This window comes from Pteronotus mesoamericanus, unplaced genomic scaffold, assembly GCF_021234165.1.
Source record: "Pteronotus mesoamericanus isolate MK-2021 breed Mesoamerican mustached bat unplaced genomic scaffold, CSHL_Meso_final contig_164, whole genome shotgun sequence".
Lineage (NCBI taxonomy): Eukaryota > Metazoa > Chordata > Mammalia > Chiroptera > Mormoopidae > Pteronotus > Pteronotus mesoamericanus.
Genome location: NW_026555065.1, coordinates 3,895,655 through 4,021,564, shown reverse-complemented (window position 1 = coordinate 4,021,564; position 125,910 = coordinate 3,895,655). Strand labels below are relative to the sequence as shown.

The 125,910-nt window shown below is 42.6% G+C and overlaps 4 protein-coding genes and 1 pseudogene across 5 annotated transcripts; 1 reads left to right on the top strand and 4 right to left on the bottom strand.

Annotated features, from left to right (window-relative positions):
* Positions 1 to 8,987: 8,987 nt before the first annotated feature.
* On the bottom strand, positions 8,988 to 17,837 carry UBAP1L (ubiquitin associated protein 1 like). Its single transcript, XM_054565677.1, has 5 exons — positions 17,802 to 17,837; positions 17,134 to 17,694; positions 14,739 to 14,945; positions 10,489 to 10,590; positions 8,988 to 9,760 (listed from the first exon to the last, which is right to left on the bottom strand). Exons 1-5 carry the CDS (start codon positions 17,835 to 17,837, stop codon positions 9,626 to 9,628), a joined length of 1,041 nt encoding a protein of 346 aa, XP_054421652.1. The 3' UTR covers positions 8,988 to 9,625.
* A 16,151-nt stretch (positions 17,838 to 33,988) lies between these two features.
* Positions 33,989 to 45,492, bottom strand: PDCD7 (programmed cell death 7). Its single transcript, XM_054565282.1, has 5 exons — positions 44,576 to 45,492; positions 42,004 to 42,142; positions 37,247 to 37,483; positions 36,899 to 36,986; positions 33,989 to 35,035 (listed from the first exon to the last, which is right to left on the bottom strand). Exons 1-5 carry the CDS (start codon positions 45,446 to 45,448, stop codon positions 34,912 to 34,914), a joined length of 1,461 nt encoding a protein of 486 aa, XP_054421257.1. The 5' UTR covers positions 45,449 to 45,492; the 3' UTR covers positions 33,989 to 34,911.
* A 4,265-nt stretch (positions 45,493 to 49,757) lies between these two features.
* CLPX (caseinolytic mitochondrial matrix peptidase chaperone subunit X) lies at positions 49,758 to 85,986 on the bottom strand. Its single transcript, XM_054565281.1, has 14 exons — positions 85,702 to 85,986; positions 78,547 to 78,707; positions 77,300 to 77,417; positions 70,024 to 70,178; positions 67,997 to 68,156; positions 66,526 to 66,567; positions 61,793 to 61,969; positions 61,254 to 61,418; positions 60,256 to 60,344; positions 59,119 to 59,283; positions 56,055 to 56,354; positions 54,316 to 54,408; positions 52,976 to 53,082; positions 49,758 to 51,769 (listed from the first exon to the last, which is right to left on the bottom strand). Exons 1-14 carry the CDS (start codon positions 85,778 to 85,780, stop codon positions 51,679 to 51,681), a joined length of 1,902 nt encoding a protein of 633 aa, XP_054421256.1. The 5' UTR covers positions 85,781 to 85,986; the 3' UTR covers positions 49,758 to 51,678.
* LOC129064414 (deoxyuridine 5'-triphosphate nucleotidohydrolase, mitochondrial-like) lies at positions 75,734 to 76,737 on the top strand (annotated as a pseudogene).
* A 12,226-nt stretch (positions 85,987 to 98,212) lies between the features above and the next one.
* On the bottom strand, positions 98,213 to 110,998 carry CILP (cartilage intermediate layer protein). 2 transcript variants are annotated; one of them, XM_054564404.1, is made up of 9 exons: positions 110,880 to 110,998; positions 109,258 to 109,428; positions 107,307 to 107,399; positions 106,608 to 106,877; positions 105,215 to 105,394; positions 104,503 to 104,817; positions 103,395 to 103,503; positions 102,557 to 102,714; positions 98,213 to 100,723 (listed from the first exon to the last, which is right to left on the bottom strand). In XM_054564404.1, the coding sequence occupies exons 2-9, from the start codon at positions 109,316 to 109,318 to the stop codon at positions 98,355 to 98,357; spliced, it is 3,555 nt and encodes a 1,184-aa protein (XP_054420379.1). In that variant the 5' UTR covers positions 109,319 to 109,428; positions 110,880 to 110,998; the 3' UTR covers positions 98,213 to 98,354. The 2 variants fall into 2 exon arrangements, with proteins under 2 accessions (XP_054420379.1, XP_054420388.1); XM_054564413.1 differs by lacking the exon at positions 106,608 to 106,877.
* Between the last annotated feature and the right edge of the window lie 14,912 nt (positions 110,999 to 125,910).

Genomic DNA, 125,910 nt, shown 5'->3' with positions numbered 1-125,910 from the left:
TCCTGGCTGTCAATGTTCCTTGTCCTTCTTTGCTATCTTAGACCTCTCTCTAGGTTTTAAGAGTGACAGGACACATTCTCTGCCCCCTTTGGCCGCTGTCCTCACTCATGTTCTTTCATTGCACCCAACAGGGGCCTTTGGTTGTCAGCAAAGTTTAGGAGAACAGGATTCTATTGGAAGGGCTTTGGTAGCTCCAGGCATCCCTGGGAAGGTGAGCGCACCTGGCTAGGAAAGGACAGCAGCCCAGCAGCCCAGCAGCTGCAAGGGTCTGCAGCAGCAGGAACTGCATTCAGTCCCTCTGAGCCTGCAGCCAGAGTGAGGGTGCTCCAGATTCCAGTGTTACACGTCAGAGTCAGCCTGGCCCTATATGGGTGACTGTGTCCACCCTCTGGCCAAGGGATGACAGGGCACTGTGACTGACAGCACACTAGATGGCCCACAGTGCCAGGAAAGGTAATTCCTCCAAGTTCACCAGGTGTCACTTAAGATTAAGGAGGGACTTCCAGTCAAGATGGAGGAATAGGTAGACATGTTTAACCTCCTGGCGCAACCACAGAAAGAATTACAACTAGACCTCAAAACAACACCCAGAACTGTCCAAAAATCAGGCTTTATGGAAGTCTGACAACCGAGGATTTAAAGTAGCCACATTCATCTAGATGGGTAGGAGGGGTGGAGATGTGATGTGATACAGATGCAATGGTGGTGGAACAGGCAGTCCCACATTCACGTGTGGTAGGTAAAAATCAGGAGTGATACCTTGGGAGCAATACCTTGGGAACGATACCTTGGGAGCAACTGATCCCAGCCCCAGGCCAGACCTCACAGCCCAGGGGTCCAGTGCCAAAAGACAAATCCCCATAACTTCTGCCAGATTTTCAGCAGACTCTGCTTAAAGGGCCCACACAGACTTAGAATGTACATAAACCCACTCCCTCTGGGATTCAACACCAGGACAACAGCTGGAAGGGTGCCAGTCACACAGGGGAATAACTGACTGGAAACAGGGCGAGTGCCAGGCAAACCTCCAGAGACCAGGCAGTGGCATTGTCTCCTCTCTGAGCCCGTCTCCCACACAGAGCCACAAAACAATGAAGTGGGTTGCCCTGCCCTGGTGATCTAAGGCTCCACAATTTACAGGTGCCTTTTCTGCAACAGGCCACACTACTAAGACAGGGAGTCAAAGCAACTCTACCTAATATACAGAAGCAAACACAGGGAGGCTGCCAAATTGAGGAGACAAAGAAATATGGTCCAAATGAAAGAACAGAACAAAACCCTAGGAAAAAAACTAAACGAAATGGAGATAGCCAAGTTATCAGATACAGAGTTCAAAACACTGGTGATCGGGATGCTCAAAGACCTCATTGAATATGGCAACAGCATAAAAGAGACACAGGAAGAAATGAAGTTTACACTAAGTGAAATAAAGAAAAATCTACAGGGAACCAACAATGGAGGGGATGAAGTCAGGATTCAAATAAATTATTTGGAACATAAGGAAGAAATAAGCATTCAGCCAGAGCAGCGAGAAGAAACAAGAATTTTTTAAAAAGAGGATAGTATAAGAAGCCTCTGGGACATCTCCAAACATACCAACATCCAAATCATAGGGGTGTCAGAAGGAGAAGAGGAAGAGCAAGGAATTGAAAATTTATTTGAAAAAATAATGAAAGAAAACTTCCCTAATTTGGTGAAGGAAATACACAAATGAGTCCAGGAAGTACAGAGAGTCCCAAACAAGTTGAACCCAAAGAGGACCACATGAGGACACATCATAATTAAAATACCAAAGGTTAAAGATAAAGAGAGAATCTTAGAAGCAGCAAAAGAAAAGCAGAGAGTTACCTACAAAGGAGTGCCCATAAGACTGTCAGCTGATTTCTTAAAAAAAAACTTTGCAGGCAAGAAGAGACTCATAAGAAATATTCAAAGTGATGAAAAGCAAGGACCTAAAACCTAGATTACTCTATCCAGCAAAGCTATCATTTAGAATTGAAGGGCAGATAAAGAGCTTCGCAGACAAGCTCTTTAGTTTTTTTTTAGTTTAGGTAAAACTAAAGGAGTTCATCATTACCAAGCCATCATTACATGAAATGTTAAAGGGGCTTATTTAAGAAAAAGAAGATCAAAAATACGAACATTAAAATGGCAACAACTATCAACAACGGAATCCAACAGATATGGAGATCACATGGAGGGTTATCAGCTGGGAGGGGGAAAGTGGAGAATGGGAGAAAAGGTACAAGGAATAAGAAGCATAATTTGTAGGTACAAAATGCAGGGGGAGCTTAAGAATAGTATAGGAAATCGAGAAACTAAAGAACTTATATGTACAATCCATGGTCATGAGCTAAGGGGGGATTACTGGAGGCAAGGGGGTTACCAGGTGGAGGGGAGCAAAGAAGGGAACCTTAGGACAACTGTAATAGCATAATCGATAAAACATATTTTAAAAAAGGAATAAGGACAAATGGCCCCTAAGTGGGGGGCCAGGAAACAGCAGGGACCACTACAGTCTCCCTTCCATCACCCGCTGGCTGCGCTGTGTTCGTTCCATTGTTCCCTGGCTGCAGCGTCAAGTCCACACCCCTCAAGGTCCAGTCCCCACCTTCCGGGCACACTAAGGACCTCCCACAGCCCCGTCTTGTCCCAGGTTGTCTCGTGCCCGAGTGACTGCAGCCTGGAGTTTCCTTCCTCTGCTTCTCCATGTGAAGAGCCCCCGCCCACCCTGCACGGCCCGGCCCAGTCGCGCCGTCCGAGGAGAGGCCTCGTGCCAGCCTGAGGCGGATCCCCCAGCCAGGCTCAAGCTCCTGCAGTGTGGGGCCTTTGGTCTGCCAGGAAGCCGCCTTCACTGCACCAGAACTTACGGCTTATGAGCTGTCTGTGCCCATGATAGAGTCCCCGAGGGCCTCCCCACCTCCATCCCTTCCTGTGCCCAGCATAAGGCCTGAATTATTCTGCAGCTGAGGAAATTCAGATTCTGTGACTCAGATTCTGGGACCCTGGCTCCCCAGCCCCCAGCTTCCATTCTTCCATCTTCACCTGGCGCCCGGTTCATGTTTCTGCTAAGCCTGAAAACATTTTCTTAATGACAAAAAAAAAAAAAAAAAAAATCATAGGTTAAAAATCTTAAGCAGTAGAACAGCAGATGACGTTGTGTGGGCAACTTCCCAGAGGACACAGAACACACGTCCCCTGAGTGGGTGGCCTTATAAGGACAGGTTCAGAAGGAGAGTGGGCAGGAGGAAGGGCCACCCGCCAGGAGAGGGGGATGCTGGGGTGGGGATGAGTGTCCCACCGCTGGCCTGGGAGTGGAGCCAGCAGGGATGCTGGCTAGGACCCAGTTCCGCAGGGGAAGTTGGCAAGGTGCCACCTCCACAGGCTCTCTTTGGCCAAAGCCTGCCGGTCCTTCTTCACTGCCCTCATCACCAGCACAGGCATTGACCTGCTCTCAGCCAGCTGCCACGCTGCCCCACACCGCCCAGCTAGCACTGGGAACCCTCCACCCCAGGACAGGCCATTTCCCCGTCTTCTTCCCATGTTCCCCCACTCCTGGACCCTGCTGGGCCTGGCACCCAGCTGACATGCAATAACGGTTTGCTGGGTGGTAGGATTAGTAAGTGAAGCGTTCTTCAGTGGCAGTTTTGGCTCATCAGCTGGGCTGTGGCACAGACGCAGTGTCTTCTCAGAGGAACCAGTGCAGGGCTGGGTGCATGGTAGAGGCTTAACAAAGGGTTTGGTGTTTGAGTGGGCCTTGCCTTTTAGTAGAGCTGAGCGATCAGTTCTTTCCCCATTCAGAATCACACCTGTCCCCAAAAGGAAGGCATGCATACTCCACACTGCTCCAGATAATGCGTGTGGCATGGGTTTGACTCTCCTTGAAGATAGTGTGTGTGTGAGGGAGAGGAGAAGAGAGAGATGGAGACAGCGACGAGAGAAAGAGAGAGAGTTAGCTAGTTTCCGGGAGAGTCCTGGTTGTCAGTTCCTCTGATCCCGGCGTACCTGGGAACAAAGCCTCTGGACCTGAGGGTGAGACGAGGTGTGCGCCTGGGGGCCCCTGTGCTGAGGGAAGGGCTCTGGAAGCCTTTCCCAACCCTCATGAGAGAAAGCTCTCCAGAGCTCCCCAAAGACCCAAGGCCTCCTGGCAGAGCCTTACCTAGAGACAGTATGGATGGTCTGATGACAGGAAGAGCTGGGAGGGCCACCCCTTACTTTTACCAGCTTTTACCAGCCTAAAACTCCATCATTTATGAGCCACCACTCCTGAGTTAAACATCGCCCCCTCCCTAAATCCTCTTAAAAGGCAAAGCGTGTTCTCTGTAGGGGCCCACAAAGGAATTCTCTAAATGACCAGAAAAGACAGAGGGATGGGGCAGCTAGAGGTCAGGCTGGGCAGAGGGGCCAGGAGGAAGGGTGGAAGCAAGGGGGATGGTGGGGGAGGGACTGGGGAGAGGAAGCTCCAGACTTCTCCACTTGATCCTGGGAGGCCAAGTGTGACCTGGGGGTATACCCTCTCCGCCCTCCCCAGAGTGGAAGGGTCAGGGCTGAGAGGAGGTTCTGGCAGCCCCTCAGCTGGCCCTGCTTCTGGTGCCGGGAGAATGTTGTCAGCTGCAGTGGGTTGACCCAAGTTGAAGCAAGAGCCCCACAGGCTCCTAGCAGAGGTGAGACAGGATCAGAGCCAGCTGGGTCAGCTGGGTTGAGCCTGGGGAGGGTCCAGTCTTGCCTGAGACCCTGTCCTCTGCGTAAGGCCTACTCCACTGTCGTTCTGCTCCAAAATAGAAATGTCCCTTGTATAATGAAACACAACAAAACTCCCCTAGATGACTGCCTGAAATTCCACCATTAGTCATATATTATTTTGGGTTAAGCATTGCCCCTCTGTGGTAGGCTAAAGAATGGTCCCCCAAAGATGTTCATGTCCTTATGTTACCTTACATGGTAAAAGGGACTTTGCAGATGTGACTAAGTTAAAGATTTTGCAATGGGAGATTATCCTGGATTAGCGTGGATTATCCAGGTGGGCCCAACGCAATTCCATCAGAGTCCGGAGGCGTCCTTCAACCTCCTGGCACAGAGCCTCTGAGGGAGAGAACACAGTGGGGACACAGAAGAGGAGACAGAACACAAGGGGACAGAATAGAGAGAAAGAATCAAGGCAGGATTTGCTCCATTCTGCATTCTTGGGCCAGGCCTTGGTTCCCCACCTGGCACCCAGGATCTGCCATGCTCCTCACCTTCCCTCCAAGGGTCATCTAATCTAGATCCTGGCTTCAGGGAGCCGAGTGTGTCATCTGCTGCTTTTTCAAGGAGCCACCAATGAAAGCACCTGACTCTTAGTATTAGCTATAAAGATTGTCATTCTCCTAGGTGGTATTCCCAGAATCCTCTGCTCCAGCCACCTTCTTAAACTTCTAACCAGAGATGGGGAGACATTCTCCCAGGTTTTCTGAGTTTGACTGTAAATGCTGGACACTTGTTAAGCATAACAATGAGGAGCATGATCAGAGTAAAGGTGGTAGTGATTATAGAACAAGACAGGGTATTAAATATGTGTAAATAAGTAGCTACTAGATACCATGCCACAAGCCTTTCAGTTTGCAGGCCAGCATTTAATCCACTGAGCCCCACCAGGTGGGGCAAGCACTACCCTGTTTAATCATCCCAGTTAGGAAGTTTCAATATCCATATTTCATGGATAAGGAACTGAGGCACAGAGAGGTCATGTGACTTTCAGAAGGTCCCACAGCGAGTTCAGGATAGGGCTGTAGTTTCAGCCCAGGTCAGGCTTCAGAGTCCATACATTTAACTACCACACTATTCTATCTCCTAAAAACATTTTAAACTAACAATTATGTCTTCTTTTAAAGATTTTACTTATTTATTTTTAGAGAGAGGGGAAGGGAGAGAGGAAGAGAGGGAGAGAAACATGGATGTGAGAGAGAAACATGGATTGGTTGCCTCTTGCACACCCTCCACCGAGAACCTTGCCCTGCCCCGGAATCCAACCAGTGACCGTTCAGTTCTCAGAAGGAGGCCCAACCCACTGAGCCACACCAGTTGGGGCCTAACAATAATGCCTTGATGTCTCATTTTTTAATCAAACAATAGTTTTCTAGGGATGGGGAGGTTTGGGGCAGGTGAAAGAAGGATGAAACGAGTGGCATTGGGGAAGGACATGTGATGTGCGAGGGGCCTGCCAACTGGCCCCCGCTGATCAAGGGGACTTAATAAAGTGGCAGACCAAGGCCAGATTACCTTAGTCAAAACATAAATAGCTTTGGCTTTAACATTCCATCTTAGAAATTGAACTTAATTTTAAGGTCTTTTCCAAACACACTTTTATTTTTTATCAACTTTAGGACATTTTGGTGATCTTCTCAAAATAGTTTTTTATTGCTGCAAGTTATTCAAATCAAGTTTTAAGGCCAAAGAATATTTTTAATGTGATTTCAAGTTGGCAGGCATCAAGGCTTAGTGGAAGGCACCCAGAGTTTGGATGGGCCTCGGGAGACCTGGGTTCTAGTCCCAAGCTTGCTGTACGGGCTTGTGTGGGCAGGCAGAAATCCTCACTACATGCTCAAACAAGGTGTCTGGGTTGAAGCCATGAGAAATGTGGACGACTTTATTTGTTTCTATTAAAGGCTTCAGCTCCGGATCCAGCCCTGTTTACTGGGTGGAGGGGGTGAGAAGGTTTTGTTCTGTGGAAATTGCTGCAGGCCCTTGCGCAGGTCCAGCTGGGAAAGGCAGGGACACCGGGTCTTGGCTTCTGATCTCCGCTTGCCTGAGTCACAGGCAGCTCCAGAAACTGGTTCCCTCAATCCCTGGGGCCTCCAGAGGGTAGGCCTGGGTGACTGAAGACAACTCCACTTCCATCTGGCCTATTCCCCAGATGAAGACAGAATGACACAGGACCACAGATGATCAGAGCAGAAGGGAGCCCAGATTGGCTGGCCCTGAGGGTCACACACAGCAGCCATGGGCCCATTATTGTGAATAAGCATCCTGAGAGACACTGACATGAAAATAGACACATAGATCAATGGCAGAGAATAGAGAGCTCAGAAATCAACCCACACTTATATAGCCAATTAATTTATGACAAAGGAGCCAAGAATATATGATGGCAAAGGACAGTCTCTTCAAAAATAGTGTTGAGAAAACTGGACAGCCACAAGCAAAAGAATGAAACTAGAGTACTATCATATACCATACACCATACACAAAAATTAAAATTAACTCAAAAATGTATTAAAGATGTAAATGTAAGGCCTGAAACCATAAAATTTCTAGAGGAAAACATAGGTAGTAAGATCCTTGATATAGGTCTTGACACTATTTTGCATGACACCCAAAATAAAAGCAACAAAAGCAAAAATAAACAAATGGGACTACATCAAACTGAAAAGCTTCTGCATAGAAAAGGAGACGATCAACAAAATGAAAGACAGCCTAATGAGTGGGAGAAAGTATTTGCAAATCATATATCTGATGAAGGCTTAACATTCAAAATATATAAAGAACTCAACTCAATAGCAAAAAAAAATCTTATTAAAAAATAGGCAGAAGATCTATATAGACGTTTGTCCAAAGAAGATATACAGATGCCCAAAAGATACATGAAAAGATGTTCAACATCATTAATCATGAGGAAAATACAAATCAAAACCACAATGCACTATCACCTCACATCTGTTAGAATGGCTATGGTCAAAAAGATAAGTAGTAAGTGTTGGCAAACATGTGGAGAAAAGGGAACTCTTGTGCACTGTTGGTGGGAACGTACATTGGTGAAGCCACTATGGAAAATAGTATGGAGGTTTCTCAAAAAATTAAAAATAGAAAAACCATATGATCCAGCAATCTCAAATCTGGGTATTTATCCAGAGAAATAAAAACACAAACTCAAAAAGATATGTACACCCCCATATTCATTGCAGTATTATTTACAATAGCCAAGTTATAGAAATAACCTATGTGTCTATCAATAGATCAGTAGATGAATAGATAAAGCTGGCGTGGCTCAGTTTGTTGGGTGTCGTCCCAGAAACCAAAAGATCTGGGTTCGATTTCCAGTCAGGACATATGCCTAGGTTGTAGGTTTGGTCCCCATTTATGAAAGGCAACCAGTCAATATTTCTCTCATATCGATGTTTCTCTCCCTCTTCCTCCCTCACTTACCCTCTCTCTAAAATCAATAAGTCCTCGGGTGAGGAATAAATAACTAAATAAATAAATAAGAAATTGTGATTTATATATATATATATATAACTGTTATTTAGCTATAAAAAAACAACAAAATCTTGCCATTTGTAACAACATGGATGGATCTCAAGGGCATTATGCTAAATGAAATGTCAGTCAGAAAAAGATAAATACTGTATGATCTCATATGTGGAATATAAAAGTAAAAAACCAAACTCATAGATACAGATAACAGATGAGCAGTTGCCAGACAGAGGTGGGGCTAGGAGGTGGCAGGGGGTGGGAGAAATGGGTGAAGGGAATCAACAATGACAAATTGCAACATTTTTTAAAAATATTTTTTTTTAAAGTATCCCCAGAGAGCTTCTTATAAACACAAAACAGATCCCTAGGGGCTACCAAGTTGAACTTTCTGAGTCAGATTGTCCAGCAGTGGGACCTGTGACTCTACAACAAACTCCCCAGGGGATCCTTATGAATAGCAGCCAGGTCCATTCTCTCTACTTTTTCTGGGGAAACGGAGCCCATCATCAGCAGAACCAAAGTAAGGAACTAGATCTTTGGACTTACAGTTGGACGTTCTTTCCACAACAAGACCAGGAGCCCACAGGACCCAAAAGAACTGCCCATCATTTCTTTTTTTGTTTTAATTTTCTTAAAATCAACGTTACTAATGCGCACAGTTTAAAGAGTCAAATACAGGTAGTTTACAAGGCTTGTACGAGAAAACGCAGCTCGTTGTCCACGCCCTCCCAGCTGTCCCTCCCCGCAGGCAACCACTTTCGACTCTTTTAGCTGACTTTTTGGTATTGAAAGAGACCAGAATGTTACCCCAAAATATGCCTCTCTGACATGAAAATTATTTTTAGCTGAAGGCAGTCAAGAGGCAGCAAATGCAGGAAAAGTTCTCCCTGTTCTTCTCCCTCTTCTGTCTAAAGGCAGAATATAAAGTCTCCTTCTCTTGAGATAGAAATTTATCCTCCCAGAGATGTGCCAGAGGAATCTGCAAACAAAACTTACTCCTTTAGTTCCCTCCCATATATTTACTTCCCAACAGCTTGTCTTGGAAGCTTAAAGCTGATTTCCTTTGTCCTGCATCTCTCTACAAGTTTGTTCTGTTGTTGCTACATAAGCCAGAGTTCTAAACTGATGCTTTGAGTTACTTTTCATTGGGATTTCTCCCACATGATATGTGCTGCATGTATCAATAAGCAGTTTTTCTCTTGCTAATTGGTCTAGCTGACAACCTAAGATGCCAAGTTTTGCCTCCCCTATAGGATTTGCTACTATCCTTGGCATTGTTTGTATTTTTATAATGAATATGCATTACTTTGCTATTCTTATGTGGTCTATAGTTAGAATGGCTTTCTGGCTTTAGCACAGGTATGGCATGCCCAGGCATTGCAGAGTGCCCCAGCGGTCACTGGGCACAGGCCACCAGCTCCTCCAGCGCTTGCTCACGGTGGTTGCCATGGACCAGTAGCACCTCCTTGATCCGGTCCTGCTGGAAGCCCATGTTGCTGAACTGTTCCCAGAGGCGCAAGAACTCCCCGGCCTGAGGAAGGGGAGGCAGAGAGGCTGCTGAGGCTTGGTCTCCACCCTGCAAAGCACCCTCTCTGGTGTCCTCTGTATCTACTCCCAGAGAGCTGTGGCCTCCGCAGCCAGGTAAACCTGATCCTGGGCAACGCCTGCGTTTCCCCTGCACCTCTGAAGTGACATGGGCTTGGACCTCTCTTCTGTGCCAAGGAAGGGGGCCCCAGCCTGGCCAATGGGTTGGTCCTGGTTTTACTCCCTAATCCCAGCTCACTCCTGACTGTCTGTGCATGGGCGCTGGGGCAGGAAGAGGAAGAAGATCAAATACTGGTGCCCAGAGGATGCACAGCCTGGGGTCTCTGCCCAGGCCCCAAACTCTGCCAGTGTTTCCCATGGTACAGTCTCTACTTTTCTTCCTCCTCTTGCCCCAGTGCGTTAAACTCTGCCGCTTCTCCTCCCTCCCTCCCCTTCTGTATTTCTTTCTCACTCCGTCCCTCCCTCGGTCTCTGGGAAGGGCTGGTCGGGAGCCAGGACCAGCTGCTGAGTGTGGGCAGGTCATAGTCATTGATACTCAGAATGCCTCCTGGGCCACAGCTCCCTGTACTCTGGATTCCAGGTAGGCAGCAAACTCCCTGAGCAGAAAGTATCTTTTAAGTATCTGTGTGCTGCCTGCGGCTCCTACCTATGTATCTAACAAAGAACTCCCCTATCCTTTCCCTCCCCTGGGGCCCAGCAGGGGGCCCGGCTGACCTGGCTCTCAGAGAACTGGAACATCTCCATGGCCTCCTCCACCAGGCCCTCCTCATAGCCCTGCCGCAGCAGCCGGTCACAGGCGCTCAGGTAGCTGAGAAACTGGGGCAGAAAAGGGCAAAGAGGGAGGGGCGCCGAGAGGAGGGGCAGTGGATGGAATGGAGGAATCACCCCGAGGACCTCGTGAAGGCTTGAACTCAGACCAGCTGTCTAGACAACCCACCACATATGACATGGTGCCAGAAACCCCATGAGCCAATCAGAGAGAGACAGAGGACTCCTCTAGCCCAAACTGAGGGCTGGAATCCAGGGAAAGGACTGCCAGGGTGAGCTAAGGTGTTCCCGGGACCTAAGTGGGGAGTGAGACGGGCCTGCGGCACAGGTGTGTCACCCCAGCCCCCGCCCCCAGCAGGCTCACCCTCCCTGGGGAACACCGACCTGTGTGTTGGTGCCATCCACACCCGGGTGTCCCCACCCCACCCCTAGACACAAACTTCTCTGCCACCTAGGACTTCTTAAGCGTCCCCTACACAGCAGTCCTGCTTCAGTGCTGGAAAGGGGACGGGGTGGAGGAGGATCTCACAGGGCTGAACGCAGGTTCAGGTCACTTCCTGCTTAGTCATCAGGGGCTGCTTTTGCCCTCGGGATGAAGTGCTGTCTCCCAACCAGGGCTCAGAGGCCTGCCTGCTCCTGCCCCTGTCAGCCGCCTTGGCTCTTCCCCCAGCCCCTCCAGGTCTCTGCATACCCAGCCCCCTCAGCAAGGCCAGCCTCACTCCTCTCTCCCAGGGACCATCTCTGCCCCATTGCCAAGCTGCCCCACGTTTGGCGCTCCCACAGTACATACAACTTTGTAACCGCTCTACTATGTTCCTCATCTTTCTCATCCACTGACTTTGCTCCATGAGGGAAGGGTTGTGTCAGTCTTGTTCACCATTGCTTCCCAGGACCCAGGATGGCAGGCAGAAGGGGCTCAATAAATACATGCTGTGTTTATAAAGTGAACTATGAACTACCTTCAAGGAGCTCGCAGCTCAGTGAGGGAGATAAACCAGATACAGGAAATCATGAGGGCCAGGCAAATCAAAGCAGGATTTATAGGGACTTGGTGCCAAATGCAGGCACCAGACCATAAAAATTATGGGTATAAGGAGAGAGGAAACAGGATGGGTTTCTGCAGACCTTCTGAGCTGGGCAGAAAGCATGGATAATATAGACTAATGGTTTTAGCTTCTGAACTGTCCAAGCACCTGCGCCAAGACACCTAGGCCTTGACCTGAGCACATGTGGAAAATCACCCAGCCGAGCCTTCCTTGCACACTTCAGGAAATTGAGGTCCATGCAATGCGGGCAGCTTGCCCAGGGCTCCAGGACTAGAGCCTAGATCACCTGACCTCTCACCAGCCAGCTTGAAAGTAGACAGGAGCCTTGACTGGTGTGGCTCAGTGGACTGAGTGCTGGCCTGCAAACCAAAGGGTTGCTGGTTCGATTTCCAGTCAGGACACATGCCAGGGTTGTGGGCCAGGTGCCCAGTAGGGGGGCGTATGAGAGACAACCACACATTGATGTTTCTCTCCCTCTCTTTCTCCCTCCCTTCCTTTCTCTCTTTCTAAAAAAAAAAGAAAGAAGGAAAGAAAGAAAGAAGACAGCGTTTCTGAATGTGAAAATAGGAAAATAGGAGCGGGGGCAAGGGCAGATGGGAAATGCTCCCTTCACCTCTTAGCTCATCCGCAGCAATGTTTCTTGGCCTTGGGGCTTATTACAGCTACCTGGGAGCTTTAAAACTACCCTAAACCCCTGATGTGTGCCACCAGAGTCTCTGATATAACTGGTCTTCGGGTGCAACCTGGATACTAGGATTGTTAGAGCTCTCGCAGTGATTCTAATGTACAGCCAAGGTTGAGAACCACTTACTCAAGGGACAGCTGACCTCATTCCGTACCACAGGACCCCATGCCAGGGTGCATATAAGAACCCTCTACAAATCTTTTAAAATGATAGGCCCTTGGGTGCGCTCCAGATCCACTGACTGGGACCCTCCTGGGTAGGTCCTGAAAAACCTGATTTGTAAAGGTTCTGCTGCTTGGTCACTTTTGGGGCCTACGAGACTGTAAAAGCCACAAGACCTGCCGCAGACCCCAGAATGGGGTCCCCAGAAGTCATTGATTATAAGCACATATTCTCCTCCCTCCATCCTGTGAACAGAGAGAGGCTCAAAGAGAGGCACTCATGTGCCTGGAGCCCCACAGCAAGTCTGGGCCTAGCTTATGGGCCTGACATGGGCCACCCACACCTGTCCTGCATTTGATCCTTGTGAAAGGAAGGAAGGAGTGATAGACGAGGCTTATTTTTTGCATCTTCTCCGTTCTCCCTGGCTCTTCTAAGTGAAGACCACCTGATGCCCTCCCTTGGGGACTGTCTCTGGCCATAAAGGATTTACTGTAGGATATATCTTTCAAGGGGAGAAGAAAACTGAACCCAAAGGAGTTGTTTAGTTCATGGTGGAACTTTACAGACTAGAGGGAAATATGAACTTGGTGGGGGAAGATAGATGAAGTCATCCAATGGACCTTCAGGCCCACCCCTCAGGGCCTAGCCCCTGTCTGCCCACCAGGGAAGAGGGCCACCCAGAGATCTGGCGGGCCAGGCAGGTGGTCAGTATATGTCTGGAAACACAATGTTCCTGATGCAGCAGAGTTCTCCCAGCCCACCCACAGGGAGGCCAGTGTCTGTGCTGGCTCCTACTCATCCTCAGATCTCCACAGCGGTGGCCTGAGACCTCAGCCTTGTCACAGGACCTAGAGACTGGGCGGCGGGGGGAGGGGGGGGAACATGCCAGAGCCGCCTCCGTGGACCTGGTGCCTCACAGTCCTCTGGCTAGCTTCTTGACGATGGTCCTGGCTTTCACAGCAGCTAAAGAGAGGGGCAACTTGAGATCCACTCTTAAATCTTAGATCAGTGTGGGGTGCTGCCCTGGAAGGTTCTCACACAGAGAATGAGAGAAGAGCACTGTGCAACAAAGATTCAGAGTTAAACCAGCCTCAGTTTCTTCATCTGCAAAGTGGGGACAATAATAGCAACCATGCAGAATTGAGAAGACCTAACTGTATACTCTCAGACTGAGGAACTGGCACAAAGAAGGTGTTTACAAAATATTAACACTACTAATGACTGGTTGATGCAGGGATATAAAGATCTGGCCATCTCAGTCCCACTTAGGATGACTCTGAAGAGCCATATGTGCTCCAGAGCTGTAGGCGTGGCTGACCCTGTTGTGGGGTCTACAAAGCACAATGTCTCCATCTACCCACTTCCACTTCTGTCCACTCCCTTCACCAGGAGTTGATCCTAACAGCCTCCTTAATAACTACCCTGCATACCAAACTCCAACCGAGTCTGCTTTCTTGGGAATCCAACATACAGCAGTGGTTTCTATGTACCCTGGTTTCCCCCATACCTCCTAGCTACATCAAAATACCCAGGGAGCACCCAATGAATACTGTTGACTAGATGGATGGATGGGTAGATGAAAAGAGAGATGGATATGGGAGAGCTGCACCATCCAATATAGTATCCAGTAGCCACATATGACTATTTTATTTTTATTTTAATTTTTAAAAAAGATTTTATTTATTTATTTTTAGAGAGGGGAAGAGTGGGAGAAAGAGAGGGAGAGAAACATCAATGTGTGGTTGCATTTCGCATGCCCCCTGCTGGGGACCTGGCCTGCAACCCAGGCATATGCCCTACACTGGGAATCGAACTGACAACCCTTTGGTTCAGAGGCTGGTGCTCAGTTCACTGAGCCACAGCAGCTAGGGCCACATGTGACTACTTTAATTAATCACAATTAAATAAAATTCTCCGTCACACTAGCCATATTTCAAGTAACCACATATGGCTAGTGGATACTGTATTGGACAACAGATATAAAATATCTCCCTCATTGCAGAAAGTTCTATGGGGCAGCTCTAGAGAGCTTCTTGGCTGCCCAAAGCTCCAGCCCCCTGTATCTGGGGCAGAGATCAGGAGAGGCGTAGACTATCAAGACTCCCCGAGTGGGCAATGGGGATGTCTATGGAGATGGTAGCATTAGGATCTAGAAACTTGCTCACAACCCCCAACAATTAATGTCAGGCTGAGATTCTGCCTCTAAAGAGAAGGAAACAAACTTCTTCAAGTTAAAGATAAAACCATGTGGCTTCCCACCGGGTTCCAGCTCCACAGCCCCCCAGCTCTGGACGGTCACTCACCTGGCTCAGGCTCTGCCGCCCCGTCTTCTGCAGAGCCACAATGGCCCTGTGCAGGGGATACCCCAGGGCGACCACTGGCCCAATGAGGTCTTGCTCCTCCTGGCTAAGGGCAGACAGCAGGTCAGCAGAATCAGGATGTGATCTGTGGGCCATGAGAGGCTCGGGCTCCCGCCCAAGAGGTGGCAGGCAGGTGTATGGGCTGAGGGACTGAAACACAGACAAACTGGATGTGTCAGTTACCATCTGGCTGGGCAGGACATTTTAAAATCTGCCTTTGCATGCTACTTTCTATACAGCACCTAGGGGCTAATGCTGTGAAGAGCTTGGAGTCCTGCAGTCCTGGGTTCAAACCCCAGATCTCCGCTGTTTACTCAGTTCACTCATGTAAACATACTAGATACCTCAAGGGTTGTTACAAGGCTATAAGGCAATGTGAGAAAAGTCATTAGCAAAAGATCTGGTGTACAGAAACTGCCAGTACACGGTAATTATTTCATTTACAGCTTAGAACAACCCTGCAAGAGAAACAGGAGAGATCCATCCTGTTATTCCACTTTACAGCTATTGAAATCAAGGTTCAGAGAAATTAATGACTTGGTAAGCAACACACATTTGGGACCTTGAACCCAACTCAGAATCAAATCCAGGGTTCTTTACCTCACCCATTATGAGGGTCTTCCCGGCCAGGCCCTCCTTTTTGAATTTGACTGGGCCGAGGCTTGGCAGGGCATAGAGCCGGGCAGAGACTGGACACAGCTACGGTGCTGGGGAGACCCATACAAACCCTGGGCTACAGGCACTTCAGTTGGTCTGGCCTCATCGCCCCTAACCCTCCCGCTATGAAGAAGCACCAATCTGCCAGCCCTGAACACACTGTCTTGCCCCCTCCTGCCCAAGAAAAGCTGCTGCCCTGGCTCCTGGGGCAGAGTGTATGCGTGTGCACATGAATCCCCCCCACATCCCCGTCTGCTCAGGGGTTCTCTGCCATGACTTTGCCCTTGGGTCTGCTCTTTACCTCCAGAGAGGAAAACATCCAAATCTTAAGATCTGAGTCTACTCTTGTGACCTTAACAAATATTCTTAGCTGCTCTCTGCTTCAATTTCTTTCTCTACAGAAACTCTGTCCCCAACCCTCCCCACCAACACACACAAACACACACACAGGGCTGTTGCTAGAGTTAAATTTAATCTGAATCAGGGAAGAACCATCCTGGCATTAACATCTGGCCCTTGATGTGGGCATTGCCAGTCCAGTTACCAGAGCCTCATCGCTATGTTTGCTGCAGACAACTATAGGGAGGGTTGCTGGTCCTCTTTACAAAGTAGAAAAGGGATGGCTCAGTGCACTTCAGCGACTCGCACAAGGTCACACACCAGTGAGTGGAAAAGCCACACCTCGAGTCTCTTTTGGTTTTAATTTCATGTTGGCCTTGTGCCCACTGGTTTGGCTGTAGGGCTGCTGGGGGCCAGAAAGCTGTGCCCTATCCCTACCTCCTGCCTCCAGTCCTGACCGCCCCCGCCCCCCCCCTCCGCGCCCCCCGCTCCCGCCCCAGCCCCGATCTGGATTGAGGTTGTGTGGAATTTTATGCTTACACAATTTGGACCTCTTAAGGGAAAAGACAGACATAATTATAAATATAAAATTAGGTACAAAGCTGTGGAAGGAGCAAAGCCAGGGGCCCGAGGCTTAAGCTTCATTAGTTTCACAGTTCGGTCGCTTCTGCTCCCCATTCTTGTGGGTACAGTCCTGTCCTGAAGCCTTCCCAGCCCATAACAATCCCCACCTCTCTCTTAACTTGGGATCACTCCCCCTATAGAGCGCTGCCTTGTCCCCATACCCCCTCGTGAAACTCTCCTCATCCAGTGGTTTTGACATTGTCTCTTCCAACCCAGTGTCTGGCAGGAATTAAGGGACAGTGACTATTCCTTGGCTGAGGCTCCAGCTCACCCAGTCTACACTGCAAGCCTTGTTCCCTGGCAAGCGCTAGGTTGGAGTCGCATTCATTAATGCAACAGACATTCATTGAGCACCCCCTATTGGCCAAATCTGCTGTTGAGTGCTCTGGAAACAAAAATGACCGCGATCCAACCCTTGCCCTAAAAGAACTCATATTCCTTTGGAAGACAGAGAAAGAGACAGGTACAGGATAATTACAATTAAGTGGCAAGCGCCCTAACAGAGGCAAAGCAGCCACAGTGGGAAACAGAGGGTATGGGGGCCCCTCTGGGCAGAGAATATTCTAGGCAAAGGGCCGCAGGCAGAACAGCATGGTGTACAGAGCCTGGTGAGGGCTGCAGATAAGGGTGAGTAGGAGGAGGGCAGAGAGGAGGGGACAGAGGCCGTGGACCATGTTGGGGATCCAGACGGCCTTGGAGGAGCGGACAAATTCCTTACCGCGACCGTGGGCTTGTGGCTCCGCAGCGGGGGCATGGCACCGGCCGTGGAGGGCCGTGGGGGCGGCGCGGGTGCACTGGGGAGCGGGGTCGCAGGGCTCTGGGGCGGCTCGGGGCTGGGGCAGAGACTCAGCGCCCGGTGGCGGATGCGCTGCAGGAGGGCGCGAGGACGGGAGGCCATCCTGCTCTCCGAGAGCTTCCGCCTGGCACCCGCCAGCTCCGACCTCATGCCGCGCAGCACATCCAGTGAGCACCGGTGATGGCCTGGGCCGGGGCTCGCAGGAACGCTGGGCTGGGGGCTGCAAGTACGCGGCTTTTCCTCGCTGGCACGGGAAGTTTCTTCCTCTTTTTCTTCTTCCTCCTCCTCTGGGTGTTCCTCGGGTCCAGCCTCAGGGCCTTTGGCGGCAGCCGGCGCAGGCACCAGCCCGCATTCGGGGCTAACTAGCAAGTACCAGGCAGGAGGGGCTGAGGCTGTCCCGGGGGCATAGCGTTGGAACTGGCAGGGTCCCCGGACAACGGCCTCCACCCAGAAGAGAGTCCTCCTCTCCAGGCTGAAGTCATGCTGTTGAGAGAAGGCCACGTGAGGCTCGGCCGGGCAAACCAGGGCTCGAGGGCACACCCCCACCTCCTGGTCTCCGGGGACCCTGTTCAGCCAAAGACTTGCCAGACCTGCACAGGTTCCAATTCTGAGCCCCAGGCAGCCATCACAGCTTACCCCCGTTTTCGCTAACACTGGAGGAGATGGATGGATATCAACAACAATTTAACAGTAAACTGCATGAAGGACAAAGTGAAGAATAGGTTAATAAGATGAAATGTAGTGAAATCTAATATCTAAGTCTCTTTGCCATTTAGTATGTAATTGAACAGTAGCAGCTTAAAAGCTTTCTCCAATAAAATTGGTTCTTAGCAAATGAACTTTCACTTGAGTCCAGCGCCATTTGTCTGTAGACAGCCAGCCCTGGAGACCCGCCCAGGCAGGCGAACCTTCTTGTGCAGTAACACAGCGGTCTCCAGCCTTTTGGAGGTAGGGGGACAGGAGGCGGAGCTCAGGCGAGGGAGGCGGGGCAGGAGGCGGAGCTCAGGCGAGCTTCCCTCGAGGCCTGGTTCCTAACAGGTCCGGGACAGGTACAAGCCCACGGCCAGGGGCTTGGGGACCGCTGGAGTAATACCTGCCCCCATCCTCCTGGCTGCCACCTGAGGTTACTTTAGGACCCAGGAAATGTAAGATTCGTTAATCTTTGTTGAACCCTACTTAGTAGGTTTTAGTATTTTTCCTATTTCCAGAGTATGAAAATGAGGCTCAGAAAATTTAATTCGCTGGAGGTCAGATTGGAGGTAAGTGGCTAAACTGGGATTCCTCTGTCCATCTGACTGTAGGGCTTTATCCACTACATAGCAGGCCACCTAAAAAAACAATCTGGAGCCCACATAAATAATCTAGCTTGAGAGTTTATAAATGAGGCAAAAATAAAATATTCCTGTTGCCTATTTTAAAAATTAAGAACCAGGAATATAAAATACCATTAAAAATATTTTTTAAAAAATATTTAAAAGGCATTTTCAATGCTCTACGATGGCCCATTAAGGAAGAGAGGGGCTAGGCGAAGTGGTATGTGTGAGGGAAAGGGAGACAGAAAGACAAAACAGACACACTTCGATCACAGGCACTGCCACCGCCCACCTTTGACGCGACCCTAGGCTGGCGGGGAGGAGCATCATTTAGCCGGTCCAGTGTGGCTCCCTGACTGAGGTCAAGGACTGTGTCTTACTCCTCTCTGTCTCCTCAGGGCCCAGGGCAGTCCTGGCACAGAGTGGACATCTATCTCTGTGTGCAGAATACATGGCTGGAGAAAGGGACTGGAGCAAAACAGATGAGTTGTGGAAAACAGAAGAGGAAAAAGACAACTTCAAAACGGATGAGGCAGAATTGTAGAGAAAGAGACTAAGAGATAAAGAGACAGCCAGCGGGACTTAGGGGATAAAATGATACAAAAACCCAATAAAAATACCAATACAAGTTATAGAACTAAGTGCGGTGATTCTAAAGTTCATATGAAAAACAAATAAGAATAACCAGAAAAAACTCTAGAGACAAAAAGATAAAGAGAACTGGCCCTACCAGCTGTTTTATTATAGTATAAAACATCAATAATTAAAGCTATGGTACTGGCACAGATAGATTAAAGGTAGAGAATAGAAAGCCCAGAAATAGACCTTAATATCTATGGGGCTTTAGTAAATAATAAAGATAGCATTTCAAGCAATGGGAAAAAGAGGAACTAGTCAATAGATGGTATTAGTTATCTGGAAGAAAATAAAGCTGGATCCATTCTCACATTATATACACAAGGATAAATTCCAAAAGGATCAAAGATTCAAATGTGTAATATTAAACTATAAATACTAGGAGAAAACAGGACATAAATCCTTTATAACCTGAAGTGGGGAAGGCCTTTCTTACTCTGAATCAAAATCCAGAAACCATCAAAATGTACACAGGCACGTGTCCAAAATCTGCATGGCAAATGCATCTCTTGAGCACGGTCAAAGACAAATGACAAACCGGGGGAGGGGGGAGAGGAAACAGCACTCACACCACACACAAAAGCTAGCTTTACTAACACAGGGAGCACTCACAAGTAGATAAGAAAAAGACCAATGACCAAACAGAAAAAAATGGACAAAAAAATAATATGAACAGAAATAGAAAAGGAAATACAGATGGCTCTTAAACAAAGAAAAAACTGTTCGACTGCACTCATAATAAGAGAAGGCAAAATAAAACTACACTGAGATACCACTCGCTTACCCCTTGGCAAAGACCCAATGTCTGATGACACCCAGTTGGGGAGCGTGGGCGGTACAGGCCTCTTAGAGAGTGCTGGCTGGGAGGTCAATCAGCATAACCTCTATGTAGAGTGATTTGGCAATATACTTAAGCAAATTCAAAAGGATATTTGCTTATACTCATTTCCTGCAGCATTGTTTGTAATGGCAGAAGACTTGGAAGGATCTAAGTGTACATCAAGAGGGACTTTGTTGATAAAAATGTGATGTATCCATATACTGCAATATTTCAGTGGAAAAGCAAAACTGAAGAAGCTTTCTATGTACAGATACGGGAGATTTTTATGAGTGAAAAAAATCAAGAACAGTTTATATAAAATGCTATCTTTGGTATAAAAAAAGGAGGAAATAGCTGTATTTGCTTGTATATACATACATAAGAATCTCTAGAAGAATATATAAAGAATGAACAACAGAAACCATCAGTGAAGGGGTGGAGTGGGGGAGCAGGCAGATGGAAAGGTATTAGTGGTGGGGTAGGTAAGCTGTCCGGAGGCCGAAATGATGCCCCACCTCGTCTTGGTAAATACAGTGTTATTGAAACAAAGCCATGCCCACCCTCTCCTTTCCCTGATGACTATAAAAACTCTGGCAGTTACTTAAGCCCCCTCTTTCCCTACAATTTTTACTTCTAGCCCTTTATAGAAAATATTTGTTAACCCCTACTCTGTAACATTTTTGTACACACACACACACACACACACACACACACATGAGCGTGCACACACACACACTCTCTCTCTCACAGTCCAGCAGAAGTAAGGCCTGCTTGAGTGTGGTTGGTAGGGTAATAATATGGGTGCAATAATTTATAGTTTTAATTTGAACATTTACCTAAAATGTCATATGGTGTGCTTGAGTGTGATATTGTTACATCACAGAATTACATGCTTATGATTTTGTGATAAAAGATTTTGTAATAAAAAGGGCATTATTTGTGCTGGTGCGCATGTGCGCACGTGTGTGTGTGTGTGTGTGTGTGTGTGTGTGTGTGTGTGTGTCTCCTCCCCCCATCCCCATATATATGTATCTCAAAACAAACTTGAAGAGGCTCTAAGTATGCAAGGAAAGCCTCTCCTTGGGAAGGAGCAGGGTGAAGGGGTGGGCATGGCTTTGGGATCTGACAGACTCCTGTTGGAATCCTGGCTACATTACTCACAAGCCATGAGGCCCTGTGGATCACTCGGATGGGAGCTTTGATTCTCTGTGCCATGGAGTAAGAACACCCAGCTGATAAAAGGGTCATAAAAATGAGAGAGAAAACTGAACATGTAAAAAGTTCCTAGCAGGGGCCTGGTGACTAGCAGGTGCTCAACAAATGGTAGCTATTAGGATTTTTTTTCCTTTAGGCCGCTGTAGGCAGCCTATCTGGTAACCTAACTACCGTGTGTAACATCGTTGTTATGGGAAAATGCACAAGTTCTTAACACTGGGAATACAGCGCAGAAAACTCGAAGGAGTGATCAGGAGAAGCTGTAAATCATACTTGGAGTCTCATGCTTCCCTATTTGTTAGTTTGGCCCAACAGTAAAAGAGATGGAGGCTCAGGGAGGGAAAGAGGCTCAAGGAGTTGCAGGTGCCCACTGTGAACGCAGGAGGCAAAGCCAGGTCAGTACTTGGCTAGGACACTAGGCTTGTACTTGACAGAAGAGTGCCTATTTTCTGCTACTAGAAGATGAGCCTCTTCCCAACTTGGCTTGAGCTCAGCAGGGAAAGGAAAGCTGTGATAATCCTCCTCCCCTGTAGCTCCGTAAAGCAAGTTCCTCTTTGCTGGCTCTATTGCAGGAGAGTGCGCCCACAGCCCAGGCTGCCTGCGGAGAGACAGGGCTGCCGCCCCACAGAGAGTGCGCTGGGCTTTTACAAAGCTTAGTTCGGCTCTGGGAGCCTGACCTGAGGAGCCTCAGTGCAACTCCAGAGTCTGCAGATGAGGCAAAACTGCACCACTGTTGCCTGCTCCAATGCCCTCAGGCCACTCAAGCCCCTCTCCCCAACTCTCCCCAGGCCTCTCCTTCCTGAACTGTGCTCTCTGCTCTGACTTCCTGAAATCTTTTTTTTTTTTTTTTTTTTTTTTTTGCCTTCAAACAGCACCTGTCTGGTGTCTCTCGTTCTAACCCTGCTCTTAGCTAATACAAATGATCTGGAGCCAGACCCTAGGTTTTAATCTTACCACTAACTTTGGACAAATCTTTTGCTTTTCCTAGGCCTCAGGTTCCCCTTGTTCAAAATGAGTGAGAGCTGATCTAGATGCTCAAAAACTTTTCCGTGAAGCACCCTGCAGGCTGTGGAGAATGAGCGCACAAGAGCCTGAGGACTCAGTCCCAAGGGGCCCGATGCTGGCTCCACAGTTCTTTGTAATCTCATCTTTCATTTTTTTTAAAGAATTCATATGGATTTTGCATTCTATTCCATGACACATCTGTGTTACAATTTAAATGCAAAAGTTTCCCCCTAAATCTTTAAATAAACTTGATTCTCCCGGAAGTTAAATAATCATGTCTATCCTAAGGCTTTGTGTGGTGTGACCACATACGCTGGGAATATAGCCCAGTGTGTGAGCCATGGGGTGCCTTAAGGGTGCCTCTAGAACAGATGTGGGGAACAGTAATCTTTTCTAATGTGTCCCAAGTAACTCTGGTTTTTTAACAGAGAATTTTAGATCAAGTGCCTTAACCCAAAGGAGCCATTCTAATGGTGGAATTTTATTTTATTATTATTATTATTTTTTTATCCTCACCGGAGGACATTTTTTTCATTGCTTTTAGAGAGTGAGGAAGGGGGGTGCGGTGGGGGAGAGACAGACAGACAGAAATTGATGAGAGAGAAATATTGATTGGTTGTCTTCCCATATGTGCCCTGACTGGGACTGAACATACAACCTGGGGATGTGTCCTGACTGGAATTCAAATCTGCGATCTTTCGGTCTATGGGATGTCGCTCTAACCAACAGAGCCATACCGGCTAGGCACCCCCAATGGTGGAATTTTAGACATAACAGCAGGCTGACAGAGAAGAGAGGAATGGGAACATCTGTGCAATGACCCTCATTCACTTTGTATAGGTGACCTTCCAGTTATCCCAGGGCTAAAATAAGACTCATTAAATAATCCCCCTCACCAGCCTTCTTCAGGAAACACCTTTCCTCTTGGGATATTTCCAAAGTCCCTGAAATATACCAGAGCAGGCCTAACTGCCCCTTAAAATCAAGGAATGAAGTCCCGTGAGATTCAGCAACAGACCCACAAGACCCAGGAACTAGGAGATAGACAGACAGGAAGAGAGATGCACTTACCATAGAACCCAGCAGAAGCTCCCTGCAGGCTGAGACACTGAGTTCTGGCCCAGGAAGAAGCTCTGTGCTTATCACAAAGCCCTTGGGCACCTTGAAAGGAACACCCTCAAGGGCATTCATTCTGTCAGAGGAGCGTGGAGACGGCTGAGCAGGCTGAGGCGGGCTGCCTGGTGGCAGGGAGAGAGCTTGGACCTGAGGACCAGGCTCAGGCCTCAGGTGGCCTCAGTGCTCTGTGGCTTAGCTGAGTCCCCACAGCCAAGAGAGAAAAGGCAAAGTGGCCCGTGCTGCGTAGAGGGGGAAATGAGTGAAAACAAGAGCATTCAAACTGACAGGAATTGACTCACATTCAAGTCTTGCTCTAGGCCATTGTTTCCCAAAACATGATCTACAACTCTAGTTCTAAAGTCCTGTGTTAAAAGAGTTTTCATCCCCAAAAAGAGTACAGTTTTTATAAACCTAATATAAATTAAAAGCAGTAGATTAAAACTATTAAAAAAAAAGAGTTTTTCATTCAAATGATTAAGGAAGGAATATTAAATTACAAAAACTCTTCCAAAAAAAAGGAGGAAAACTTCCTAACTCATTTGACATCACCTTAATACCAAACTTGAGAAGAAAATGACCGTCTTCATGAACATAAATGAAAAAATCTTCACAAAAATAATTATGGGTAGAAAAACACTGCCAAGTTGAGTTCATTACAGGAATGAGACATTGGCTTAACATTCCAAAATCAATCAATGGGAATAAAGATAAACATCAATAGAATAAAAATAAAAGAGTATATAATTACCTGTTTCCATAGATGCAAAAAAGTGCTTGATAAAATTAGTACCTATTCACGATCTTAAGAAACAACGAACCAACCCTTTTAGCAACTTAGGAATAGAAAAGAATTTCCTTAACCTAATAAAGAGTATCTCTAGCCCTGGATGGTGTGGCTCAATGGATCGAGTGCCAGCCTGCAAACCAAAGGGTTGCCAGTTCAATTCCTATCCAGGGCACAGGACTTGGTTTCAGGCCAGGTACCCAGTGGGCGAGCCCTCAAGAGGCAACCACATATTGATATTTCTCTCCCTCTCTTCCTCGCTCCCTTCCTCTATCTCTAAAAATAAGTAAATAACATCTTTTTTTTTAAAAAAAGAGTATCTCTAAAATATCTAAAGCAAACATCCCACTTAATGATGAACTACTGAAAGATATCCCCAAGATCAGAAGTGATGAGGCAAAAATGTCCCCATCATCTGTTCTGTTCGACATTGCACTGAAGGTCCTTGCCTGTGCAAAAAGAGAAGGGGGCCTCATAAAAGTATTTTTATTCTTCATAAAAGTATGAGGATTGGAAAGAACAAAAGAAAGCCACCATTATTTATAGATGACATAATTATATGTAGAAAATCAAAAACATCCTGTATGAATAAAACTCTTAGTTAATTTATGAAGGTTATTGGATACATGGGCAATACATTAGAATCGATTTAGAATCAATATGTATTGAGAATACATATCTCAATATACAAACAACAAACCATATAAATGTTATCTTTTAAAAATTTCATTAGAGATTGATATTTTATTAGAGATTAGAGATTCTTTAGAGATTGAGCCCAACTACCTTGGACTCAATATAACATAAGATGTATAAGATCTCTACACAGAAAATTATAAAATATTAGATTAAATGGAGGAACATACTATGACCATGGATTGTGAGACTCACTATTATAAAGATATCAACTATTCCTGAATTGATTTATAGATCCCACATATCAAAATTCTATCACATTTTTTGGTGTAAATTGGCAAACTAATTCTACAATTCTAATGAAATGTAAAGGGTCAAGAAAAGCCAAGATAATATTTAAGAAGAAACAACACAGTTGGAAGATTTGTACTTTTTGATATCAAGGCTTGCTTTAGAGTTACAGAAATTAAGACAGTGTGGCACTGATATGAGCACTTAGAAAGGGACCATTAGAGCAGAAAAGAAAGTCCAGAGACAGGTCCACACATATAAAGATCCTTGACTTATAACCCTGCAGAGCACTAGGAAAATGAAGGTCTTCTCAATAAATGGGTCTGGGTCCATTGGATAACTACCTAGAAAATAAAAATCTTGACCTCTACCTCACATCATACACAAAAATCAATTCTAAGTAGGCTGTAAATCTAAACATAAAAGGTAAAGAGGTAAAGCTTGAAGATAAAATTGGAGAACATATTCATGGCCTTAGAATAGGCAAACATTTTTAAAACAGATTACACAAAAGACAAACCATAAAGGAAAATACTGGTAAATTGGGTTATGTTAAAGTTAAGAATGTCCATTCATCAGAAGATACCATAAAGAGAGTAAAAAATCACAGAGTGGGAGAAGAGATTTGCAGCTCATGCATTCGATGAAGGACTCATATTCAACATAAACAAATCAATAAGAAAAAAACCCAATACAAATATAGGCAAGATATTTTAGTAGGCACTTCACAAAAGAGGCTATCCAAATAGCCAAAAAAACATAAGCTGTTGAACCGCATTAGCCATCAGTGAAATGCAAAAATAAAACAATGAGATATCATTACATACAGACACACACACACACACTCAAACAGTTAAAATTTTAAAAGCCTGACAATATCAAGGGATGGGGAAAAATAAAAAATAGCCTTAGAAAATAAAACAACACTCATTCACAAGAATTCAAGCTTATGACTCCCTATAACATATGTTTTAATCCATTGTAGAGTCCTGACACGGTTGGGCATTTTGCAAACAATCAGAGTTTACCAGGGAGTACCCCTGGTTTACCAATCTGCCATCCCTACCAGGATGGTGCAAAGCCCTGCTGCTAGGGCTCATTGGGGTCATCCCCATGCCCATGTGACAGCATTCTGCAAGGATGCAGGGTAGGTAATCTGAGTGTAGAGAGGTCCAATGAGGCCAGACAGGCAAATCCCTTAATTCCCTCATGTTCCTAGTAAGGTCACTCTTATCGGTGTCTTATTGTCTGTAACACTCAAAAGACTGTCCCCCAGCACACTGGGGTGGCCCTCTATGCTACAGGATCAGACAGGTCCCAGTGTAATCAGTAAGTTATCTGCCCCATCACCCTGTTCTTACAGCGGACATTGAAATACAGGGGGTCGTAGGGAACACAAGAAAGCTAGAAAATTTTGGGATTCTCAGATTTATCATTTGCATTTTTGGCTATCATTAGAATTTTGAGCAATGGGGAAGCACCACAGTTTTACTGAGACCCAAGTGTGAGCTGCCTGTCCCTTACCTCTAACCCAACATCTGCATCCAAAATACACATTCCCTACTCAGCTCTAACCTTGCTTCTGAAGTAATTTAAGAGTTTGAGGATCCTGGAAATACATCTCTTAAGAATAGCAAGAGCTACAGTGATCTAGTTAGAACATATTCTAAAATGACGATCACCTCCGCTAAATACCAAATGAGAAGTTCAGATCATTAAGTGACGATATTCTCCAGAGGAAGGTGGGTATTCTAGTCCTTGTAGGAGCAGGGGAAGCTTCAGGAAAGATGGACCTTGACCTGGACCATGGAGGGTGGAAGACAGCCTGGGAGCAGGGAAAGAGTAGGGTGAAGAGCGTAAGTGCAGGGAGGGAACAAATTCCTTGAGCCAGGAAGCAGAGGCGGGGCAGAATGGGGAGGGGGTGCTGAGCTGCTTAACTCAAGTAGATAGTGTCTGCTGGGGAGCAGCCTGCAGTAAGATCGAAAGCGTAGATTGGGGTAGAGCTGGGTGGGGCCTGCACTTGAGGCTGAGTGCTGACTCCATTCAGCCGGCAGTGGAGAAAGCTGAAGGTGAGGGTGGAGGAGTATTAGGAAGGCCAGTCTGTGGTGATTTAGCAAACAGCATAGTACAGGATCTCTCCAACACCAAAACCTGGGTCTGTGCCCATCTGGCTGCTTCTGAGCCTGGGAACAAGGGACAGAGTGGGTGGGGGTTATATTTAATCAGTCTACAAGGACCCCAGGCAATGACATTAGTATTATTTTTAAAGGTCTCCATAATCCTCTCTAGATGATTTCTTCCTTGCCCATAGCTTCAATAATCTACGTACCAATGACGCACACAGAAGATTCTCCAGTTCTCTTCTGAGATCGAACTCATAAACACAACCGCCTACAATTCATCTCCTCCAAGATGTCTCAAGGGTGCTTCACACACAACATGTCCAAACTGAACTCCTCATTTTCCCCTCCCCTGAGCTGCTCCCCATCCCCTAGGATTCCTTATCTCAAGGAATGTCTAAGGTGCACAAGCTTGGAATTCATCCCAGTACTTTCCTCTCCTTCACCGCCACCCATCTCAAATCCCTGCCAAGTTTTTTCTCTTAAACCTCTGGAATCCAGCCATTTCGTGTTATCTCCGCTGCTGTCTGGGGAACCCAAGCCCCCGTTATCTATCGCTTCCTTGGACGACAAGTGTCCATGTATCTTCTCATGCCCTATTATTGCAATTCTGTTCTACACACTGGAGCAAAAGTGATCATTTCAGAGCAGCAAACTAAGCCATTCCTCTGCTTAAAAGCCTCCCACATTTCCAGCTGCTCTCAGAATCAAAATCAAACTCCTGACAAGGGCTTCCAAAGCCATGCAGTGACTCACCTTCCATCTTGCTCTAGCCCTGTTGACCTTCAATGTTTCGATATCTTGGCCCAACAGAGTGCCCTTGCGTATGCTACACCAGATACTTGCTATGTTCTCCCTTGTCTCTTCCCCACTAGTTAATAGCTGTTCATTCTTCAGAGTTCAGCTGAAACACCATTTCTTCAAAAAAGCAGCCTCTTCCCTGGCCAGGTAGCTCAGCTGATTAGAGCATCCTCTCGTGCACCAAAAAGTTGTGGGTTTGATCCCCAGCTGGGGCATGTATGGTAGGCAAGAAATCAATGTTTCTCTCTCACATCCATGTTTCTCCCCCCACTCCAAATCAATAAACATAGAGGTCTCCCTAGTACAATGGTTTTCAAGACTTTTTTTTACTATGACCCACAGGATGACATACATTTGACTTTGTGACCTAACATATACACAGGTAAACTGAATAATGACAATTCTTACCCTTACTACATGATGTATTTTCTACTATTTCACCTAAATGCATTAAGGAACACTCAGTCTGGGGAAAAAAAAAAGACCTAATTAATCTTATAGAACCATACCTGTCTTCAAAGCACTCAGCACATTTTTAATGATTATTTGATTATATCTCTCTCTCTTGAAACCTGTGTTAGGGTATATTTGGTATTTTGCTCATTGCAATAGCCCCTGTATTTTGCAAGTTATTTGAGCCTCAACGGTCACTTAATAAGTATTTGAACAGTGCAAATTGAAAATTGGTAACTAAGCACTTTTTCTTTTAGCACTTATCACAATTACAACTGACTCTAATTATCTGCATAATTAGGAGGGTTCTCTACTCTAGATCCTGACTCCAGGATGGCAGGAATCCTGTTTGCTCCTTTTATGTCTCTAGCATGTAACATAGTACCTGGCCAATGGTAAGTAAAAATCATTTCCCAAGTACACAGTTCAAATCCAGGTCCCTAAATTCTGTCAAGCATGAATTAACAAGTTGAGACGTGTCTCCGCTCTGCATAGCTACGCACTTTAACACCAATTGTTGTGAAGACTTCAATCTTCACTTCAGAGACTATAAGAAACCCAGTTGATTCCAAAAGGCAAGTGGAGCCTACCTTGGAAACAAATTCTTCATGGATAGCCAGATGTGGCTGGCCAGGAACTGCCCCAAAGTAAACAGTTAATTATACAGAAATAGCTTATTGGTTTTAAGTATTTAAAAAAATGAAATTGGAAATGCCTCATGTAATCTCTAGTCCCTAAGATATACATCATTGCTAATACTTCATAGCATTCACATTCCTGCCGTGTATTATATATTAAACATATTTGAATGGAACAAGACATATTTTGTACTGACCGTGTAATTCCCAGGATGGCTTCCTTGTGGATAAAACTCACAGAAGTGAGTGAATTGCTGTTAACAGATGGTATAATCCCAGCTAAGCTTCTTGATCCATCCTTACACAGAAGTCACGTGGACATAGAAATATGAATGGTTTTAAGGTGATTAAGTTGGTTGGCTTATAGCAAAGTCTTTGACGTCATAAACTCAGCCACTTGGGATGAAAACTCTTAGTATTTAATGTATAATTAATCTATTTCATTTTCTATCCTTCCCATATTTACTTAATTTCTTAAAAATAAATGTTTTAAAGTTTCTCACAAGTCCAGGGTCTCCTCTCCTGGGACATAAGATAAACAATATTCTTGCACATAAGACATGATGAATCAACACATTTCTCATTAGTCTTCGAGTGAGTTTCTCTATTTTCATTATGTTTAATATATAGATCATTCATGTATAGATGTAAAAAACACATGATTCAGAAAAGAGCAGGAGCCTCAACAGAACTGTAGTTCTAACAACAAAAAAAGAAACCAACTAGCCATGATCAGCAGTGATAATGGGCACCCCTATTTTGCAGACTGTGGCCTATGTACACCTTTTCCCCTGAAGAGGAAACAGGGGTTATAGGAGAAATGACAGGTTCCAGGCCTGGGACAGGAAATGTGGAAAATAAATATGGAGAATACATATGGGACTGAATAGGAATGCGGGAGCTGAGTTAAAGAGGCTCCCACTGGCTAAAGGTGATACAATCAATAAAGAAAATAAAATGGGTTGAAAGACAAGTATGTTTAGATCTGAGTTCATACTAATACTTAAACACAAAATTCACTATTCATTTTTAGATGTGAAACCATTATTCTGAAAACAGTAAATCAAGGAAATTATGTATTTATCTCTTGCCTTTCCTATACAAACTGTACCCCAGAATAAAGAAACAGTTGATGAGGGCATGTTTCTTTTTTTAGATGTATTCCAGCTAATAAAGAATGGTAGAATTAAACTATCACTGATTTTCAAGTAAATAAATCTAGATCTTGATTATCAATGGCTGCTAAGATCACAAAAAGGAACAACCAGACATTAGTCGTCCTGGGGTACACACTAGGTCTGTGAGAGTCTTACCAGAAAATTCCAATCTAAATGTGATCAAGTCTTTAGATCAGCACTGTCCAATAGAAATGTGAGCTACATATGTAATTGTACATCTCAATTCAAAGTCAATTTCAACTCAAACTCTCAATTTCAGGTGCCCAAGAGCTACCCATGGCTACCATATCAGACAGTGTAGCTCTAAACACTAAATTATAAGAAATACAGAAAAGAGGAACACGCTGTCACAAGGACACAATTAGAAAAATCCAGACTGGAAACACATCAGAGGAAAAAATGACTGATTTTTTAAGTAATATATTAAAAGGGAGAGAAAGAGTGCGAGAGAGCACAGGAGAAAGCAGGACCTGTAGATAATCAGAAACTTCACAGACATATCAACCAACAATGCAGAGATTGCACCTAGGTCTTTTTTTTTTAAATATGTTTTATTGATTATGCTATGACAGTTGTCCCATTTTTTTCCTCCCCTTTATTCCCCTCCACCCTCCACTGCCCCACCCCCCAGCATTCCTCTCCCCCTTAGTTCACGTCGATGGGTCTTACATATAAGTTTTATGGCTTCTCTATTTCCTACACTATTCTTAACATCCCCTTGTGTATTTTGTACCTATTTACGCTGCTTATTCCCTGTACCTCTTCCCCCATTCTTTACCCTCTCCCTCCCCTTTTTTTTACTGTTCATAGTTTTTGATCTTTTTCTTAGATAAGTCTCTTTAACATTTCATATAATAAAGGCTTGGTAATGATGAACTCCTTTAACTTTACCTTATCTGGGCAACACTTTATCTGCCCTTCCATGCTACATGGTAGCTTTGCTGGATAGAGTAATCTTGGGTGCAGGTTCTTGTCTTCCATGACTTTGAATGCTTCCTTCCAGCCCCTTCTAGCCTGCAAGGTTCCTTTAGAAAAATCTGCTGATAGTTTTATGGCCACTCCTTCATAGGTAACTGTCTCCTTTTCTCTTGCTGCTTTTAAGATTCTCTCCTTATCTTTAATCTTGGGTAACTTAATTATGATGTGCTTTGGTGTGTGCCTTCTTGGGTCCAACTTCTTTGGGACTCTCTGAGCTTCCTGGATCTCCTGGAAGTCTATTTCCTTTGCCAGAATGAGGAAGTTCTCTTTCATTATTTTTTCAAATAAGTTTTCAATTTCTTGCTCTTCCTCTTCTCCTCCTGGCACCCCTACGATTTGGATGTTGGAACGTTTAAAGTTGTCCCATAGGTTCCTAAGCCTCTCCTTGTTTTTCTGAATTTCTGTTTCTTCATTCTGTTCTGGTTGAATTTCTTCCTTCTGCTCCAAATCATTGATGTGAGTCCTGGTTTCCTTCCCTTTAATGTTGGTTCCTGTATATTTTTATTTCACTTTGCATAGCCTTCGCTTTTCCTCCATTTTGCAACCATACTCAACCAATTCAGCGAGCATCCAGATTACCAGTGTTTTGAACTGTGCATCTGATAGGTTGGCTATCTGTTCACTGCTTAGTTCTATTTTTTGAGTTTTGATCTGTTCTTTCATTTGGGCCATATTTCTTTGCCTCAGCACGCCTGTTACGTTGGAAGGGGTGGAGACTTAGGCACTCGCCTGGGCCGAGCAACCCAGGTCTCTGTGTTGTGACACTGTCTGCGGGGGAGGGGTCTGAGAGGGAACAATGCCACTTGCTTGGCTCTCTCTCTCCCTTCAGCCACAAGCAAATTCAGCCCTTCTAGTGCTGATTCCCAGGTGGGTGGGTTTGTGTACATTCTGGGACCCTGTGGGTTTCTCCAATGAATTCTCCTGTGACGCTGGGCATTTCTCCTGCCACCACAACCCCCACAAGTTTTTACCTCCAGAGGTTTTGAGTTTCTTTTCCCGCACTGGAACCCTGGGCTGCACACTCTGTCTCGCTCTCCAGCTGTTCCTCCAGTTTGTCCACAGGCAAATGAGGGACCGCCCCGTCTGCCAACTGCCGCCTCGCCCTCCTGGTCCTCCAGCTACTGCCTTGCTGCGCATCCTCTCCGCCCAGCTGCCCATCTCAGCCCCCTCCTACTGGTCTGGATGTTTCTTCTTTAGCTCCCTGGTCGTTGGACTTCCATAGTTCTATTTTCTTGTAGTTCTAGTTATTTTTCTGTTTTTAAATTTGTTATTGTCCTTCTTTTGGTTGTGCGAGGAGGCAAAGTATACCTACCTACATCTCCATCTTGGTTGGAAGTCATGCATCTAGGTCTTGATTTGAACAAAGTATAAAACACGTTTATGAGATAAGAAAATCTGAACACTCACTGACTGGACTTTGGGTGTCATTAAGGAGTTTATTCATTTTGTTAGGTGTGAAAGGGCACTGTGGTTAAAATTTTAAAATATCATTTAGAGCTTTATATTGAAAAACTTAGGAAGTAATATGATGTCTATGATTCGCTTCAAAATAATCCAGAGTGGCAGGGGTACAGACAAAGCAATACTGTCCATGAGTTGACAATTTATTTGAAGCTTGATGACGGGTACATGGAAAAAAAATATATATTCTCTTTACTTTTGATGTTTGAAATTTTTCACAATTTTTTTTAAAGACTGTGGTATAAGATTACAATGACACTGTTTATATTCTCAGATGTATAACTTGTTAAAGATACTGCTATAAGTCTTTCCTTTTTTTTAAACATTTTTAAAATTTATTTATTTATTTTTAGAGAGAGGGGGAGGGGGGAAGAAGGGGAGGGAAACATCAATGTGTAGTTGCCTCTCATATGTCCCCCTGCCAGGGACCTGGCCTGCAACCCAGGCATGTGCCCTGGGAATCAAACCGGTGACCCTTTGGTTCCCAGGCCATTGCTCAATCCACTGAGCCACACCAGCCAGGGCAAATCTTTCATTCTTATCCCATGAAGTACCAGTAGTTGCTGCTGATGCCACTACACAAGGCAACAAATCAAGAAAAACTTACAAAACCCAGAGAAAGATAACACTCGCTTTATTAAAACTTTGCAGAAGCTGCAGAGGGAAAGAGGGAATGGTTTTTTTCCACCTGGCATTAAATGCCTTCTCCTTGGGTTGTGCTGCCTGAGTTTCCCCCAGTCCCTGCTTCACACTCCCTGGCAAAGCTGTTTGGACACCAAACTTCATACAAGTCATCTTTTATTTCTATTTCTCCTGCACCTCATCAGAGGACAGATGGTGGGGAGTTATAACGAAAGGGTACACGGGCCTGTGGGGTTATGTGAGGCTAATCACATCAGATTTTCAGGTTTATGAGCTCAGACACCCACTTGGGAGGGGAGCTGGCCCTCATACCATTCACTATGTAATACACACTACATAAATTTAGCAGTGCAAATTAAGCGAAAGGGAATACGGTGATGGTATCTTGGACCCAACAGCTTTCAACTACATGAAATCATTTTCAAAGTTGATGGTGTCCTTTGCTCTCTATCCAGAGTTTGAGTCCACAAAGTTTGGTGCTGGAGATGCTACTGCGGCAAAATGTCTATTTAATAAATTTGAATTTTAGAATGAAAACTGTGTTTCATCAATGTGAAAGTGTGTGTAGTGACTTGGAAGGCAACAAATTGGGGGCAAAGGCTCAAACTAAAAAATTAAAATTATATTTATTTAGCTTTTTGTAAATATAAATAACAATAAATGACAAAAGGTAAAACAAAGAATTGACATGTTATATCATTGATCAACTCGAAGCACAAGAGCATTTATTAATGAATATAAAAAAATAAATCGCATTATTTTCATCTGCTTTTCCCCCAGCTTTAACTATTGAAAACATGGATATTTTTGGAGCTTGAGTTCCCAAGAAAATTCCATAGCTATACCAGCGCCCACCGGGTGCATGATGTCAAGGTCTTATTCCGATGGGGAAATAAATTTCTATCCTTGGGAATTCTGAACAACTAGATCTAGGAACTTATAAAGCGGTTCCTTTCATTAGGATCCTTCTAACATGGATCCTAACATCACCCATTAAGACACTGTCCAAATTTGGGTCCTGTTCAGGTGATCCAAGCTCTCCATATAACTACCTAAGCCACCAGCTTTTCTGCCAGCCCTGTCTGCAGCCTACACTCTCAAGCTGCACCAAAAACGGGATCCACAAAACCAAAGAAACATTTTGACCTTTCTTCCTGGAAGTTAGAGGGCTATTTGGATAGGGAGGATAAGGAGGTTTTGCATCAACCTTGCCTTCACACTCAGTACTAGGAGAAGGGCTGCTAAACTACCCAGTGCACACCTGTGCCGAGTGTATGGCGGGTACACACCCATCACCACACAAGGAAGTTCAGTAAACTAACAAGTCACTCTGGGCCAAGCCCCTCAAAACAGAGGCAAATTCAGTGAACCATGGCATGTGGTCACAGCCCCAGTTTACCTAGGTCCTTTCCTAAAGAACCATATTAATCTCCTGATTCAGAAGCCCCACTGGCCAGAACAGAGCACAGAAGGAAAATGTAACTTCTGGGTAGGGCCACGCCACGCGGAGTTGACAGGTTGTTGTTCAGTCTATAGCACAAGAAGATGGCAGCGTCACTAATATTTAGAGCTGGAAAGAGCGTTGCCTGGACCACACTCCTGGAGCCTCTTTACTACTGCAGCTTCATGGCGGTTGCCCAGATGTCGTTGCTGGGGAGCGGGGGAAGGACCCATCCTTGGGGAACGGAGCTGCCTTTAGGATGATCAGATGGCACCAGGTACTGATCCCAGTCATGCCTTAATAAGAGAATTGCAGAACAACTATTTACTTGTTTTAGTCCAAGCAAGAAGTTCAGCAATTAAATATTCTATTTCAGGACTTACCTTTTCAACAAATGACTGGTGTACTAGACCAATAAAGAACTAGATTACTAGAAATTATGCAAAAGACTGTAATTTGTAAATGTGCATATAAAAAGGAGAAAACCTCCAAAGAACTTACAATCTTATAGATAGCCAAATAATTAATATACAGTCAAGCCTCATTATTTGCAGATTCCATATCCATAAATCTGCCTATTCACTACAACTTATTTGTAACCCCAAAATCATGACTTGTGGTGCTTTTGCAGTCACTTACCAACATGCACAGAGCAGTGAAAAATCTGAGTCACCGACAGGCATGTTCCCAACTGAGGCTAGAGAAGGTGACACTCTGCCTTCTTGCTCTCATATTATAAACAAGTCTCCTTTTGCAGTCTATTTAGTATAATTTTTTGCACTTTTGTGCTTTTTATTAGTGATTTTGTTATTTAAAATGGCCCCCAAGTATAGTACTGAAGTACTAGCTAACTTAGAAGGCTGTGATATGCCTTATGGAGAACATATGTATGTTAGATGAGCTACGTTCAGGCATAAATTATGCTGTTTGCCGTGAGTTCAAGGTTAATGAATCAGCAAGATATATGAAATTGAGGTGTCTTTAAAAACAAAACAAATACACAGCTCTGGCTGGTGTCGCTCAGTGGACTGAGTACCAGCCTGTGAACCAAAAGGTCCCTGGTTCAATTCCCAATCAGGGCACGTGCCTGGTTTGGGCAAGCCAGGTCCCTGGTTGGGGACATGTGAGAGGCAACCGACTGATGTTTCTCTCACACATTGATATTTCTCTCCCTCTCTTCCCCCCCCCCTTCCCCCTCTCTAAAAATAAACAAAATCTTTTTAAAAAGACACATAAAACAATGTTATGTATTCATCAGTTGACGAAAATGCTGCAGCCAGGGGCTCATAGAAACCTAAGCTCGTGTTCCCTTTAGGAGCAGCAGTTCAGCATTTCCTGATTCGGTGTTTGTGGTTTACAGAATACAGTTCCTTTGGGTAACAAGGATGTGCTTGCATTTAAAAGCTAAAACTGTATATGGGCCAGAAATACATACACTTTTCCCAGAACATAAACTTGGTATGCAAAAGAGCATTGTGGGAGCTTTGGAAGGAACCCCAGAGCTCACTTAGGTCAGTGATTTTCAAACCAGGCTTCGAAGACCCCTAAGCCCCAAGTAGGTGCCTTGAGGAGTCTGAAAACAACACAATGCTTACAGTCAATAGCAGCCTTAAGCTGCCTGTAGAACCCATTCATTCAAACTATTCTGTAAACTGATCTGTCCAAAGACTTCATTTGGGAAGAGTATTACTGCCAAAATTTGAAGGCCACCTTCTAGCCCACCATTTTCATTTTATAGGTGAGGAAAGTGAGACCCAGAGAGCTGCAAACTCTAGTTCATTAATAACTGCACATAAAGATGAGACTCCTGTTCCTAGCTGTCTTGACTTTGAACTGTAAGAACTCACAAGTCAGCAGCATGGGTCTTAAACAATCTCCGCAGGCAAGTATACAGGGAGGGTCTATTTAGCAGCAAGAGAACTAGAAAAAGGAAAACGCTTTGGGTTCACTAACAGCACATCCTGGGAGAACATAAAAGGGCAAGTCACAGCCCGAGTTTGTTTCTTCACCTGTTAAAATTGGGACATCTATATACTTTTCAAGGATGAAATAAGACTAAACAAGATGTTTGTGGCACCCCTGAAACTTGGAAACTTTCTATAAACCCAAAAGAAACTAGAAAAAACCAGACCCAGGCATCATGGAGGGGCCCCTCTGACCTTATCTGGATGAGCGCCGGCAGGGAGTGCTCAGCTTGGAGGTAATACTGTCGGAAAGGCTGCAAGAGGTGAGCGAGCGGGAACTCATCTGAAAAGGAAAAGGCACAACACCACATCGTCAGGCTTCCTTTTCATAGAGTGTATTTAAGGCAAGATGACGGAATCTTTGATGACAATACGATCATATGTGTTTCATCTTTATCCATGATTTCCAGGACACAGCTTAGAATTTCAGATCCTGAAGGTGTCCTTGTTGCCTACCACCTCTTAGCTTAGTTTGAGGTCGTCCATGAGAAAAAAGTCAATCTAGTATTTTTCCTTTTCTCCGCTGGTGACAGAGGAACTTACCTGGATCCCCAAATAACTTGGACTCAATTTCACGCTTTTGCTGTAAAATTTTCTCTTTTTCTTTCCTCTGTTTCTTTTCTAGTTCTCTTTTCCTCTCTTCTTCTTGTTCTCCTTCCAACATAACTCTGAGGGCTCTCTCTTCAGCTTCATATAGTTCAGAGCGTTTTTTAATGAGTTTTCTCAGTCGCTGAAGATGATGCTCAAAAGTCTCATCTGCTGAGGCCGGAGGACAGACCCCTGGGCAAAAAGATCCAAACAGCATTTTAGCTACAACTTCTTATCCACAAATCTGTTTCTAAGGAGCAGGCTCAAAGTCCTACTTACAGTATGAATTTGTAAATTCTAACCAATCTTCAAGGGTCAATTTGACTTTGAGTCTCCAATTAATCTGACCCTACCCTGACTTCCTCTTTAAGTCCTCTCTCCAGAGCATACCACTTAACTCTTGATTTTGTTTATGATCCTGCAGCTAATGGTTTTGATCATGTAGTTGGATAGTGGGCTCACTATTCCCACTGTTAATAAACAATTCTCCCTCTGAGTCTGAAGTTCTTGGAGAGCACATGTGGATATTGAGGAAGAAATACACTTAAGCAACCATGATGACCTCGCAGTCTGCTGCTGAGAATGGGGTGACCAATTGTTTCAGTCTTACTGAATTTTACTTCAGTAAGTAAATTTTAATTCAGTCTTACTTCAGACCTTAGTACTAAATTGTTTCTTTAAAAACTTACACATTTACTCAGTATCTAACACTTGACACAAAGAAAGTAACATATATATATATGTATGTATGCATATTTATTTATTTATTTAACAAATGATTTTCAACAGGGTTTTGGCACTAAATTTTCAATTTTGGCTGATATTCACTTTCCCTCTGAGGCTAAGATTTCTCCAGATCATCTTCTCATGACTGCTTTGCTTGAACAGTTTTCTATTCACTTATTCCCAACTGGAGATGCAAACACTATAACTCTACTCCATCTTCTACTAAGTTGCTGGACTCTTATTTTCCAAATACAAAATACACATAAAATTCTTAATGCACAGAGAAATTTAAGCTGCCAATATGTTGTCTGGAATAATTTCATGGTTTTAGTTTCTTTCCCTAGAACAGGGATTAGCAAATTTTTTCTATAAACAGCTACATGGTCAATATTTTAGGCTTGTGGGCCATATAGTCTCTGTTGCAACTACTAAAACCTGCCCGTATATCGGAAACATACAGACGCTCCGTCAGCCCGTGAGTGCTCCAGACCGCAGGGGGAGCTGCGGCCTGCTGGGTCTGTGCACCCACCGGTACCTCCCTCCACCTTTCATGCATCAGTCCTGGTTAACGTGACACATTCGCTTGGAAATGGCACTCCTCACTGTCTTTCTCTTGACCCCATGTGCTGACAGGGTCTAGATCTCCTCCACCTCTATCACTTACTCCTCCTGTAGGTCCTGCAGCTCCTAGATACCAACAGCCTTTATTCCCACACCTTGGGGCCTCATCCAGTCTTTGGACCTTGGCATAATCAGAAAAAGCTTACCATCTCTGCAATCTTAAACCCGATTATTTTCCTCTCTGACAATTTCCTATGCTTCCAGTATTCTCACCTTCTTCTCTCACCTACGGTATCAGACTCTAACCATTTTCCTTTGTCCTCACCAAAACTTGTGGTCACTCACAAAGCAAATCCCCAGCAGCGCAGTGCTGTGCTCACATGCCAGCTGCAGAGTTCTCCTGGAAGAAGCCATCTGATTATGTGACCTGGTGCCAGTGTACAGTCACCACAGCACCTCCCTGCAACCATACTCCCGTGGGTCTCTGCTTGGCTCTCTCTCATGCCTCACAGCAGTTAGTTAGTTCACTGCTCTCTGAAAGCCCTAACTCCTCTACTGACTCTAAGAGCAAACCTCCTAACCAACTTCCCAGAGAAGACAGGCCACCAGGTATGAAAATCTCTTAACTTTCTGCCCCCGATTTCACTCATCTGCATTACTACCCACCCTTGTCTCCTTCATCTTCATTCCAGTGGAAGATGGGTCCTTCCCCAGGGAAGTCAATCCTTGCACCTGGGATCCAAGTCTCACTACCTCCTGCAAGATCTTGAGCCATAAACTATTCCTCTGCTTCTCTTTGACCCCTCTCTCCCTCTCTCCCTCTCTTCACTCCTTGGCTTAGCACTTAATCATGCACATTGTTCCATGATCCTAAGACACCTCCCCATCCCATCCCCGCACATGTACACACACTGCCAGATGCTGACCTTGCACTCTCTTTTCTTCACAGGCAAACTTTAATAAGTTGAGCTCACTGTTTGCTTGTCTTCTGTCCTAGTCCCTCTTTAATCCACTCCAGTCGGGCTTCTACTCCTGCCACTCCGCTGAAACACCCCCAGGCATAGGTCCAGACATAGGCTGCTAATGATCTGCTGGGTACTAATCCCACGGATGTTTCTCATACTTTTTATTACTTGATAATAAAAGTAAGATGAAACACTTATATAGCATTTACTATGTGCCAGGACTGTTTTAAGCACCTTACTCAGGTTTCCTAATCTAATCACCAAAACAAGCCATGGGTAGGTACCGTCATTATTCCCTTATTACAGATGAGCAATCTGAAGTTTAAATAAACAAGCCAAGACTGCACAATCTCTCTAAGCATCTGCCACTTTGCAGAAGGAGGTAGCAGGTCTACCTTTTCCTCCTACCTCTCTTGTTCTCTTTTGTGGTTCCTCTTTATTCATCTTGATCTTAACACCCCCCTGGATTTTGTCTTTTTGGTTTTCATCTCATACTGCACAACCTCCTTACGGTCTGTTTACATGCTGATGAACCCTTACCCAGGATGTCCCATAGCCACCTTGAACTCAGGAGGTCCCAAACCGAACTCGTCAACCCAAAGCCTCCTCCTCCTCCTGTTTGCCTGGTCAATTAGAATGGTACCATCATTCATTCAGTAGATCAAGCTAAGAACTTGGCAGTCATTTTTTTCACCTTCAGCTGAGTTTCCTAAGTTACTTATTTATATGTATACACACACACACATGCAGACACACTCTATTCCTAGCTCTTAAATCTGTATACTTGTCTCCAACTCACCATCTGGCCCGTATTTCACCCTCCCACACTACCGCTGCCCAGACTAAACCAGCCTCATTGGTCTCTCTTGCTAGATGTCCCACACTTTTCTCTGCTCTGCCAGCACTGACCTTTGTCATCATTTCACGCCCCACTTAAAACCCTGCAGTGGCTTCCCTTGGCTTTAAGCACAGGGAGAAGTCTAGCCCAGCCCATAAGACACTTTGTGATGTGGGCCTACTTACATATCCAGCCTCATTCTCTCAGCACTTATTTGGAAAGAGAAGTTGGAAAGCTTCTTGTTTTCTTTTAAAGTACACAATGCAACCAGCTGCTAGTTACCAAATCATTTTACATTCAACTCAGTCAGCGCCACAGAGCCTGCTTAGTTTTATAGATCACAATTCCTCCTAGAATTTCCTCTTTCTTTTGGGCCAAATAGAGGGAGACTAATAGTGAGAAATTATGCTGGTAAATTCACTTGGCAAAATAGCACTGGCCCTGACCTCACAGAGGACATGGGGTAGGGGAACATTAGATTGTAGCTCTCGGGTTCTGCATTCCCGTAAGGGAGACATGGGCAGACACAGCAGATGCAAACTCTAGATGGTCCACAGCAGAGGACGCACGAATGTCCTATGGAATCATCTGATTCCGAGGCCTGAATCTGAATCAGCCACCCTACAGGCTGGCGTGCAGCAGCTCATCCCTGAGCGAGTGAATGAGCCTGGCTAAACGTACAATGGTCACAACCCAGCATAACTTTATTAAGGGTCTGAATCACAGTTTTCACTTATAGTTTAAACCACACAGAGGAATTCATTTGATAGCATGGTATTTGCTAACTTGTGTATTCTCAAATATCCCTGGTGAATGTCAATGGCTTACACCTACGAAATTAGGCAGCATGTGGCCCAAACCGGGTTCAAGTGAGAAGGAGCAGGAGGTCACCTCAGCCAGAGCAGAAAAGGATGGTGGGCGTTTGCATCTAAATTTGGTTTTGAAAGACAGAGAGAGCTTAAAATAGCAACGATGGGGCTGGGGGCCCTCCAGCCAAATAGACTAGCAAGAGCAAAGATCCACACAGGGAAACGGAAAGCACAACTGGGGAACTCTAGAGGCAAGGAGAGACCACTGAGGTTTTCTGAGTCCAAAAGTGACATACGGGGATGGGTGGGGGGCACCCATGCAGTCTGCAGGGCACTCACTCCCTGCCCAGTCCAACCATTCACACCTCTTCAAATATCCACGTTCCAGGTTTGAAGTGTATCTAAAGGAGCATGCAAAGTTTTCAACACCTTCTGAAGGATCAAGTAAGTATGGAATAGCTTTCACCTTGGCACATGGGTAAAGCTGACCAGCCACGTCAGCCTCCCTTGGAAAAGTGTGGCCAGGAACGGCTGGGGTGGGAATGATGAGTCAAGGGGAAGGTGGTGCAGTGGGTTCCCGCACCTGCCTCTCTTTCCGAGTCTTGGCTACCAAGAGCTAAACAACTTCTGAGGCTTCCTACTTCAAAAGTTCTGAGGTACTGCTGACATGCTCTTACGCTACTGGGCGAAAGTAATGAAGTATCAAGCATTTTCCTTCAACACTTTGGGGGCGGGCAAACACTATGGTAAAGAAAGGGAAGGAACAGGGGAACAAAGGAAGAAATGCAAGTAGACATGCAAAGCCATGGTTACCTTTCCTTGCCGCAGCCTCTTTCCTGAGTTTCCTCAATTTCTCCAAGGCCCGAAGAATGTCCACCATTCTTTTGGTGTCTGCTTGTTTCTTCCTCACTTCAGATAAGACACCATCAGCAGCAGCTTTAAGTTCCTGCTCCTGGAAGAGATAGAGAGCCCATGAGAACAGCTACCCAACAGCGAGACAGGGAGAGGATCAGACCTTCCTGGGGTTAAGGACTCCTTGGGATCTACATCCCAGGTTCCTCGGCCGTGCACAAAACACCCCTCTACCCTGGTCCAGTCAAAAGTTATCCTCTCTGCAGCTTCCACGTGGGTGGTGGCCTTTGTTTCTTCCTCAGAGTTTCTTAAAGTGTGGTCTAAGGAACATCTGCATTCAATTTACCTTGTTAAGTTGGGGCTCTCATTAAAAATGCACACACGTGGACTCGAACACTGAGGCTAGCGGGGAAGGTAAGGAATGGGGTTGGACAGGCCCAGCACTCTACAATGCTCAGTGATGACCTAAAAAACTCCACTGCCAAGGATCTCTTCGACATGACAGCCTTTCAAACATCTGAAGACCCTATCCTACTTTTTCTTAAGTTGATTCTCATGTATACTAAGTAATTTTGGTTCCTCAAGCCACTGCTCAAGGGACTGTCTCCAATGCCCTCACCATAGGTGGCAGGGGATGCTTTTACCTAAAGCTCTTTCCCATTGGTCAAATCAGAGCCCATAATTCCACCATTTTGGATATACCATGCTGTTTCCCTCCTCTCCAGGTATTACTCCCTCTGCCTGAGCTGCACCAATTGCTCTCACTTGGCTTTGACATTTCCTTTGAGACTCAGTTCAGTTGTCACTTTATTGTCTAAGCCTACCCTGATACCTTCCCCAAAGGATGTGATATACCTTTTCTGGGCTCTCATAGCATCTGCAGTTGAAATCTTAACACAGAATGCAATACAGACATGTCCCCCATGGGGCTCTAAACCCCTCAAGGACAAGCACTAGATCCTATTTATTTCTATCTCCAGCAGCTGGCACTAAGCCTGGTATATAAGGGGCCCTTATGAAATATCTGAACTGATTAAAACTCCCTTAGATTAAGGCCTTGCCTCCAAGTATTGTTCTTAAAAGCATTGATGTTCTTTGGAGCTTGAAGACAAAGCTGGCCAACAATACACTTCAGAGGGGGAGTCACATCATTCTCTAGCAGACACCGGGTGGAGGAGGAAACACTAGCTGGGAGTGGAGAGTGGAGGATGGTGGGAAGTACCTACAGGCGCTGAAAAGTAATAACAATGTCTTACAACGATCTGACCAATTTCCAGTTTCACCCTGGCGCCCGATTAGAGTTTGAGGTCAAGAGACTCTGCAATCACACATCCAGGGCTCAAATCAGGAGTGGAACTGCCAGAGGCCAGTTGTGTGATTTTTGGCTGGTTAACCTCTCTGTGCCTTAATTTCCTAATCTGTAAAATTGGGGTAACATTGGTTGTCCAAAAAGTTCGTTTGTTTTTTTTCCACATGATGGCTCTAGTGGTGCTTAGCTGTCTTTAACTTCATTTGAAACAATTTTGTTAGACTGTATTGTGACAGCTGCCATGTCAGCGTGTATTTAAGAAAAACTTACCAAATTGGTGAATTTTTGTGTAATCATTTTAATATTAAAGATAGAAGAAAATATGCAACATTTCAGGGATGTTATGCTTTATTATTTCAAGAAAGGTAAAAATGCAACTGAAACGCAAAAAAAAAAAAAGATTTGTGCAGTGTATGGAGAAGCTGCTGTGACTGATCTAACTTGTCAAAGGTCGTTTGTAAAGTTTCACGCTAGATTTCTCGCTCCAAGGTTGGGTAGACGACTTGAAGTTGATAGTGATCAAATTGAGAAGTTAATTGAGAACAATCAACGTTCTACCACACAGGAGATAGCCGACATACTCAAAATATCCAAATCAATAAACTAATTAGTGAAAATGAAAAATGTATACTTTAGTTTACGGAAAAAATTAAACGAGCTTTTTAGCCAACCCAATACCACCAACCTCTCAGGGGCGTTACAAGGATTCAAGAGCTGATGTATGTAACAACGTTAGCATAGTGCATACCATATATATTAAGTGCTGGAAAACACCAGCACTTGAACCTCAGCATGTGTGGTTTATAACCTGTAAACACAGGAATCCTGGGGAAATCATCACTATTGGCCCATCAGCCAATTAAGGTATATGATCCTTGAGGAAAGGCCCCAAGTCTCTATACTGTGTATTTTTCAAATCACGCAGGTCCCGAAGGCTTGTTAGTCTTCAATATTGGTGTCAGAATGTCAGAACATTGGCCCAGGAGTTCTGTCATCCCTGCAATGCCACTGTGTAATCTGCTTTGTTTACAGGGCTTTGCAGTGCACCTAAAGCATCATTAACAAGTAATCAATACGGAAGTGAGGTCAGAAAGGCAAGCTATCTTTTTATTTTACAAATGAGGAAAATGGCTTCGCCCTGGGAAACGGCTGCGCACAGCCTCATTGACCCTTCACGTTTCAAACACCACTACGCTTACTCCCATACGCAACCGAGGCTCTTACCCGCTTCTTCTCCTCCACCTCTTGCACGCACTTGACCCTCCAGCGGTCGATCTCCTGCTCCCGCTCCGCAGCTCGCGCGGCCTCCGCCTCCCGCTCGGCCTCGCGTTCTCGGGCCCTCTCGCGAAGCCGCAGCCGGCGGCGCCGGACCCTCTCCAGCCTCCGCCGCGCCTCGCCCACATAGGCGGCCTGGGTCAGCGACTGCAGGCGTTCAGCCAGTTCTGCCCGCAGCGGCGCCGCCTGGGCGTGCAGCAGTGCCCAGGCCGCGCCGTCCGCCTCGGCCTCGCGCAGGGCTTGGCCCAGGTCGCGCAGCCGCCGCACCAGGCGCAGAGCCCCGCGTAATCGCGCACGCACCTCGCCCAAGCTGGGCCCGACGGGAGGGCGCGGGGGCACTGGGCAGCCAGCCCGCCGCGGCGTTCCGAACACCGCCTCTAGCCACTGCCGGTCGCGCAGGCGCTGCAAGGACGCGTCCCCAAGCACGTCGGGCGGCGGCCCCTCTGGCCAGCGCGGGCTCCAGGGCGGCCCAGGGCCCGGAGGCGGCGGCCGTGGGCGTTCGCCGGCATCGATCCCCGGGAAGGGCCGGCACTGGGGAGGCGGCGGAGGCAGCGGCGGTGGAGGCACTGGGTAGAAAGCGCCGCTGCTGCTGCCGCCGCCACCGCGCGAGGCTTCTCCTCCAGGGGCCCGGGGCTGCAGAGCCAGCGGGGGCTGGAGGAAGGGGGCGGAGGCCCCCGGAAAGGGGCCGGGCCGCTGGGGAAGAGGCGGTGGGAAAGCGGGGGAGGGCAGCGGCGGTGGCGGACAGCCGAAGGGAGCGGGAGGCAGCGGCTGCGGAGGTGGCGGGCCCGGGCGACCTGGGGCGAAGAAAGGTGGCAGAGCCATGGCTACCGCCGAAAGCTTCTCAGAAGTGACAGGAATCTGAGTGGTTTCCCGAGTCTTCCGGGAGGAAGTGACGCGTACCACGCGCGACGCCAGTGTAACGCGGCGGCGCAAGGGTGACCATTCATTCAATCCTATTAATACTTGTTAATTGAGCGTTCGAAGTGTGGAGACAGTTGCTCTGCAGACGGTGAGACTAACAGGTACAGAACTACCTACCTGTAAAGAAAACACATAATCACGTAATTATGCAAACAAATGTAAAAGTGCTGGGGTGAATATAAGTACAATACCACAGAGGAAAACATTGGGCGAGAAGAGATTTTAGAAGAATTTGTTAGAGAAGTTGGGGAAGGTTGGCCTATGGATTTATGCTTCCTCCGAGGAGTTAAATAGAAGAGAGGAAAAGCACAGTTCAGATGGGGGCAGCATGTGCGAAAGGCCCCCTGCAGGTAGGAGTAGGATTAGTCGGGGAACTGAGAGAACGAATGTCGGCGCGGGCGGGGCACAGAAGCCTGAAGGGAGCCTGGTGATCCAGGGAGGCAGACAGAGATTATAGCGTCCAGGATTTTATATCTTAAGAACAATGGGAAAGCACTGGGGAGGAGGGAGGTTTAAGCAGAAGAGGAAGCGTAGGTCATGCTAAACGATTGGTTTTTAAAAATTAAACTCTATTTTGAGGTCATTATAGATTCACATGCAGTTGTAAGAAATAACACAGAACTCTTTACCCAGTTTCTCCAAATGGTAGTATCTTGCAGAACTGTGGTGCAGTATCACAACCAGGATGCTGACATTGATACAATGAAGGTACAGAATATTCATCTCCATCACTTTCAGGATCCCTCATTTGCCCTTTTATAGCGACACCCACTTCTCTCTCTTTTTAAAAAGATTTTATTTATTTTTAGAGAGAGGGAAAGGAAGGGCGGGAGAGAAATATCAACTTGTGGTTGCTTCTCAAGCACCTCCTTCTGGGGACCTGGCCCACACCCAGGCATGTGTCCTGATTGAGAATCAAACCAACGACCCTTTGGTTCCCAGGCGGGCACTCAAGCCACTGAGCCACACCAGCCAGGGTGCCACACTCACTTCTGTAATTTCTGTCCTTTCAAGAATGTTATATAAATGGAATCATAACCTTTCGGGACTCCAGGTTTCACTCAGTGTAATCCTCTGGAGATTCACCCAGGTTGTTGTATTAATAGCATTCCTTTTTATTGCAATAAAAGTGTGCAAAAAAAAAGTGTGGGTGAAGTTAAACGACATTTTGTTTAACAATCAGTCACTTGTTGAAGGGTGCTTTCACTTTGGGGGCTATCATGAATAAAGCTGCTATAAGCGTTTGTATAGAGGATTTTCTTTGAACATAAATGCCCATGAATGCCCATGAGTGCAATTGCTTGGTCATATGACAGTCGCATATTTAATTTTTAAAGGAACTGCCAGATTTTTTTCCAGAGAGGCTGTACTAGTTTACATTACCACCAGCAATAGGAGGGATCCAGTTTCTCTGCTTTCTCGCATTTGGGATGTTACTATTTTTTTAGACATCCTGATAGGTTTGTAGTGATCTTGGGGTTTTAATTTGCATTTCCTTAATGACTAATTATGTTGAACATCTTTTCATATGCTTATTTGCCATCTGTACATCCTTTTCATTGAAATGTCTGATCATTTCTTTTGCTCATTTTTCTAACTTTATTGAGATTAGAGAGCTCTTTTTATATATTCTAGATACTAGCCCTTTATCTAATACATGCTTTGCAAATATTTTCTCCCAGTTTATAGCTTGTCTTTTCATCCTTTTAACAGGGTTTTTTTCTTTTGTGGAGCAAAAGTTCTTAATTTTGATGAAGTCCAACTTAGCAGGGCTTTGTTTTTTTTTTTCCTTTTTTGGATCATGCTTTTGGAATCAAGTTTAAGAACTCTTTACGTAAGTTCTAGATCCTTAAAGTCTTCTCTTGTACTTTTCCTAGAAGTTTTATAGGTTTACATTTAGGTCTGTGATTCATTTGGAGTTAATTATTTGTATAATGTGTGAGACTTAGGCCAAGGTTCTTCCCCCACCTCACTTTGATGTCCACTTGCTTTAGCATCATATAATTAGATCTTTACTTTTTAAAGCAAAGGTAATGGACACCTTCTTGTGGAATAGCCCAGCTCTGTACTGTAAAAAGAACCAAGCAGAGCCTGACCCCACTTCCCCAGAGACCTTTCATATTTCTCAGAAACTTTGTAATACTCTACATAATGTTTACTTGTATCTTATGTATTAAGTAATTACATAATACTCTACATAACATTTAAGATCTTAAAATTTATTTGGTAAGGCATAGCTGTATTTTCTAGATGGGTTGTCATTACCATTTATTGAATGTTCTTTTCCTGATTTGAAATACCACCATTTCTAATATTGATCTGCCATGTATATTTGGGATCTATTTCTAGACTTTACATGCTTTCCCTTTGGTCTCTGTTCACTCACACACTGGTACACACTTAAATTTGTAAAGCTATATATATATATATATATATATATAATTTTTTTTTAATAGAAGAGGTAGTACCTCCTCATTCTTCTTTCAGTGTGTTGGTTAAGCAGAGAGGCTCTCAAACCAATCTACCTGGAGTTAAATCCTGTTACTACTTATGTGACCTGGGGAGAGCTACTTAACCACTGGGCTTCAGTTTCATCTACAAGAGGGTTAATAGAATCTACCTACATTGTTGCATTAAATGAACACAGAGTAAGCACTACCTGAGTGCACATTATCTTTGCTTGTTTACCATTATTGCCTACTCTTCCATATGAATTGGAGTCTCCTTGTCAATTTCAATTTAAAACCTTATTGGTATTTCATTGGAACATTAAATATATAAATTAATGTAGGAATGACAGACATCTTTATAATACTGAGTTTCCCCATTGAAGAACATGGAATACCACATTTCATAAGATTTTCAAAAAGAGCTACCTATCCATTCTTCCACTTCCCACTGCTACCACCTTAGTCCAATCCATCATCGTTGCCTGGGAGGCTTATTATAACAGCCCCACATGGCCCTGATTCAGTCCTTGCTCCTTTATAGTCTGTTCACTTACATTGTAACCAGAAATGGTCTTTCAAAACTTAAGTCAAATTATGCCATTTCTCTGTGCAAAACCTTCCAGTAACTTCTCATCTCACTTTGAATCAAAGCCTGAAAAGGAATTAGAAACAGCAAAGCCAACTTTTAGTTTACTGTTGGAGAAGATTTGAGTTCAAGGGAGTTGTTTGTACACTGTTGATAACTGATCTGAAAAACAGAAAGTGTGATGAGGCAGGAGACAGGAAGGGGAGAGCAGAAGAAATGTCCAGGATAGGCCTCTAATGTTTCTCTCCATTCTCCTCAGAGCCTCCTTTTCCCAACAATCCAAAAACACACCTAATGATGCCCAACTTTTTTACTCAAAACCCTTTTAATGCCCCACTACATTTGGCATAAAATTACAAGTTAACCTAGTATATAAGATACTCTATTATTTGTTTTCAAATGTATGGAGCACCAAATAAATATAGGAAGTAGATAGGTGCTATTATAGTTAACAAAACAGGCATTGATCTTCACCATGTGTAGCAGGAAAGGCAAACAAGTGAAAAATAAACTTGGGAGGTTTGCTCTAGGACAGGAAATACTAGGCAGTGTCTAGATGCTGCTGGGAATGATTCAGAAGGAGACAATGTAGTAGAGACACCGACAAAAGAAATAAAGCTCTTGAGAAATGAGAAATGATAAGATCCCCTTATAATGATGTTGAGTTTTGGTAAGAGGGATTCTTCAGTTTTAACAGGGGAAAAAAAGGTTGGGTGCTAAAGCAGGTAGATTTATAGATTTGATGATGGGAAGGTGACTTTGATCTTCTGATGGTTTCTCAATAAAATGTGAGGCAAAGTCTTCAGTTGAATGGAGAGGGGAAATATATTAAATGATCATCTCAGAGCAGTAATGTGAAGCCACACTTGTTCCCTATTTCTCAACTCCCAAAGCTCCCTAGTTGTTTCAAATTTGTTATTTTCACTATTCCTTTCAGGAAAAGTCCTACTTGTTCTTCCAGGTACATCTAGGCCACCACCTTCTGTGCCACCACACCTGGTTACCTCACTTCCATTATAATGCACCGATGTTTGTGTTTGCTTCCCCTGCTAGACTAGTAAGCTTCTTGAAAAGCTTAGTCTGTGTCCCTAGTGTGAGGCCCACTCAGAATATTTAAGTAAGGATTTTCAATAAATATTTAACATAAACTTTAATAACGGAATTATTGTCTATGTTATTTATAACCAGGAGAATTTATTAGCAGGATATGAAAGTGCCGAGGAGTAACCAAACATTAGAATAAAGCATCTCACAATATCTGTGTCCTTTTAAAAATGGCACTGCGTTATGGACAGACCATCACACTAGCATTTAGTCCTTTTGTTTTATTCAAATGCTAAACCATAAGTATCAAGATACAAATTGTAGTTATATGCAGTTGAGTCTGATTTAAAAACATCAATTATGTTTTGTTAACAACTTCCAAACCAAATGTAAGTTGTTGTGACTAAAATGTCTCCCAGTCCATTCCTGGAAGATTACTCTTAATATATTTAGTAGCTACTTCAATTTTCACTCTACAAAAAGGAAAATAATGATGCTATGAGAAAGATAATGAGCACTTATAGTATGAAAGGCTTCCTGAGAGAAACTTTAATCATTACTACGGAGATTCAGAAGACTACTTGTTTCTGTTCCACACTATAGCAACCAGGCTTAAACACTCAGAAGAGTGAATTTCTGGTCCTACTCCAACCATAAACAGATACCTCACATCTCTTATTATATGACAGAAAGCCCAACTCTTCATCAACAGCATTTAGAATTTGCTAATGGCTTTACAGTTCTCTTCCTAAGAAAGAGGGGGTAAAAGGAAAATTCAAGAGTCTGGAAACCAAATAAAAACAAATATTTCAATGTACTTGGATTTAAACTATTTCAAATAAGTTTGAACTGAATGAATAGTATAGAAAATTGTATCAGCATTATTGAAGAAAAAGCTTAAAAAGTACCCAAATATTTGTGGAAACAACTAATTTTCATTTTTAAGACCCTGAAATTTCCCCCAGTGTTTAATTTTATTATATACAGGGTGGGGTAAAGTAGGTTTACAGTTGTGAGTACACAAAACACAAAAGTTTATTCTTGTATTATTATTTATTAATTACTGTATTATTTTCCATATGAACAGTAAACCTTTTGCCCCACTCTATAATGAAGATTAATAACTTATATTTTAGTGTGAACACATTAACTTATGCAGATAGCAAAGCACAATTTTCTTTAATGTTTTATGAAACCAAAGAATTAGACCAATATCCAGCATGAAAAAGCAAAACAAAACAAAAAACTAGCTCAGTACTTTAGGTAAATGTACAACACTGGGATATTTTGTTCAGTTCAGCACATGGCTGTTACTATGACTGATGCTGCATGCCACTTTTAGAATTAGATACCATCTTTTTCTGATGATTTAAGGAAGACTTCAATTCCATCTGCTCACTCATGGTATTAAAATGCATTAAAGGTAACAAATAAATCAGACAAGTCAGCAAGAGAATGGTCCTTTCTTTAGTACCAATTGGAAAATTAGTGTCATGCATCAGCAGGTAAGAGTAAGAATACAGCTAAAGGAATTATGAAAATATGGGTCTTCAGGGTACTTTTTCCATGAAAATTTTAACTACTTGGAAACTACCTGTTCTGATGTTTAAGATGAATAAAATTCTGATATTTTCAGTAAACAAATATGGGTAAAAAAGATTAAACTAAAGAATGGTATCTCAATCTTCAACTTTAAAGAATTTATTTTCCCATTTGTAGAGTAACATTATTGTAAAATCCACAGTTATTGCAACACCTGCATTGCTTAAAAGAACTCCTAAGAATTTTGTTTAAGCATATTTTTTAAAAAACTGAACCAAAGTAATGTACACTTTATCTCTGAACACTGTGTGAGGTCCACATAATGTCCTCCTCTGTACCAATCAATGTGATGTTACCTAATATACATGATCTGATTTTTATCCTCAAGGCTTCTGACCATGTATGATATCCAAGATAGATCCAATGCTTTTAATGTCAGACTACAGAGACAGTCACGATCCTAAATGTGGGAAGGAAAAGCTTTATGTACAGGACAAAAGTGGGACAGTTTAGCTGTTTGCAGCATCTGCTTGGCGAGGCCATCCTTCTTCTTCAACTCCAGAATCATACTCCTCCTCAGAGGATTCTTTTGTTGGAGCCCTGTAATGAAAAGCCATCAGTTTTTCAAAAGGAGGGGCACACATGATTTCTAGACTCAATAAACTAAACCACCTTGCGAAAAATGTCACACCAAAAAAAAATATATTAAGAGCACTCTTAATATTAAAATTGCTTAGTGGTGAAATATGGGAAAGATTTAGACCACACAGCCGAGAGTTATAAGTAATTTTCCTAACATTTTCCCTAGCAAATGTATTACTGAAATAAATTGACAGGAAGGCTTCAACTGTTAAGGCTTTAAAAATCCATTTCTCAGCAAAAAGTTAGAATCTATTATTTCCACTCAAATGCTCAACTTCTAGCATTTGTCTGTGGTAAAGAAGATGAGAACTTTTGACCAAATCTGACTTGACTCAGACTAGTCAAAATTATTATCAGACCACCACAATTCTTTTATATAGTAATGTCATTTAAAAAAACAAAAGATTGTCTCTTTGAGTAACAAAAGTTGTTCAAAGTCAATCAACTGCCTCCTAAGTTATTTTAGAAGATAAGCAAACATAAAACATATCTTGTGAAAGTTAAAACAGAAACCTAATTTTTGTGTAGGTAACATTAATGTCAAGTACTGTAAAATAAATATTTATTGATTAGGTCAGTAAACTATATCCTACAGGCCCATCATCTGTTTCTGTAAATAAAGATCTACTGGAAGACAGACATAGTCTGTCTATGGCTGCTATCATGCTATGAGGGCAGTATGAGTAGCTGCAATACAGACTGTATGGCTCTAAGATACTTATCTAGTCCTTTAAAAGAAAGTTTGCTGAACCCAGGAATAGATACAACAGTGAAAGATGTATCAAATTTGTCAACTGATATGATACAAATGAGAGAATAATTATGTCAAAAAAGCTTTGGTCTCTTGAAAGATATAAAGCAAGTCATTCACAAATTAAAGAATTATCAGCAAAGCTCATTTAAATCTCTGCATTTGGATTACTTGTAAGTCTCTTTTAATCTTCTTTAGGGGAAAAAATAGAGGCCAATTTTGAAGATCAGTTTTCAAAAGACTCACAAATTATTATTTAATAAACCAAAATTAGAAAATTTTTCTACAGAAAATTTATTATTATTGCTTCCCTATGAATATAAGGATATTTAGGCAATTTTTATGACAAACCACTCGCACTAAAGAGCTGATCTTAAATTTTAGATCGGTTCTAACTTGACAATACACTTTACCGGATGTATCCTGGTTCCTTTTTTCCTTCTACTACTTCTTTGTCAACCTCCACACATACAATATCAGAATTAGGGACTTCAAACATTGGTTCTAATAACAGCTTTTCCTAAAGAGATAAAAAGTAATGAACAACATGGAAAACTGAAGTTGTAAGTTATATACAACCTACTTGTATTCTACAGGCTACAAATCAAAGTCATGAACTCAACAAATATTACTGAGTCCCTATTATGTACCACAAATTGAATGTTGCAAAAGCCAGAGTAAAAGCTTTTATATTCTTTATATCAAAACAGTTTCTAACTAAATTCAGAAAGAAGTAATTCTATAAAGGAAGGCTATTTGTCTGTACTTCTCTGCCTGCTTTTAGATTCAGATGCTTCTCAAAAGCATTTCTGGCATATTCTATGACCAAGGAGGTCAACTGGTAATCCTTACTTTGAAAATGATTTAATCCTACATAATCTCTACCAGGTTCTTTAATTTTGACTATGACTTCAAATAAGCATTTGTCTCAAGTGCTTCAATAGATCTAAAGTTGCTTACTAAAGAAAACTAGTTTTACCTATAGGTAGGAGCAGGGTTATATTCCATCTTAAGGAAAATACTGCTTGAGCACATCGAGTTTCCTAAAAAATGTCAGTGCTATCACCTACTCTTCTAGTTTGCATGTTTGTATAAATCTGTCCTTAATCAGTGGCACTGCTGTGTAGGTCTTTATTAGAGAGTATAATCTCAAACTGTTCTATTGAGATGAGAAAAGTAGTATTTAGCAGTGAAATCTTAAAAAGAAAATAGGAACATGATCTTGCTTTGGGCGCATGTAGAGAAACACTAACCCACTGTACAGCCAGAACTTGCAGGTAGGGGAGAGAACTCTAAGGAAGAGAGTGGGCTGTGCCTAAAATAGGCTGGGTCTCTAGGACTTGTTACAAAATAAAAAATGTTGAGTTTATACCACACTGAAAAATTTATGGGTAAAGTGTCATGCTTTCTGCAAGTTAATTTCAAGCAAACAAACAACAAAAATGAGGATTTCAATGGGTCTGAGAAAGCACTCTGGGACTTAGTCAAAAGTCCTGTGTAGATTTTTCAGTAATTCTCTCTCCCTTGATCCTGATTTTTTTGTATTTCATCAATCGTATTATTTGTGTCCTTTGTTGCAAACAATTTAAAGTTTCTTTTCAGAACAAAAAATATAATCTATTGTGACAAAAAATCACAAAAACACTTGGCCAATTCTCTGGATATATTTCCAAAGGAAATACATGAAGGTTTAATATTCTCAAAACTCAGATGAAGAAATCATCAAGTTTTTATAATAGTAACACCAACTTACCATTATGGACCGAAGACCTCGTGCACCTGTTTTTCGTTCCAGTGCCAATCTGGCTATAGCTTTCAAAGCATCCTCAGTGACATTCAGTTCACACTAAAAATATATTTTTAAAAAATCAGAACTTAGATAATACTTGATATTTTCCTAATACAATCATATAGCATTTGATCTATTAACTATTACTACCTACCACCATTACTGGTCTTTTTACAACAAAAAGGAACCAATTGCCCTGATTTTACAGATAAAAAGTACCAAAAGGGTAAGTACACCAATTCGCTAGTACTTAGAAATATTGGGTCAGAATCTTGACTGACCCTAAATATATCCTTTCAGAATAAAGCACTTTTTGACTATCAATTTCTTACTGGAAAACATACATTTAAAAGAGTGTTACTAACTTTCTCATCCTTTAGAACAAAGGTAAAATGTTTGACAAGTCTCTAAATTACCACACATTTCAAAACAGAATTCAAATTATTGAGAATTTAACATCTTATTTCACAAAATCTTAGTACTAAACAACTTTTGGTTATTAATTTCTACCTTTAGAAATTGTATATTTTAAGTGAGGAATTTATCTCTCATGGTTTTTTAGAATCTTGCCTTCAAGTGGCACCACCTGTTCCTATCGATTAACCTATAAGAAGATATGAGTTTATGAATAACAAGTTTGTCCCTAATCCTTGAAGAGATTTTTTTCTAGATTAACATGGACTTTCTAGGACTTCACTCAACAATTATTGAACCCCTATGTATTTATATAGTAGAGACTAAACGATGAATTAGACATCCTCTTTGCCCTTAAGGAACTTAGTCTACTCAGTGGTGACAAATAAGCAAACTACTATTTACTGCATAGCATATGCATGTCGTGCTAAGGGAACACCAAAGTAGGGACATTTAAATAAAACCAGAGGACCACTGAAGGATTTTAAAGAGGTAGTAAAATAATTAGTTTTGTGTTTATTCATTCAATAAATATTTATTAAAAACTTAGTATCTGTTTGCTGGGCACTGTGCTCAATAATTTAAAATGATCCACTTTGGAAACAGAAGATAGTAACAGTGGTGATGGTCAGAGACACATCTGAGACAGGGAGACTGACCAATTAGGAACCAAATGCATGGGTCAAGGTGAACAATGATAAAGGAGCTTGAGTTTAGGTAGTAGCAATGGCAATAGAGAGAAGGAGACTAATATTTAGAGATAGTAAGTTCATAAAACCCAAAACATTAGCTATCAGAGATTGGCTGTTGGGGCTTGAGTGACCCCCAAGTGCCTGGCTGCAAAGAAGCTGATATGGGAGCTAATAGAACTTCATAGAAAAAAAGTATATAAAAGTATATGCAGTATATCACAATAAAAGCATCTAGAATATTAAGGCTGAAAAGACAATCCTGTGTGTCTGACCTGAGGGGTTGAGAGTAGGCTGTTGGAATTATATTACACACACACACACACACACACACACACACACACACAAACCCCCCCCACCCCCGCTTTGGATTTTAAGCTGTAATGAAGATTTTAATTAAGAAAAAATAAAACCAACTCCAAAATGCCTAATATAACAAAATATACCTTCCCTGATTTCTAGATCCATATTTAGTGAGGAATAGGCTGGTATTCCAGATGAGCAGGACTGCTTTTTTATTTCTTAAGCTAATTTAAGTTTCAATAGCAAAAAAAACACACAAACCATAAATTAAAGAAGTATGAAAAATAAAAATCTAACCTTATCCATGCTGAATAAGGCCTGGTACTGAGGAATAACAGCATTACGTGGCTCAGTTAGTATTTGTACAAGTGTTTTCTCATCTAGGCTATGCAAAGGAACCACCACAGGCAACCGCCCCACAAACTCAGGAATCATGCCAAATTCAATGAGATCTCTGGCTTCTACATGACGTAATAATCGATCTTTTTCTTCAATGTCTTGGTGAGTATTTGATTCGCCGCTTCGATTGGCAAGGTCTGCAGCAGCTGCAGCCCTTCTGCCTTTTCCCAGATTAGATGGTGTTCCAAATCCAAGATACTGCCAAAGAACAGATGGATGTTATAAATAACAGATGAAGTTGCGTTGTACTAAGTACTTTGCATGCACATCTCATGTGATCTTTGTAACATAAGAAAGTCCTATTATCACTCACATTTTACAAATGAAAAATGGGCCTAGAGAGGTTAAGTACCTAATACCTTGAACAAGCTCTTGTTGCTCTAACTGGCAAAAGCAGGATTTGAATTCAGGTCTATCTGCCTTCAGAATTCAGAACCTAACCCCTATATAATAACAAACTTTCAAAGAATAATTTCTAGTAAAAGTAGATAAGTAAAAATTATAAAAAAAAAGTCCCACAGAACTCAGATAATGATGTTGCAGCATTTTTCTGAGACCTCTGAACTAGTGTGGTTTCCAGAATGTGTAAGAACTGTGAAAATGGAAATAGTAATTACTGTGTAACCAAAGTTAATTTTGTAAAACTATATACAGGAGTATGGCCTATGGAACAAGCAGCCTTATGAAGACATTATCCACAAGTGTCTTAAGTCACTGCTAATCTATGACTTAGGGTTGCATACATCAGCCTATGAATTAGAGTAATTTGAGATTATATTTTATAAAGAACATATAAGGACAACATCAAGCAAGAATGCTATCTGTTGCAAAAGGTTGGATATCTACGGCATATGGATCTTGCTTCAGTAATATAAAAGAACTATACTCTAGGCAATTATCAGAAAGTTTAATTTTGATATGTCACATAGCTTTTGTGGAAAGTATAAGCACATGATGCGTGAGAAAACAGCTTAAATTAAAAATAAATTCCTTTGATTCTCTAAGCTGTGTACATGGACCATTAGTGTATTGGAAAGGAAAATACTTTTCATTCAATAATTTAAACACTTATTAACCACATATTACATATAAGCATATACAGTTATATATAACCACTAAGCGTTATTATAAAACACTGGGGATACAAAGGTGAACACAGCCCTTATCCTAAAAGGGCTTGTTTAGAGGGAGAACACATGAAGGTATTAAAGTATCATAAGTGCAATAAAGGACAACTGTACAAGAAACAATGGCAGTGGAAAGGAGGAAAGGAAGCACATACAGGGGAGTGAGGGTAAGTGGTGATCAAGAAAGCCTTCACAGAGGAATTTCCTAATCGTTTAACAGACTGAATCTTAAAGGATTAACACGTATTTGCCAACCAGGTAGAGGCAGTGGAGGGCATGATCTAGCAGGGGTGTCCAATCTGCGGCCCAGGACCGCCAGGACCGTACAGTCAGGACCGCTATGAACGTGGCCCAACACAAAATTGTAAATTTACTTAAAACATTATGAAATATTTTTTGTGGTTATGTGTCGCAATGTATTTTATGCATGGCTCAAGACAACTCTTCTTTGAGTGTGGCCCAGAGACGCCAAAAGGCTGGACACCCCTGATTCTAGAGGAATAAAACTGAAGGCCTACAAGTACTTTGATAGGGTTGAAATACAAGTATATTACTTAATATTGTACCCAAGGCTTTCAACAAAGGCTGATAAAACAATAGCCACATGCATGTGGTTAATCCTCTATAAAATCACTGCTGAAGATTCTTATGCCTATCTCCTTTCATAAAGATCTATGTAACAAACTATTTTTTTAATTTGTTTCTCCTGAAGACCACATATGACTTTAACCTTCCTTCTATGTTTCCAATCTCTTTTCTCATTATTTTTAACTGTTCTTTTCTACATGTTTCTAGCTTCAAATCTTGTTGGAATTACTAATTGTAAATAAATATCAGAACATGGTTCCTGCCTCTGGTCACAGAATTTCAAATACAAAGTTATCTTTCTCTCTTTTTCTGACACATACACACTCACACACATAATTTCTTTCTAATTTGTTAGGCTAATTTATTCAGAATTTCAAAAGCAAAGAAAAACCCCCCACCAAATTAATAATATGAAAAATAAAAATATAACCCTATCCATGCTGAATAAGGCCTGGCACTGAGGAATAACAGCATTACATGGCTCTGTTAGTATATGTACAAGGGTTTTCTCATTTAGACTATGCAAAAGAATTACTACAGGCAACCATCCCATTAGCAGCACTGTATTTTTACTACTACTAAACTGCTACTAGTGCATGCGAAGCCGAGGAGAAAGACTTAAAAGCAAGTAATAGAGCAAAGAGTTGATCTATGATATCTTCACTTAAGGAGAATACTATATTATATAAAAGGGGTCATCTGTGACCTAGCCATTATGTAAAACACAAAAATATGAAAAATACAGGTCTTTCGGATTTCTATGCTGATATTATATTTTATTATAACCAATCAACAAACAGATTCTGGGCATGTACCTTGAGGGTACGAAGAAATAAGTTCCAGTTAAAATCAAGGTTTATAAGTAGTGAATGTCAGCAGTAATCTGTGGGCAGGGGCAAGGGAGACAAGCTCTTTATTGGGCTTCAGTGAACTGAGGAAGAGGAATGAACAGAAATTTTACAAATACAACACCTACCTCAAATAATAACTCCTTATGAAACATAAAACCAAAATCATCAAGTTATACTTTAAAAATGCCCATATATAGATGATATTTAGAAATCTTCTAATATACTACTCTGAAATTAAAAAGAAAAAACTAGAAATATGTTTCTAGTATGCTCTAAGAAAACCTAACTCTTAAAAATTCACAACCAGCAGCCAGCAGATATGAGAATAGAAACTGAGTGTCCATCCTCTGTAACTTCAAATGCTCTCTATCCCAGTAACCCATCAGAAAAACTTACCTTTTCATTTTTCCTCCTGCTGATGATTCTGTCTAAACCATTGAAAGCACCAGATGCAACAAACAGGATGTTTGTTGTATCAACTTGTACCGTTTCCCCACGTAGCTTGCGGGAATTCTTTTCTGGAACATTGACTATTGTGCCTTCTAGTAGTTTTAATAAGCCCTAAATAAAAAATGAGTAATTTATAGCATCATCATATAAGTGTATTATTTATGACACATCAGATAATGGAATTTAATGTGGAAAATAATGTGTAGTTATGGTCAATGAGCATAACTAAAGAAAACTCCCACATTTCTATAACTACCACGTTATCACATCAGTAATTCATAAATTTATGTGCAAAAATTATAGGATTCCTCATGCATTCAGAAAATAGTCAGCTAAGAGGTTGTTTTTGATGGTAAAGATATAATTCTGACATAAAAGATAAAATTATGACTCTCTAAGATGGTATCCAACCATTGTGGGAACCTTCAAAATTTGAAAAAAGTTACAGATATGTCTTTCATATATATAAAAATTTTATTCTACTCCTGGTATTAAACTTTGAGAATACCTATATTTTGAGATGGCTTTATAAAAAAAAAGTTACCCAACACATTTTCTAATTGGGCTTGTACCTCTCTCTGTCTTTGTCAAGAAAAGAGAGCAATCTTCCTTATCCTGTATTTTATGTCATAATTAGTTACCAGTAAAAGGTCATTTGAACAATATATCATTTGGACTTTAATTATGACTCTACAAGGAATGAAACATTATTTTATCCCATCTTCTAACTAAGTGAAAAGAATGAGATACATATATGTAGTTCATTGTGTCTAATTAGAGCCAGACTTTTAAGAGTCTTCTAGAACTAGAGGCCTTCGAGGAATAAAACCAACAAAAATTGAATTTCTTTTTTTTTCTGTTCTTTAAAATATGTTTAATTTCCTAAGAAAGGTAATGTGGTATTTAAAATCACCAATTAGCTTTCTCTTAGGATTGAACTACTTTAAATGGTATGTGGAGTTTGGGGGTGGGAAAAATAAACAAAACAGAATCTAATTAAATATGAAACCAAACGTACAATATTGGGAGGCTGATGTATTCCCTTCCTTTTAGTGGGCTTGAACAAAATATTCAACTGCTTACTTGCTGAACGCCTTCTCCACCTACATCCCGTAACTGATGAATGCCTGGCACACTGCCAATCTTATCTACTTCATCCAGAAAGACAATTCCTATAATTTAAGGAGGAATTTATTTATAATATGAAAAGATATGCACAAGATAGATAACCTCAGCTTTAAAAGACTAGTAGCCAGAGAGCAGTTATTTGGTCTTTCACACATAAGATATTCAATGGCTTAATGTTATAAAAGAAAATACTGCAATCTCTCCCATTCATTTTGTGCAAATGTTTTATAATTTATTTTATATAATATCACTTGGGTATGATAATCAATTCTGTCTGACAAGAGTTACCTACCCCACTAACATTTTCAGGTTCTTGATTCTAGGAACTAAGGTAGAGTTACAGTGTAGAAGCAGGAGGTACATGCAGCGCTGATACTAAGAAAACTTTGGCTCTTTCCCAACTATATTGTCTTATAATATGTCTGAAAGGAAGACATATTTTTGGACAGGAAGCACAAGAAAATAAAGAATAAAAGAAGGAAAAAACAAAAAAGGAAAAGAAAAAAAGGTACTCATATAAACAAGGACAGTTGATAGATGGGGAAAGGAGAAATGCAGCATCTACGGTATCTTATAGGTCAACAGGCTAATCTGTTTCTAGACTCATCCTGTATTCTCCTGCCCTTGCTCTTGTCCTTGCTCCCTTCTCCTCCCCATATTAGACCCCAGTATTAGGAGTCTAGAGGAGAGTTAGAACAGCAAACACAATGACAGAATTAAGGATCTAATGGACTGGTAATTTAGACATTTTTCACTCAAGTAATCATCTGATGACAGTAAGGCAAAGCAAATTCAGTGACCCTTAGTATACTAGAAATGTTTAACAGGGCTACTTTTATATAATTACAGAATTTTACTCCTTGATTCAAAATAATTGTATTAGCTCTTAGTATTAGACTGCTTCCTCAGTAGACTACTGAGGGACAGAGAACCAATCTATGCTGAAAACTTACCTTGTTGTGCTTTTTCTACATTATAATTGGCATCTTGGAGCAGTTTGGCAATCACAGATTCAATATCTTCACCTACATATCCAGCCTGAGTCAAAGTTGTACAGTCACAGATAGCAAAAGGGACATCAAGGCATTTAGCTAGAGTTTGTGCCAGCAGAGTTTTACCTATAAAAAGAAACAGTAACTAAAAGTTACTACAAACATGTTGACATACAAATTCTCTTCAAAAATGCAAAATAAATTTGAATAGTATATAATTTAAAAAATCACTGTTACATCTTTTCTCCGCTTGTATTCAGATCTAATGGCATGTTATTTTTATTATCCCTGTTACAACGTTAGAAGCCGGCCTAAAGGGCAATATCAATGCCTCAAATCCAGCTTGAAGCCTATGCAGAAGTACTGATTATGTATGCATAAGATTAGCCTTGGATTTTCTTCTCAAGATTAGGATCTCCCAATGACAAAATATAGGTTATAGGATTATTTATATTCTATTTTTAAAAATGAGTAGTAAATTTTTCCAGGAAGTTATTTACCTGACCCAGTTGGTCCAAGCAGCAAAATATTACTCTTTTCAAGTTTTATGTCATCATGGGCAGAATCCAATACTTCACCTCCTCGTTTTTCCTGAGGCATTTGCTGATTTACCTGTTGCTGCACTGACGCTCCTAAAGCATTACCATGTGGACTAATTCCAGCAATCTGAAGCAATTCTGAAAAAATACCAAAAGAATTACTAAAGCTTCATTATATTTTACTTGAAAAAATGTCCATTAAAATCTTATATCTAAAACCAATCACTTATTTAGAAAAATTTAAATATTTTGACTATCTGTCTTACCTAAAAAGAAAGAAAACTTCCAATTATCTAGTGACAAGTTTACAATAATTTTTCAGGAAAACTCAAGCAAAGGAAATATTCTTTTTATCCTCCCTCCTTACTTATGTAAACCTGTAAGAAGAATGCCCTTTCACTTAAGGGAAGGCAGCCTACTGGAAAAAGAATATTGGTAGGACTCAGAAAGCTTTAGTTTTAGATCCTTCTTTTGTCTCTAAACAGCTATATGATTTGGGGCAAGTCATGTAAACCTTAGTGCTGTTTCCTGATCCATAAAATGGCAATAATTCCTGTCCTATCTATTTCAAACACATGGTTGGGTGGTATAAGAATAAAATACAATGGATTTGGAAGTACTTTGAAAGACAAAGGTATATATTTTTTTCAGTACAAATAAAAATAAGCATGGCTAAAGAGGAAAAACCAAAACACTGAACTGAGAAATAACTTGGTTGTTTCCAAAAAACTTGGTTGTAGCCTCAGTTCTGCGGCTGTGTCTGCTGCTGCTTAACTTTACTGGGCCTGCTTCCTTACTACAAAGTGAAAATACTGAGACATAGGACCTCCACAGTCTCTTCCACATTTAAGAGTGATTCTGTGAGTCTATCAGAGAAACCAAGTATGGTAAGATTCACTGTCCCCTGGCCCTATTTGAATCTGATTTTATAGGATCTCAATTGGATCCTTCTAGTCCCTTTATGAAAAATACAATGTTTAACTCGATGGGATTGATATTGCTGATGAACTATCAGTTATCAGCAGATTCTTAAAACCAAAATAAAATTTTATTCTCATTCTTCCTTGGCTGAAGGAAAGAATCCCATTTTTCAATTGTCCACACTTGTAAATATCCATATTGCTCCTCAGTATTTGAGGGATTGGTTCTCAGTATTTGAGGTATTTTTGCTCATATTATACTTGCCCATATTTTCTGAATTAAATTTTAGGTTGATTCCAATAAATGGTTTAAGAATGTCAGTACTTTCCAATGCATTATTATTTTAATCAAACCAACAGATAGATGTCTAGCAGACACAACTATTATTATGGTCCTATTCCATCTGGCTGTCACTTTCAAACTATCTTAGTGGTCACACTTAGGGTAAAGGGTTATTCTATTCATCAACAATAATAGGCATTTAATAAACATTTTAATGTAATTAAATTGCACTACATTTGAGAATTCACAATTAGTGACTAATTCACAATGCTATGCTTCATTACAATCCACATCAGGCCAAAAATATAAATAAATTAAATAAATTAAAAAAGGCAATCCCCAATTTGAGTGCAGTTAGTTAACTAGCTGTCCCTAGCAGAATTGTTTGCTTTAAAAAAAAAAAATTCTGTCCTGGCTGGTGTGGCTCAGTGGATTGAGCACTGCCCTGTGAACCAAAAGGTAACCAGTTCAATTCCCAGGGCACATGCCTGGGTTGCAGGCCAGGCCCCCAGCGGAGGGCATGCAAAATGCAACCACACATTGATGTTTCTCTACCTCTCCTTCTCCCTCTCTAAAAGTGAATAAATAAAGTCTTTTTTAAAAAATTCAGCAAAATTCAGTTAGGAATTGTGACAATATAAGGGACTTGGCTCAAGTGTAGGTCTGCCCAATGAGGGAAAAATGATTTAGGTGAATAATTTGAATAAAATTTCAAGAGGCATTGTAACTACAATGGAATCACATGATGCATGTATTTAATTTACTCAATGATTTAAGTTAAAAAAGGAGTAATTTAAACAGTACAGAACAGATGATGCTAATCACTATATTTTATGAAAATATGCTGCAGAAAACTTGAGATAACTCTCCTGTTCTCTCAGGTAGTCTTTGTTTCTGCCTATCTCTCACTGGATAAGCAACTCTTTACAATGAGCAGGACTACAAACAAGCAGGCTAGTGCAGTGGTTAGCTGCATGAAACTTATCAGCTGCATAGCCCTGGACAAATTACACAAAATTTCTGTGTTTCGGTTTTGTCATCTGTAAAATGAGGGTGAAAATAAGTTTCTGTCTTAACAGGTGTTGGGAAGATTAAGTGAGTTAATATATGTAAAACACTTAGAACAGTGCCTGGCAGAAACTTTTGTAACTGTCATAGAAGAATTTGCTGTTAGCACTGCTATTTCATTAGTGTTTAAGTATTTCTATAACATAGCCTTTAAAAGCAAACCAAGTACTGAGTTGGCCAAAAAAGTTCATTTGTCTTTTTTTTCAGTAAGATGACTCTAGTAGCACTTAGTTATCTCTCACTTCATTTGAAACAATTTTGTTAAGACTGTATTGTGACAGCTGTCTTATGTCAGTGTACATTTTTTTAAAAAACTTATCAAAATTGGTGATTTTTTTGTGTAGCCATTTTAATATTGAAGGTGAAAGAAAATATACATCTTTGGCATATTATGCTTTGTTATTTCAAGAAAGGTAAAAACGTAACTGAAATGCAAAAAAAGATTTGTGCAGTGTATAGAGGAGGTGACTGAATGTGTCAAAAGTGGTTTGTAAAATTTTGTGTTGGAGATTTTTCGCTGGATGATTCGCCACAGTCGGGTAGACCAGCTGAAGTTGATAGCTATCAAATTGAGACATTAATTGAAAACAATCAACATTCTACCACACAGAAGACAGCCAACACACTCAAAATAGCCAAATCGATAAAGTTACTGGTAAAATGAAAAATGTGTCTTTTATTTTACAGAAAAAACTGTATGGCCTTCTTGGCCAACCCAATATTTCATCTGATGCTCCACTTAAGAAAAGTGTGTTCTAATGATGGAGGGGAAAAAACTATCACTCTTTTTCTTTTTTTAAGTGGGTTTTCTTTTTGTACAAGGAAATGAACAAGCTCCTGGATAAGACCTGGGTAATGTCCCAGTTCCAATTCCCAGTCACTTTGTTCCAAATACAGATTGTAAATTTTTATGACATGGGGTCCTTCTACCATCAGCCATCAGTCTTATTATGTAGTATGTTGGTCTCTAACATGTGATTTCCAAAGGAACTTTCAAGAATATTTTGATTATATATGTCTTTGGCCTCATGCCTTAACTTTACAACTTAAAACCCCACATATGACTAGACTAACCTATACATAAAAATAAATTCTATTTAGGCATTCAAAATATTAATTTCTAAGTCAATCAATACATATAATTATAAACTGCTTTTACCTAAATTCGTAAATACTATCACTTGTTAACATTTAAATTACATTAAATCAGTACAAGTATCATATATTTTTTCAAAATATTCTCTATTGACTTTTCTTTACTACCTGTTTCACAAGCAATCTGCCTAAATTTATGAATATTGACAGCATATTTGATTATATCTTTGGACTAGAAAATATTTATTATACATGCAGTTAAAGTGTAATATTTAGATCTTACATTCTAATATGTAATCTAATTCTATGGCACTTACTGTTTCTTAATTTTATCATGCATGGTATAATTATTATTTTCATACAACTTAAAAATAACTAGAGATAATACAATTTTATTACATATAAAAAATGTCACGCCAGAGTTGGTAAACTGGTTATGTTCTCATGGCACATCCTATATATAAAGAGAGTACACTTCAACCAGTACATATATCATATTGCTTGGTTCAAAGGCAAAGTAAAAGTATCAAACTTATAAATGATGTTCAAACTGGTTTATTATTTACTTGTACTTTTTATTTTTAATTACTGAAACGAAAGGCCACATAACTCCTTTTATGATGCCCGTGGAACCTTCACCCTCTGTGCAGCAACATCACCTCCAAAGGAATGGGCACAAGGCATCAGAATGGCCGCTCTCCTGGATGCATCAGGTCCTTCCACACCCTCCATCAGACCTGATGCTTAGAAGGGCAATCCAGGGCTGGAAACACTAAGTTGGGGCTTATTCATAATTTGTAAGGCTGTACTAAGCTTCATATACACCAAAACTAAACTGTGGTTTCTGGCAAAGAGTTGCTGGAAGATAAAGTGCCTTCCCTAAAATTTCTGTCATTTATAATTATGCAGACCAACTCTAATTGTAAGCAAAAAAAAAAAAAAAAAAAGAGAGAGAGAGAGATATAAAATGGCAAGCTATAGATTTTTACAAATACAACTCCTGTTACTATGTAGGTCTACATTTAAAAAGAAACACTATATATAACACTTTTCATCTCTCTACATTTTGCTTTACAAAATACCACAACAGAAAAAAGAACATCAAATATCTGCAATAACCTGACATATACAAACTATGCAAATCAGTAATGAAAAACTGTTCCAGAATTATATATACAATGTATGATAAACATGTTTAGATAATACACATTTTTCTTGGTAATACACAAGCAAATACATGTCCCATTACTACTGCTGACATATGTCACTGAGGTAAATCTCAAAAGGAAGAATGATTACAGAGGAGGACCTGAGGCGAGGTCACTTACTTGTAAATCTGTACTCATCCTCCCGTCTTCTTATTTCTAACTCTAAGAAAGAGGATGAAAATGGCAACATGAAAATATTATATATTTGTTTAGGGGAACAAACAAGGAGTATCCCAGTTCTTATCTCTTCTCAATATATTTAAAGAATGTGTTCATTAACTTTTTTTAGCCTTTCAAAACATGAAAGAATCATATGTTGCATCCTTTCCATATTAAAAAACCCAAATATAATTAATGAGGGCTACCCAGTTGCTAATATTCACAGTTGTCCAATACAAAGTTGGTATCTATTGTAAGAGTAATAATAATCAAAGTCTTCAGTAAGAGTTTAAACCCTTCATAGTATAAATACCATATAAGCATTTGTTTTTCTAGACCTAGAACAGCTTAATTATTGATTTGTTGACTGAAAAAAATCAGAAGAAAATCATTTTGCTCTATGACTGGGCCATGCTATTTGGACCTTACAAAAATGAAGGTTCCAAGTTTTCCATTAGTTATTATGACTTACACTTTCTAAAAATAGAGTAACTGATACTACCACACAACTATTTTGCAGTAAGTTCAACAAGTGAACAAGTGTCTTCATTGAGTCAGTTATATATTTAGTAGCTATTCAAAGTAACCAAAAGTATTACAGTTTTATAAATGTAAGTATTTAGCAGAACCCTATCAAATTGTAAAATGACAGCTATAGGCCTAAGTAAGAAATCAGGGCTTCATGGCCAACAACAACAAAACTTAAAATATTTACATTTTACTCTATTCAGTTTTTTTAATAAAATCAATCTACTAATATAGCACACATTATTGTCCATAGTAAGCTAAGATTACATAGTACATTGGTATATTAGAATCTATCATTAATAAGATTTATATTGATACTTTGGATCACTTACAAATTTGCCCCTAACCTTAAGCACTGCAACTGGGGCCCAAAAAGGAAAGGAAAGAGTGCTACCTATGTTCTCCAAGAGTTATCTATGTATATATAAGGCTCAGGCAAAAGAAATTTTGTATCCTGAACCCAAAAGAAAAGAACTCAGAGTCATACAGAGCACTGCGCTGAGAGGGTCATGGGGAACTGGCTGTGGTGAGGTCTATAATTTAAAGACGATGTCTCAATCTCTACGACTCTGAAACGTTTTTCACTGAGACCCTTGGTAAGGAATACCTGTGCCTCTGTGACTTGGAACCCATACACATATAAATAAAAGCTAAAGTTTTAAGAAAGAATACTTAACTACAGTTAATGTACTCTGGTATTTTCTATTCATATCTATTAACTTTTTAAAAAAATGCTTTTGGAAACCTATCAAAATCACTTCATAATTCACTAAAGAGAAGTGACCTGTACTTTGAAAAATGCTGTACTATACTAAATGCACTTTAAGACAAAAGCAAGGAGTTACAATACAGATTACTCCTAGGCATAGTAACCTCTATTTTGGCCTATTATTGAAACACTAACCTCTAGGTGTTAATGATGTCTGCTTTTCAACCTCGGCTTGCTGCCTCAGGTTAGCTGGGATATTATTATATATTCTTTTATAATGATTGTACACAGCAACTGAAAGCACCTTCTTAGCAAATGACTGGCCAACAACATACTTGTCGAGGTAGTTATAAATCTGAAAAATAATTAGGTATGAATAATTTAATATGAGCTATCATAAAAACATATACATTAAAAAGTTATATACTAAATATAATTTGCTTCCAGTTTTAAACTTGAACAGAGACTCATCAAAAACAAAATGCCAGGGGCATGATACATTATATAGCAATGACTCAAGGACCCAAACCCTAAAGGTACAAAAACACAAAGTATCACTGTCCTCTTTTAGTGCTACTAGTGCTAGTTCCTATTCTATAAATAATGCTATTGATGCTAACTTTTAAAAGTTAACATTAAAGACTTAGAATACCTACACATGGTACCAGGAGTCTAAAAGTATCATCATTAATGTAAATCACTAAAATTAATCCTTTCTACACCTCTCTCAATCATATGAATAATATTCTTCACAAATAAAATGTATTATAAAATTACCCTTTTCAAAAACAGGCATCATATAATCAATAGCCACTATACTACCAGTATTTATGTATTTTAATACTCACAAACATTTAGCCTTTCCTCAGATATTAACTTTAAAGGTACATATTTATCTACATGGCACTATAAAAGCTTTCTTCTTAAAAGAAACTAAAATCTCTATTCAATACTTGGCTATTGCCAACAGCCTGGAACCTGGGACAGATTCCTTCAGCTTTCAGTAAAGAGAAATTAACTGTTAATATTCACCAACTCTGGAAAATTGTTAAATTGCCTAATTATTTTCCAGAACTTTGACTCGGATATCTAAAGTCTACATAAATTGGCAGAGAATATAAAGCTTAATAGCTATATTTTCTATTACATTATTTATTTTTATACTACAAATTCTTTAGTTGTTGACCACATGCATTTTATTAAGGTTTGTAAAAAAACTTCACAAATTAGCCCTAGCTGGTGTGGCACAGGGGATTGTGCACCAGCCTGCGAACCAAAGTGTCTCAGGTTCAATTCCCAGCGTAGAGCACATGCCTGGGTTGCGGGCCAGGTCCCCAGCAGGGGGCATGCAAAATGCAACCTCACACTGATATTTCTCTCCCTCTCTTTCTCCCTCCCTTCCCCTCTCTAAAAATAAATAAATAAATAAATAAAATATTTTTAAAAAAATCTTCACAAATTACACTCATGAAATTATTAAATCTGCCATAGCACACTTGGATAAAGAGACAGATGCGTTGGTATCTAAACAGAGTAGAAGAAAGCTACACTGACTCAGAGGGTGAGAAATAATCAAAGAGTACAAACATCTGAGACATGGCCAGAACACAGGGCACACAGCCCAGGAGCAGGGCTCCCTGTTCTCAGAAAGTGCACACGAAGTACCCACCCATCGGAGCTGGTCATAAGCTCTGCTGTGTTTCATATAGCCAAATCTCATCTGTCTGAGACTCCTGGAAAGTGCCCATACCACAAAGGTATGGCCATGAAAAAATGGTACCCTGGCCATGAAAAAATTTCTCACTTCCATTATTAGCCTGAGGCTGTTTTACCATAAAGCAAGCTAAATTAATGGGGGTGGGGGGGATTGCAGGCTGGTGTTATTTATATGTTCAAATCAACAAAAATAAATCCATAGTTGCTCTATTTTAAGGTTACCATTTTAGATTAATTTAGTAGTAACACTATTTTAATAATCATCCAACTACACTTCATTGCTACTGAATATAGTAATCATTACATGGGGGGAAAAAATAGTGGACTCTATACCTAAATTCCAAGTATCAAATATCAAAAACAATTTAGCCAGATATAGTCCATACTAATTACTTACAATATGTATTTAGATACTAACATTAGAATCCAATACAAACTGGGGAGAGGGAAAGCAATGAAATGTTTTCTAGATAAAATGCTTGTAAGACTGAGCTAAGACTTTATACCTTCTTGGGGGGAGGAGGTGGTTTCTGTTGGAATGCCAATTTTACAGCTTCTGCTGCTGATTCAGGTTCTTTTATTATGCTTTTCTTTGAGTCTGCTTCAGATAGTACAACAAAGAAATGATGACATTTTTCACACTTCACAAAACGGGTAGATGCTGTAAAAGAAAAGAAAGGTCAGTGGAGAAAAACAAATAATTCAAATAGTGTTTCACCTCAAAGACTCACTGCAAATGAAAACTATGTACTTTACAAAAAAATAAGTTTGTAGTTCACATCACTAGCCACAACAAACAGCCTAGTTTACATCCAAGATAGATGACAGATGAGTTTAGTAAACTAAATTTTCTTCATTTCCACTAGGTTCTTTCATTTTATGATATAACTCATTAAGAGAAAAGACTGACTGAAGTTTTTGAACTTCCCAAACGCTAATTTTTAAAACTACTGGTAAGAATATTGAACAACTGTTTATTGAAACGTGAAAAAAAACTGTGAAAAAGTAAAATACAAGCACATTAACCTATTTTCCCAACACTTTAATTGAAAAATTTCAAGCATACACAGAAGTTGAAAGAAAGAAATCTATTTTAACCCCTAAAAATATAAAATAGTATATTCTTTAAGTTCTTTTCAAACCTATGAGCATTTTATAAAACCTTAACTTGGTAAAAAGATAAAATTATTTTATACCTTCCTTATTTTCATCTTTAATACTTCTACTAATTCCAATTTCTTTGACCTAAAAACCACCAAGAAACTAACAAAGTAACAATATCCTCAATCATATTTACTTAAAGATAACCATACATCTTTTGAAAACAACACAAGGGCAGTTAAAAGTGAAGGTAAAAAATGGTTTTTTAATGGCAATGCATAAGCTATAGAATATCATGTTAAACCTAAAGTGATTTCTTCCTTTCTCTCTAAAACATGTCTTTAGGATGTAGACATAGCCATACGCTCTTAAACTTTTCCAAACCTAGCCCTTTACTAATGGTAACCAGGGACCTCAGAAAGCAACATGACAGCAGAGATACCCACAGAGACTATTAACAGATACAAAGCAAAAGATACATAGGAATTAGTTACTATTGGTAGGTCTAGGTAATATATTTTTTTGTGTAACCTAACTAGATAGGTAAAGTTGCAAAGAAAAAGATTTTTGAAAACTACAGTAATCTCTCTCCTTTAGGAATATTGTAACATAGGTTACAAGAAAAACTATACTGGCAAGCACACCTAAATCTTCACAAAATAATCTAAATTTTAAAAAATAGACAATGCCACAATTAATAAAACATAAATGTAATTATTAATTCAATCAACTTAATTCTCATGTGTGTGTTCTTAAACACAGGCCAATCAAAAATGCATTCTGGCCCTGGGCCGATGGCTCAGTTGGTTGGAGCATCACCCCATACACCAAAAGGTTGTGGGTTTGATTCCCAATCAGGGCACATACCTAGTGTGTGCACTCCATCCCTGGTCCGAGTGCCCATGGGAGATAACCGATCGATGTTTCTCTCTCACTTCAATGGTTCGTCTCCCTCTCCCCCCATCTCTTCCTCCTCCCCCCACCCCTACAATCAAAAAATAAATATATCTTCAGGGTAAAGATTAAAAAAAAAATTCTGGATAAATTCTAACAGCAAATTTTAAACTAGAAGAGGGAGTGCTTACCTAAGTATCAAGCTATTCCAAGTACCTTCAATTACCCCAAGCCCAAATATATTATTGCCATTTCCCATCAATGGAAAAGAGTCAATGCCTTTATTTTATGATGCACTGGCTTACAACTGTTAGTGATGGTAAACAGGGCAAGGATTAAAGGGCAGAAAGGCCTCTGATTTAGTTCAGACTGTATGACAAGAAAATCTGACCTGAGAACAGACAAACAAAATATTTCTCTAAGGAAATTAGGTCAAAGGGAAAGAGATTAAATACAAATAAATCACATCTCTTTGCTTATTGTTGAAAGGTTGGTTATATTCTACTTGAATATTTGCAATATAATTTTACACTGAAACACATTCAACATATACCCAAGTTCAAAGATTCAATTTATTTACCAAAATGCCATTTAAAAAAAGCATTGCAATGCATATTTTCACTCATAAAAATTAAAAGCAAAAATCTATTTTTGTTGAATTAAAGGGGAATAAATATAAAAATAAATCTCTAATTTTTAAACCTCTTTTCTATAAATGATTATTACAAGTATTCTATATTCCTTTTTCCTTTTTCTTTCCCCTATATTCTTTTATATACAGAATACTGATCCCAGTAAGCATGTTTGTATAGTATGCCAGCAACAGAGTGATTACTTAGTTTAGCAAAAACTTTTCTAGGGGATTTGTTTAAATGAAAGTGTTTCATGGCTTTAAACAAGTTTCAGGGTCTAATATAAAATCTCCAGACCATTGCAGAAAAGTTTAATTCCTTCCCTATGAGACATGTAGGTGCAATGATGCTTCAAAAATCATTATATACATAAAAATAAAAACTAAAGGCTCTAACTTAAATAAAAGAGGGGAGACTATTCATGTTTAACAGGTTATTTTTTAAATTAGCTAAAGAATAGTGTATCTTAGTCATTATAATCAAAACTTTCTAAGATATTATTCTTATTTCAATTTCTGATGAATTTCTATACATTCCTAATGGTATCTATAAAAATGGTATTTCAACAAAGTCAGGCAAAAAAACATAAAAATTACTACAAATATACTTGTAACATTGATAATACAGCAAGGTTAATGAGCTAAAAGTAGTTTTTATGTCTTGAAAAAAATGACGAAGAAAGTTATATGAAATTCAAATTTTAGCATACATATACAAAATTTTATTAAACACAGCCATCCTCATTCACTTACACTGTGGTTGTTTTTGCACTACAACATTGGGGAATAGTTACAACAGAGATCATATGGTCCACAAACCCTAAAATATTTACCATTTGGCCTTAGAGCAAAAGTTTGCCGACTCCTGCTATACAGCATTTAAAGAACATTTTTAAAAAAAGTTGAGGACTAGACCTGTACATATTAACATATATAGCTCTCAAAACACTGCTGAGCTAGAAGGAAAAAAAAAGCAATTTGCAAAAACATGAACAATATGACACCATTTACGCTTTTAAAAAGTTTTATGTTTGATGAAGCTATATTACAGAAATATGTCTTTAGCTTTATCTATAATGCTACTTTTTCATAAAGGGATACACACACACACATATTTTCATTCCTCAGATAATTAAAAATAATTAAAAATGACAAAAAAGTAGACAATTACCTAAATAGGCCATCACAAAAGAACTATAAATGACCAAAAGCACATAAAAAGACACTTATGAACTAATAACTAAATAAATACAGATTCAACAAAATGAATAACCTGAAATCAAACAAAACTCTTTAGAACTAGGATGACCCAATTTTCAATGAGGAGACACAGAAAATCCACTGCACTCCAAAGGAATGCATTCTGAAGAGACTTATTACAGATCAACAAAACCAAAGGAAGGAGGGCCTAGTCTCACTGTGGCGGCCTGTTACTCCTCAGGCGTAAAGATCCAGAGGACAGGGACATCTGTGAATTTTCCGAGCCTAGCAGTGTCTGACTCAACAGATGCATGCTTATTAAATTATGTGTATGTATGTACTCTTCTTTTACTTTTTTCTTCCACAGCCCCCTCCCCCATTAGAACTCCCAAAGGAAACAGACCACATCACAACTGAGTTGATTAGTGTATAGTGTTTTCCACCTTGGTGTCACTGTTATATTTGCATATTCTAGAATCCTACCCAACATCTACAGAATCTCAGTCTCTAGGACTGGAGGGAATCTATGGTTAACAATCACCCTCAGTATTCACTTAATCACTGTTAAACAACAGTGATCTGGCAGGTTTTGAAAACACTGCCTAAAAGAAAAATAAAGTTTATGTCAAGAGGACCTAGTTTATCCCTAAAGAATTCCAATTGGTAGAAATGTATGGAATAGGCACTTCTGAATAGCAAAACAAGTAACTTAAACTTGCTTAATTTCAGCTTCTTAATAAAAATGAAGATATTCTCTGTCCTGATAAAAATAAAGTTGTCAGAATAAAATTATATATACTGGCATCAAATGTAAGTTCCTTTCCTTTTCTATTCTAAGGAATTATTCCTTAGGTCTATAAAGGTTGGAATCTTTCTCTGATAAAAATAAGGGAAATTTTTCCTCATTAAAATACATATAATATGACACTGTCATTATGAATTGAGCAATTCTCAGATGTTTTGAGAATTTTATTGTATCATTCCAAGTTTTGCTAATAGCAAATTTTATTTAGAAGTTATATCATCCAGTTCTATCACTTTCACTTTATGTTGCAATCCAAGTTAATATTTATTCAAACTGATTTTTCTCTTTGATTTCTTACTAGGTAAAAACCACAAACAGAACCTCTAACATTCCAGCTACAGAATGGAACTATTAGGTGGGCCTAGAAGTTTGTTAAGTTGGTTTGTTTTTTGTTTTTTTTGTACGATGGCTCTAGTGGCACTTAGCTGTCTTTAACTTCATTCGAAACAATTTTGTTAGATTGTATTGTGACAGCTGTCATATCAGCAAGCATTTTTTAAAAAACATCAAAATTGATCAATTTTTGTGCATCCATTTTAATATTGAAGATGGAAGATACATGACATTTTTGGCATATTATGCTTTATTATTTCAAGAAAGGTAAAAATGCAACTGAAACTCAAAAAAAGATTTGTGCAGTGTATGGAGAAGGTACTGTGACTGATTGAACATGTCGAAAGTGGTTTGCAAAGTTTCTTGTACTACTGACATTTGTCCAAATAATTCTTTGCTGTGGGGCTGTTTTATGTGCTGGAAGATGTTTAGCAGCACCCCTGGCCTTTACCCACTAGAAGCCAATAGCAGGAGACAGCCGACATACTCAAGATATCCAAATCAATAAAGTTATTGGTGGAAGTGAAAAATGTGTCTTTTATTTTACAGAAAAAAGTAAATAGGCTTTTTGGCCAGCCCAATACTTTAAAAGTCTTTCCAAAACTGTAAAAACATGCTACATGTCATACTTTTTCATACAGTGGTCAATTATTAGTACTGGTAAGTGTAAAACTGTAACTGAAGTCTCAATATTTAGGTTAGAATACAGAGAATCCTCTCTAGCTAATCATCAGAAACTGAAACTTCTGCCAAACTTTACCATCAACCTATTCATAACTGGACAATATAGGAAGGCTGACATGGTAGTATAATGTAACTTACTCTTCAGTCATTACCATTAACTCTCCTCATGTAGGAAATTAGTTACTTGTTTCATTAAACAAAATATCTATAGTAACATCTTTGCTGTGTGAGTTATTGACACTAAGAGGAAAAGTAGGACTATGGATTTCTTCCTTCTCTTAGTGTCTGAGTCATCAATGACTAGCAGCCATTTTCTAGAATTGAGAGCATAGCTCCTCTGATAAGTATTAGTACTCAGAGAAGGAAAATACCTTAATCACTGAATGACTTACTCTCCAGTTTTATGAGATGATCAATAAGTATATAAAGAATGGAATAGTAAATACAGAATAGCCCTAGCTGCTGTGGCTCAGTGGACTGACTCCCAGCCTACAAATGGAAAAGTTGCCAGTTTGGCTCCCAGTCAAGGCACATGCCTGGGTTGTGGGCAGGATCCCCAGTTGGGGCCATGGAAGAGGTAATCAATGGATGTATGTCTCACACATCAATGTTTCTCTTTCTCCCTCCCTCCCCCTCTTTCTAAAAAACATAAATAAAATCTTTAAAAATGAAATAAGTAAATACATCCATTTATTGTTTCTTTTATAGCTTAATGGTCACTTGCACGAAAACTCACAAAATTTGACCCTGTGACCTCTCATTCCCTCCGCTCTCCTCCAACCCCCGAGTCTGCCAACCCCATTCTGCTCTGCCGTGCTGTGCTCTGAAGACACACCAGCCATCTGCCCCAGCAAGTAGCTTTGCTGGGCTCTTGGAACATGCCACTGCCTCAACCAAGGGGTCTGCGTGGGCAGCAGTCTACGACCTGTACAGTACCTATGATTATACAGTACCACCTATGGAGAAAACCCTTGTGAAAACCAACATTCAGACAGCTCTTCTTTCTGGATGCTATGGAAAAATAGCTCCATGTTCTGGCTTGGCAGGAAAACACTTCATAGACATAGAAGCTGGCATCATAAATAAAGATTATAGAGGAAATGTTTACTTCAAAGAAAAGTTTGAAGTAAAAAATTTATGCACAGATTTTTTTATCCAGAAATAGAAGAAGTTCAAGTTTTAGGTGACACTCAAAGGGTTTCAGGAAGTTTTGGTTCCACTGTAAAGAATGAAAATTTATGCCAAGAATAGGAAAATGAAAAAATGTACCTTTTTCCTTAAACATAAAGAGCTTTTGTTTAGTGTTGTGTACTTCTGTGAACCCAATAGCTTTAGATTCTAAAAATATTTGGTTCTCTTACACTAAGGAAAGGGTACTCTGTTGGGATGACATAGAACTTTAGTTTCTTTTTTTTTAAAGATTTTATTTATTTGTTTTTAGAAAGGGAAAAAGAAAGAGAGAGGGAAACATCAATGTACGGTTGCCTCTCATGTTCCCCCTACTGGGGATGTGGCCCACAACTTATTTCATGACTGGGAATTGAACTGGTTACCCTTTGGCTTGTAGGCTGACACTCAATCCACTGAGCCATAGCAGCCAGGGCAGAACTTTATTTTCTTGTATTTTCTCTACATTTGATTGTTATATAAATCTGCATGGTAACCTAATACAGTTTCCTTTTCAATCAAATATATGTCAACTACAGATTCCCTCCACCCCAGAACTATATTATTTAATTCACTAAATGCTACCCTTTCAACAACTTATTTTTCAATTACTTTGTAAATCATAAGCAAAGCCCTTCATTCAATAAATTTGAATTCTTTTGCAGATACAAATTATTATACAAACTAAAAAGATAATAAAAAGTTAAAATTTAAAAAATTCTTAAAATCCAAATTTAAAATAAATATACATAAGCAAAATACAGAAGAAAATAGTTTTCTTCAATTCTCTCTTATACCACAGTGCAAAATATTACTAGTCCTGGGGATTTCTAGTATCTGGTGATACTAGAGAGAATCATGTATGTTCAGGAAAAAAATAATCCTGGTTTACATAATTTATATATTTCTATATTTCTATGCAGTCAACAATTTAGAGAAAAAGAAGAACAACAGAAGTAATACTTACACACAAAAGTCTCTACATGTGTGCACAAGTCGCCACATTTAGGACAACGCAGCTGGTTTCCACCTTTCCCAGAATTCCCAGAGCCTGACTTTTTACTGCTTCCCTCACTCACTGATTTCTAATGTTTTTAGAGAAGGAAAAAAGAGAGTGTCAATTATTACTTTCAGGCAACCACTTCATATGTAAATTTAAATATAAACAATATGGTTTATAATTAATCATAATTTTTACAATTTCTGGAATGGAATTTTTCATATAATTTATATCTCTACTATTGCTGGCACATGTAGGCATGTGCCAGCATGTATAATAAATAGCTTTCTTTCAATGACTCAGAAGAACTAGGGGAAAAAATTACTATAAGTAAAAAACTACATTTCAATGAAATTGAATTGGGAATTATTATCATGCCAAGCAGCAATTCTTAACTTTCTTGAATCTAACTTTTTTCGTATCTAAAATGAAGATATTACCTACTTCAGAAAGTCACTATTAAGTCTGAATATGAGAGCACCAAGCATTCTGTCTCACATATAATATTAACTCAAGTGTCAGTCAAGTTTATGTAATAAAAAAAACTGATAATTCACTGAAACAATACAATCAACAATCATCTGCTTGCTAGGGACAGAGTAGTCCAGCATTGTCATAGAGATATCCAAGATTTTTAGGTAGAGGATTTAGTGGGGTTTACACTAAGTATATTATGAATTATAAAAGTTGTGTGAAAGCAGGAAATGATCGTTATTCCTAAAATTCAACCCTATAGACTGACTACATGGGTTACTTAAGCTTCTTTACCACTTGGGGGAGTTAAATTTTTTTTTTTTTTAATCCTCACCCAAGGATGTATTTATTGATTTTAGACAGGGGAGGAGAGAGAAACACTGATCAGCTGACTCCCATCCACACCCCAACTGGGGATCGAAACTGCAACCTAGCTCTGTGCCCTGACCAGGGCAACTTTTGGTATGCAGGACAACGCTCCAACCAACTGAACCACCGAGCCATGGCTGGGGTGTTAAAATTTCTAATTACGGCTTCCTAAGTGCAATGCTTAGAAAACTGTTTTATACTTCAAACTGAAACACAAAATAAAATTACATAAAATTCTTCAGCTCATTTTATATATTTCACATTTCCCACAGAAAACATAAACCAGTGGGATACAGAGTACTATTTTTATATTTAATTGCTTAAAGAAGGGAACTCAAATATGTGTACAAATGTCAATAAAGATAAAATACCTTATTTCCATCTCCAGAGCCATCTTTACTTATCCCATCTTTTGAGGCTAAGTATGCTGGTGTTTCCATAAATGTTCTAAATGGAACTCTTCGTAGAATCTGAGTTTCAAAGGTCCCAAATCTTCCTAAAACGAGTATATGAACACGACCACAAGAAATACCTGAAAATATGATAAAATGTATTAGTCCACACATCAAATATTAACATCTTCAATAAATCCCCTAGAAACAAAAATTCCTTAAGCATTAAAAAGGTTGAAAAAGCTCTAATTTTCACAGTAGTAGTACAAATTAGTAAAGAAAATAGTGATACCATCAGAGACAAAGCCCATTCAAAAATAGGCCCAATTTGGGCCTTCTAATGATTCCAGGTGAATAAAAAAATTTTTTCTTCTTCCCGGGCCCACCCTTCAGAAGCAAGGAAAGATCATCAAGGTCATAATTATGAGTGACTCTTTCAAAGTTTGAGATAAGTAGTTCAGCATTGCCTCACATGTAGCAGGAAAAGGCTATTTATGTCCTATATTCTTATCCTTCTATTATGTCTACCAATGAGAATAAGCAATTGACATGAATGCTTGTCTGTCTCTTTGGTTTTACTGGGGTAATATCTGTAACAGTGGACACAAATGTCAAATATTCTTTAAAAAGTTATGTGCTGTTCATTAAAACACGTTTTAATGAAGTATTTCAATCCTACAGAAAGAGTATAATTCAGTACTGTGTAACCACCATCCACCATTCTGCTTTCAAAGATTTTTAATGTCCTAATATAAAGTTAAAATTCTTTTAAAGAATATAGGTTATTATTTGCCAAACTTTTTCTGCAAAGGACCATAGTAGTAAGTATTTTCAGCTTTGTGGGCTATATAGTCTCAGTCCCAACTACTCTGCCTCTAACAGAAAAGTAAATATAAATAATATGTAAACAAATGGATATGACTAGATTTGGTCCACAGGGTCACTGTTTGTTGACCTCTGGTTTTTCTTATATAAATATACCCAAAATAAATTATAGGCAATGGCAAAAGAGCCATACTGCATACGGTGAGGCAAGATGGTGCTTAAAAGTGTTTTCTACATAAGAAAACTGAATGGTCCTAAGTAAAACACAATTCCATAGATTTCAGTACTGTAAGGATACTCACTCAGGACCTTGCATAAGCTAATGCACATTAATGAACTGCCAAGAAAGAAGTTTCCCACCAGTTTACCAGAGTGCTGTTAGGAGGTAATAAAGTAAGCAACAAAAGCGGGGTGTGTGTTGATGTTCATATTTAAATAAATTTTAGAAACTGGCTTTTGCCTTCCTCATTTTATTCCCTGCAAAATTCTCAACTTAGGCTTTAAATTTTTATTTCTACACCTGTTAGAACTTTTAAGAGATCATACACATGGGTATGTATTGCATCCAAAGGCAAAAACTGGTTTAAATGTATCTTCTTCAAACAAGTAAAAAACAACTGCTTAGGTATAACTGGCTTTATAATTCCTATTTTCCAATAGTGTATAATGTTAAAACAACTGGTTTCTTTAGTTATTTATCACCCTACGCCAGCAATTTTCCATTGGTGTGCCAAAGCAATTTTTAAAACATGCAACACCTTTAAAAAAAAAAAAAAAAGGAAAAAAAAAGCCGGATCTGACTATTTAGTCAGGGGCACTGACCTCTTCTCCCTTAGACTGTCAAATTTAAAAAATGACAATAGCCAATACAACAATAGCAGTCCGGTGTGAATGCCCTGTCTTGAACCATAAATATATAGGTCATATAATATAATTGCATCTTATTGGTCATGTTGTATAAGGTTGCATCTGACTGGTTAATTCTTGGTACGAGAAATCTTTATGTACAAGTATAGGCACCTGACTTTTTTAAAAAGTCACTTTGGAGCAAAAAGGGTAGGTAATTTTTTTTTCATAAATCAATGAAAATTATACTTTCTTTTTGTCAGATCAGCAAAAAACATTTTTTGGAGTGCCAAGAATTTTAGTTATTAGTTTATGTGTGCCAGGAGATGAAAAGGTTGAAAATCACTGCCCTAGGCCATTACCTGGTTCCACAAAGTACAAAAACAAAGCCACCAAACTTCTTAGAAAAGATACAAATAAGAACCCAATTTTCTCACCTCTATATAAATTCACAAAAAATACCCCAAAAGATTTAAGGTTTAGGACACCCCATAGACTGTAAAAATGTTGCTCAACACTGTTAAACTTGAATATTTAGGGGGGAAAAACTACACTTATGATTTCCTTTTAAGTAATGTTTTCAAAAGACATTTCAAAGTTTCTCAAGTGTAACATTTCCATTTTTTGCAGTAAATGGTAATAGCCATTACTCTCTCATCAGAAAGAGATTTAAGATAGTTCATAAATTTTAAGCTAAACAATTAATGTTTTTACAAGGACATAATATGATTTAAAGACTGTGACAATATAAAAAGCAAGTCTAAAACAATTAATGGGGGAGAAGGACAGACGAAATCATGAATGCAGACAGTTAAAGAACATTGAGGCTGGGTGACGGTTATTTGGCAGTTCATTGTTCTTTGTGTGTTTGAAGATGTTCATAGTAAGTTAATATGAAAGGTAGAAAAATAAAATTATAATCTACGTAACAAGTATAACTTTTTAATTGGGCCATTACGTTATGACGTATTCACAAAGAAAACTGCAATTATAACAAAATTATGTGAGGTTATTTGTACTTGGTTGTTTAGAAGAACCCTGAATTACCACATACAGAATATTATTTCCCATTTACAATAAAATAGAACTTTTAAAAGTGTTTAACAATTTACAGTATCCAGTATTATTAGAAAATAAGTTGAAAGGAAATTATCTTTGGGAATTTAAGAGAAATAAAAATTACGAACATAATCCTTTTAAAAGTCTACTTGAATAGAAAAATAAGTCCTTCCCCTTAAATAACTTGTCAAGTAACATATGAAACCAATGCAACCATACAGTTACCACAGAAAATACTATCTGAAAAACATGTTTGTATCATCTGAACTTCTAAATTTAAGAAACTTCTTTGCTGGTCCTGATGGTACGGTACTGTAATGCTGTTTTAACCTTCTATAATCTATGGGCTATACCAACAAGATGCCACAAATAATCCGTGGTTCTCAAACATGAACATGTATCAGAATCACCTGCAGAGCTTGTTAAAACAGATTGCAGGGGATCTTTCCTGATTCTGCTTCAGAAGGTATGGGGTGGGATCCAGGAATGCAGTTATTAAGTTCCCAGGTGATGCTGATGCTGCCAGTCTGGAGACCACACTTTGTATCTAAACCACTGTACTAAACAATTTAAATAACCAGTCACTCACCAATCACATAAATCTTTACAGAAATCACTGCAGCAAACTAATTAGGGATTTTTATCCTTTTTGAGCCATGAACCTTTTGGCAGTCTAGGGAAACCTATAGACAGGCCCCTTGTCAAAATGTTTTTAAATGTAAAGAATAAAATACATCAGAAAACCAATTATACTAATTATAAAAATATTTTTTTACTGACAAAATTTAATAATATCTAACAGCTCTTTTAGTAACTACCATGATTTTAAAGATATGAAAAGTATAAACAATATTTTGAGATATAGGCAACTGTACTGTGATATAAAAACATTTGTGATTTTGATTGGTGACAAATTCATAAATGCTGCTACTACTGTGTTTGTTCCCTACATTCAGAATTGAAGGAAATGCTGTATTTCACATCAAGTTTAGTGAAATAAAGTTCTTAGAACCTCTGAATTCTATTCCAAGACCCCTTTGGTGGCCTGTATACCCTGAATGAAAAAACCCTAAATGCCAAAAAGGGAATTATTTCTCCAAAGCGTATTTCACAAGACTACTTGGCAGCAATGACCAAAGACAGTTAAAAGTTAAACAATTTACAAAAGTTAAACAATTTATCTGTCCTAAGATAAAGTCTTCTGAGTTTAAAGAGCAACTGTTTTTAAAAAGAAACATTAGAACAAGGTATACTTATTTGGGGGCTATCAAAAGCTAGGAGAGTCCTGGCTGGTGTCCTGGCTCAATGGATTGAGTGCCTGCCTGCAAACCAAAGAGTCACCGGTTTAAGTCCCAGTCAGGGCACATACCTGGGCTGCGGGGTGCCCAGTGGGGCCATGTGAGAGGCAACAACACAATGTTTCTCTCCCTCTCCTTCTCCCTCCCTTCTCCTCTCTCTAAAAATAAATAAATAAAATCTTCAAAACAAAACAAAACAAAAACAGGAGTTATTCGACTTTGATATATCTGACTGCCTATATTCAATCTTGAATTAAGCATTCTCCAAAAATGTACAAATGATTCAGTTTAAAAGATAAACCAATCTTTAATTTATGTTTTAGAAACAGAGTGAAAGAATGAAACTTTTAAATTATCTACTTGCAGTGACAACATTTAAGTGTGTAACAATTGATAAAATGGCAAACCAAGTTAAATGATTGCTTCAATGCTTGGCCTCTAACCTCTAACACAAATTGGGAAAAAGTTCAAAACTCACAAATAAAACCAGCAACTTAGTACATGCTTATTGCTTTTATTCGCTTCAAAAGTTCATATTATGCCCAGGTTATTGTTTCATGAATTTGGAATACTTCTTAATAAAGAAAAATAGTATCACTCCTATGATAGCTTTCTTCAAGCTTAAACCAATCATATAAATCTTTACAGAAATCACTGCAGCAAACTAATTAGGGATTTTTATGGTTTTCACTAAGACAAGTCTGCTGCTCTGAAGACGAATATGCCAAGAAAAGAGAAATGCTGATTAAAAAATAGTTTGCAATATAGATGCCTTCTCATTTATTGACTTTGCCTTACTTAAATTGTACTGAATTTAACTACAGAGAGAGAGAGAATTAAAATTAAAGTCTAGGCACAGTATGTAACTATCATAAAAATTATGGATGACAATATGTTTGAGCACCTTCACATCATCATGTCCTCATGAGGTGACACCTTTTAAACAGATAAAGACAGAAAGGAGACAGAAAGCATGTGATCCCACAATTCACAGCCAAATTCAGACCAAATATTGTCATTCAGAATCTTTTAAATGGAATCAGGCACTTCTCAGTACATATATTTAGAAAACAAACTGACTTACATATGGAAAGTACATTTTAAAAAGTATACCTTAAAATAGAAAAATACCAGCGACTTAGGTAAAAAAAAAAAATTAAAATTTTTACTCTAGTACAGGTTTCATATTCAAAGAAACTAATGAGGAAAAACACATTAAAATGGGAATACATAGCCCATCAGGAAAAGAAAATAGATTCAGACCAGTGTGACAATTTACCAAATAATTTTTCAAATTACATACAAAAATTTTAAAGTCTAACATGACAGACCAATGAAAAGAGAATAACACCGTACCTCAGAGGAGCTCTGAAATATCCCCTTTTATTTTTAATTCACTTTACCATTTCTTGTTAGACTATTTTGATCAAGTTCTTTTGTTTTTATTATGTTGTTGAAATTATTTTATTATTTTTATTATTGATTTTTCCATCACCATTTATTCCCCCCATACCCTCTTCCACCTCTACCCACCCCCTCTGCCCCACAATTTGTTGTTGAAATTCTTTACTGTGTATGAGAATAATAAACTAAAGTTCAATTCTGATTTTTCTTTTGCTTTTCTTCCTCTTTTCAGGCATCTTAAATAAAAATAATCCTCCTGGAGTTTTGTAAATCCTTAAAGAAAATAGCTCTATACTTTTGTAGACTTTTAGAGTTTCTATTATAGAAAATAAACATTTTATGTAATTAAATCCTGGGAAAGTCTTAAAACAATGTGAAAACCATTTTGCTGTTTGTCATGTAAAAATATTAAATTCTATAATGATCTTGAACACACACACACTTTATTCACTCCTAGAAACATGATTGTCTACTCTACTAAATTTAAACTTGAAGGTGACGACTTGTTCACCACTCTATCTCCAGCACCAAAACAGAACCTGGCACATAGCTGGCCCTCAACTAAACATCTGTCACTTTCAAGTGTCTGCAACTCAAATTCCTGGAATAGGGACATCTACTTGTTCAGGTTTAACAAGGTTTGGGACTAAATTCATTTCTTTACATTTATATATCATTTTTTAAAAAGTCCTTCTGCCCACATTTTCATTTAATTCCTCTGTGAAACAAACTGTCAAAAAATGCACATTTAGTAAATAAAAACTTTACAAGTAACCTAAAATTTAGGAAAATGAGGCTTTTGTATTTATGCAAGTCATAAGCTGACAAACCAAAATAAAACAAATCTGTTTGTAAATTAGTTATCATAACAGGATCTAGCCTCGTTGTCTGATATTCACAGATTTGGGGAAGAGAAAAAAAAAATGGTTTCTTTTCTGGAACCTCCTGGTTAGGGTGCCACTTTCACGGCTCCTGATAAACAGAAAAGACAGGTAAACAAGCACCACCCTTACGAAACTATCCGAGGCTGTCAAGTTGGAAAAACAACAGCTGAGACAACTCAGTACATAAAACAATTTCTGTGGGAATTTCCCCCAATCTCCCTGCCGTTTCAGGAAGGGGGCCAGGAAGGTTTCCGGGAGCCGGGCAGTATTCTGAGATCTGTTTGTGTCCCGGCGTCAGCGGCCGCACAATGACAGTGACACCTCGGGTCTCGCGCGGCCTGCGTCCCGGACATCCGCTCGGCGCCCCGCGAGGCCCCGACAGTGGCAGCCCCTCACCGGAGCCCTTCTCTGAGCTCCCCACAAGCCCGAGGGGAACCTGGTCGCGCTCTGCAAAAGGAAGAGCAGTGGGTCTCTGGTGGAAATCTAAAAAGGGTCTGGGAACATTTTTAACGAGAGGAGGAGCATTCTCTGCCTTTCAGGGTTTCTGCGAAGTGGCCACATTCCGGCCCTAAAGTCCGGAGGGCTGAAAGTGCGCGGGCGGGAGATGGGGGTCGGCACTGGGGTTTACTTCAAATTTGAGAAACAGCTGCTCCAGAGCTTGGCAGAGCCCCAGTCCAAGGGGGAGGGGGGTGCCCGGCGAAGCGCCGCGCATCCCTCACATACTCGCATTGGGACAGGCCTCTGGCTCTCCCCGGGGTCCCCACCGCCGGTCGCTACACTCCAGGCCCAATGGCTCAGGTGAGGTACTACTTCTTTACCTCTCTGCGCGGAGGCGAGCGAGGAAGTGATGAGCCGCGCGGCGACAGCCCCGCAACTACAAGCGCCGCAGCCGGACATCTCCGCGGGGCCTAGGCCGGGGCTTCTGCCCCTGCTGTCCTCCGAGTTTCAGTGGCCCGACTCCTACTCGCAGGGTGCTCTGACCAGGCTCCGGACCCGCCCGCCGACCCTAGACCCAGGGCAGAGTTCACCCGTCTGCCAGCCAGGCCTTCGCGTTCCTAGAGGCCCACTACCGTCTACCCAATAATGTAGACACCTAACCCCTCACCCTCCCTCCCCTCCTTCTCCCCTCCCCCCCCGCCGCCCTCAACACCCGCCCACTGGGCCCGGGGAGCGTGCGCGCGCCTGCGTCCTACGCCTAGGGAGGGGGCGTTGGCACCTGCTGCGTGTGTACGTGAGACTGCGACGAACTGCGAGAGGAAGGGGGCGGAGACCTAGGGGCCAATGAGCACGCTACTACGGTGGCTGGCCCTAACTGCGGGAACTACAAGTCCCAAGATGCAACTCTTCGGGAAGCCCCTTTATCCTAGTGTTGAAAGGTGTGCGGTAGTCACAGGGAGATCCAAACCCGGAGTTGTAGTCCCAACCTGTCGCAATAAAGTCCTTCTGGTCATTTTCAATAGGTGGCAGGGAAGATGGAAGTGAGACCGGCGGTTTAGCCGCCCCGCTAGATGCAGATTAAATGAATTCCTTCCTTTAGGACCCCACATTCTGTGCTTATTTTCCTTAGTTGCATCACTTGTAACATGGAAGTGGTATTTTTACTTGGTCCCCCTGGCAACAACTGTTGGATGACAGCTCTCTGTTTTCAAGCCAGTGGTGGTAACTTGGCAGCGGTTGCTAGTCCCTGGCTGCTTTAGAATCCTTTATCGGTTCCCTAAACCTTGACCACACCCTGGCAAATCGTTCCTTCATTAACTCTTCTGTTATCTTCTGAGTCCTCTGCATGGTTGGCTTTTCTCTGGACAGCTAAAGCAGATGCCCCTGTACAAGGTGGAGGATGGTGACAAATTAATCAAGATCTTTTCCCATCTGAGTTGGTGCTAGACTGAGTATTTGATTATTAAAATTCTGATTAAGAAGCCCAGAGAGCCCTGGCTGGAGTTGCTCAGTAGATTGGGTGCCTGCCTGCAAACCAAAGGGTCGCTGGTTCAGTTCCCCATCAGGAAACATGCCTAGATTGCAGGCCAGGTCCCCAGTAGGGGATGTGTGAGAGGCAACCAAACATTGACGTTTCTCTCTCTCTGGTTCTCCCTCCCTTCCCCTCTCTCTAAAAATAATTTTTTTTTTAAAAAGCCCAGAGAAATTGCCAGATGAGCTTGGATGCTTCTAGTTCTGAGCTTGGGGGAGGAGGAGAGGGGGTTAAGCAAGCTAGAGTCAAGACTAGGTCACACAAATTATTTAGCCCTCGTCAATCTTGGATCAGAGAAATGTGGCTTCTAATTCCGTAGGTCTGGCCATGAGAAGGGGCATTGGCCTTGGCCCATGCCCTGCATGCTATGTGTGTTGTGTTTATTTTTTCTCTCTGGGACTCCTGGTACTCCATCCGTTTGAAGTGGCAGACACCAAAAGAGAGCTCATGTCTTCTTCAGCTGCCTCCAATAATATAATTTTGAGAAAGAAGAGACCCTAAAGTTCTCTCAATACAGTGTTTTCAAATTGTGTTCTTAGAATCTATCAGAAGCCAAAGCTCTGCAGTGGGGCTGAGGGGACTAAGAGGGTGGACCTCCCGTCTCCTCCTCCTTGCCACCCCAAAATCAAACAGAGAAGCTCTGCTTTTATCTGTTTCATGTATTGGGGTTTTGTTTGAAAATTGAGTTCTTCTGCTTTAAAACAATATTTCAAAACCATTGATTCTAGGACAAACCTCTCCTTTTAAAGGCAGTGACCTAATCAGGTCACAAAGACTGTAACACCCAATGTAAATATTCATCCCACCCTACCTTCTATTTCAATTATATGCACGTTTTCTTCTTGTTATATAAATAAAGTTGTCTACTAAAATACATAGGTTGCTGTAAAACACGCTGAATAAAATCTTAATGAAGTCAAGTTCCATCTGGGGCACTCATAGAGCTTTCCCTTTATCTCTCTATTCTAAGATCTTTCTTTCTTTTTCTTTTTTAATCCTCACCTGAAGATATGCTTGCTTTTGGAGAGAGAGGAAGGGAGAGAGAGACATCAATTGATTGGATCCCATATGTGACACACCTGGGGATCGAACCCGAAACCTAGGTATGTTCCCTGACTGGGGATCAAACCCACAATCTTTCAGTGTATGGGATGATGCTCCAACCAAATGAGCTACCCAACCAGGGCTATTCTAAAATCTTGACTTCTCATTCATTCAGTCAGTAACTATCTATTGAGCACCAATTACATGCTGAGCACTGAGGAAATAATATTGAACCAAAAAAATATTGCCCTCATGAAGCTTCCATTCTAGTGGGGAAATACAAGACAGTAAGTAAAAAAATATGTATATACCACTGGTATGATGATATACGAATATCCTTATATTGTTAGGTAATGTATCCTTATGTTAGTCCCAGGACAACTGAGCATTTCATTTTATTTATGGACTGATGTTTTCTGGGCTTTGCCTGTATCCCAACTGAACTGTGAACTTTTTGAAAGCAGGTGTTTGATTAAATACTTGGGCTGAATATGCAGAAGAAATTAAAAAGTAGTTGATTAAGTACCTACCTTGCAACAATACTTTTGTTTAGCAGAAGCCTGGGATGGTATCTTCAAACACTCCTACATATAATCAGAGCAAATTATAATTGACAAAGAGGTGAGTGTCAATAGAAACAAATTCCACAAATTTATACAATAGTTAATCTAACTAAGTGACCCAGAAGGAATTCCCAGGAGATTCCTGATTAGCAGAGTGTAGACTTTGCCCTAGAAGGTACAAAACAAAGGAAGCTGTACACAACTATTTAACTTTTTCTCAGTAATGTGAACAAGGGTCATGTGGCTTTGGCGTCAGACTGGTGATGGTTGCATCACAGAGGCAACATGATCACTCCAAAACTGTACTCTGTGGGTCAGAATATACCTGGATTATTAAGATTGGCACCCAGCAAGCATGGATTGGGACAGTAACTTTGTACTAGGCCCTTTGTTGGTATAAGTCTTGCAGTTGTGTTCAAATTGGGGAACTTGTACCAAGACTTAACCTTTGGTATTGGAGCACAGAGCGTGTCAAGTTTAAATAAAATAATATCTGTATTGTAAAGTGCTCAAATGTAAAGGAGCATGTTCCATTTTACAGTGTACATTCCCTGACCTGAAATTCACAGGTTGGGACAGTGTCCTGGTTCCAGGGTGTATCGAGGTAGCCATGAGATGGAGCAGAGCTTGACATCTGGGCAGGTGCACACTAGGACCCTTCTCTCTCACTTGGCACTTCATGGATAACCTCTCTCCTGGTTCCTCTATCAAAAAAGTGATAGCAAATACCTGTGGTCACATTTTATCAGCTCTTTGGAACAAAATACTTTCATATCACGCCTACTTTCAGCTTCGTTCTGACAGATTAACGATGCTTAAAAAAGAAAGTCAACTGCAGTTTTCCAGCTCAAATAGTTTCCAGGATCTGACTCCTTATCTTGGGTTATTTACCTTTTGTGAACAACGTAGCTGAAGATGCATAATTTTATATGTCTCCATTTTACATAAAAGTCTTTTTTACCTTCTATACTTGATTCTACCTCTCAGGACTGTGAACATGAGTTGCTAAGTGAAAAATGTAGGTTAGAGTCAAGGAGTCATCCAACCTAGCCCTGGATTTTCAGATGAGGAAATGGCATATAAAAAAGCAGGTACTTGACCAAGGTCACATAATGAGTCAGAAATATAAAGAGAAATAAAGTCCAAGTCACCTGATTTTAAAACTGTGTCTCAATCTTTTCCTTTTTAAACTAAGACTCTTTCTGATCAACATAAAAATCTTACCTTCCCTACCAGAGATTCTGGTACAGCCTCTCAAAGAGCCATTATTCTGTTGCGAATCACTGTATCTTCTGGATAAAGGCATTTCTTTTTTTATCACTGAACACTGATCCTTCAGATAAGCAGATACTGATTCTGTCAGACATGTAATAGAAACTCAACATCTATATTTTAAAAGATAAGGGCTAAAAAAGGGGCTTATATCTACAGATAGTATGAGATTCAAAATAACACAACACTGGATAGGACTACATAGAGTGCTTTCACTCTATTCACACCTGATCCTCACAACAAGTAATGTTTTGCTATTATCTGCATTCTAGTTTTGCAGTTGAGAAAACAAGACACAGAGGGTATAAGTGACTTTTCCAAGGTTATGTCAGAACCAGGACTGACACCCTAATCACTACTGTTTTCATTACTTCCCTGTGTCCTCCTCCAAAAGCTGGTAAGATGTTATAGGATCTGTAGAATCTTCCCACCTATAAATATATCACATCAGGGACTAAAAATCTGTCATTCCACTAAGGCAGTGACCCACCTCTCCTGCCCCCATCCTTCCTTAAGAATGACCTCAGTTGTTTGTTAAAATACAAGGTCTGTCCAGAAGGTATCCAGCCATGTACTATGAAAAGTAGAGACATTTACTGAAGAAGATACAAAATATAAGAAACATTGTACATAGGACAATGATGCCTCAGTCCCCTTCAAAATAGGCACCTTGGGACCTCCCACAGTTCTCCTAATCACCATCAGCTGCCCTGTTGTATTTTCCTTAATCTCATCAATGGTTTGAAATCTCTTCACTTTCAAAGGTGATTTTAGTTTTAGGAAAAGCCAGAAGTCACAGGGCACCAGATGTGGGCTGTAAGGAGGCTGGGCCATCTGGGTGATTTGATGTTTTGCCAAAAAACTCTGCACGAGATGTGATGCATGTGTGGGCATGTTGTCATGATGAAGCTGCCAATCACCAGGTGCCCATAGCTGCAGCCTTCTGAATCATCTGAATAGTTTCTGTGGAGGAATGTTCAAGCGTAACACAAAATTTGATGCAGATTCATTGCTTTACTTGCTCAGTAATTTTGAATGTGATGACCATCCAGTATATGTGCTTATTCAAAGTGTCATCTATTGCCCCCACTGACTAGTACAGTGAAGTCATCATTGTTCACACGTGTGCATTCCAGGCCACTCTCCTTGGCTGCTGAGTTACATGGATGTTACGCAAACTGTTCTCATTGTATTAGCAATGGCTGGACTTTTCCTGGACAGACCTCGTCATATACCTAGACTCCTCCATTAAAGATTATGATAAAATAGTCTGGAGTCGGTTCAGGAATCTATTTTTTACTGTTAGAATAATCAGGAGATGCTGAGGTGTATTTGCAGAAAAAAATAATGTGAATCTCCACTTTGGTGGTAGAAGTCTGTCTTTATTTCAAAAATCTCTTTTTTAGGCTTCTTCCAATTGCCACCACTTTCTCCCTCAGGTAGCCACTCGGGCAGTGGCAGGGCGCGTTGGTGGTGTAGGGAGACCAAGGGTTCTACTGCAGGGTGCTCATCATCTTCCTGGGCCTGTCCGTGTCCGGTGGCTTCAGATAGCACGAGACCCCCCGCCTTGTCCTCAGTTAGAGGACAGTTCTTCATCTTTATGATCAGGAAGATGGCCAGCAGATGGCACTAGCTCACCATGGCTTCCCTCTGAATGGAGGGGAGGGGAGGAGGCGTGTTCTCTTTGAAAACTGGCATACCAAATCTTGAAGACAGTATTAGGAAATGCTTGTTTAGTATTTTCTAAAGGGCAATGGTAGCAAGACTGGTGCATGGATCCCAGCTGAGTCACTTACCAGCTGTGTGATTTCTGGCAAATTTTTACTTCATAAGCCTGTTTTTTTCAACTATAAATAGGGTGTTCTAGGGTTAATGTGAGGTATAAATGATTCTTTGATCCATAGTGCATAGTAGGTACTTCATAAATAATAAAGATCTTTTTTACTGTGCAATGTGTAATTTTTGACTTTCCTTTTATGCCTATAAAAATTTTATTTTTAGTTGTCATTCTTAGCCGGCTTGTTGATGACTTCACCCTACTCATTACACCTTAGCATTGTAAGGAGCTTGCTTGATTTCTAATGAAAAACTGAAAAAGATAGAGGATATGGAACCTTGGTTTCTGTCTATTTCAATTTGCAATTAACTTACATCAGCCAAAATATTAAATAATAAAAGTGATATTTACTTCAGTAACAATCGCAATAATTTATTCCTTGCAAGCAATATTTATTCATACATGAGCACCCACTGTGCGCGTGTGTGGGTGTAAAGTAGTAGCCATTCATAAATTAGTCAATAATTAGGAAATGAGGAGAAAAGGCTTCAGTCACCAAAATGGATATTGCAAAGTTGGTACATCAAAGTTTATGTTTTGCTCATACCAAGGCCTTCAGAATCTCACTGAGTCTATTTGCTCATTTTTAACATTGTTTTAGTCATATAGATCCCCACCCTACAGGGGAGTAAATTAGGAATGAGAGAAATGCTATAACCAAGTATAGTGACCTCAGCCAGAGTTCTCTAAGAACCTGACAATGAAAGGAGGAAACCAAAAAACGGACAGAAGAACTCAACAAGAATAATATCTAGTTTGCTATTGGTCAAGTTTCTTATATATCGTATTGGCCCTGGTTGCCATTTAACTATACCACAATAATAATTGGTCTTCCTAATACATCAAGAAAAAATTGAATTGTGTTGCTTCTGTTTTATAAAAGATAGAAGATATACTTTATTATAAAGATTTCTATCCAAAACAGATCAAAATAAAAGTTAAAAAGTTGTAGAGCTTAAATAAAGAGAATAAAATTGTTTTCTAGAAAACTAACTCTATAGAACAACTCAATTTCTTATGATACCACAAAAAATGAAGCATTGCCTTATTAAATTTACACAAATTTTCAGCCCTTTCCATTTCCAGCAGCATGGTACACAGTAATAACTGTGAGGTTATATAGAGGTTACTGTATGCCAATAACTAATATAGTGTTCTTATGTATGTTTAACTGATTCTTATAATAGTCCCATGAGGTACATATTATTTTCTCAAGTTTATAGTTGAGGAAACTAAAGCTCACAGAGGTAAATAACTTGTCCAAGATTGCACTGCCAGTGGGTAAAAGAATAAATATTTAGACCCAGGTAGTCTGGTTCTAGAGTCACACATTTAACCACTGCACTATACTCTGCAGAACTCAGTATTAGATCCTCTCTTTCATGAAACACAGTTTTTATTACATATTTGGACCCACAAAAGGTAAGAAAATTCTTCAAGAACATGCATGCAAACTCTTGTGTTACTACATAGAATAAAAAGGTATAATATGTTTTAAAGAATCAAAAATAAACTCAGAAATTGTTTTTAAAATGAACAAGCAATTAGAGGCTATCAAACATGACCAGATGGTTTTTGTTGTTGTTGTTGTTGTTGTTGATGTTCTTTTTCAAAACTTTTCGAAGATGTAAAATATAGTTGTTAAAATTATATGGATAAATTGAATTAGTATTTGTGTAGTGGCAAAACTATTTGTATCTTCAAGCATTAGGACAAAATAAAGACATTTTTAGATAATAAAACCTGATAGAACAAAGTTGGAAGACTCACACTTCCTGGTTTCTAGACTACAAAACTACAGTAATAAAGACAGAGAGGTACTGTCATAAGAATAGACATACAGAGCAATAGAATATAATTAATAGTCCAGAAATAAACCCCCACATTTACAGTCCATTGGTTTTCAACAAGAGTGCTGAGCCTATTCAATGGGAAAGAAGAATCTTTTCACCAAATGGTGCTGGGTCAACTGGATATCCACATACAAACAAAGTTGGACCTCCACCTATATCCATGCACATAATTTAACTCAAAATGCATCAAAGATCTAAATGTATATGCTACAACTATAAAGCTCTTAGAGGATAATATAGGCAACATTTCCTTAGATAAGATACCAAAAGCATAAGCAGCTAAAAATAAATGAAAAAATACATTAGGCTTCATCAAATTTTTAAAAATTTGCATTAGAGCAGTCTGAATAAGCCAAGACAATGGACTAAGGATTTGAATAGGCATTCCTGAAGAAGAGATATGCAAATGATATGAACAAGTATATGAAAAGATGCTCAACTTTATTAGCCATTAGTGAAATGGGAATCAAAACCACAATGAGATACCACTTTACACCCACTAGATGGCTATAATTTAAAATAGCAGAAATGCCAACCAAGTGTTGTCAAGGACGTGGAGAAATTAGAACCTTCATACAGTGCTGATGGAATGTAAAATGGGGCAGCTGCTGTGGAAAACAATTTGGTAGTTCCTCAAAACTTAAACATAGAGTTACTACATGATTTCACTTACATGTGTAACCTAATGAACAAAATAAACTAACCAAAAAAAAAAAAAAGACATAAAGTCAAAGGTAAAAATATTTTAAAAGACTGAGCAAATACTAACCAAAAGACATTGGGAAATATATTATTATACAAAACAGGCTTTAAGAAAAAAAAAATTGGAAAAAATTACATAATTACACAGGGTAGGAGAAAAGTAGGTTTACAGTTGTGAGTATGCAAAACAGAGTTTATTCTTTTATTATTATTTATTAATTATTGTATTATTTTCCATACAAACCATTGTAAACCTACTTTTGCCCCACTCTGTATAACTATAAAAGATTCAACTCACAAGAAGGCATGAAAATTCAATATATAATAGGCATCCATTAAAATAACCTCAAAATATATAAAGCCAAATTGAGGAGTTGCAGGGAAAAAATTGACAAGTACTTCCATCATCTAGTGGACAATTTCAACACACTATTTATTTACTGAGCTGAACAATTAACAAGTTTGAGTTAATGGTTTTATATAGAAACCTTTACTCAATGATTAGGGAATACACTTTTTTTTTTTTTAATTTCAATCTCACATGGAAACTACAAAAACCAAGTACTAAGTCATGAAGCAAGACTTCAGATTTCAAGGAATAGGTACACAGATCTCATTTGCTATGTTTAAAATCCCCTGATGTTTGGAAATGAAAAACCCTAAACTCCTAGGAAGGACAATGATCCGCTCACTGTCCCCTGAAATATTCACATTTGGGGTGTCTCCGCAAATCACCAGGATTCCCTTTCTCTGAGAATTGCTCCACCTCCCCAGTAACCGTGGCTATTAGGACTGTCCTTTGTGACCCACTCGCCCATACTGCCACAGTGGAACAGACTAGAGGGAGACCCAATTCAAGCTGAGCCAATCAGATTCTCTCTCCAGGGAATCTGGGTTTAGGACAGGGCTCTTTGGGTTAAGGAAATGGCCATCTCTTCTATGCACCCAGGAGAGTAGGGAAAGCTGATCTGCAAAGAGAAACTAAGGGTTCCTGCAGAGAGAAGAGACTGAGAAATAGACTGATGAAAGAGAGAGAATCCTAGAAAGAGGAGAGAGAAACAGAGTCAGGGTCAATCTGAGAAATAGAGCATGGAGAGCATGACTGAGAGACAGAGAGCAAAAACCACTGAGTGTGAGAGAATAAAAGAATCAAAACCAGAGAGAGTGATGACCAGGATTCTAATGGCTTTGCAGTTCCTGATCTGAGTCCTTCCCGACGTCTGCGGGCACCCTCGTTATGCGTAATCAAAAACCTCCCATTGTGCAGTCCCACCTCTTCTCCTTGGCTCCAGCCAATCCCCTCGCCGGAAACTCCACCTACCCCTGCACTGCCTCCAACTTGGCTTGTCTAAGTTTTCTCAATCTTTCAAGACTGTTCTTGTCCTGACATCTCACTGACATTTTCCTCGGTCGCCCTCGCTGCTAGAGCTCTCCAAACTATAGAGAACATTCCGCCTGGAAAACTTCCTTGGTTGGAAGCAGAAGTAGCCGGATTGGCCCTTCTATCTTTCTGCCTGTGCCCTTCCTCCCTGCCATCTGGTGTCCATCCTCAGACAGTTACCTCTCAGTAACAGGGTGGTCAGCCAGCATGCAGCAGGCTGAGACTGAAACCCCAGGGCTTTTCTGAAATGAACGTTTTGTCCATCCAGTGTGCAGTCTCCACAGGGGAAGGGAACACCCGGTGAATCATCTGCGGTTTGGTGAAGCAAAGGCATCCTTGGAACTGTGCTCTTAGCCCCACTGAAAGTCATGGAAAGGAATTTAGAGATGGTTTAGATCTAATCTAGACCAACTCCCTCATTTAAAAAATCTATGTATTGAGATATAATTGACATATAACATTATATTAGTTTTAGGTCTACAACCAACTCCTTAATTTATAAGTGAGGAAAAATGAGGCTCAGGGAAACTGACTTGACCAAAGTTACACAGCTAACAGGCAGCACATCTGTTTTTGGAAGCAAAATGCTTAGAAATTAGACACCATGAGCTCAACAGTGTTTGTTTGTCTGAAAGAGGTACCACCATTTCCTCCCAGCCTGCAAGCTGTTTCTGCTTGTGCTCCTTGCTCCTGACAGCCATATCTTCAGCTCCTAGCTGTCATTCAAACCTCAAATTAGATGTCACCTCCTCCAAGAAGCCTCCTCTGATTGCTACCCCAAATGGTGATTGCCACTACGTATGGTATATTCTATATACTGATAAAGTCCAGTCCACTTGCACACATGGCTTGGTATAGAATAGACACTCACAGATGTTTGGTGAGTGAAGAAAAAAGTCCAACACCAGCTCCCACTGCCACTTGCTGAGGTCTATTTATTCAGACTCTCAATGGAGAACAGAAAGGGAAGGGCATGGGGTGAGAGCACAGCCAGCTCACCTTTTCCCACGCCCCACTTGGTGAGTTGGAAGGAAGCGGGGGGGGCGGGGGGGGTCAGGCTGAAGCAGCATACACTCACTCTTGAAGCAGTAAGAAAGCCAAACAATGACCCGCTCAGCAGGGACAGTCAAGCCCCACTTCAAAGCAGTCAGTGATTGCTGCTCCCCTGAAAGTGTGGTATGGGAGTGAGTGAAGAAGCAATCACAAGACCCCTGGGCCCCAGCCCTCCATGTGCTCGCTTTCCTGGAGGTCATGGGGAAGGGGTGCTCAGCCAGAGAAGTTTATAATTAATTATGAACCAAACCCCTGGGAGCTGGGCAGATGCTGATCCAAAAGTACAAATCCAGTCCAGGCCAGAGGTGGCCAAAAGGAGCTGCACTGGGCCAGCCAAGGGATCAAGGAAAGCTTTTTGTTCTGGTTATAAATTATATCCTCTCCCAATCCCCATGGCCTCTTTCCTGACAGATCCTGGAGGACCTGGGCGAGGGTCAGTCAGTGAGGCTCACTCAACTCCACCCTCACCGCTTGACTGTTGCAGCCTCCGAGATCATTCTGGCACCACCCAGCAGCCTCTGGTTTACTATTTTAAACCAAACACCTTTCCCCAAAACAAAACCCTGATCATTTGGACCAGTCGTTTTACTCAAGGAACAGGGGCTGTTGCACAAAATAGAGATCTGGTGTCTGAAAAAACTGGGTGTCTCCAGAAGAGGTTGACGGGGAAAAAAACCCCATCGTTTTTCAGTCAGGTCAGCCAGCCAGCTGGAGAAGGCAGCAGGCTGTGGGGGGTTGCCAAAAGACCACTTGGCCAGCTTGCCAGACCCTGGGCCAAGCCATTGTATAAGCTCCCCAGTATTGGAAAGAAAGAAAGAAAAAAGTTGGAACATGTGTTTAGCTTTACTCAGGAGCCCAGAACATGCTCACAACTCCAGGAATCTCTGCTCTTCTCTGTGAGTGGAAAATATGATCCATGAGAACAAGCTTGACTGTGGAGTGTGTGTCTAATTCCTCAGCCCCATCACTTACAGGGGACCGTGGCTCACGCCACCCTGTGATCACTTTCCAGAGTCCCCTATGTCTCCCTGAGCAGTTGGCTAACTTTAATGGTTAAAGGACAGACAGTGGTCTCAGAATCAAGTACAAAATGTGAATTTATTGACATCTGCTCTGGGCTGCACTGGGCTTCTAGCAAGAACAAAAACAAATGTAAAGGGAAGCATGCTAATGTAATTAGCAACCTGGAGCAGTTGTGGATACAAGATGTTCTTTCCAGACTTGGTAGAGAACTGTAATTACCCTATATTCAGTAGCTTAACATTAAATGTGCACTAGAGTACCAGATTCAGCAAAGAAATAACTTATTTACATTTCAAGTAAAAATATTGGCATTTATTCCTTTATTTCACCACTATTTATATGCATGAACCATGATGAAGACCTTGCTTATGTTCTGTGGAGCAAGACCTGAAAATATCCTTTATATTGGTTATTTGATCTTCAACATCAGATTATCATTATTATAAAGGTGGGCAAAACCATGCAAAAAGAAAAGGAAGGGCATTTCCGTCGATGGCACTAAATGAAGTACAGTCAAAGTCACAAAGTTTGCCAATGGCCAATTTCTGGTATTTCATGATTCTTTTCAAGAAAAGATCAAACGGGCTTTATTTTGCCATTTGGGGGTTACGTGCCAATCAGTATCATGGGACAAAGACAGTAAGTAAAGGCATGAAGAAACAAAAACAAGCAAATTTTGCACCAGAACAGATGTGCTTAAATTAACCGAGTGACAGTTTGTGCATCAGTCTCACAATGGCTGTCACGAGAGGTGGGGGAGAAGTACCACGAGACTTAGTTGTTCAGAGGCTGCTGAGCAGCTCCAGGAAACCTCAGTGAAGCCACCCCTCCAGGCTGGCGCTGCACCCCCCTACTTGCCCGCTGCTGCCTCCTAGAGGGCACTCTTCCTCTGGCAGTGCTGGGAGTAGGGGACCGGACAGGGGTGCTTTGGAGGTACTGGAAGGCACTCTGGCGACCCACCTGCCTCTCTATGCAGTTAAAGGTGAGGGCCACTCCCACGTTGCTCTTCATGATTCTGGAGGAGCCGTCGGATGTGCCATCAAAGCACCGGCCGAGCGCGATCTCCTTGGCTACACGAGGGTCCTGGTCAGTGACTGTGTAGATGCCATAGTTGTGGCCCAGTGGATCCAGGGGTGCCAGCATGGTGTACTCACTGGTGTCATTGTTGACTGGCAGTGGTAGGTGGTTGACCAGGTACTCATGCAGCATGGAGTTTACACTGGCTCGATGGCAGCTACCTTGGGGGATGACCTTCACTAGTGTGCGGTCCACACGTTCCTGGTCATAGAGCATCCCACTGCATTTGAACTCCAAACAAGCAGATGAGACATTGGGCTGATCCCTATCCCGTGTGCTTTTCACATCCCTGATTCCATATAGCTTCCCTACAGTCTGCCGGTGGGTGCCCCCCATGTTGCGGGATCGCACATTCACCTCCACTGGCCCCACAATCTTCACCTTAATGTAGCAGGCCCTGAACTCCATTGGCTTGGGCCACCATGCCAGGTAGTCTTCAGTCCAGCTCATAGGGTCGTCCTCATTGAAGGGGACAGTGTTGTAATCATACCGGTCCCCCTCGATCTGGTAGAACCGGAAGTGGGCTGCACTGGGCGGTGCCTCTTCACATGCCTGCAGGTTCTCAAAGGCATAGATGGGCCCATTGCTCTCCTCAGCTGAGTTGGGCCTTGGCTTGGCCATGCTAATCTGAAAGGCTGTCTTCTTAACCCGTGGGTCCTCATGGTCTGTCCGACGGTATTTGAGCTTGTTGAGGTAGGGCTGAGGGACACCAATTGCATTTGGGTTGAATTTAGGAGAAGACGCCACTGCTTCCAGTTCTTCCCCAGACAGGCTTGCCAAGACATAGGCAGAATAAGCATCAGGGGACTGGTCATCGCAGAAGGCAGGCAGACAGGCCCCATTAGGGCCTGTGATGACACTGTCAAAGCGGCCCCAGGCCCTGGGGTTGGATGAGAAGCCAGTCCTGGGCTCCAGGTTGATCACAGAGACAACGACCCCCTGGATCTGCTCACTGGGCATGAACCTCTCACTCCTATAGGCCCTCACCTTGATAAAGCACCTCCTGCTTTCAGGGACATCTAGGTTAAAAAGCCTCCTCTCTCGGATCTCCATGTTGCCCACTAGAAAGGTTCTCTCTTCCCTTTTTTTCCGTCTTTGTCTCTCAAATTTGAAGTCACCTTCCTCTTCCCACAGCCCTGTGTCTGGGTTGAGTGACCAGAGTTTCATCTCGGGCACGTGCTCTGGCATCTTGACCTGGGCCGAGTCAAGGTGAACCTTCACCTTGCCAACATTAAGTGACTCAGAGGTGGCCTCATTTGTGAAGTCCACAGAAAACATGCCATATGTCCGAAGGGGGAAGGTGTCTCCTTCATCATCGATGAAGTTCAGGTCACTCTGGACAGCCGTGGCTGTGGAAATATCACGGGGATCCAGGAAGGTCACACTGGCCTTTACTTTTCCTGTGTAGAGCTCCCCGTTCTGCTTGTAGAAACTCTTGGATGGGATCTCCAGCTCAGCCACAGGGTCTTCACCCTCTACTTCCCCCAGGGGGATAATGTTGGTCTCCATGGCCTCCAAGGTGATGGGCTCTTTCCGCCGAAGCAATTTGATCTCATGGAACACTGCACTTCCTTTCTTGTTGAAGGGCAGCACTTTGGTGGTGTTGACAAACTTCTGCAGCCTGTCCACAAATGTGAGCACCAGCCTCTCAGTGTCCTGGGGGACGTGGAGGGTGAAAGTGCCCTTGTAACCGGTCATGCTCACACGGTTGCCCCCCATGTACACGTGGCCAAAGCGCATGGGTTCCCCATTGTCGGCGGCGCTGACACGGCCCCGCACAATACTCCGGGTCTCTGTACACCGCTGGCAGCTACACTCCTTGGCCACCTTGGTGGGCAGCGTGTACCCACTGCACTGGATCTCCCTATCCTCTGTTTTGGAGATGCCACAGCAGCTTTCCACAGCATCCTGGCACCTGATACCATTATCCTGATGCCCTGCACAGGTCTTGACAGGGCAACGGCCCACATCATAGTAGAAGGAGTTGGTGTCATTCTGGAAGCAATCATGGGGCAACCGGATGAGGTAGCTCTCAGGGATCGGGTTGCATGGAGTCTCGTCAGGGGCTGCGGAGGGAAATGGTGTGGCTGGTCAATGTTAAGTTCACACCCTATACAAAGGGCACATTAACCTCGCCTCTCTGCAGTGCTTTATGGTTTTCAATGTATTTTCATATCCATGATCCTGATTCTCACCCAACTCATCTGAGGAAGATGGAACGGCTATTGCTAATCCCGTTGTATACATGGAGAGATAGAGTTGGTTGCTGAGACCACTAGAACAATGGCTCTCACTGAAGGTGTCTTGAAAAATCTTTGAGTGTGTGCTGAGTTACTGCCCCAACTGGGAGTACTGCTGGCATATAATGGGTGGGGGCATTGCTGCACTGTGACCGGCAAAGCCTGGCACTCTTCTGCATAAAGAATTTTTCTCTATCCTGCGTGACTTTCACATATCCCATCAGATAGTCATGTGGGTGGCGAACCTGTTTAAAATGACCAGAGCCTAGTATTTTTTTTACACGGCTTTACTATAACATCGAATTTTTCAAAAATGCAACTACTGTAAAAGTCAAGCTACAGTTGGACTTCATTTAGCTTGGAAAAATACCAAGAATTGTTCCTTGCCTCAGAAAAAATTATGTATCTACAGCCTTACCCAAGGAATGTGAACCACCAAAATGATACCCCTGTATCCATCAGTATTTGCAGCTGTCACATTCACAGTGACTGGATTCAAATGCAAGTGTCTGACCTCTTAGTTGGCATTCTTGTGTGATTATGCCAAAGACTTTACATACTGAAATATATACTATTTTGTATTAAAAGCATTTTCTTTTTCTTTCTCCTTTATGTTATAGTTTGGGTTGCATGCATATATACTTGGCAATTATATGTAGTCAACTTATTATCTATAAATTTAACTTCAGAATAGGAAAAATAATTGTTAAATTTAAAGTATTAAAAATAACCGTGACAAATGGGGAGCATTGGTATTATGGTTTGAGAACCACAGCTGACTGGGCTCCACGGTTGCCAAGGTCCAATTGTCCTGTGTCCTGAGGTCTGTTGCTCAACTTTCTTGGAGTCTCTAAAATTTTCCAGAATCCTTCCAATAAATTTTCTCTTCCTCTGCCTTTTGTTTGGTTTTGTTTAGGCCAATTACTAAGCTATGCTCCTTCTCCCTCACTTTCCAAGTACAGGTTCCTGATTGGTTTTGGCCTCAAGTCTTCCTCTCCCCAGCTCACTTGTTGAAGCCAGCTCTAATCAGATCACCCCTTCTTGTGAAGCCCCTCAGTTACCCATTTCTATACCTTTGCTCACTCTGGCCCATTGATCTGGAACTCCCCCACCTCCACACACACAGTCTCCGGCCATTCTTTAAGACCAGGGGTTTACAACTTTGGCTGCAAATTAGAATCCCCTGGGGGAGCTTTTAAACTATGCATACCCAGGCCACATCCCAGGCCAATAAAATCAAACTCTCTGAGGGTAAGACCCAGGCATCAGTATTTTTAAAAACCAACCAGGTGAACCCACTGGGCAGCCAAAGCTGAGAACCACTAGTTAAGCCCCAGCTGAAATGCTGCTCCCTCAAGCAGCCACCTATGGTCACTCCCTGCTGGAGGGTCTCTGTCTTTCATTCATAGAGCCCATGACCTCTTATCTCCTGTTTTAGCTGCCTTGGTCTATCTATTTGTTTCTAATTTACAACTCTTCACCTCTCCTGGGGTGGCAGCTCCATGAGGGTAGGATTGGGGTTTGTGACATCTTTCTGTCCCAGAGGACATTGCACTGGACACAGCACAGACATGCTGGGGTTCCTACTGCGCAGTTATGTCCACTGGAGTGCTCCCCGGTCCTGCAGTCGGGGTTCCCCAGAGACCCTGACAGGCTTACCTATGACAATCAGCTTGGCGACGTGGGACTTTACAGCCCCAGCATCGCTCTGGGCCTTGCAGAAGTACTCCCCAGCCTGGTCCCGCTGCAGGTTCTTCAGCATCAGCTTGTTCTCGTGCTTGTAGAGGGAGGGGTCCAGCAACGTGTTGTTGTGGTACCTACAAGGGATGGAGAGGCACAGCCTGAGGCGCAGTGCCAGGAGCAAGCAGCCAGAGAGGCAGGTAGTGGATGGGTCCCTGCAGATGCCAACACCACTTTTGACGTAGCTCATCCAAGAGCACTGACTAGCCTGGGAATCAAGGGACTTGATTGAGTCTCAGCCCCACCCCCACCCCCACCCCCGACTCAGTGGCTATGGTTCCTTGGACAAATGATCTTACCTCACTTAGCTTTGGCTTCCTGATGAATAAAATGGGAGCAGTGATTCCTAGCTGACATCACAGTATCGTTGGAAGAAACAAGACTATGGCTGTAACCTGTCTGTGAAGGGTAAAGGACTCAGAGCCACTGGAGACTCTGCCCTTGTTTGCCTTTGTCAGGGAAGCAGGGCTGAGGAATCTTGTCCTGTGTCCTGAGGATATGTGAGTCAGGACCCAGAGACCAGAGCTGCTCAGTGGGGACCCCGGTTTTGAGACGACCACAATAGGGCTTGTTGGTTGTCTGGGTGGCCTCCACCCTGCTGGCTCCCACTTGAAAGCGCCAACTTCCAGGCTCTACACTAGGGCCTTACTTGTAACTTGATTCTGTCGGTTAGTGTTATGATTAAGGCCAGCCTGAATGTAAGAAAGTTCTGGCTGCCTGGAGGAGAATCGGGCCATGTAGCTGGCAGGATACTCACCAGAAATACTTGTCTGGACTGGGCTTCCCAGTGGCCTTACAGCACAGGGCCACGCTCTGCCCAGCTCTTCGGGCTTTCGTCACGGGGTTCTTCACAATGTATGGAATCTCTGGGACAGAAGACAAGACTGGATGTTTGGGGTTTTCCTTTGTGACAGATTCTCCAGAGCCACAAGTGTTCATATTGTATGATTTCACACCCCCCTACCCCACACCCCCTCCGGCCCCTCTCTAAGATCCTAATTAGGAACTGATTCAGAATAAATCCACCTCTTCTACCTCCTCAGCCTAGGACCCGCTCTCATGGACTCTCAAGCAGCATGTAGGTGAAGCAGTGGAGAACCGAGGGACCTGGCGCCAGCCAAGGTTCCCAAGCCATTGGGAACAGAGTGAGCTGTTTTAAATAGTGCAACATTCCTGTTCTGCTGTCTACAGCAGAATTTTCTGGCCATTCTGTACCATTTCTGAATCGTCCCAGGCTCTCTCTATCTTTCCGACCTCCAAACATCACACTGTATTGTAATGACTATTTTTTTTTAAATCCTTTTAAAGAGGTTTTATTTATTTATTTATTTAATTTTCTAGAGCGAGAAGAAGGGAGGGAGGAAGAGAGGGAGAGAAACATTGACACAAGAGAGAGACATCGATCAGTTGCCTCTTGCACGTCCCTTGACTAGGGACGGAACCTGCAACCCAGGCATGTGCCCTGACCAGCAATCAAACCAGTGACCTTTCACTTTATGGGCCGATGCCCAACCAACTGAGCCATGCCAGTCAGGGCTGTAATGACTATTTTAGATAAGGTGGCCCAGGGAAGAACTCATTTGAGGGAGTGTATAGCAAGTGCAAAGGCCCTGAGGCAGGAGTGTGTCTATGTGTTTGAGGAACAGATAGGAGGACATTGTAGCTGGAATAGAGTAACTCAGTGGAGGCAGAGGAGAGGAAAATAGAAGAAGAGAGCAGAGAAGTAAGCAGGGAGCAGATGACATAGGACCTTGAAGGTCATGGTTAGGATTTTGAATTTTACTCTGAGCAAACTGGGAAACCAGCTCTTAGCACTATAATCCTTTTATTTGAAAGTCCAGCCCTACCCCAGAGAACTTAAGTACCTGCCCTCATGAACTCCGCATTGATGGTGGCTGACTTCAGGCTAGTCCTGGGCACTGTGGTTTTGATGGGAACAAACTTGGCCTTTGTGATCTTCAGGGTGGTTTTGCCATCTGGGCACAAGCCAGGAACTCGGAATCTCCCACTACTGTCCGTCCGGGTCAGTGGCTTAAGCGTCTTGGTTAGCAGGTAGACAGTGGCCCCTGAGGCTGGGGCACCCCCAGGGAGGGAGACAGCTCCATGCAGCACAAAGTCCGGGCACATGCAGGCATCACAGTCAGCATTCGCCTGGCCCATGGGGCACGTCAGGTCACAGGCTGCGGAAGAAGGGGCCACATCAGGGGGGCTTATGTGGATCCTGGCCCTCCTTCAGCCGCATCTCAACCTGTGGACTCACATATGCCCCTCTCCCCCTTAGGCCTTTGTTAGCCTTCCTTATTAGCCTGCATGACTAATTCCTGCCCGTTCTTTAAGACTTAGTTCAAGATACCTCCTCTAGGAAGTCCTCTTCGATTCCCCTAAGCTATGATAACAGACCCTGCTCTGTGCTCCCACAATATCCTCTACATTCCCTCATCAGAGCACATAATAGACACTCAGTTAATACTTGATGACTCAATGAATGACTCCATCTTAGTCTGACCCTCTAACCTATTCTAGGATGCTTCAGCCTCCACCCCACACCCTGCCCAGTACCAGGAGCAAGGGTAGTACCTGTACAGGCCTGCTCCACGCAGAGCCGGCCCTCCTCAGTGGCCTCATCACACAGCAACATCGTGTCTGCCAAGCAGGAGCGTGTTCGAGTCTGGACCCCGGTGTGACCACAGGCTGCAGAACACTTGCTCCAGGGAGACCACGAGCTCCAGATGCGGTCTGTGTCTCGGCGCAAGGATCCTGCAAAGCAGGATCAGCAGACAGTCTGACTTCCCTCCCAAGGGGACTCTGCCAGGGAATCTGACCCTGAGGCTGGTTTTTCTCAGAAAGCAGGGCTTCTGTTTACATTATAGATGTCACTAATATGCATATTTACTGCAATGACTTTTCCAACAGATGAAAGTCAAGTGTTGTCTCTAGTTTGCACAAAGGCACCATATGGGCTAGGGGTGGCCCTGAGAGGGACTTGTTGGACAAGCACTGGGACTTTGATATGCTGTCCCAAGCTGTGCAGGGGTAGCACCATCTTCCCTGTCCACCAGTGTGGAAATAGCCCTGAGGGCCCAGGACTTTAGTGGTTCAGACATCAAGCCCCCTTCTGTCTACCCTCTGCACCTCTGGTCTGAGGCCTGTGTGCAAGAATGGAGGCCTCAGACCTTGCCCAGGAGACCTTGCCCAGCCTGAGCTCCTATGCCCGAGATCACCAGCACTGCCACCTGGGCCTGCAGGGTCAGGCTGTGTGCACTGGCAGAACTCCAAGAGGGGTGGGTGCTCGTCCACAAAGTGGGCAGGCCTGCGGCTGGCTCTTGTTATCCAGGGCAGGGAGGGAGGACGTAAAGAGCAAAAACTTTGGGGCTCTGCAAACCCAGACGTGGGTTTAAACCAAAGCTCTCTACCTAGGGCTGTGTAACTGTGAGAAGTTACCTAACCTCTCTGAGCCTGTAGTAACTTGTCAGCACAGAGATTCCTCATAGGTCAGTTGTAAAGTCTGAGCGATGTAGATAACTAGCACAGTGTCTGGCATGTAGGAACTAAATGGAAACGGACACTTAGTAAACGTTCACCTGGGGTAAGCCCTCTATATTCATGATCTTAGTTAATCCTCATAAAAAACCCCTATTAAGATGGGCTAATATAACCCCAGTTCTACATGTGAGAAACTTAAGGCTTAGAGAGCTTCAGAAAATTTGCCTAAGGATACAGTTCAGCTGGCAGGCCCAGGCTTGGAACCAAGCAGCACAGCTCCGGAGTCTGTGGTCTTCACCACCACGCCACATGCACCCAGTGACGTGGACTGAATGAAAAGCACCCAGAATCACAGAACACTGTTGGGAAGATGATGGCTCTTATGACACTAATGGGTTATTAGTAGGGAGTTAAAGCACGCATATGCGTGGTATTCAGAGTTCCCGTGGCCAGAGGCAGGTAGGGGGTGCAGGCCGTTCAGGCTCACCTGGTGGGCAGAGGAAGCGCACGGTATAATTGGAACAGTTCTGGCCGGGCCGCTGCTCCCTGTTGAGGCACCAGAAGCCCTCACGGGGATTGCCATGGACCACCTGGCCAGTGCTGCCTGCAGGTATCCAGTCAGTGGTCCGAGCCTCCAGCCGCAGGGGCCGAGCACAGACACGGTCCCCATAGTAAAAGTGAATGGCATCCAGCCGCTCATAGTCACCTGGCCCACCTGGGTGGTCAATGTTGAACCATGTTGTCCACTCACCAGGACCTGAGAGATAGAGTCAGGTGGGGGAGGAGCCAGGCCCTGGAGCCCCAGGTAAGCGCCAGTTCCCTTGGGCAGCATCCCTGGTATCATTCGCTCTCCCATCCAAGCCCCTCCACTGATCTCAGGGCCTGTCTCATCTGTCTCTCCAGCATGTCTCTAATCTCCTGCCCTCCTGCACCCATCCTGTCCATGCTCATCTCCACCCCTTCGCCCCGTCAGCCCGTGTCCTGGCCCCAGCGAGCCCTACAGCATTCCTGAAACACAGAAAGCAGATTCATGATTCTGGAGTGTCCTATATACCAGGTCGCTCTGCCTCGACAAAGATGCAGGCCAAATGTCTTGTAAAAGTGGGTTTTCATGCAACCCTGACATCATGCCCAAGCTCAGTAAACACCCCCCTGGTGAACTCTCCCAGTTCCAGCCACAACTCACTCTCCAGGGGATCCGGAGTCTTGGCAAAGGTTCTGAGGGTCCTCTTCCCAGGCTGGACTCTTCTCACAGACTGGGTGATCATCATCTGCCTCCCTGAGGGCCAGAAGGAGAGAAGTGAAAGGCCAGAAATGTTAGTTACCAGGGCCCAGCAGGGACCTGCTTCTAGCCTCTCAAGACGTGGGGAAGCGGTGTGATATGGTAGATAGAACATAAGCACAGGCCATGTGTTCAAATCCCCACTCTGCCACTTACTGCCTGTACAACCTCATAAGAGCTTTATTCCTCTAAATCTGTTTCCCCATAAAATAGGGCTGCATTGATAATCACCATATCATAGGGTCCTGGGCATATTCAAGATAATAATGAGTGGAAAGGGAGCTGGCATGTAATGCATGCTCAACAAATGGTCATTCTGTTTTGCTCTCATTGTAGAAATGGATCTTTGGATGATGTGGAGCAGCCAGTGGGCTGGAGCTCCTATATTAAGGTCTGGGCCTGTCCTTGCCAGAACAGAGCCTTGTTTTTGTCTGTAAGATGGAGACATTAATTCCCACTTCACAGGGTGATCCAGTTGGCATGAGGAGTCCGTGAAGTCACACAAGTGAACATCTCTAAAGTATTTGAAGAATGAGAGCATGAGATCCAGAGATTCTGCCACTTCCTAACTGTGTGACCTTGGGACAGAGATACTTAACTCATCTGACCTCTATTCCCTCATCATACATTGAGGGTAGTAATAGTTTCTCCCTCAGAGGATTGTGGGGTTTGATAAGCTCATTCATAAAATCCACTTAGAACAAAGCCTAACCCATTGCGTTTGCTAAATAAATATTAGCAACTCCTGTTAGCTCAATGCCTGGACATTATGTCCGTTTCCCTTCCCTTGGCAAAGTTTGGCTTTGAGAGTCTACTCTCCCCCTAAAGGATTTTTTTGGCCTACTTGGCAGGGCCTGCCTGAGGATGGTCCGAGGCGGCTTCCGGTCCCACCCCACCTGAGGCTGGGTTGGAGCTCTAGAATGGGAAGGGGACAGGCGAGCAGAGGGCTGCAAATGCTTTGAAAGGCAATTAACTCCCGTGTGAGGAGCCAAATTATCTCTATGCCATTTAATTGACGATAGGAGCTCTATTAATCAAATGACTCTGATTTCCCCTCAGATGGTTAAATTTTAATCCTCCACGCAGGCAGCAGCTGTCAGGGTGAAAAGAGCAAGGCAGGAAGTGGGCACACAGGGTTTGGCAAGACGCTGAGCCAGCCTTTGTTCCCGTGTCTGTGGTCACAATGCCTGCAGGGCATGCAGCTTTAAAAGAGGGGCTTGGCAATTTTTTTTTCCTTTACCTGAGTATGTGGTTAGAAACCGGGGAAGAAAGGGGAGATGGGGGAGAGTATACAAGGTAGTTCTGGGAGCTCTGATATTTATATGCCTCGGAGAGCCCATTAAACAAATTCTCTCTACCTATTCCTCTGAGAACTGTGTCACCAGAAGATGGGGTTAGAGGACAAGGAGACCAGGAGGGGTTCTAATGTCTGTGATATTTGGCTTCAGGGTCTAAAGGAAATTGAACTGTAGGCCAAAAGACTTTTCATGAAAGTAAAACCAGATTGAACTCCGAACCTGCTTCTGAGAACTCAGTGATCCCTTGTGATTTCCTCTTGCTTTGGCTGCCAGGAGGCTCAGAGCTAAATTTGTCACACAGTGGTAGTATTCCTCTTATCTTTTTTCCTCTCTCTAAACGACAGCTCATTCTTCTCATTTAAAAGATTCTGTCCTGTGAGTTTTAATATTGGGAACCATCTCAAATCCCTTGGGGGAAACAAGCAGGATATAAGTTTTGAATACATCCATAAACTAGTCTCAGGTCTTAAGGCAGATGCATAGTTGAGTCCCAAACTGGACAGGACTTCACTATGTCTAGTTGGGGACTGGGGAGATAGCAAATACTTAGCCTGTACCCAACACAGAGGTGATGTCCAGGACCAGGAAGAAGAACACCCAGGCCTTGGTCCCCACCATCTTTTCCCCAGGCCCTGTGGGGACCGTGACAGAAGATGGGTGAGGGTGCTTCACAGAGTCAGGTCGTCCCTGGAACGTGGTCCCCTAGGAAGCTTCTCAGACCCAATGACCTGCAAAGAAACCAAGCCTGTCAGCTTCCCCGTTTCTGAGTCGTCTCTTACGGCGTCAGCAGAATTATTCCTTGCCCTGTCAAGGTGGAAGGGTGGATAGAAAGAAGTTTCGTGGAAGGTGACACCTGCCAAAGTTGCAAATGCAGGCTGCGAGGGAGGAGCAGAGGTTCAGATTCTGAGTTTAGATGAGGCCGACTTGGAGTCACACCCTGGGTCCAGGTGCGAGGCCCCCACAGTGAGATGGGACACAAAGGAGAGTAAGCTCCTTGCTAATGAGGAGGCGCCTGGGCTCCCCACCAGCAACCTCTGGGTGACTCATTAATCACTTCCAAGGCCTGGGTAGGGGGGCATGTTTTGCCACCCTTTGGCGGAGCCCACACTCTTGCACAAAGGGGTTACATATGAAGGCTGTGAAGCCCCAGCCCCAATTTCAGTTGCCCTTCACAGGGCAGGCCAGCTGGGGGGCACAGATGCTTCAGACATACCACCTCTGTGAACACATTCCCAGATGTGCGCAGGCTGCAGCTGGAACACATTTCTGGCCTGCTTATTTGGGGTCTGGCTGGGAGTTACACAGCCAGGAGCCCACTGAAGGAAATCGGGGGGTGCGCGGTGCGAGCCCAGGCCTCCCTGATGTCTGCAGGGGCGGGAAGGAGAGAGCGGCCTGGCGATGAGGACAAGGGCCCGTAGGGCATGGCCCAGGCTCCTGCTCATTCTTCTCTCTCCCCAGAGCTCTGGTCAACCCAGAATCTGACCTTTTTTTAAAGATTCGAAAGCAGTTTCCTTCAACTTTCAAAGTCCAGGATATGGTGGGAAGTGGGGAGATTTCTCCTTTCTGGAAAATAGATTCAAAAGTACTCAGCTGTCCCAGGGAAAGAACAGACCAATCCCATATTTTCGACCATCTAGCTCTAAGCCTGCTGTCCCGTCACCAGCTGTTTCTCAATCCAGGGAACAGAGGCACAGGCGTCCCCAAGGTCTCCGGCTCTTACGTGTCTTACCCCAAGCTCCAGGCTCTGAGCAGGGAGCAGAGCGCTGCGTGGGCCTGCGCAGCATTCAGTCTGAGACCGCTCCGGGACTGTCTGGGAGGCCAAGGTGGCCTGAGGCACCTTGTGGAAAAACCATTTCCCATCTGGCAGCCCACGGAAGTTTCCTCAGCATACGCTGTGCTGGTTAGGCTCCCCATCCTACAGCCCTCAGAGCTCTCGGACCAAGCAGACCGGCTGACCGCAGGAAAGAAGCAGGGCGCTCAGAGGTACAAGGATCCTGACTGGGGTCATTTGAGGGCCCCAGGCCTCAGGTGGGGGAAGGAGAGGACTGTGGGCCAATGTGGGGAGAGAACTCTAAAGCAGAAGAGGGGTTCTTCTCTAGGGCAGCTGAGGGGTGGTCCAGGGAGGGCAGGAATGGCTGAGCCAGACAGTGGGGTGCGGGAGAAGGGGAGTGGAGCTCACCGTGTCCTGAGCAGGATTCCTCAGCTGGGGGGTCCAAGTCTTCGTCTCTTCAGCAGTCCAGCCTCTGGGCCTTATATAGCACAGCTGGTGGCTCAGGCTGTGGCAGTGCGCCACGGGAAGCGGCCGGGAAACCAGATCTGAGCATGAGGAAGCTCAGCCTCTCTCTCCCCTCCCCACATCCTAGGCAGCTCCCAGAGGCTGGGATTTCACTTCCAGATCCTTAGGGGGAGATGCCGCAGGGCCTGGTCACGGGCCAAGTGGACAGCGGCCTGGGGCTCCACAGGCCAGAGAAGAGAGATGGGTGGGGAACGGGGGTGGGCACTGGGCGCAGCCCTGGGAAGGGGCCAAGGGGAATTGTCCATCTGGGCAGGACTTCATGGCTTTGCTTTCTGATCCCCCACATTTCCCTGGCTGTGGCCCACTCATACAGAGAAAGGACTTTGTTGGTTTTATCACATACTTCAAACTCTCTTAGACACACAGGCCACTTGACCTTTCAGCTGGGTGTGCCTGGTTGGAATTGGACAACTACTCAGCTTCTCTGTCCTCTGAGGGCGCACTCAGAGATCCTCAGAAGGAACAAGGAACAAAGGAATTGCAGGGCGCAGGATGCCACCTGGTGAGAAAAGCTCTTCCCTGACCCTACCTACCTCCACCTGGGTGCCTATCTGTGTCCTTTGGGCCCCCAGAGTCCCTGCACGTGGACTCTCTGAGACCTTTGCTGGCCTGTGAGTATGTGCCTGTGCCCACCAGCACATGAACAGCCAATCTTCCCCACAGGTGGCATAAGAGTAGCTGCCTGTACTTCGGGACTTCACCCACCTGCCCCTCAGCATGAGTTTGTCTGTTGTCTCAGGCAATGGTCCTACAATTTTAGCATTTGTCAGAATACCTTGGCAGGCTTCTTAAAACACAGATTGCTGTGCCCCACCCCCAAAGTTTCTGATTCAGTAGGTCTGAGGTGAGGCCTGCGACTTTGCATTTCTAAAAGCTCCCAGGTGCTATTGATGTTGTTGGTTCATGAACCAAACAAGGATAGAGTCCCAGGTGGAGGCAGAAGATGGGGAGAGGGGATACACAAGCTGCCAGGGGCTGCCTCATGTCCCAAACTCATCTAGCCTAGGCTGGGCTTCCTGCCTCATGCCAGGGCCTGAGATAGAGGCCTGGCCCCTGTGGCCTCGCCCCGTCCCCAGCATCAGCTCTCTCTTTCCACACAGCCTCATTGAGCTCTTATTTGGGGCAGGCTCTAGGCTGAGCGCTGGGAAGCCACAAGGATCCTTTCTGTCCCTAAGCGGGCCTGAGCTGCACAGAGGTGGATTGGGGAAATCTGAGTCTACCCCTAGCTCCTCATCCAAGGACTCCTTGGAGGGAGGAGGCTGCTGCTCTCCACAGCCAGAACCCCAGAATAGATAGACAGACAGGGCTTGGGAGGCAGCCACAGGTCTAGACTGTTCAGCCCCTGACCTAGATGGGTCAGCCCCAGCCATAAATGGCCATCTGGGGTTTCTACAGGCCAGGCTAGTCTGCAGCAAGCAGCTCCAAGCCTCTGCCTGGAACATTTGGAAACTCATCAATCACCCCGCTCTCGTCCAGGGGATTGGGAGGGGGCTTGGAGACCAGTGTAGCCAGACCACCTGTGACCTAAGCATATGGCCAAGGGTTCTCACACTGCTGGGGGGAAAGGAGCTTCGGAACACGGGAAAGGTCTGGCCTGATGTTGGTGGCTCCAGAGGAAGATGCTCTAAGATGCAGTCTCACCACCTCTCCCATGCCCTCATCATCGCCCCCCTGTGGCCTGGGGAGGCTTTGCAGGGCTGGCTAGGGACAAGCCATTGATGATCCCTGGGGCCTGGAGCACTTGACTGAAGCTCTGAGTGACCACCAAGGTCTGCTGGACCCAGTACCTGGTAGCCCAGAGACCTGGAGTCCACGGTAATGGGAGAGATGCCCCTTGACCCTGTTCTCCTCCCTGTCCTAGGTACAGTCTGTCACTGTTCAACCACTGTGCCTTTATAGTTTTATTCCCCAGCTTCATAATTTGAAACACAGCCCCTCCTCCCTACCAGTGTGAATCGTTCCCATCTTTCAAAGCCCCTTTCAGTCCCCTCCCTCCTACCCGCTCCGACCACCCAGGCAGACCTTCATTATTCTTTCTCAGGTCTCATGATAACATTTAGTCACGTGCACACAGTACTCTGTAATTTATTGAGCACCTTCATTGTCATTATCTCATCTTGAGCCTCGCGACTGAACTGTGAGGCAGGTCACACCCATTTTAAGAGAAACATGGAGGCTCAGGGAGGTGAAGTCACTCAGACACAGTAAGTCTTCAAAGTTGACCCTGGGAACAAGCAGTCTCACATAGACCTTATCATGAGGCCCTCAGCTCAGAGGGGCCACCATGGAAATCACACTCCCGCTGTATGCTTCTCAGTGAAAACATGCCTAGAAGAGTCTCACTGTGTATGCCTGGCACACATACCCCGCTTCCTATACAACGCTGATTCTATAGATGTCCCCGCCTAACATGAGCCAGCTATCTAACATACTGTGGTGGGTTAAATACGGTTCAAATTCTTAGCATCTCTCCCATTTTGAGGTGGAGTCTATTTATACACTCTTTTGACCTGGGCTGGCTTTGTCACTAGTTTTGAACAAAAGAATATGCCATAAGTGACACCATACAACTCCTGGAGTTTAGGCCCGAAGAAACCTTGCCACTTCACTCTCTGGGAACACTGGCCTGAGACCATCACACAAGGAAGGAGGAAGTCAGTCTGTCCTACTGGAAAGCAGGAGACCACAGACAAGAACTGAGGCCCCCAGCCAACAGCCAGATATGTGATTGAGGCCATCCTGAACCTTCCATTCCTGCAGTTGCATGAGTGAGCCCAGGTAAGACCAGCAGAGGAATGGCGCAGCCACCCCAGTCATTGCAACCCGCTGATTTTCACGGGGTTTGTTATGATGAAACAGATAACAGGTGTGCACACTAAGAGGAAAAGCTCTTTCAGTTGCAAGTGACAAAAACACAACTCAGATTGGCTTAAGCAGAAAAAGAATCTGATGGTTCTCATAACTGAAGTCCTGAGAAAAAATTGGATCCAGGTTCGGTTATCCTAAGGATTGTTCTCTTCCCATTTCTCAACAGCTTTCTATGAGACTGCTGTATTCCCAAGGAGGCTGTAGCAGTCTGTATTTTCCAAAGATGCCTGCAATGATAGCCTCCACTGCACATGATCTTGTATAATGAGACTGTACTATTCCACCATCAAGAGGTAGAATCTTGAGAGCATTTTAGATCTCGCTCCCTGGCATATGTCACCAGTTCTGTTCATATAAACTCTTATAACCATTTTTTTTCCCAAGAGATAGAACCCAATTCCCTCCCTTTGAATCTGAGCTGGACTATGACTTGTTTGTAACCAAGAATGAGGTGGATCTCTAAAACTAGGCCAGAAAAGGTCATGCAGCTTCCATCTGGCTTTCTTGGGACATTTGCCCTGGGGAAAGCCGCTGGCATGTAAGAAGGTCTAACTACGCTGAGACCACCATACTGGGGAGGACTGGTGTTGGTCTTCTGGCTGGCAGTCCCAGCTGGGCCCAGCCTTTCAGCCCTCACCGCCAAGGCACTAAGCATGTGAGAGCAACTGTCTTGGACCTTCCAGACCAGACTGGCTCATCTATCAGATGAATGCCGTTGAGCGGCCTCAATCGATGTCACAGAAAGCAGAATTGCCCCATCAAGCCCTACCTGGTACGCTGACCTACCGAACTCATGGGGTATAGTAAAATGATTGCCATTTAAGCCTCTAAAATTTGGAGTAGTTTGTTACAGAGCATCAGTAACTGGAACAGAGGCTATGCACATGTAGTATTATTTCCAGAAGCTCCAGATTCCCTCCTAGCACATCTTCAGTAGAAAGAGGGTGTCTCTTCCTCATCTGTTCCTGGGAAAGGCTCTCGTGGCTCATTCCTGAACCAGCCCCTATAAGCACGGGTATGGAACGCTCTGAAGAGGCCAGTTCTGAAGTCAGGGGTAGGCCACCACACTGGGATCACATGGACTGGTTTTTCCCAAAGGAAAATAGTACTGCTGTCACCAGGACTAGGAATAATGGATGCCGGGAAGTAAAAAGTGGCATGTACCCACTAAAAACACACCGAATGCAAGCGCCCCTTTCCTAATAAGAGTCAACCTGAAATGTCTAACTACTGACCTTGATATCAGGAGCCAAGTCATGATATCAAGAGACCATTTTAATAGTTGTCAGTCTCAGAGCTTACCTTCCCTTTGTTCTGTTGCAAGCCCGCCTATGTATGACTCTGCCGACCTTGTAACTGCATCAATACACCCAGAAGAGCTGAATGAAACTGAACCATAATAACAACTCCAGCTTAGAAAATGAAAGAAAAAGAAAGAACCCTTCAGGACCATGCATGCCACACAGGATGCTGCACATACTGCAGCCCGCAGGTCAGTCCCCTGGGTGTGCTTACTCCTTGCAGATTGGAGGTGGAAGCGGGTTCCCTGAGAATGGGCCATGGTTCTTGCAGATACCCCAGAATATGTCCAATAGATCCCTCTGCCTATGTAATATGCTTATTGGGGCCATTGCAGAATGCTCCTTGAGCTTTAAAAAAGAGCCACCTCACTGTCCCTAGTCAGTCACAAACGTATGTTCATACGTAGCATCTCTACCGTTTACCATGCTTATCATAGTGCATTCACCACCCCCAGAGGGCCCAGTGTTCTCACCACAGCCTATGGGATTCCCTCTCTGTCACCATGATGTTTGCCAGGCTTACCATGCTGTGCTCATTGTCCCACACTTTATATTGGGTTGGCTAAAAAGTTCATTTAGTTTTTTCCAAATAATGGCTCTAGTAGTGCTTAGCTGTCTTTAACTTCATTTGAAAGAATTTTGTTAGATCATATTGTAACAGCTGTCTTATCAGTGCACATTTTTTAAAAACTTATCAAAATTGGTGAATTTTTGTGCAGTCACTTTAATATTGGAGAAGAAAATATGCAACATTTTTCACATAGTATGCTCTATTATTTCAAGAAATGTAAAAACAAAAGCGAAACACACACAAAAAAGATTTGTGCAGTGTACACAGAAGGTGCTGTACTAATTGAACATGTCAAAAGTGGTTTGCAAAGTTTCTTGGTATTATTGACATTTTGGCCAAATAATCCTTTGCTGTGGGGCTTCTTATGCACTGGCAGATGTTTAGCAGCACCCCTGGCCCCTACTTACTAGAGGCCAATAGCGGGAGATAGCCAACATACTCAAAATATCCAAATCAATAAAACTACTGGTGAAAATGAAAAATGTATCCTTTATTTTATGGAAAAAAACTAAAGGGACTTTTTGGTCAACCCAATTGTCAGCTCACACCCACTGACATTTTAGTGTTTACTGCACAAACTGATGAGTTCATATTCTACGTGAATATCATAGTGTCCCCACAGTGACCCTTGTATTTCTCAGAAACATCCAGTCCTGATTTTGTATAGGATTGAGGGTACACACTTACCAGGGTGTCATCTCAGGAGCGTTCACACTTTCCTCCCCTAACTAGTAACACTCATGTGACATGTTTGCCCCAGTTGTCCATACAGCTGACCCCATGCATTTACTGGACTTGTTTCCCGGACTTGAGGTGTCTTTTCATGGCTCCCTGAGAGGCCCCTGGTGGCTCTGGTTGTAGTGTGGCTTTAGCTCTGACCTAGATAATGGCAGTCCAGAAGAGCTACCAACAGTGACGGGGTGGCCTTGTTCAGGGATGAGGTGATGTAGATTCCTAGTAGATGTCCTCTCTGCCTGTATGTTCCTGGACATGTAGCTGTTTCATGGGCTAGAGCTGTGGAAGGTTGAGTGTGAGGAGCCTCCTTCTTTCCAAGCAGAATCTTTCACCCACACAGCGCCAGAGCCATAAAGGATTTGGCACTCCCATGGCCAGGGAGAGCAGGCAGGCAAGGAGCAGGCAGGCAAGGGGAAAAGCAGGCTAGAATGGCCTTTGTGGCTACTTTTGGTCAAGATGGCATTGTAGGCAGACATGGCTCACCTATTCACACATCCAAATTACAATTAAAATATAGAACAGTCATCACTCAGAACTGTCAGGAACTGAGTTGAATGGAAGTCTAACTGCTGATGGAATTAAAGAAACCACATCCATCCAGACTGGCAGTAGGGGTGCAAACACAGAATGGGCTGGTCCCATGCCCACATGTGGTGGATAAAAATTTGGGAGGGATATCTTGGGAGCAAGGAGTCCCAGCTCCACACCAAGCCCCCCAGCCCAGGGTTCCAGTGCCAGGATGATAAGCCCCCACAACTTCTGGCTTCGAAAACAGTGGGGATTGAGTCAGTGGAAGAAACTTTTAGAGCCCCAAGCAGTTCCTCTTAAAGTACCCACACACTGGCTCACCTACTCAGATTCACTCTCTGAGCTCCAGAACCGGGATAGCAGCTTGAAAGGCACCAGTGGCATACAGGGAGAAAATGAAGTGTCAGACATCAAGGCAAGCAGAGTCCATTGCCCTTCTGCTAAACCTTTCCCCATACCCTCGCGGGAGCCTTCAAGCTGTGTCCTATCTGAGACACCATCAACCTGGCTAATACTGTTTGAATTGCCTTGGAGATCCCCATATACCCGACACAATTTACAGGCCCACCCAAGCTGCTTTTCCATGTGAAAGACTGGTCTCATTTATATGGAATGAATGATTGCTCAAGCTTCACAATTTCCTAAATCCTCTCAAACAAGCAATAACTGGCTTCAATGAGCTCCAGGCCTGGTACTAGCAGCAGCCAGCTTAGATTCACAGCTTGGCTTCACCTGGGAATCTCCAAGCCCAGCACAAGTAGTAGCCATCTCAGATTGCCTTATAGCTCAGGTAGGGTGGCCCCGGGCAAAACACAGGTAGAGGCTGACCTTGACTGGCACCACCCAGGAAACCCCAGGGCCAGCGCACCCAGTGGACAGCTATAGACCATGTTGGAGGACGACCACTCTGACCCTGCACAGTTGATTCTCCAAGGAGGGTGGCGGTTGGTGGTCAGTGGTCACAGCCAATCCTTGCAGCTGATGGCCTGGGTAAATCCCTCCCATTGATTTGCTAACAGCAACCAAGTCTCAACTATAAGAAGAGGATGTACTCATCCCACACAAAGGGTGCACCTCGAGTACCCAGCTTGGGTAATAGGGGAGGCTGTGCCACTTGACCCTACAGGACACCTGCTATGTCAGGCCACACTACCAAGACGCAGATTTAAAGCACCTGTACCTAATACATAGAAACAAACACAGGGAGGCTGCCAAAATAAGGAGACAAAAAAACATGGCCCAAATGAAAGGACAGTTCAAAACTCCAGAAAAAGAGCTAACCAAAATGAAGATAAGCAATCTATCAGATGCAGAGTTCAAAACACTGGTTACAAGGATGTTCAGGGAACTTAGTGAGGACCTCAACAGTGTAAAAAAGATCCAATCAGAAACAAAGGATATAGTAATTGAAATAAAGAACAATATACAAGGAAACAGCAGTAGAGTGGATGAAGCCAAGAATCAAAGCAATGATTTGGAACATAAGGAAACAAAGAACAACTAATCAGAAAAATAGGAAGAAAAAAACAATTAAAAAAATGAGGCTAGTGTAAGTAGCCTCTGGGACAACTTCGAGAGGTCCAACATTCTCATCGTAGGGGTGCCAGAAAGAGAAGAGAAGAGCAAGAAATTAGAAATCTATTTGAAAAAATAGTGAAAGAAACTTCCCTAACTTGGTAAAGAAAATTAACATGCAAATACAGGAATCACAGAGTCCCAAACAAGATGGATGCAAAGAGGTCCACTCCAAGACACATCATAATTAAAATTCCAAAGGTTAAAGATAAAGAGTCTTAAAAGCAGCAAGAAACAAGCAGTTAGTTACCTATAGGGGAATTCCCATAAGACTGTCGGCTGATTTCTCTAAAGAAATTTGTAGGCTAGAAGGGGTTGGCAAGATATATTCAAAGTCATGAAAAGCAGAGATCTACAGCCAAGATTGCTCTACCTCAGCAAAGCTATCATTTTGAACTGAAGGTAGATAAAGAACTTCCCAGACAAGAAAAAACTAAAGGAGTTCATCATCACCAAACAATTATTATATGAAATGTTAAAAGGACTTATTTAAGAAAAGAAGATCAAAACTACAAACAATAAAATGGCAAAAAATACATATCTATCAACAACTGAATCTAAAAAACCAACTAAGCAAACAAGAACAGAGGCAAAATCATGGATACAGAGAATGTTTTGATGGTTGCCAGATGGGTGGGTGATGGGAGAGAATGGGTAATGAGGTGAGGGGATTAAGAAGTACAAATAGGTAGTTACAAAATAGCCATGGGGATGTGAAGTACAGTATAGGAAATGGAGGAGCCAAAAAACTTACACACATGACCCATGGACATGAACAATGGTGGGGGGACTGCCTGAGGGAGTCGGGTGTGCCGGGGTAGAGTGGGGCAAAGGAGGGAAAAATCAGGACAACGGTAATAGCATAATCGATAACATATAATTTTTTTTTAAAAAGAATGGCCTTAGTGAGCAGGCTTACCAGGCAAAGTGGGACAAAGGGAGACAGATATGTGGGCCCACAGATACCTTTCTTAGTGGGTTTGCCTTTTGTTCCAGAAGCAAAGGAATGTTCAGAGAGTCTGGATCAGAGCGTTTTTCCCCCAGGAAAACATAACTTTGAGGACAGGATGTTGGACAGTGACGAGGAAGACAAAGACAGAGAAGAAAATTTTTTAATTTCACCACCCCCTGTTTTAAAAAATTGAAGTATAATTTTCATACTGTAAAATTCACCCTCTTGAGTGTAAGTTCAGTGATTTTTGACAAATATCAACAATCATGTAACCACCATACACTCAAGATATAACATATTTCCATCATCTCAGAAGTTCCCTTTTTAGTCAACCCCCTCGCTCCATTCCTAGTTACTGACAACCACCAATCTGGGGGGGTTTTTTTCGTGTAGTTTTGCCTTTTCGAGAATGCTATATAAATGGAATTCTTTGATATGAGCCTTTTAATTCTGCTTTCTTCCACTTACTGTACTCATCCATGTTATTGAATATGTCAACAGCTCATTCCTTTTTAATTGCCAATTAGTACTCCTTTGGATGGTTATACCACAGTTTATCTATCCGTTTACCAGTTAAAGGACATGTGGGTTGTCTCCAGTTTTTTAGCAATTACATTTGAGCTATAAATATTTGTGCACAGATTTTTGTGTAAACATGTTTTTCATTTATTTTGGGTAAATGCCTAGGAATGGGGTTGCGGGGTTGTGTGTTAACTTTATAAGAAACTACCAAACTGTTTCCAGACTGGTTGTACCATTTCTGTTCCTACTAGTGGTGTTTCGGAGTTCCAGTTGCTCAGCATTCCCATCAAATCTTGACACTGCCAAAGGTTTATGTTTGATTTTTTGTTTGTTTGTTTGTTTTTAGCCCTTCTAATGGGTATGTAGTGTGATCTCAGTTTGGTTTTAATTTGCATTTCTATAGTGACCAATGATCTTGAGCATCTTTCTATATAATTTGCCATGCAGTTTTTTTCTTTGGTGAAATGTCTATGCAAATATTTTGCCTACTTTGTAAGCAAGTTGTTTTCTTACTATTAAGCTTTGAGTCTACTTTATATATTCTGGATACAAGTTTTTTACGAGATATGTGTTTTGAAAATATTTTTTCCCAGTCTGTAGCTTGTTTTTCATTTTCTTAATAGTGTCTTTTGAACAGCAGTTCTTAATTTTGACCAAGTTTAATTTTACAGTTTTTTATTTTATGGATTGTGTTTTTGGTGTCGGGCCTAAGAAATTTTTGCCTAATTCATGATTACAAAGATTTTCTATGTTCTCTCTAGTATATTTTTATTTTTAGATTTTATCTTTAGGTCTGTGGTTCATTTTTAACTAGTTTTCTGCATGTAGTGCAAAATGTGGGTCGTTTCAATTTTTTTGCAAGTGGATGTCCAATTGTTCCAGCACGATGGTGCTGAAAAGACTGTACTTTTTCCATTGACCACACATGGGTTTTTGTTTGTTTTTTTTAACACTGTGGCTGTTTGTGGCATTGGCGCAAGAAACCTAGAGCTTTCTTGATGCACAGAAGTCCTTAGCATAGCAAGAATGAATGTCTCTCTTACCTGATCCTAAAACAGGACTACTTATGCCCAAATAAGATGAAGAATTTTCAGTGAAATATCTCTTACAGCTTTTACTGATAGCTCCTCTGCTCTCCCCAGGACTCAGACTTGAATTTGCTGAGAACTGCAGCAGGAGAAGACAGCTATGAGACAATCCGGGGTCCAGACCTACCCCTTCAATGACTCGCTTATCTCCAAGAAGGCCCCTCTACCCTCAGATAATCAGCCTTGATCAAACAGAGGGAGATGCCCTGGGAAGACATCAGCTGCCTTTACCTTTCTGGCTGCTTACACCTGTCAAAGTTACTGTGCATTTTCATTTTAGCCTGGCCCTAACCGGTGAAGGATAAGCACACTGTTCAAGGTGTATGAGACCTCTGCCAGGACCTGGCTCTTGGGGAAGCTTAGGAACATGATTCAGGCTCAAATCCAAGTTGGGTCTCCTGATTCTCAGTCCTCTGATCTTTTAATTTTCTCACAGTGGCCTCTCATACAGGATGCTGGAGGGAGTCAGTGGCTCTCTGGGAGACCTTGGAGAGGAGGGGGCTCCTTAACTGGTTATGCACTTCAGGGAACAAAAATTATTAACTCTCAGGCAATTCTGAGAAAAAAGGAGGATTGTTGTAGAGACAGCCAAGTCTGGAGCTGGGGCTGGGCAACCCTTGGACACGCCCCTCTCCCACAGGCCGCCCGGTGTATCTCCTGCGGCTGCCTGCTTCGCTCTACCTGGTAGCTCCCCTTGCCTCTTGCTCCTGACAGGTCTATCGTCTGTGTTTCCTTAGTTCAAATCCTAGCAGGAGCCATCCTGATTGGCTCAGCTGGTTCCCACTTCTATCCCTATTTGGTGAAGCTTTTCCCATAAAGCCCTTCACCAGTCACCAGCCAGCCTACGAATGGACTGGGTTTAGGTCAGATGTTCAGCTTGAGCCAATTGATGGCCCCTCCTGGCCAAACACCATGGTGGTACTGCTTCCCCAAGTAGGGGGCTGTGGGTGAGCAGTTAGAGCTAGAAGGGGATCCGGGGTATGGTGTACCATGAGGGTTGCCAACATAATATGAGATTTTATCCTCATACCTGAAACAGGCACATACATATACCCTGCACCTACCATATTTTGCCATGTATAATGTACACTCACAAGTTCAACCCAAACTTTCTGGAAAAAAATCTTTCACTTTAATTTTTTAATTCAATCATTTATTTGTTTATATTTAGATACTTGTTTTTTGCATTATAAGGGAATTTTGGCATTTATTTTTGAACATACAGATATCATCATTGTTTTCTAGAGTTACATTTTAATGAATAAGCATAAATAAAAGAATTAAAAACATTTGCATAGACACAGAATTCGTACTACCCATGTATAATACACATCCTTATTTTTCCCTCAAAAATTTTGGCAAAAAAGGTATGCATTATACATGGCAAAATACAGCATCTCCTTCTTCTGAGCTGCCCAGCCCCAGCCTCACCATTTCCCACTTGGCTCCACCCTGCATTGAAGAGCTCTTCACTCTATCTGAAAATGCTGTGTCTTCCCCAACTTGAGCTCCTGAAGCATGAAGACTGTGTACCCGACTCAGCATAAATTCATAGATCTCAAAGAAGGGAAGGGGTTTAACTAAGTCCATTCATGAAGGGAGGGGCAGAGCCAGGGTGGAGCCAGGTCTTCCATTTCACGTGCAGGCTCCCTAGCATCTCCCTGAGGGGAAACTAGGGGATTGCAGTCCCACTTCTGGGTCTGGGAGTCTTTTGGCTCTGCCCTGAGACACTGAGACACCCTCCCTTGAGGATACAGGCTCAGCCCTGACGCCGGGGCAGCTCTGAGTCAGTTCTAGGGTGAACCTCCTACTCTGCTGGAGGAAGCCTCCAGGGAATTCTCAGAGCAGACCCAGAGACGGCATGACTCCAGGGTCCCAAATGCCGTACTTCCAACTATGGGCCACATGATTCCTGAGGACTGGAGTGGAGCAGGGAGTGGGCGGGCAGGCTTGACCCAGCTGCTCCAGCTTAATGAGGGAGGGATCAGAACAGTCTGAAGTACACGCAACACTGACCCAGTAGACAGCACCTGCAACTGTGGAGTGGCTGTGAGCATCACTGCGTGTGTGTGCTGCGAGCAGCTGTGTGGGAGCGTGCAAGCCTGATTGGGTGTGTTGTGATGTGTATATGCCCACTCTTAGCTCTGATCCCCAAGTGCAATGTAACTTTAATCATTTCACCTTCCCGCTCTGGACCTCAGTTTCTTCCATAGTGAAATGAGCAGATTAGATGGCCTCTAAATCTTCTTCCTCTTCCTCTTCCACCGCTGCTCCTTACACCCCCTTCCAGACCCTTCTCCCTGTTTTTAGCCGAGCAGTTTCCCCAACCTCTGAAACCCTGTTCCTGCAGATTCTCCCCACCAGGAGCCTTATCTTCTACTCCCAGTTCTTATTAAAAATTTTTCTCTTATAGGAACAGCTCTCTTACCGAGGTTTCTGATACATTCAGCACTATCTTGTATGTGCACATGTGCTTATGTATAATTGTGACTTCAAATTTGTCTGCACCTTAGTGTGTTTGTGGTGGGCAGTAGGAAAGGGAGAGATGGCAGGGGCCCCCATGGGGAGGAGGAGTCCATCTGCTTGTGTCTCTGTGTCTTTTTTCCAAACACAGAGATACATTCCTAAAGGTATGTACCCACATGACAGCTTCGGGCACATTCTCACAATATCAATTTGTAGCAAGACTCAGCCAGGTACCACCTCCTCCAGGAACCCTTCCTGGTTGCCCTGGACTGAGCTAACTGTCCCTCTTCTGTCTTCTACAAGCCTCGTGCCCTGTGCACTTCTTCTGAAGAGCATTTATCACATTCCACTGACACTGTTTTCCTGCCTGCCAGATCTCTACAGTGAAACTCCTAGAGGACAGGGACCATGTCTCACACTCTCAGCGTCCCAGCACCCAGGCCATTTAGAACCTGTGTGTGGCCTGGGCTGGCCTAGCCTCAACCACTCCCAGTAAGATATCCCAGCTCCAACGGTCCCACCCCACTATGCCCACCACCCTCTCTGGAATGTGGGGTAAACTAAACCTAATACACCCGTGGGGCTTTCCCCTCAGAGTCACAACCCCAACACCTTCCTCTGACCCAGGCGAGGTTTGCTCTAACCCCGAACATGGAGGCAGCCTGGGGTGCTGGGCGTGGGCGCCTGGCTGACCCTACAGCCTGGGGGGGCCCCCACCGCAGGGAGCTTTCCTCCTCTTTTCTGAACTTCCTGGCCCTGGTGCGAACCTTGCTGGCGCCCATGGGCTTTTAATATTTTCCATTCCTGGCTGTTATACAACATTTCACCTCAAGAATGCATCCTTCTGCTTACCAAAGGACACGCCTTTCCAGTGAGAGGCACCAGGAGCTGGGTGAGTGGAGGTGACCCACACGCTCTGGGTTTGGAGGAGCCCCAGCCCAGTGCTGCAGGAAGAGGTGACAGAAATGTCTTCACGGCCAGAGGAGACAGCTCCCAGGTCAACCTGAGGTCTTGCGGTTCCATTGAAGCCTCTGCCCACGGCAAGCTGGGGCCGCCTGCTTGTTCTTCTTCGGTCCCGCCCCTTCGCTTCTCCTCTGACCTCGGCCAAGCGTCTTGACCGCTCGGAGCCCCAATGTCCCTGCCTGTACACTGGGGCTAACGACAGTGCCAGTTTTTCAAGGTCCTTGTGAGGCTCCCGTGCTGCCTTTCGGATCCCCTGGGAGCTTTGAGACACACCCCTGCGCGTGCCCGCCCCACAGAGGTGCTGGCCTCATTGGTGTGGGGCGCGGCCTGCACCTGGTGCTTTTAAAACCTCGCAGGCGATTCTCACTCGCAGCCGCGGCTGAGAACCACGTGCTCTGACGGGAAAGCACTTTCTAAGGGGACTTCTGGCCGGTGCCAGCTGCTGGTTCGATGAGCTAAGGCAGCACACCGCCCATTTTCCAGAGAACGCGACCCCACAGGTGCCTGAAGCCCAATGGCAGGGGTGCGGGGAAGCACTGAGGGAAGGCAGGAGAGGGGGCCTGCGGTGCCCTCTGTGACTTGAGAATTTCCAAGGCAGCCCTGCCCGCAGGCAGGTGCCTCTGAGCCACCACCCTGTCCCAGGCCAGGACCTGACAAACCTGCCCTGGTGACGCTTCTGCTGGGCGGGCGTGATCCTCCCAGAGGGACCCAGCCTTGTGGCTGAGCGACAGCCTCCCCGGCCCAGACACAGGCCCTGAGCCTGGGGACGGGACTGGGGGCCGAGGCCGCCCCGCTCCCACCACCCCTTCACTGCCTGTCGGCGAAAAGGGCGGCAGCCACGAGAGAATGAAACGAGGAGGGAGCCAGTCACCCTGTGCGGCAGAGGAGAGGCTGTTCGGGGGCCTGGTTGGGAGAGTGACATCTGCTTTGTTCATCCTGAGGAGAGCGGACCTGCAGGAGGTTCCGCAGCCCGAGGAAGAAAACAGCTGGAGAGCCGGGCGCCTGGGGGAAGAGAGTGGAGAGCACGTGGCCTCTCCCAGTGACCGTAGTGCCGGCCCCCAGGGCCAGAGCCCGGAGCTAGCGGGTCTTGGGCAGAAGAGGAGGGGACAGGTCCTCTCCAGGGGCAGCCCTGCCCCTCCCTGGGGCGCTTCAGCCGAAGTCCCAGCCCCCCCGTGGAGGCCAGAGCTCTCCAGGCCTGAGGTTCTTCAATGGGACGGTGAATAGACTAGAGCCCCGGTGGGAGACTTTGGCCACAGGAAGAAGGGGCTGGTTTTCCTCAGGTGAACTGTGGTTGGAAGCCGGCACTCGCTGGAAACGCTGTTCTGGGATTTACTCATAACACCAC

Excerpts from the sequence above, each read along its gene's own strand:
- UBAP1L (XM_054565677.1), bottom strand. The coding sequence starts at position 17,837 with ATGGCTGCCTGGGGCTCAGAATTGGAACCTGTGCAG. Across the intron at positions 14,946-17,133 it reads GCCACAAGCCCACGGTCGCG|TCCCTCAGCCCATACACCTG; the intron begins GTAAGGAATTTG and ends TCTGTGTTTCAG. Across the intron at positions 10,591-14,738 it reads GGCGGCAGAGCCTGAGCCAG|TTTCTCAGCTACCTGAGCGC; the intron begins GTGAGTGACCGT and ends TTTCTGCCCCAG.
- PDCD7 (XM_054565282.1), bottom strand. The coding sequence starts at position 45,448 with ATGGCTCTGCCACCTTTCTTCGCCCCAGGTCGCCCGGGCCCGCCACCT. Across the intron at positions 36,987-37,246 it reads CAAGTTATTTGGGGATCCAG|ATGAGTTCCCGCTCGCTCAC; the intron begins GTAAGTTCCTCT and ends TTTCCTTTTCAG. Across the intron at positions 35,036-36,898 it reads CCGGCGCTCATCCAGATAAG|GCATGACTGGGATCAGTACC; the intron begins GTCAGAGGGGCC and ends TCTCTTATTAAG.
- CLPX (XM_054565281.1), bottom strand. The coding sequence starts at position 85,780 with ATGTCCGGCTGCGGCGCTTGTAGTTGCGGGGCTGTCGCCGCGCGGCTC. Across the intron at positions 66,568-67,996 it reads GACATCATTAACACCTAGAG|AGTTAGAAATAAGAAGACGG; the intron begins GTTAGTGTTTCA and ends CCTCTTTCTTAG. Across the intron at positions 54,409-56,054 it reads CCTTATTCAGCATGGATAAG|TGTGAACTGAATGTCACTGA; the intron begins GTTAGATTTTTA and ends ATATATTTTTAG.
- CILP (XM_054564404.1), bottom strand. The coding sequence starts at position 109,318 with ATGGTGGGGACCAAGGCCTGGGTGTTCTTCTTCCTGGTCCTGGACATC. Across the intron at positions 106,878-107,306 it reads GACTCCGGATCCCCTGGAGA|GTCCTGGTGAGTGGACAACA; the intron begins GTGAGTTGTGGC and ends TCTATCTCTCAG. Across the intron at positions 102,715-103,394 it reads AGTCCAGACAAGTATTTCTG|GTACCACAACAACACGTTGC; the intron begins GTGAGTATCCTG and ends CATCCCTTGTAG.